This window comes from Schistocerca gregaria, chromosome 8 (genome assembly GCF_023897955.1).
Source record: "Schistocerca gregaria isolate iqSchGreg1 chromosome 8, iqSchGreg1.2, whole genome shotgun sequence".
Taxonomy (NCBI): Eukaryota; Metazoa; Arthropoda; class Insecta; order Orthoptera; family Acrididae; genus Schistocerca; species Schistocerca gregaria.
Window position 1 is genome coordinate 111,446,179 of NC_064927.1, and position 144,179 is coordinate 111,590,357.

Sequence of the window (144,179 nt, forward strand, 5' to 3'; positions counted from 1 at the left end):
CATGCATGCACACGTTATAACAACAAACAAACAAAACCACGTTGTCACAGTCATGAGTCACTTTGTTGCAAATGGAAGGGAAAGAGATATTGAACTACCGCAATTACCGATGAGTCCTGCGTCTGCGATGTTCTCGTTTCGCCCAGAACACGTTATTAAGCCACAATAGTTTCTTTCTTATAATGATTTTGTATACAGCTGTTCAGATTATAAAACTTTCCTGTGGGAATAAGATTTCATATTTTCAGTCGGTAAGACATTTTACTTAGTTATTATAAAAGTCGCCCGGCGACCCACAGTTTGGGAAGCACTAGCATAAATTATGACATTGTCAAAGTTTGAAAGTTTACTGCAATCGTAGTTCTTAAAGCAACTGCATGAGACATGTGAATTACAAATTTTCTGGAGAATGCTTTTAAAATTATGTGTTTCTCTAAACTGCAATTTCTTGGAAATTATGTTAACAAATTATTTTCATCATATTGAAACATGAACGCCTCCCCCCTCCCAGAATCGAACTGTGGATCCCGACTTTCAGTTGATATCTGATTAGCCTACAAATTTAACGGTGACCTACTGTCCTTCCAGAGCTTTATTGCGCACGTTGGTAGCTTTTCCCTGAAACCTGTGACTGCTTGCAGGACAAACTGACGCGTCACATGGCAGTATCGAGCGTCAACCGGAAGGCGGTGCAGCGCAAGTACCGGGACATCATCTACCGCACGCAGATGCCCATCCTCAAGCAGGACGTCGAGGTAAGTCGAGTGAGCAGCGGCTGGTTCCGAGGCTCCTCTGTGCGCAGCAGAGAAGCGCTTCCGAGATGCCCCTTATTTGCAGATAAGGGCAGATGTTACTTTATTTCCAGTTTTATTATGTCACATACGTGAAGTGAATGTCTCAGAGTGCGGAGTGAGGACCGAGCGATAGGTTCCCACGCTGACTCAAAGAGGCAGTTGACCATCTGCCTCTTTCAGAGCCAGTGGGGTGAGGTGCCGATGCAAGAATCGTGGCGGCAGCGAAGAGATACGTAGGGAAAGCATATTTATTCTGGTGCGGATCAAGTAATTGTTATTAACAAATATTTGCTAGCAAAAGTCGCCTTTTGCCACTCAGAAATTAGGGGGAGTGTGTGGGCCCTTGTCCACGACAAGAATATCCGCCGGCCGCCAGTCCGGTAAATTCTCCGGGTTCGTAGTGACACATTGTTTCTTATGAGGGATTGTCCACTGGACGACACGGCAAAACGACAGGCTCGGCTGCCCGATGTACCTCCGGTTGCCCACTGCAAAGCCGGCAGCCGGGTTCTCAGTTGGACATGTTGGAACATCTCTGCGTGTCCACGAGCCGGCAGCTCGCGGGGTGCCGTGAGAGTTGATTGCGTTGGTATAGGAATGACCAGTCCTGTGGAATAAGACAACCGAAAAATGTAAGGATAGACGACTGACTTCGGAAGCGTAGAAGGATGTGTGTAGACAACTTAAAGACGATTTTAAAACGCTTGGAGATAAGGAAGGAAATGATACAGGTATGTAGTTTAACTTCATCTCAAATTTATTTTGCTTCATTTTCACACCACATTCCTTCTCGCCATACTATTGTTTGTTTCACATAAAATATAAATACATTAGGCGAACAGAATTTTCCCATTTTCAGAAACAAGGTAATTAACGAACTGATTTCTGATAGTGTTCACTGACACGCCAGCTCGTACTGCTGGTGTACGTGGCAGTTCAGGTCAGAGTCCACATCTATAGTCGTACCCGCATGCAGAGTATTAAGACCTTCTTCTTCATGGATGAAATTTTGTAGAAGAGTACGAGTCTTCACCATGTCAGTCGCAAAATCAGTGGAGACATTTAAAGGTCGGTGAAAAATCCTCCATTTATTCGCCATTGTGCCAAAAGCACACTCTACAAATTGTCTTGCTGTGCTTAAGCGATACTTAAAAATACCCTTAATGATATCAAACCGCGCGGGATTAGCCGAGCGGTCTCAGGCGCTGCAGTCATGGACTGTGCGACTGGTTCCGGCGGAGATTCGAGTCCTCCCTCGGGCATGGCTGGGTGTGTTTGTCCTTAGGATAATTTAGGTTAAATAGTGTGTAATCTTAGGGACTGATGACCTTAGCAGTTAAGTCCCATAAGATTTCACACACATATGAACATTTGATATCAAGATCTCGGCCACCATAGGGACGAAGTAAATTATTATGCAATGCAAACGCTTCATATGCAACGAAAACATAAGGTGATTCACCTGGAATATTTTGGAATACCCTAGGAGGAGGTAGGTTCAGTGTGTTTGTCTGCAACTTTTTCCATAAAGACGTTTCTTTCAAAACACTTGAGTCACAATCTTTACATTGCTTCATCCGCATAAATAAAATTATAATTTGTATCCACTTCCACCATCAGAACTAACGTATAATATCCTTTATAATTGAAAAACATTGATCCACTTTATTGCGGTTTGATAACTCTGATATGTTTATCATCAATGGCTCCTACGCAGTTTGGAAATATTGCAGTATTTTTCAAACTGATGCGCTATATTCAGTCAGTCATTTTCCTCCAGAATGGTTGTATATGTGTTATGCAATAACAATCACATCTTAATAGAAACCACACGTACAATTCTAGTAACTGTTTTTATTCCCAGTCTGAAACTGTAATGGAGATCGGTGAAAGTATTTCCTGTTGCAAGGTACCTGAACTGAGGAAAACCTATGGGTTTGATTCTACTCCGGATTTCTTTTCTTTTCAGGAAAGGTGGTAGTAAAAAATTGGGCGAACATAAGAGACAACTGGATGAAATGCCACAGAAAATTAAACGAAGGAAATAAGAGCGGTTCTGGAGCAAGCAAGAAGAGGAAATACGTATTTTATGAGCAGCAACATTTTCTAAAAAAAATAAAAATAACTGACAGACGAGGAACTTCATCAAATATGCCGGATAATAGTGACGAAGTAAACCCCGCTGACAATCAGTCTGAAAAACATTGTCACCAAGTTAAAGAAACGCCGCAGAAAAACAAAACAGCTAGAAATGAGTTGGACAGAAAAATGATGAGTATCAATGACGCCTCTATTGAGCAGGGCCACAGTAGAAGTATGTCGTTATTTAGGGGGATTGCCCCAACTGTAGATAAATTTAAGGATGACGATATCGTGAACTTCCAGTACGAAGTCATGAACTTATAAAAAGAAGTAGGTCGAAACCACAGTACAGAAACACGCATCAGCAATCTGCCCAAGATTCCTGGAACTGTGCGTCACAGGAATACCAGACTTTTGGTGGTACATCATCGTACCACACACCAAGGCAAATCAAGATAGCAACTATTCGGCGTACACTTCTGCAGAGCACTATCAAGTATCACCTTGTACAAGGCCAGCTAATGAACACATGTCTTTGGAAACGTATGCGAGTCCTGCATCCACCGTATCCAACATTTCCGAGATATTTCATTTTTGAAACTAATTCTAAATCGAACATTGTTTCTTTCATGTTAATGGAAATAAGAAAACCCTATTCACTGTCATTCTACCTTGTTTATCAAGAGCGTTTTTAAATTGTGACGTAAATTTTTGATACAGCAAATTAATAGTTTCTAATAAGTCAATTTCAGTTGTATACTTACCTCAGTGTCACTGCAAGCATTTCAGTAGGAGATATGCAGTTTCGCATATTGGTGTCTTCATGTTCCAAATGAGTTTGTAAAATTGACAGTAATTTGTCAAACGTTGTTTTCGACATCCTGTAAAAATTAAAGTGCATCGTGTCGCTCTGTCGTAGTTTCTCATGTAGCGTACTGAAGGCACCAAATTTAAATCGACGTAAAATAATATAATGCAACGAGAGTGCAAAGGTCGCTGTTATCCATCCTACTGCTCCGTTGCGCAGTATTTCCGGCGCCGTCTCCGTGGACAAGGGCGTCCGGTTTTCTGCCGGCCGGCAGAAACGTCGATCCGGCGAATATTCTTGTCGTGGACAAGGGGTCTATGGGTCGTAAATAGTGTCTTTCAGTAGTTTTACAATGCCACAAGACGTTGATGCTAATTAATGAGCCGGCCGCGGTGGTCTCGCGGTTCTAGGCGCGCAGTCCGGAACCGTGCGACTGCTACGGTCGCAGGTTCGAATCCTGCCTCGGGCATGGATGTGTGTGATGTCCTTAGGTTAGTTAGGTTTAAGTAGTTCAAAGTTATAGGGGACTAATTACCACAGCAGTTGAGTCCCATAGTGCTCAGAGCCTAATAAATGAATGAATAACTTTGGTATAAACGATCATGTACGATCTTACTCGAACTATACCGATTGTACGCTCAAGCTACAGACGGTGCACCGTAGTCGGCAGTCGTCTATAGGTTGCCTTTCAATCGAGTCGTGCGGTAGACCAAGCTCTCTTACGGTTAATAGTTAGCTTATAATCAGAGTGGACAAGTTGATTTTACGGTGTTTCTTAAATAAACGCACCGTAATGGCATGTCGTGTAAAAATTATTTGCACAAAACGAGTTCTTCTCGCTTTATTACGTAAAATGCAGAAAGTAGTATTGCACTTTCAGAATCTGACGGCGATGCTACGGCTCTACAAGGCGACATAAAACTACCAGCGCATTTCCTCATAACAGGTAGGAAGAATTCATTCGCGGTGGCTCACTAAGTCAGTTCAAGGACGGACTGGCTTAATTATCGCAAAACTTGGGTGCGAAAGCGTGGCCAGTTGTATTGTACGTCTCTTATAGCCCCATCTACGGACTCGCCGGTTAAACTAAGACATTTCTAGAGACTTAGTACGAGTGGGCGGTTCTTGCGGGCTCGGCTTCCTCGTTTGCCGATCCACATAACCACGTAGGACAAAAAAATCTGCAATATTCAGGAGGAATCACTTAAATAGCGTCCAACACTGCCTTTGCACTCCATAATGTTTGTCGCGGAAGACAGCTTGGGGTGCGGTCGACTCGTCGCTGCTGAGGCCTGTCCCGTTGCTCGACGGTGGTCCTCCTGCAGACATCCAGCGTGTGAGGATGCTGCTCCAAAGCATGCTCAGTCTGGTGCGCGTCTACATCTACATACACACACCGCAAACCACCGTCACCGTATGGCGCCTGCTGGAGGTACCTCATTCCCTTTATCTTCCACTGTCTATTTGGTCTATTTGCCTCCGTTTTTTTTTTTTTTTTTTTTTTTTTCATCAGTCTGCTGACTGGTTTGATGCGGCCCGCCACGAATTCCTTTCCTATGCTAACTTCTTCATCTCAGAGTAGCACTTGCAACCTACGTCCTCAATTATTTGCTTGTCATATTCCAATCTCTGTCTTCCTCTACAGTTTTTGCCCTCTACAGCTCCCTCTAGTACCATGGAAGTCATTCCCTCGTGTCTTAGCAGATGTCCTATCATCCTGTCCCTTCTCCTTATCAGTGATTCCCACATATTCCTTTCGTCTCCGATTCTGCGTAGAACCTCCTCATTCCTTACCTTATCAGTCCACCTAATTTTCAACATTCGTCTACAGCACCACATCTCAAATGCTTCGATTATCTTCTGTTCCGGTTTTCCCACAGTCCATGTCTCACTACCATACAATGCTGTACTCCAGACGTACATCCTCAGAAATTTCTTCCTCAAATTAAGGCCGGTATTTGATATTAGTAGACTTCTCTTGGCCAGAAATGCCTTTTTTGCCGTAGCGAGTCTGCTTTTGATGTCCTCCTTGCTCCGTCCGTCATTGGTTATTTTACTGCCTAGGTAGCAGAATTCCTTAACTTCATTGACTTCGTGACCATCAATCCTGATGTTAAGTTTCTCGCTGTTCTCATTTCTACTACTTCTCATTATCTTCGTCTTTCCCCGATTTACTCTCAAACCATACTGTGTACTCATTAGACTGTTCATTCCGTTCAGCAGATCATTTAATTCTTCTTCACTTTCACTCAGGATAGAAATGTCATCAGCGAATCGTATCATTGATATCCTTTCATCTTGTATGTTAATTCCACTCCTGAACCTTTCTTTTATTTCCATAATTGCTTCCTCGATGTACAGATTGAAGAGTAGGGGCGAAAGGCCACAGCCTTGTCTTACACCCTTCTTAATACGAGCACTTCGTTCTTGATCGTCCACTCTTATTATTACCTCTTGGTTGTTGTACATATTGTACATGACCCGTCTCTCCCTGTAGCTTACCCCTACTTTTTTCAGAATCTTGAACAGCTTGCCTCCGTATGAGCCCTAATTTCTAGCATCTTACCTTCGTGGTCCTTACGCTACATAACGTTCGTGAAATTTAGTATCCTTCTGCGTTCAGGTGCAAATCCCTCTTCTCTAAATTTCCTCAACAGCATTTTGCGGAAAGAACGTCGTCCTCCTGGGATTCTCATTTGTGTTCACGAAGCGCCTCCGTTATACCCGCGTGTTGATCCAACTTGCCGGTAATAAATGTGGCACCACGGTTCCGAACAACTGCGATGTCTTCCTTTAATCCTACCAAACACTGAAGCAGTAGTCACGAAAAGATCGCACAACTGATTTACACAGTCTCCTTTATAGATGAGAACTCACCTGATAAACGAAACTCGACAGTTCGCCGTCTTTACTAGCGGCCTTACATTACGATTCTGTTTCACATCACTTTGCAACGCCTGGATTCTTAAGCAATGTAACTATGTCAACAAGTACACTACTAAGACTGTTATCGAACATTATGGGATTGTTTTCCCAACTCATCTACATAATCTTACATTTTCCTACTTTTAGGAAAAGCTGCTATTTATCGTGTTAAATAGGAATTGAGTCCAAGTCATCTTACGTCTTCCTCCACCCACTCACCGGTGACACCTTCTCGTACTGCACAGCATGATCAGTAAACAGTTGCAGATTGCTGCTCATCCTGTGCTAATTTACTTATATAGGTAACAAGAGCGGTCCTGTGAGATTCCCCTAAAGTGAGGTGGCGTGGTTGTGGTTGTAGTTGAGCATACCCTTGAGGTGCAAGACTATACACCGCGTAATCGGAAAATGGAGTGAAGCTACCTACGCAGTCATGCCAATTTACTTTTAAAACGTAATGAAACAAGTCGCGCAATGGATAGCCTCTCATTGAACCGAATTTAAGAGGGGTAGGTCCATATTTACTGAAAATTTATGAGAATGATGCAAATTTATTCGAGCATTTTATTTGTTTGGTTACTGTGCCCTCGTTCTTCACTAAAGATTTACCATAAAGATCACTCTTCACATTTATGTTACCTCCCATATTCTCTTTACGCTTTGCTAAACTTCCTCATTGTTTCTCGTTTTCCACTATACTTCTGTTTCTCTTGCAAATCTTCTTTCTAGTACCTCTAGTCCCGATAATTAGTAATTCATTGTTAAGCAGTCGCAAACATATACACATTTTGGCAGAATTGTTATAGTTCCATATGCCGGTATTTATGGACCTATATCTCTTTCGTAGTTGAGATGTTCGCTTTTCTCAGTCTGTTACTCAATTTTTCTATTGCATATCATTCTCAATAATTTACCTATATCACCAAGTTTCTATTTTATTTGAAATTAGCACATAGTTTTGTTATTTACGTTTGACAGGAGCTTTGTTTCTTCTCTGGAGATTCTAAGACGAAGTTCGTCCGCCAGCGTCTCTAAAAGACTTATACTCGTTATTTATTACGTTAGATTTTCTGCAAATATCAAAAATTTATCATTAATTTCTGTAGAACTTCCATGAATAATAATTGCATTAATGCTGCAATTTTTAAAATTCTTAATTCCATGCCTCTAGCTGAACAGTTTTCTGATTTGCAATGTACAGTACAGGTAACGGACAGTGTCCATGCTTCTAAGTCGAAATGCTGCTATAATCATTTTTTAAATTTCATTTCTTATTCTTATGTAAAATAATTTTTTTATGGTTGTGACTATTTTTTCTGCCTTAGAATGGTGAACTTTGTTGTTAGCCCCACACTGGGCGTCTATTAATTTTGTTAGTAGTCCATAATGGAAAGCTACTTCTGCAGTGAACAACTGCTAAATCGGCTTGGTGAAGCTCATTAAATGGTAACAGATTTCACAATGATTTCCAGCCTGAGAGGCTAATTTGCATCAACGACGTGTATTAACTATGAAAGTATTTGCAGTCAGTAAATAATAAAATATTAGGTATGTCAGCTGCAGGTAATTCAATTAAAATGTATTATGATTGCTGCCATTTCCACGAAATAATTGTATATTTTGCGCCGTGGCTAAATTGACTGCACCTAGTCTTTAAAACAATATTTACGAAACAGTTAACATTTCTCCATCACACAGAAAGATCAAAAAGAAAATATAAACGTGACCACAGTGTTAATAACATCAGCCCCCGGTAGCTGAGTACTCAACGTGACAGAATGTCAATCCTAAGGGCCCGGGCTCGATTCCCGGCTGGGTCGGAGATTTTCTCCGTTCAGGGCTGGGTGTTGTGTTGTCCTAACCATCATCACTTCATCCCCATCGACGCGCAAGTCACCGAAGTGGCGTCAAATGGAAAGACCTGCACTCGGCGAACGGTCGACCCCACGGGAGGCCCTACTCACACGACATCTATTTAGTGTTAATAATTGTATGGGGGTGTTTCCCTGGGTATTAGTTGTTGCTCTGTGACAAACATAACACTGCAACGTGAACTTTTACAGCGGCATGTCATTGAATTTCATTATCAGGCAATGAGTGGTTGTGTGTGTCGCCTAGCGAGTCGTAGAACAACATGTTCTAGGTAGCGGCGGCCTGATGGCGGCGCCAGAGTGTTGACTTATGTGTGACAACTCGTGGCAACGAGGCGGATGTCTACCAACAACGTAACAAACCGACGCTCATCATCTGAGTCCGCAACAAAAGTCATGAACAATCGCTCAGCGAAGTAGCAGCGAAGTGCCCCTCACTTGGAAGATCTCGCCCCCCTCCTTCCCCTTCTCCATAGCGTTCTGCAAAATTTGCGCTGGCTGTGTCTTTACATCTGACTGGCCAGCCTTCATTCTTTGTCTCGCTAGTTAAACTCTTTGTTAACCACTTTCGCTGATTTTGAGCAATCTACATCTACATCTACATCCATACTCCGCAAGCCACCTGGCGGTGTGTGGCGGAGGGTACCCTGAGTACCTCTATGGGTTCTCCCTTCTATTCCAGTCTCGTATTGTACGTGGAAAGAAGGATTGTCGGTATGCTTCTGTGTGGGCTCTAATCTCTCTGATTTTATCCTCATGGTCTCTTCGCGAGATATACGTAGAAGGGAGCAATATACTGCTTGACTCTTCGGTGAAGGTATGTTCTCGAAACTTTAACAAAAGCCCGTACCGAGCTACTGAGCGTCTCTCCTGCAGAGTCTTCCACTGGAGTTTATCTATCATCTCCGTAACGCCGTCGCAATTACTAAATGATCCTGTAACGAAGCGCGCTGCTCTCCGTTGGATCTTCTCTATCTCTTCTATCAACCCTGGGGCGGATCCCACACTGCTGAGCAGTATTCAAGCATTGGGCGAACAAGCGTACTGTAACCTACTTCCTTTGTTGTCGGATTGCATTTCCTTAGGATTCTTCCAATGAATCTCAGTCTGGCATCTGCTTTACCGACGATCAACTTTATATGATCATTCCATTTCAAATCACTCCTAATGAGTACTCCCAGATAATTTATGGAATTAACTGCTTCCAGTTGCTGACCTGCTATTTTGTAGCTAAATGATAAGGGACCTATCTTTCTATGTATTCGCATCACATTACGCTTGTCTACATTGAGATTCAATTGCCATTCCGTGCACCATGCGTCAATTCGCTGCAGATCCTCCTGCATTTCAGTACAATTTTCCATTCTTGCAACCTCTCGATACATCACAGCATCATCTGCAAAAAGCCTCAGTGAACTTCCGATGTCATCCACCAGGTCATTTATGTATATTGTGAATAGCAAAGGTCCTATGACACTCCCCTGCGGCACACCTGAAATCACTCTTACTTCGGAAGACTTCTCTCCATTGAGAATGACATGCTGCGTTCTGTTATCTAGGAGCTCCTCAATCCAATCACACAATTGATCTGATAGTCCGTATGCTCTTACTTTGTTCATTAAACAACTGTGGGGAACTGTGTCAAACGCCTTGCGGAAGTCAAGAAACACGGCATCTACCTGTGAACCCGTGTCTAAGGCCCTCTGAGTCTCGTGGACGAATAGCGCGAGCTGGGTTTCACTCGACCGTCTTTTTCGAAACCCATGCTGATTCCTACAGAGTAGATTTCTAGTCTCCAGAAAAGTCATTATACTCGAACATAATACGTGTTCCAAAATTCTACAACTGATCGACGTTAGAGATATAGGTCTATAGTTCTGCACATCTGTTCTACGTCCCTTCTTGAAAACGGGGATGACCTGTGCCCTTTTCCAATCCTTTGGAACGCTTCGCTCTTCTAGAGACCTACGGTACACCGCTGCAAGAAGGGGGGCAAGTTCCTTCGCGTACTCTGTGTAAAATCGAACTGGTATTCCATCAGGACCAGCGGCCTTTCCTCTTTTGAGCGATTTTAATTGTTTCTCTAACCCTCTGTCGTCTACTTCGATATCTACCATTTTGTCAACTGTGCGACAATCTAGAGAAGGAAGCACAGTGCAGTCTTCCTCTGTGAAACAGCTTTGGAAGAAGACATTTAGTATTTCGGCCTTTAATCTGTCATCCTCTGTTTCAGTACCATTTTGGTCACAGAGTGTCTGGACATTTTGTTTTGATCCACCTACCGCTTTGACATAGGACCAAAATTTCTTAGGATTTTCTGCCAAGTCAGTACTTAGAACTTTACTTTCGAATTCATTGAAAGCCTCTCGCATAGCCCTCCTCACACTGCATTTCGCTTCGCGTAATTTTTGTTTGTCTGCAAGGCTTTGGCTATGTTTATGTTTGCTGTGAAGTTCCCTTTGCTTCCGCAGCAGTTTTCTAACTCGGTTGTTGTACCACGGTGGCTCTTTCCCATCTCTTACGATCTTGCTTGGCACATACTCATCTAACGCATATTGTACCATGGTTTTGAACTTTGTCCACTGATCCTCAACACTGTCTGTACTTGAGACAAAACTTTTGTGTTGAGCCACCAAGTACTCTGAAATCTGCTTTTTGTCACTTTTGCTAAACAGAAAAATCTTCCTACCTTTTTTAATATTTCTATTTACGGCTGAAATCATCGATGCAGTAACCGCTTTATGATCGCTGATTCCCTGTTCTGCATTAACTGATTCAAATAGTTCGGGTCTGTTTGTCATCAGAAGGTCTAATATGTTATCGCCACGAGTCGGTTTTCTGTTTAACTGCTCAAGGTAGTTTTCAGAAAGCACTTAAAAATATTTCACTGGATTCTTTGTCCCTGCCACCCGTTATGAGCGTTTGAGTCTCCCAGTCTATATCCGGCAAATTAAAATCTCCACCCAGAACTATAACATGGTGGGGAAATCTACTCGAAATATTTTCCAAATTATTCTTCAGGTGCTGAGCCACAACAGCTGCTGAGCCCGGGGGCCTATAGAGACATCCAATTACCATGTCTGAGCCTGCTTTAACCGTGACCTTCACCCAAATCATTTCACAATTCGAATCTCCGTCAATTTCCTTCGATACTATTGCACTTCTTATCGCTATAAACACGCCTCCCCCTTCACTGTCCAGCCTATCTCTGCGGTATACATTCCAATCCGAGTTTAGGATTTCATTACTGTTTTGCGTCTGGTTTCAGCCAACTTTTGTTCCTAGTACTATATGGACGTTGTGACCGTTTATTAATGAGAGCAGTTCTGGGACCTTTCTATAGACGCTCCTGCAGTTTACTATAAGCACATTAATATTGTTATTCCTTGTTGCATTTTGCCTACTCCTGCCTTGCCGCGTCTCAGGAGGCGTCTTGTCGGGCCTAGGGAGGGAATTCTCTAACCTAAAAAAACCCCATGTGCACTCCACACGTACTCCGCTACCCTCGTAGTCGCTTCCGGCGTGTAGTGCACGCCTGACCTATTCAGGGGGACCCTACATTTCTCCACCCGATAGCGGAGGTCAAGAAATTTGCACCCCAGCTCTCCGCAGAATCGTCTGAGCCTCTGGTTTAAGCCTTCCACTCGGCTCCAAACCAGAGGACCGCGATCGGTTCTGGGAACGATACTACAAATAGTTAGCTCTGATTCCACCCCGCGAGCGAGGCTTTCCGCCTTCACCAACTCCGCCAACCGCCTGTACGAACTGAGGATGACCTCTGAACCCAGACGGCAGGAGTCATTGGTGCCGACATGAGCAACAATTTGCTGCTCAAAAAGGAAACACACAATAGTAACCTTTGAGAAGTGCCCACGAAAAGTTCATTTATAGATACGTCACAGTTCTTGCTGCATTTCACTGACCTACATTTTTATTACCTACAATTAGTATCAGCATCTAAAATACACACATGAAAAAAGTTTTGCGTCACCTCGGTTACGAGAGTTCCGGAAACTGTACAAAAAATTTGAATAGAGATCAACATAAACATTATTACCGCCCTTTTAATGCTCATGAAAACGACACATTGCATGTTGTACCACCATACAGCGAAACCTTCAGAGGTGGTGGTCCAGATTGCTGCACACACCGATAACTCTAATACCCAGTAGCACGTCCTCTTGCATTGATGCATGCCTGTATTCGTCGTGGCATACTATCCACAAGTTCATAAAGGCACTGTTGGTCCACATTGTCCCACTCCTCAACGACGATTCGGCGTAGATCCCTCAGAGTGGTTGGTGGGTCACCTCGTCTACAAACAGCCCTTTTCAGTCCATCCCAGGCATATTCGATAGGGTTCATGTCTGGAGAACTCTAGTGGAGCCATGTCGTTATCCTGAAGGAAGTCATTCACAAGAAGTGCACGATGGAGGCGCGAATTGTCGTCCATGAAGACGAATGCCGAGCCAATATGCTGCCGATATGGTTGCACTATCGTTCGGAAGATGGCATTCACGTATCGTACAGCCGTTACGGCGCTTTCCATGACCACCAGCGGCCTACGTCGACCCCACATAATGCCACCTCAAAAGGGAACCTCCCCCTTGCTGACTCGCTGGACAGAGTGTCTAAGGCGTTCGGCCTGACCGAGTTGCCTCCGACGGCATAAGCGACACTCATCGGTGAAGAGGACGTGATGCCAATCCTGAGTGCCCCATTCGGCATGCTATTGGGCCCATCTGTACCATGCTGCATGGTGTCGTGGTTGCAAAGATGGACCTCGCTATGTATGTCGGGAGTGAAGTTGCGCATCATGCAGCCTATTGTGCACAGTTTGAGCCGTAACAAAAGTCATGTGGCTGCACGAAAAGCATAATTCAACTTGGTGGCGTTGATGTCAGGGTTCCTCCGAGCCATAATCCACAAGTAGCGGACATGTACTGCAGTAGTAGCCCTTGGGCAGCCTGAGGGAACTGTCCTGTCTCTCTTTTATCTCCATGTCCAAACAGCATCGCTTTGGTTCACTTCCCTACTTGAGAGGCCTTCCTGGCACAAACTAACATTGCGGACGCATTGCAATTGCAGTATTGATCATCTAGGCATGGTTGAACTACAGACAACAAGAGCCGCATACCTCCTTCCTGGTAGAATGACTGGAACGGATCGGCTGTCGGACCCCCTCCGTCTAATAGGCGCTGCTCATGCATGGTTGTTTACATCTTTGGGCGGGCGTAGTGACATCTTTGAACAGTCAAAGAGACTGTGTCTACGATACGATATCCACAGTGAACGTCTATGTTCAGGAGTTTTGGGAACCAGGGTAATGAAAAACATTTTTTTATGTGTGTAGTAAATCATATTTTAGTTGCAGATTATAATTGGTTTTGCAGGAGTGTGCTAGCTCTAAAACATTGAAAAAATAAGAAACGCAGGTCATCGACTTTTGTTGTCAACACACGGTGTTTGTTATTAGTGCACAAACAAAAAAATGTAAAACTGGATAAAAAGTTCTAAGTAGTTGGGCGTGCATATTGATGAAAACCTAATTGCTAAAACCATGTGGTTGACATGGTAAAGCGTTTATGTTCAGCTGACTTTGCCGCGAGAAGAATTATCAGCTTTGGAGCCACGGAAATCACTACGTAAACGCCTTTTTGCATACGAACTTCCAGCATGCTGGAGTAACTTGGGTCAGCAACTTCTGTTAATCAATAGAACGAAAAACCAGTATTATATGCAAATATTTTATTTCTCATTCGATAACTAATTTCAGGCCGAGACCCGTTTTCAAATCAACATAACAAAGCCAAAAATGGCATTTGCAACTTGGACTGGTTTTCCGTTCTATTGACTTTTCTGCATGACATGGGTAACTCCTAAATGTATTCTTTGCACAAAGAAGTTAACTAAAATTATATGTAGACTTAATAGACGTAAATACTACAGATATCTTTTTAAGAGATTGGAAGTTTTAACCTCAGGCTCACAGTATAATTATCCGCTGCTGGCATTTGTTCTCAACAATCCATCGCTATTTTAGAGTAATAGAGATACTAACTAGTAAACTACAGTACTATAGGAAAAAATGATCCCCACTTCTCTGTAGTAAATCTAACTTTGGCAGAAAAGAAATTAAATACGCAGCTGCAAAATTCCTTCATAATCTTCTCGTGACAAGAAAATATCTGACTGATAAGAGAAGTATTTTCAAACAGCCTCTTTACCGTACACGCATTTTTGAATAAAAATAAGCAGTGAACCGCAAACTAGTGAATGATTAGAACGTAACAGTATACATATTTTTTAATGATGTATGCACTTTTTGTTCAATTGATACATTTCATGTCACTTTTGAATATGATCCGTGGTACATTTAACTTAAAAGCACCTCTGTTGTTGCTGCAACTGTCGCAGACAATGTGGCATCGGTTCGACTTCGGGCTGGAGCTAAAGAACTACGTGATAAGCAGTCTTCTGGACGAGATCGATTTTGAAGACTGGCAGGCGTTCTACAACCAGAGGGACCACACAGCCGCCGTCGACAGGCTGCTCGGTGAGTGGCATCTCTTCCAGAACCAGAAACTCGGCCGCAAGTGGAGCGCCTGCGACCGGCCTACTCTGATCCTCTCACACTGTTGTTTAACACTGGCTGAAATGTTCGCTTCCATTTCGTGCACTTTTACAGTACGCTGCTAGCGTCCACGATTTACACTGAGGTGACGAAAGTCACGGGATGCCTCCTAACATCGTGTCGAACCTACGTTTGTCTGGCGTACTGCAGCAACTCGACGTGGCTTCGACCCAGCAAGTCGCAGGAAGCCCCTGCAGAAATACTGAGCCATGCTGCCTCTAAAGTCGTCCATAGTTGCGAAAGTTCTGCCGATGCAGGATTTTATGCACGAACTGACCTCTCAATTATATCCCATAAATGTGCTCAAATGTGTGTGAAATCTTATGGAACTTAACTGCTAAGGTCAGCAGTCCCTAAGCCTACACACTACTTAACCTAAATTATCCTAAGGACAAACAGACACATCCATGCCCAAGGGAGGACTCGAACCTCCGCCGGGATCAGCCGCACAGTCCATGACTGCAGCGCCTAGACCGCTGAGATAATCCCGCGCGGCTCCCATAAATGGACGATGGGATTCATGTCGGTGATCAGGGTGGCTAAAGCATTCGCTCGAATTGTCCACAATGTTCTTCAAACAAGTGTCTCATCCATAAAAAATTCCATCCTTGTTTAGGAATATGAAGACCATGAATGGCTACAAATGGTCTCCAAGTAGCCGAACATAACCATTTACAGTCAATGATCGGTCCTGTTGGAACAGACGACCCAGTTCATTCCATCTAAACACAGCCCATATCATTATGAAGCCACTACCAGCTTAGGATCAAAGCGATATGGTCACGATCCCAGGAAGGGTGCTGCAGGCTATGCCCAGCTGTTATCCAAGGCATTCGCGTTGATCGTCTGCTGCCATAGCCCATTAACGCCGAATCTGACCGCACTGTCCCAGCGCATATGTTCAACGTGCGTCCCAAATTAATTTCTGCAGTTACTTCTCGGAGTGTTGTTTGTCTACTAGCACTGACAATTCTACCCAAGCGCCACTGCTTTTGTTCGTTAAGTGAATTCCGTCGCCCACTGCTTTGTTCGTGGTATCATGTATACCTATAATTTGGTATTCTCGACACACTCTTGACTATGAAGATTTCGGTATACTGAATTGCCTGACGATTTCTTAAATGGAATGTCCCTTGCGTCTAGCTCCAACTAACATTCCGCGTTCAAAGTCAGTTCATTCCCGTCGTACGGATATAATCACGTAGGAAACCTTCCATACGAATGATCTGAGTACAAGTGACAGCTCCTAAATGCATTGCGCTTTTGTACCTCGTGTACCCGATACTGGCGTCATCTGTATATGCGCGTGCCTCTGTCCCATGACTTTTGTCGCCTCAGTCTCTCTGCCAATAGTAGAGTAAACTGCTCAGAAGTTTTTGAATTTAAAAAAATAGAAAACATAAATAAAATATGTTTCAAAAGCTTGCAATATTTACTTTATAATACCATACGCAATTTTCATTATACTCTTAGAAAATATAATTAAAAGTTCTTATGAAAAAAAATTATTTTCAAAATCGTGCTCTTGGCGGGTTTGAAAAACAATTGCTAAAATCTAACGCACTCTAAAAATAATCAAAATAGCACTAAATAAAATCGGAAATGTATTAAATCATAGAAAAGATAATCTAGCTTCAAATTAGGTATGGTAAAGTATAAAATTTTCCGGGAGGTTATAGATTTTCCCAGTGTTTTCTTTGCTGAGCCCGTTGTAGGATGTTCTTGTAGGTGTTCTTTTTGACAGTTTAGTTCTTTCTTTCATCAGATGTCATTGTGGGTAAGATCAAAGCAAGAAAATATTAAGCTAGCTCTCCTTCAAGATCTTTATCCAAATTGTCGGTGTGCCTGTTTTTGTTTTTGCTGCCTCTTCAGATGTACAGTACTTCTTGTTGGCACGCTCGCAAATATTGTTTTAGGTTAAACTGTTTGCTGACCTTCTTCCTCCTATCATCAATAGCTTCGATGGTTTAGGAAGCACTCACTTTATTTGATTAACCTTTCCCTTTATCGTCTTCGAATCCGCAATTGAACTGCAAGAGAATAAGAGTGTGTGCTGTGCGATGTCATTCTCTGCGTCGATGATGATAATGGATATGTTTGCTTGTTTTCATCTGATATCCAGCTCGGTAGCCAGTCCATTATCGTTGGGTTTCCGTGTAACCTCTTGCTTGTAGCCCCCTGACTACACAGGGATCGCTCTGCTGACGCCTGTGCCATTATCTCCCCACGTATGCCAAGGAATAGATTCCTGTCTCCCTGGGGCATTGGGACTCCCAACAATTGTCATCCTGTCAGGTGGCCTTTGCTGAGGCTAGGTAGCGCCTGTGGGGAGGACTCCTGGTCGGAGTGTGTGGTATCATGGTGGATGACACACCATGAAGCGAACTACGTCATCATCTCTCTAAGCGTCTGAAGTATCACTTTAACGAAGTATGACCCCAAATCGCTCCCCCCCCCCCCCCCCCCACCTGGTCGCACTGTGGGGGATGAAACGCCAGGCTAAGGATGGTATCAAATCTTATTCGCCCCAGTACCTCGTATGTATGAGAGCTGACAGGGAATCCTTTGTGCCGATGAGCCTCATTTTTTGTGGAGCATTTAGAAGGCAAGTTTTGGGAGGTGGAGGGACCTTCAAAAATGCGATCAGGGTCAGTTCCGATACAAACAGCATCCTCTGCCCAGTAACCTGCACTACTAGCCTGAGACTAACTGGGGGTGGGGGAGTGGGGGGGTGGAGGATGTTTTTGATTCTGCCATGACCTATAAGAGGTTAAATATGATCCAGGGTAATCTATGCCACACAGTCTGATGATAAGCTGCGCGCCAACTGACAGTCATCAGGTGTCCATTTCGTCCAGTGCATCCATAGGGGTCTGAAGGATAATCAGGTTGCCAGTAGTGACTTCATCTTGACCTTTGAGGGTGACACAGTACCCGAGAAGGTCAAGGTGATGGTATACCGATGTGGCTTCAAGCCATATATCACTCCCCTGATGTAGTGCTTCAAGTGCTGGAAGTTTCGGCACATGTCTTCCTGCTGTACTTCCAGAGTCACATGTCGCGATTGTGGACGACCTTCACATCCCAATACTCCATGTGCCCTGCCTCTCATCTGTGTCATCTGCAGAGAGCACCATTCCGTTTGCTCGCTGGACTGCAAGATTCTCCAGAAAAAAAGTAAAATCACGGAGTACAAGACCCTGCTCCCACTGACCTACACTGAGGCTAAGAGGAAATTTGAACAGCTCCATCCTGTGTTTATGACAACATCTTATGCCACCGCTACAACAACGTTTCCAGCCCCATCAGTTTCGTAATTACAGTTGTCTCTCAAAGCCGTATGACTACTCCTGCCCCCTTGATGGTGAGGGGCACTTCTATCACTCTTCCTCCCACACCCCTACTTCGGGATCAATTCCACCCCAACCATTAGGGACATCAGTCTTCTTCGGCTCCTCTCGCTAGGAAAGGGTCCCTTGGGTCACTACCTTCCCCAGTCCCTACCAGTGGGAATGTGGACACCCACCAGTGGCAGAAGGGCCCACAGGCAGCTGCTCATGGGGCTTAACGATCCTTTTCAGTCCCAGGGGCTGAATCAGTGAAGCCCTCCCAGGCAAAGAAACCTAAGGGGGAGTGAGAGAAACCTAAAAAGAAAAAGACTCCCAAGAACCAAGACATTGTGGTGGCACCCACACCACCGGTCCCAATGAGGTCTGAGTCTGAGAATGAGGTGGAGATTCTGGCGTCCCCTGACGACCTATATCTCGCTCAGACACAATGGACATTGATCGCACAGGTACTCAATCGGTCACAGCAGGTGACCCTGAGACGTAAACTGCCTCCTTGAGCGCTCATGCCTTCCCTGCCTCACAATAACGTCATCCTCCTGAGGAATTGCTGCCATTTTCTCCACCGAGTGACAGAGCTACGACAACTGTTGAGCTTTACACCTGCTTTCTGAATTGCCCTCCAGGAAACCTAGTTTCCAGCAATGCAGATCCCTGCTCTTCGCAGCTATAGAGGATATTACAAAAATCGTAGGGAATATAATAGTGTCAGGGGCAGCTTGCGTCTATGTCCTGACCTCAGTATGTAGCGCACCATTCCCGGTTCCTTAGGGTGCTCCTGGCATATAACAATGCCTTGGTGGTCGCCGAAAATCGCTGAGACCATTAAAGAGCATAGGCGGTGTCTACAGCAACATAAGTGATACCCATCCCTGGAGCACCTCATAGCCTTTAAACGGCTTAGTGCCCGTGTTCGCCAGCTCATAAGAAGATAGAAACAGGAGTTTTGGGTGAGGCACGTGTCAACCATTATGTACCATACGTCGCCTTCACAAGTCTGAACGAAGATCAGATGTAATATCAATGGAGTGTTATCTACCGATGCATACGCAATTACCGATCACTTTGCTGAGAACTATGCTCGAGTCTGTGTGTCGGACAATTACCCCCAGCCTTTCTAACCCCAAAACGGTGGATGGAAGGGAAACTCCTCTCGTTCACTGCAGCCACAGTGAACCCTGTAACGCGCCATTTACTGACTGAGTGCTCCTCAGTGCCCTTGTGCATTTCCCCGATGTTGCTCCTAGGCCAGATCGCATTCACAATCAGATGATTAAACATCTCTCTTGGGACTACCAGCGGCATGTCTTCGTCATCTTCAACAGCATCTGGTGCACTCGAATATTCCCGTCACAATGGGGAGAGATCACCATCGTTCCAGTGCTTAAACCTGGTAAAAACCTGCTTGATGTGCATAGCTATCGGCCCATCAGCTTCACCAACGTTCTTTGTAAGCTGTTAGAATGTATGTTAATAGTTGTGGTGGCTCATGGAGTCACGGGACCTACTGGCTCCATGCGAGGATGATTTCTGCCAGGGTCGCTCTACCACTGATAACCTACTGTCCCTCGAGTCCACCATCCAAATTCCCTTCGCCAGACGCCATCTCCTGATCGCCATCTTTTTGATTTGAGAAAAGCTCACGACACAACCTGGGGACATTGTATCCTTGCCACATTATATGATTGGGGTCTCCGATTTTTATGCAATAATTCTTTTCACTCTGTGTTTTCCATGTCCAAGTTGGTGCCTCCCATAGTTCTCCCCATATTCAGGAGATTAGGATCTGTAGTGAGTGTCTCCCTATTTTTAGTGGCCATTAATGGTCTCACAGCAGCTGTGGGGCTGTTTCTCACACCTTCTCTGTATGCAGGTGACTTTTGCATTTCCTGCTGCTCCTCCAGTACAGGTGTTGCTGAGCAGCGCCTACAAGGAGCCATCCACAAGGCGCAGTCATTGGCTCTAGCCCACGACATACAGCTTTCAGCTGTAAAGTCGTGTGTCATGCACTTTTGTCAGTGTCGTACCATTCATTTGGTACCAGAACTTTACCTTGATGATAATCCACTCACTGTAGTGAAGACATATCGATTCTTAGGACTGGTTTTCCAAGGCTGATTGACTTGGCTTCCTCATCTTCTTCAGCTTAAGGAGAAGTGCTGGTAGCACATTAATGCTTTCTGCTACCTGAGCAACAAAACCTGGGGTGCAGATCGCTCTACACTGCTGTGAATCTTCAGATTTTGTTCAGTCCCTCCTTGACTATGGAAATCTGGTTTATGGTTTGGCGGCGCTCCCAGCGTTGCGATTACTAGACCCAGTGCACCACTGGGGAGTTCCACTAGTGACGGGAGTTTTTCGGACGAGTCAGGTGATCAGCATACTGATAGAGGCTGGATTCACTTCGTTGCAAATCAGGTGCACACAACTGCTTGCTAGTTATGTCGCACACATTCGTAGCTCTCCTGAGCGTCAAAATTACCACCTCCTTTTCCTAACCACAGCAGTTCATCTCGCACATCAGCGGCCCAGATCAGTGCTTACGATCACGGTTCGCGCCCAATTCCTCCTGTGTGAACTAGAGTGCTTTCCTTTACCACCTCCCCTTTGGGTCCATTCACATACATCTCCATGGTGTATACATACGCTGCAGCTCACCTGGACATTTTTCATGGCCCTAAGGACTCAGTTCCTCCCAAGGCTCTCTGCTGTCACTTCCTCTCGATTCTTGACATGTCCCAGGGCTCTGAAGTAGTTTACACCGACAGCTCGATGGCAGATAGTCATGTTGGCTTCGCCTATGCTCACAAAGGACATATTGAACATCACTCCTTGCCAGATGGCTGCAGTGTTTTCACTACACAGCTGGTGGCCACATCTCATGCTCTTGAGCATATCCATTCGTCCTGGCGAGTCGTTTCTTATCTATAGTGACTTCTTGAGCAGCCCACAAGCTAAAGACCGGTGTTGCCCTCGCCATCCTTTGGTAGCGACCATCTAACAGTCCATCTATGCCTTGGAACGGTCCTGTCATTCAGCTGTGTACGTCTCGACCCCAAGACACGCCAGAATCCCTGGCAACGAACTTGCTGATAAGCTGACCAAACAGACTACACGGAAACCGCTTCTTGAGATCGGCATCTCTGAAAGTGACCTGCATTCAGTATTACGCTGCAAGGTTTTTCGGCTTTGGTAGACAGAACGGCCTAACCTCAGTACGCACAACAAACTGCGTGCCGTTGAGGAGACTATGTATCTGTGGAAGTCCTCCATGTGTGCCTCTCGCAGGGCCTCTGTGGTTCTCTGGCGGCTCCACATCAGCCATGCTTAGGTGACCCATGGCTATCTCCTGCGCTGTGAAGACCCGCCTCGCTGTTGGTGCTGCGCCCGGTTGACATTCTGTTGCGCTGTGCTACTTTGGCTACCCTGCGACGTAATCTTCGATTACTGGACTCGTTACAGTTAATTTTAGCCGACAACGCCTCATCAGCTTATTTGGTTTTACGTTTTACATGTGTGTGTGTGTGGGGGGGGGGGGGGTTATCGTTCTAAGTTTTAGCGCATGTCGTTTGTGACTCTGTGTTCTCTCCCCTAGTGCTTTTAGGCTGGAGGTTTTCATGTGTTGCAGAGTGGCTGGCTTATTCCCTTTATTCTCGTGATCGGCAACCACGGCCATATGCTCTCTTATTTTTTATCCCTTCTACCTGTTTCTTGCGTCTTCCTGTGATTTTTCTTGTCCTATTTTGTCCATTATCGTGTTTGTTGCCCTTCCGACATTCTTGTGTTTTTTCCCCCTTTCTCGTGGTTTTGTGCTGTAAGTCTCGTTTGTTTTATTCTTTCCCTTGTGAACTTTTTTTAATACGATCAAGGGAGAGATGACCAAGCAGTTTTGTCCCTTCCCCCCTTTAAAGCAACCAACCAACCACCTCTGCTGCATGTATGCTCATGGGCCAAAACATTATGACCACCTGCTTAGTAGTGTGTTTGTCCATCTGTGGAACGGAATACATAACTGATTCTGTATATCAGGGGTCCCACAGTTTGCTGGTAGGTTTGTGGAGGTATGTGGCATTAGACGTCTAGCACAGGTCCTGCAATTCCCGAAAGTATCGGGCCGCTGACTTGCGCACGCGGTGATGGCGCTTGATAGCGACCCAGATGGACTCCATAGGATTTACATCAAGCAAATTTGGTCACCGAGACATCAACGTGAGTTCACTATAATACTCCTCAAACTAGTGCAGAATGGACAATTATACTGGTGAAAGATGATATCGCTGATGGAGAAGACATCAAGCATGAACGGATCTAGGTAGTCTGCAGCTGTCATCGTGACTTCGATTACTGCCACAGGTCCCATGCAAGCGCAGGAGAATGTTTCCAATAGCCTAACACCTCTCCCATCAGCCTGTGTCGATAGGGCACTGGACATTTAGAACCACCATTCACCTCGATGATGGCGTTTGTGGAGACGGCCAGCGACCTCGTGTAGCCAAAATGTGATTTACTCGAAGAGCCTACGCGGTTCCATTGATCGACTGTCGAATCTCGATGGCCCTGTTCCGCTGCAATCGTAGTGGACTATGTCGTTGGGTCAACATGTGAACTCGTAGGCATGGTCTTCTGTGGGGTTCCATGTGCAACAATGTAAGATGAACAGTATGCTCCAAAACACTTGCGCGCGCACCTCTCTCCGTAGATGCTCAAGACAGTAGCACATGAACATTCCACCATCGTCGCCGTTTTCGAGACAGTCGTTTACAGACTCTGTGTAATAATAATGTGCACTTTGTCAAAGTCATTTATTTCAATGGATTTCCCTATTTGCAGCCCATATCTTCGCTAGGGTGCTCCCCAATTTGTGTCTGCTCTGCTTACATGCTTTCCTTACTGCGTGACATGCTCGCAACGCTACCAGTCGGCATCCAATGCCGCAGCGGGCAGTGGTCATGTTTTGACTGATCAGTGTATACTGACGTCTGGTGCAAGCACAAAATTTCCTCTCCTTTTGTCCAGTAAGCAATTCTACATCTTCCTCTGCGTAGCCACATTTTGCTGTATATGGGCCCATATGGAGATTTAGTTGGCTAGGATACCGCAACTATAATCTACCTGTACAAAATGACATCTGATAGCTAGATGAAAGCAGTGTACTCTGTGGGCAGATGTGCTTAGCAGTACATGAAGTCCTGTAACTGTAAACTCTAATACAGGTGGGAGGGGGTAGGCGGGGGGGGGGGGGGGGGGGGGCTCTTCACTCCATATTTCGACGTAAAACACATGCCTGTTAGCTACTGAATGTATTGACTAAGAGAGCAATGTACTTTCTGGATCGAAAAGCATATGCTGCCAACAAGGAATAAATCCCCTGATGACCTTTGAGTTCTCTAAGTACAGGGTCATAGCTGCAGAAGTGGCAGGATGACACCATCCATGGCGGTGCGTACTTCACACCAATGTTACGTGGCAGATAGTGCTTCCTACCATTGTTGCTAGGCAGATGGTGCTTCATAACAATGTTGCATGGAGGAGAATGTTTCTTACCAGTGTGATTACTTCATACGAATGTTGGTGGTACAGGGTGCTTTGTTCCAATGTTGCATGATGGAGGGTGCTTGCTACCAATTTCGCATGGCAAAGAGAACTTCATACCAATGTTATGTGGTAAAGGGTGCACCCTACTAAAGTCGTGCGGGAGACAGTGAGCTTTCTTCCAATATTTCATGGCAGATGGTGCTTCATACTAATGCTGGGTGATGGAGGGTGCTTCTTACCAATTTTATGTGGGAGAGGATGCTTTGTAACATGCAATAAGATAGTCATGATGAGGGTGGTTACATCGGATCCGCTGGTGTCATTTCACATCAATCCTACCTCTCTGAACTGGTTCGTGGCTCATTCATATGTTTGTAAATGTTACAGCAACATGGTTTACACGTTTGCAGTATACACCGATATGGTCCTTGTGAATGGCGAAGCTCACGGTAACGGAAGAACTACTCGTCGCCTTTCTCGAGATCGTTATCCGCAACCTCCGACACCATCAGAGACCCTTTTCGCCAGAATTAAACAACGGCTTCAAGAAAGGGGTACCATGACTGTGGTGCTCCAAGGACACGCCGCACACCTGAATTGGAAGAGTGTTTATGATGTTTCTGAATACTCATTAAGCTTCCTTTTTGTTCTTTGACTATTATGGAGTGAAGTCATGATGCAGATCATGCACTGATTCACTGCCTATCAAGTACTTATAAAATTAGTCGCTTTACGAAAATGGGTTCCAGTTCGAAATATTGTCTACTCAGTCTCCTATACACCTCCTAGAAGTTTGTAAAGGGAATTTTAGAACACCCTGTATAAGTTAAGCAGAAGGAACGAGTGTTAGCTTTTCTGTCATGAGTAGAAATAAAGTTACTGACTGGAAATTACATGTATTAGCAACCTATAGGACTCTGTAGTAAAAGTTGAAACTGTTGTTGGTGAATGAGTAATGGTCAATTTAACGATGACTTCTCCAGAATGATAAATTATCAGTGTTCAAAAATGGTTCAAATGGCTCTGAGCACTATGCGACTTCACATCTGTGGTCATCAGTCCCCTAGAACTTAGAACTACTTAAACCTAACTAACCTAAGGACATCACACACATCCATGCCAGAGGCAGGATTCGAACCTGCGACCGTATCAGTCGCGTGGTTCCGGACTGAGCGCCTAGAACCGCTCCGCCACAGCGGTCGGCAATTATCAGTGTGGATTACAAAAATGTGATTGTGGGAAGTATACTTGGGAACAGTTATTATTGGGGACCAACAAAGTAAGTTTACGTACATTGTGTTGGCATTTATAACAGATCGTGACCGCGTGTAATTACAAAGTCGAAAGTCATTAATTACAGGGACGTCACAAACGATAGGTTGGTAGCTTAATTCTGCATTGAATGTGGTCAGTTATACGTCATCTTCCTTAAAAATCCTCTCTCCGAACAACTAAATAAACAGTAACAGACGTAAATCTGAAAGCAGAGAGCTTGCAAGAGGCAACGAGTGAGAACCAGACACTTAAAAGTTCCACACAGACAAATGTAATTTATTGGCTTCTATTAAACATCGCCAAGTCCATCTCGTTCACTAAAAATCCACAGCCCAGCTAGCTTCTTGGCTCCAGTACCTGCTGTAAGACGCCTCTTTCTATAGAGCATCTGCACAGTAACAAGAACCACCAGTCTGCAATGGATCTGTGGATAGACACCTGCGCCGGCCGATGTGACCGAGCGGTTCTAGGCGCTACAGTCTGCAACCGCATGACCGCTACGGTCGCAGATTCGAATCCTGCCTCGGGCATGGATGTGTGTGCTGTCGTTAGGTTAGTTATGTTTAAGCAGTTCGAAGTTCTGGGGGACTGAAGACCTCAGCAGTTAAGTCTCATAGTGCTCAGAGCCATTTGAACCATTTGAACTTCTGTTTTACTGGATGACTTTCCGTCTATTACTATGAACTGTGACCTCTCTGGCAGGAAATCATACATCCAGTTACATAACTCAGACGATGTTCCACAAGCACGCAATTTCACTAAGAGCCGCTTGTGTGGTACAGTGTCAAATGCCGTATGAGGATAAGAGATAGATCGACCCATTATCCGCATGCTGCCGGTACTCGCCCTTTGAGCGTCACTGGAAACAATAGCGAGCAGGACGGAGTTGCGGGTGAATGAGCCGTTACAGTACGTGTGCACAGCAGTTCCTCGGTCGGTAGTCGGGCCCTGCCACTTTGGCCTTGTGCAGAGGAGAACGAGCGCCGGCTGGTGGAGGTGCGCACGTGGTACGAGGCGGAGCGCGACCGCCTGCTGGCGGCGGGGGCGGGGTTCCGGCGCAGGGCGGAGGAGGCGCAGCGCCACGGCGAGGAGGACCTGGGCGCCACGCTGTGGCGCATGCGCGCCGAGCACACCGCCGCCACCGCCGCCTACCACGACGACGCCGAGACGCGCACCTGCGAGCTGCGCAACGAGGTACCGGCGCCGCCCGACCGTAGCCGGAGAGACTAGTGGACACGCAGGTGTACATTTTCCGTTGTCCATGCACGGCGCCGTCGTGTTTATAGCACCGCGTGGACCATGGACCATGTTAGCGGTAACAGTCTCGTACAATTCTTGATCGACATTACGATCCGGAATTTCTGCTGAGATAATTTTATCAATTTCTTCAGACTGTACTTTGTCGACCAACCAAATCAAAATATGCGCGTGTGGCAAACCTCGTTTTTGCCATTCAGCAGAATACAGCCAGCAACGTATTTTGCCAAATTGTATAACCAAGTTCATCAACGATTTTAACTTTTTTCTGAAGACACGTCCAGTGATATAGTGCCTATCGATTGCAGTCTGACCTGGCAATAACGCAATTTTAATTTCATCCCATTTTGGATTACACGTAAATGTAATGAACAAACCTGGTCGTCCGTACGCGCCCACAAAAGTCATGGCGTCTTGAATATATTCTTGCATATGACGTAGGCTACCAATATATGATGATGGGAGAATATATGAAGTACCGATGTCATTAATATTAATTATTACTTCTACGTTACCAACAATAGCATCACGCAAATTAATGTATTCCTCAGCTCGAAGTTTTGCTTGATTATACCTGATGTATCGCAATCGCTTGCTTTCAATTTGCGCATACATATCAACGATATATTGATGAAACAGCTGGCGGCATCGGAGAATATTATTGTCTTCTTTGACACGAATCATCAATCGATATGCGTAAAAGTTCACCGCGCTCACTTTCTTACTGGTTTCTGCACCTGCAAACTAAAAATATAATTAAGACAAAAAGAAACTAATCGTGCATAAAAATAAAATATTAGGTAATGACATGTGTAGATTGTACCTGTTGCTGGATTTCTTTGTTTGATACTCAAATGATATCATCCATCTTCTCCTTCCCAAAATATCAATGGATATTGCAAAGCGTCGTAAGAGCGATGATTGTCTTCAATCGTATGCACTGTGTTATGTCTGCATTGCATTCGTATATCTCGACGTTCAAATGCGTCGCCAACCATAACAACTGCAACTTCATTAATGGTCGGTGCATTATATCGGTCCGCGTGCTGTCCAGGTGGTACTTTGTCTGCTTCGATGGCGATCGTATAGTTGCCGTTTTGTAGTCTGTGTGAAACGGTATTGAACAACTGGACCAGCTGGTTGTGATTCTGTAAAAACGGTTCTAAGATACCCACAATTTCTCGCTCCTCCGTCTGCTCGATATTGTTGTACTGACAGCGTGCGTTTATTTACTGCTCCTCATCAGCCATGAAGTAGATTTGCACAAATTTTCAATCGGTATCAGGCATCGGCATTAAAGAACCAATTTGATGATACACTTGGCCCTGAATCTTGAACGTTGATTGGAAATCGCGACCATCCTCATTCGGAGCGATTTTTGTTGATCCAAATGATGTCATTTGAAAGCACGAATTGAATTTCCGAATTTTACGCAAAAACAATTTAGATTGAGATGTAGCTCCAGCCAATAGTGTTTACAACTGTTCTGACGGCGAATTCAATAGTGACAATACAACTTTTCCAGACGCGCAGCAGAAACCGGCCGATTCACCTTTGTATTTGAGTGCATGGCAGTGTTGGCATTGTTTGTTCATAGCACCGATTACAATTTGTGAATGTGACGAATAGTCGATGTCCGACTCATATTCAAACGCAAGGCGAAGAAGTGATGCACGTGTCAGTGGGCGATACACTTGCAAACGCTGTTGTTCACGTGTTCTGAATGTGTCGGTGACTCGTTGACGGGCCAGTCTTTGTCTCTATGCGCTGACTCGAAGACGTTCGTTGCGTTGCTCTTGACTTTGATTAGTACGTCTGATCGCAGCCTGGTTTCTTAAATTTTCATTGTCCGTCAATTGATCTTCTGCCGATATATTTAACCGACGTTTCTGGACTAATTGTGAATTCCGAGTCCGTCAACCAATATTTTCTCCGCGTCCACGAAGACGTGAAATTGTTTTATGTACGTAACTTATATGTGAATATAATACACTTAATATTCACTGAAATGCGACACCTGAAGTATCAAAAGACACCGTACAAAAAAATTAAAATGTCAAAATAACGAAACACACATAATATAATAAACTCAAATTGAAATGTCGAAAAATAAACGAAACCCTATGCACGTAACTTATAACTGAATATAATTCCTTCAATATTGCACACAAAAATGTAACGCCACCTACCGTGCTGAGTTAAGAATGTAAATTTTCCAGGCCACCACTTGAATGCATTCACAAAAATTCATTCAAATCGGTCCAGCCGCTTAGGAGTACTTCAGTGACATACACATGTACAGTAAAATTACATATATAAAGACTGACGAAAACTGGTCATTATATCGCAGTTATCATATTTACACACTGTTTAACGATTTTCTCTTTTTTGTACATGTTTTTCCTACTAGTGCCAGTCCGAATTTTGTATTCTCTCTTCCCATCATCAATTATTTAGCTGCCTAAATAGCAAAAAACTCATCCACCACATTTAACGTCACATTCCCTGGTCTGAATACATCACTGTCGCCTGATTTAATCCACCTACACTGAATTAAGCTTCTTTTATGTTTATTAATACTAATATGATAACGTCTTCTCCAAACACTATCCATTATTTTGAACTGATCTTCCGAGTAGACAACTTTGCCTTCTCTGACAGACCCTGTCTCGTAGGCCAATCTCTTCGTTTCGTTTTCAGCTTGATTAATGTACAGACATCAGGGATAAGTTACAACCTTCTCTTACTCTCTTCTGCATTACTGCTGGTCGCACGGAGAGGCCGCGTGGTTAGAGGCGCCATGTCACGGATTGTGCGGTCCCTCCTGTCAGAACGCCTCAGTACGAGCTCTTATTTCCCTTATATCTGAATGATGATCATTACGCGATTTGAAAGTTGGTGGTAATAATATATGCTCTACATCCTCGGCGAAGATTGGATTTCAGAATTTAGTGAGCAGCCCCTTCTGTTTAGCTCGTCGTCTATCTGCAAGTGTGCCCCACTTCAAACTTTCAATGAGATTTGTAACGCTCTCGCGATGGCTAAATGTACCAGTCACCAATCTTGCCGCTTGCTTTGGACCTTCTCAATCTCTTGAATAAGACCCAACTGGTAAGGGTCCCATACAGACGAACGATACGCTAAGACTGTATGAACTAACGTATTGTAAGCTATTTCCTTTGTTGAAGGACTGCATCGCTTCAGGATTCTACCAATAAACCGAAATCTAGAGTTCGCGTTACCCGTTACATGTGTAATCTGATAATTCCATTTGAGATCATTTCGAATAGTCACACCCAGATACTTGACTGATTTTACCGTTTCCAAAGACTGATCATTTATTTTGTACTCATACATTAATGAGAATTTTCGCCTTGTTATACGCAGTAGGTTATACTTACTAATATTGAGAGATAACTGCCAGTCATTACACGACGCATTTATTTTCTGCAAATCCTCATTGATTTGTTCACAACTTTCATGTGATACTAATTTCCTGTAGACTACAGAATCATCGGCAGTCTAAGGCCGCTGTCAATACCATCAACCAGATCGTTTATGTAAATCGTAAAATGCAGAGGACCTATTACGCTGCCCTGGGGCACACCTGAAGTTACTCTTGTTTCTGTTTAAATTAACCCAGTTCAGGACGACGTACTGCTCCCTGTATGTTAGAAAACTTTCTATCCAACCGCATATGTCATTGGACATACCGTACTTTTGTATCAAGCGACAGTGCGGAACTGATTCGAACGCCTTTCGAAAGTCGAGAAATATGGCATCAGCCTGGTAGCCGGTATCTAGAGCCTGTTGTATATCATGCACAAAGAGGGCCAGGTGTGTCTCGCATGACCGCTGTTTCCTAAAAACCGTACTGGTTTCTGCAGGTGAGCTTCTCAGAGTCTAGAAAGGTCATTATGTCTGAACACAAAACATGTTCCATGATTCTACAATAAATCTATGTCAGTGAAATTGGCCAGTAATTACGTGCATCCTATTTTCTACCCTTTTTATAGTTTGCTACGACCTGGGCCTTCCTCCAGCCCCGTGGAACTTTCGCCGTTCCAATTATCTCTGATAGATGACGGATAATAATGGTGCTATATTTGTAGCATAGTCAACATAAAATCTTACGCGGACACCGTCCGGGCCAGATGCCCTTCTGGCGTCTAAGAATCTTAACTGTTTTACAATCCCAGATACACTAAACACTATGTCAGACATCCTTTCGTTTGTTCGATAATTGATAGGGGGAATGGTGCTGCAGTCCTCCATCGTAAACGAGTTTTTGAAAGCTAGGTTTAGAATTTCGGCCTTCTGTTTATCATCATCAGTTACATTACCCGTACTGTCAGCAAGAGAAGGTATTGAATTACTTGAAGTGTAAAAAAAACTGAGTAAAGGAATTGTGGTGCACGTACTGTAAGACCTTCGGTACACACACCATCAGATTATTTACTTGTCACTCTAACGAAGTAAGCGAGTGTCAGCAATATGTCTCGTGGTCTTATTGTGGCGTGTTTATCTTGTGCCGTTAGGTCAGACGATAGAAATGCCACTTGCATGCTTAGAATAGCAGATTGACAGTGACCAACTCTAAACAGAACTTGATTAATTTGCACACACATTTATTAAAATAATAACAAGCATAAAATTATTTAACTTGGTTCTGGATGCTATTTACAATTGACAATCTGAAGTCCCTTGGTATTGGTACGTTAATCTTATTCTCACATATCTCTGACACTTGACAAAAGTGTCTATACATTTATCTTCATGGCTAAGTACGTTAGCAGCAATCTCATTGGCTGCGTTACATATGAATACGTGGATCGGCGGAAGCAGAATTTGCTCCATCTCTAAGGCAGCGCCATCTCGTAGTGCGGAGACGGACGAGCGCTGCGCCTGCGCTGTTGTGCTTAGTGGGGCGCGTTCTAGTGGGAAAGTTGTGTACGTACTGACTACGCGGGATTATGTACACCACAGGAATCAACTTTACAGAAGCTCCCCTGTAAGAGACGAGGCACTGCCGGAAGTAAAGGGATAGGGCATGAGTCATGGTTGGATAGCTGAGATGGTAGAGCACTTGCCAGCGAAAGGCAGAGGTCCCGAGTTAGAGTCCAGGCCCGGCACACAGTTTTAATCTGCCAGGAAGTTTCACATCATCGCACACTCCGCTGCAGAGTGAAAATCTCATTCTAAAAAAAAAAAAAAAAAAAAAAAAAATCGAGTCCTCCCTCGGGCATGTGTGTGTGTGTGCGGTGTTCTTAGGATAAGTTAGATTGAGTTGTGTGTAAGTCTAGGGACCGATGACCTCAGCAGTCTACTCTCATAGAAATTTACACATATTTGAACATTTTTTAACGTTACTGCTATACTCAAACTAAACAAAAGGATAGGCTAAATACAAGAAGGAAACAAATCTATAGAAAGGAAACTGCGAAGTAACATTTATTTGGTTTCATTTAACTGGATTCCGTGTCCAACCGGCAAAATACAGGGTGTTTGAAAAAGAACTCCATAGTTTTACGTATAAATTTAATGGAGAAATTAATGAAAAATTACATCAATGAGTACATATAATGAAAGAGAATGTCTTCTTTGTTTAATGTTAGTAGATGTCAACGTGGGATCCATTTGTTACCCTGCACACGTCGAGACGATATTCCACTTCTCGTCGCATATTCACCAACTTTTCAAGTGTAAGTGTCCCAACCGCCATGACGATTCTTTCCAGTAAATGATTGATGTCTCTGATTTCTTCACTGTACACAACATTTTTTATGTGGCCCCAAAAGAAAAAGTCCAGTGGGCCTTAGTCTAGGTTTTGCGGTGGCCAAGGTATTGGGCCAGCCCTGCCAATCCACCTTCCTGGAAAGCGAGTGTGAAGAGCTGCACGCACATGGTTACTGTAATGAGGTTAGAGGCCATCTTCTTGGAAAAACACAAGCCCCTTTTCCGCCACGATATCGTCCATGTGGGGAAAAACGTACTCTGTCAACTTGTCACAGTAAACAAAATGGTTCAAATGGCTCTGAGCACTATGGGACTCAACTGCTGTGGTCATTAGTCCCCTAGAACTTAGAACTACTTAAACCTAACTAACCTAAGGACATCACACACATCCATGCCCGAGGCAGGATTCGAACCTGCGACCGTAGCAGTCGCACGGTTCCGGACTGCGCGCCTAGAACCGCGAGACCACCGCGGCCGGCCACAGTAAACATCCCCGTTTATTGTTTTTCTACAAAAATGAAAGGACCAGTCACACGATCTTCCATCAAAGCACATCAGACATTAACTTTGGAAGAGTCACGTTGATGCTGAATAATTTCGTATGGATGCTCTGCGCCCGAAATTCTGCAGTTATGCCAATTAACTGTTCCACTGATACGAAATGTAGCCTCATCGGAAAAGAGAATCTTTTTTAAAAAATTGACATCATCATCAATTATGTATAGAAAGTCAACAGCAAACTCATAATTTTTCCATTTTATCAGTAGGTTTTATATAATATAACAGCTACAATTTGTAGGTGCGCAACTCAAGTCTTTTATGCATATCATACACAGTACTTTAGGCTCTCCTGATTGTAGACTACGTCTGGCCAACGACTTCTTCAGGCTCCGACCACACGAAACACGGATCTGTTCAACAACATCTTCGAAAGTTCTCGGTCTACCTGGTGATTTTGCTTGTAAAACACTACCGGTTTCCTTGAAAGACTTTAGCCAATGACGGATAGTTTTTGCTGTTCACCACCATATTGACATCTGCGCTCTTATAAATGACTCCCTTTTCACAAGCCAAATAACACACTGCGCTTTCTGTTGCGGAGTACACATTGTTGCTGAGTTGATCTGCACAGAACAGCACTCACACCTGTACTGAATTGAACGAACAGAGGAAAAAATAGCACTGGTGCCGTCTCAAGGTAAAGCAGACCTGCCAACTGCAGGAGAGCCAAACTTGGAGAGTTGATGAATCAAACACCACAAACTAGAATATTGTATGTCACTTTGTGCAGATTCTAGGACACTTTAAAACTGGGGAGTTCTTTTTAAAACACGCTGTATGATAGTTGTCTCCAGACTTAACAAACACGAATCCAGTCTTGGAAACGTATATAAGTGCTACCGTGTGCCACAACTATCTCCTGTCGAAAATCGAGCTGTTAAACTATTTATTAGTAGACCTATCGCTACAACTGATAGTTTTTCACGGAACTGGACTCATCCGAAAGAGATGTAATGACTCAGTGCCTTGCCTTTATGCCGGTCGGATGACAGCCTTCTGCTGCTGCCCATTTCTGCAGCACCTTCTCTCTCCTCCTCCCCCCCCCCCCTCTCCACCATCCCCCTCGCGGTCCCACGGAAACTGCCACGTCGTCTCTCGTCCAGATCGCTCCCTCCTCTCCCTGTATTTTTACCCTTTCCTTGAACAGTCACTCCCTATTTAAAAACCACCCGACTGGCTAATAACAATCTTCTGCGATTGATGTACATGCGGTCCTTTCCTGAAAAACATTGAAGACATTATTCCTGAATCACGGCCTGGCTCCTGCCTTGTTCAGGTTCTCGCGATCACGTAAGTTTCACGGCGGTGGGAAAATTCACTTGCCTGGATAAAAGAGTCATCCAGGCTACCTGTTATCTAGCTCGAGCTCACGGCACACGCTAAGTTTCTACCAACGACAGTCGTAAGGTTTTAATTATCAACTCGAAAAGACAGCGTTACGTAATTAATTATTTCATACCTTGCCGGTACATGACTGCAGTCCTAGTACACAGCTTAATTCTCGCATCATAATACCGCAGCAAACCGCTAGAGCGAGCGAAACAAAGTGGCGCGGACCACTACTAAGTGCAGTATCAGGAGGTATTTCGTTCCCAGTATGTAACGGGGAACAACGCTGCAACAGTCTGTGCTGAGTCATTCGAAGAGAAGGATGATGGCCCTTTTTGTGTTCCGATAGGAGCCCTCTCCCGCTGGTAGATTACACTCATGAGGATCAAGCTGTCACAGGGGAACAGTACCGAAATCTCCTGACGAAGCATCTCCGGAAGTACATCAAGGAGAAGAGGAAAGCAGATGGCATGTACTCAATAACGGATTACCTCAGGGCTCTGTGCTTGCTCCAGTGTTATTCAACCTCTACACAGCTGACCTGCCGAATTTGACCTGCCGAAAATTTCAATATGCAGATGACCTGGAAATTTCATATCAGATTAAAGACCTTTCTGAATGTGAAGAACATCTAACGAAAAGCCTTACTAAACTTTATGAGTAGTTTGAGACATGGCGACTGAGACCAAATGTTTCTAAAACCGTGGTAAGCCTGTTCCATCTCTCTAAACGCCTTTCATCAGCAAATATCAGTCCACAGTTCGGCCCTCTTGGCACAGTCAGATACAACGAAACCCCAAAATACCTGTGATTCACTCTGGACAGAACTTTAACATACAAAAAACACCTTTCCAACTTGCCCAAGAAGATCCAAACACGAGTGAACCTCGTGAGAAAGCTGGCAGGCAGTACACGGGGAGCAACCACATCAGTCCTCTGAGGAGCATCGCTCGCACTGGTATACTCTGCAGCAGAATACTGTGCACCAGTTTGGCTCCGAAGCGCCCACGTAATGAAAGTAGACGTCCAACTGAACTCCTTTACGAGAGTAATTAGTGGTAAAGTCCGGTCTACTCCTACTTGCTGGCTACCAGTGCTTTCAAACATCTCCCCACCAGACCTTCGTCGAAAGGCTGCTCTTTACAACCACTGTCAGCAAGTTTCTGAAAACAACTCGATCCCCCTTCATGACGATTTGCTATCACTGCCCAGGAAACGCCTCAAATCTAGAACACCAGCATATGAAATGGGAGTCCAAATGTTATCCACAGGATTCGACCAGGACGCAGAGTGGAAACGTGAGTGACAAGCTACAAGAACCCGAAACCACGAACTTCTAGACAATCCAACAGTTCCAGTTCCAGGCTTCCACCAAGCAAGGGAGGTGTGGGTTCAGTTAAACAGATATCGGACAGAAGAGGGTAGGTGCAAATACAACACGCACAAGTGGGGCTTTTCAAGTGACAGTGTGTGTGACTGTGGTGACACCCAAAGAATGAGGCACATTGTGAATGACTGTCCAATCAGACACTTCCCTTGTGGCATTGAGAAGCTCCATCAAGCATCCCACGAGGCACTCAGCTGGATCGAGTCCATCAACATCCGAGTGTAGTCTGAGCCGTTTTAAAACTTATGTACTATATATAATTTCGCATGTTCATATTTATATATATTTCTTTGTTTTGCTAAATGTGTATCACGGTAATTGATGCATACGATAATAATAATAATAATAATAATCTCCGGAAGCTGTCTAAGGGAAACAAGACGCTGTCCTCATCTAATGCTGCACAGTACACCGTCACACACGCTGCTTCTCTGGGCTGTCCTGTTTTGCCTCACCCCTGCTTCCTCCTTGTATGGCACCCAGCGACTTCCTCCTATTACCTTATATGAAGAAACCATTGCGTGACAGGAGTTGTCAGGTGATTTTCCAGATGGAACGTTTCCTGAACAGCCAAAATGAATAGTTTTATAATCGAGCCTCCGCCAAGACATCCGCCGTCGCATTTCGGAATCCCGAAAATCTGGTCATAAATAACATAAAACGTTCGGTGTTAGAAGTTTCGTTTAATAGATTAGCTACTGTAATGTTGCAACAATTGAATTCCGCTGTTAGAAGCGGCTGGTTACTTCTTCCGAAGATTGAATTTCAGCGAAATCAGCGCGGTTTTTTTTTTGTTTTTTTTTTTAATGAAGACTGTTATAGAAAGTATACACTCAGTTACGACTACTTATTTCATTACTTAATCATTCATTAAGAATCAGTTTTTGTTCATTAACTTCTTACCGGAATGCAACAAAAAAGAACAGTAAAACGCGGGTCAAAAAGAAGAAATTAGTTTTAGATTCCACGACACTCCGTCTTCTTCCTCATTCCGTCCATATGTATGTACTATTATCTTAGCGCATCAGCTGTAAAATCCAGCTACTAGCCGCAACTCCGGCTTTTAGCCATCTTCTATGCGACAGTTGGAAAATTTCTTCGTTTATACTGAGAAAACAGAATAGAAAATCCACGCTGGAAAGTTTCGAAGCTTCGCTATTGCAACAGTCAGGCAATATGTAATCGTACAATATGCCAACAGCACAGGCTGTTAATCCGTCGACCAAACATAACTGCTTCTGCAAGTTTACCAACTGGTCAGCTGCCGGTAGACGAGCTGGAGTCAACAAACAAATTAATAAGGCAATACAGCCTTTGCTTCGCCTGAAAGTCTTCTCACCTGAAAAATTTGGAGGATATATTCCGAAAACTTCTGGCAACAACCGATCCCTATATTTCTTATTTGCGGAAACCATCTCCAAGGAAAGTAAAACCTCTGTCGTCGGAAGCTGTTGCGCTCTTGATACCTGCAGCAGACGATTACGAGGAATCAGTTGCCGGGGATAAAAAAGATGAAGAAGGAAATGAATAACAAGAAGCAGAAGCTTAAGAATATTTACAAAACTCCTGTTTTCTATTAACAGTATATATTTTGTAATAAAGCTTACCGTAAAAATTACAAATGCTCGCAGAAAACATTTTTTGTCCACTTCATTACTTTTTCCTAGATTCTTTTCACTATACTCGATTCGCTATTTCGACTTTATCAACTCTGATATAGAAATCATTAACAGTTGGGTCAGGAACCCCATTATACCCATCTTCAGTCGTATTGGAGCAGATTTTGAAATTTTGTTTCGATTTCCTCGTTATGAGAGTAATGAAGGGTGACCTGTTTAAATTGTTAGAAACCATTGAAACTCCAAAATCGCACAAAATATTTTTTATTCAAGACAACCGGTTTCAACAGTATTTGCTGTCACCTACAGGTCTTAAACATCTTTTTGCAGTAAAACATGTTCATTTTGCGCTGAACCTCATCCACAAAATATCAAGTGGATAAAATTCAGCATATTATTAACAGTTGACGTCGCTAAAACATTTAAGAACACAAAGTACCTAGTCCAAACGGCCATGTCCCTGTACATATTACTCACAAATGGTTGTTACATGTTATAAATACGGCAGACAATACCGCATGTGAATTTTTGTTGTTGTTGTTCAAATGCGTGTGAAATCTTATGGGACTATACGTCTATAAGTAGCAATCCACGCTCCATGTTCTACTGTAACATGTAAATGTTTCTGTTGTTGTTGTCTTCAGTCCTGAGACAGGTTTGATGCAGCTCTCCATGCTACTCTATCCTGTGCAAGCTGCTCCATCTCCTTGTACGTACTGCAGCCTATATCCTTCTGAATCTGCTTAGTGTATTCATCTCTTGGTCTCCCTCTACGATTTTACCTCCACGCTGCCCTCCAATACTAAACTGGCGATCCCTTTATGCCTCAGAACATGTCCTACCAACCTATCTCTTGTTCTAGTCAAGTTGTGCCACAAATTTCTCTTCTCTCCAGTTCTGTTCAATACCTCCTTGTCAGTTATGTGATCTATCCATCTAATCTTCAGCATTCTTCTGTAGCATCACATTTAGAAAGCTTCTATTCTCTTCTTGTCTAAACTATTTATCGTCCACGTTTCACTTCCATATATGGCTACACACCATACAAATACTTTCAGAAACGACTTCCTGACACTTAAATCTTTCCTCGATGTTAACAAATTTCTCTTCATCACTAACGCTTTCCTTGCCATTGCCAGTCTACATTTTATATCCTCTCTACTTCGACCATCATCAGTTATTTTGCACCCAAAATAGCAAAACTCCTTTACTGCTTTAAGGGTGTCATTTCCTAACCTAATTCCCTCAGCATCACCCGATTTAATTCGACTACATTCCATTATCCTCGTTTTGCTTTTGTTGATGTTCATCTTATATCCTCCTTTCAAGACACTGTCCATTCCGTTCAGCTACTCTTCCAGGTCCTTTGCTGTCTCTGACAGAATTACAATGTCATCGGCGAACCTTCAAGTTTTTATTTCTTCTGCATGGATTTTAATACCTACTCCGAATTTTTCTTTTGTTTCCTTCACTGCTTGCTCAATATACAGATTGAATAACACCGGGGAGAGGCTACAACCCTGTCTCACTCCCCTCCCAACCACTGCTTCCCTTTCATGTCTCTCGACTCTTATAACTGTGTATAGATATGCTGAACACATGTCATGTAACAAACATCTGTGAGCGATGCGTATATGAACGTGGCCTTTTGGACAAGGTGCTTTGTGTTTTCCGATATTTTAGCGATGACAGACGTTTGTAATATGCTGCGTTTTATCCACTTGACATCTCGCGCATGAGGTTCAGCGCAAAATGAACGTGTTTTACAATAAAAAATGTTTAAAACGTGAAGATGACTGCAAAGACTGTTGAAACCGATTGTCTTGAATAAAAATATTTTGTGCGATCTTGGCTTTTGTCTCGTTTTTAACATTTGAAATTTTGGCCAGGTTTTCAGGATTCTGGCCAACTGTGCGTCGGGAAGAATGTTAGCATTGAAAGGGTGAATATGTGGAGGAGAAGAAGTACCACCTCCAAGTTTCGTGGTCAGAGAATTGCTTTTTTCTGATTTTCTGAGGTGGCACTTGACGATTAGCCCTAGGCGTGGTGCGGAGAGCCGGCTGGACATTGCGCGGTGTTGCAGTACAGCGACACGATGAACCTGATGCGGTCGGAGCGCGAGCGGCGCGTCAACCTGCTGTGGGCGCGCTGCCACGGCACCGTGGCCGACTACCGCCAGCGCACCGCGCAGCGCCGTAAGGAACACGACCGCCTGCAGCGCCTCGACAGCGACTCGGGCGACGACCGCCTCGCCGACCTCTACGTGAGTACACAGGGGGGCAGGGGAGAAACCGGGGAGTCTGGGACCTAAGAGCTCCGTCTGGCAGGGTGCACACGAAAACTCATTGTATCCCCGGCATATTCTGTGACCTGTCAAAGGCGCTTCACAGTGTGAATCGCAGCATTCTTTTAAGTAAATTAAAATATTATGGCATCACTGTTAGTGCTGCAAAGTGGTTTCAGTCATATCTTACTAATAGAAAACAAAGGGTGTCATTACGTAATACTTCAGCAGCAGGCAATCAGACATCATCTGACTGGGAAGAAATTACATGTGGTGTTCCCCAAGGTTCCATACTAGGTCCACTACTGTTTCTTGTGTATTTTAATGACCTGTCATCTGTTACATTAACAGATGACAAGTTTGTCTTATTTGCAGATGATACAAACATTTCAATAAATAGTAAATAAATATAAAGTTAGAAAAGGCAACTAATCAAATTTTTACTGACATTAATAAGAGGTTCATATCCCATTTACTGTCATTAAACTTTGAAAAGACCCACTATACGCAGTTCAGAACTTCCAAGAGATTTCCTTCTGGTGTGTGTATAAAATATGATGTCATGGAATAGAAGAAGTTGAGAGTGTAAAATTCTGGGATTACAACTTGTTAATAAATTCAGTTGGGAGCAACGTACTAACGACCTGCTAAAGCGCCTAAACAAGTCTGTGTTTGCAACGCGAATTATCTCAGACATAGGAGATATAAATGTAAAAAAACTGGCATATTTTGCTTATTTTCACTCCACTATGTCATATGGTATATTTTGGGGTATCTCCACGAACAGAGGAAAATATTTTTAGAGTACAGAAGCGATAATAAGAGTAATGAGTAATGTAAATACAAGAACATCATGTCGAAACCTATTCAAAGAATTGGGCATATTAACCACAGCTTCTCAGTATATTTATTCCCTAATGATGTTTATTGTAAATAATACATCTCTTTTTCCAACTAACTGCTTAGAACACAGTATCAATACTAGGAATAAGAACAATATACATAAGGACTTACAATTACATTCTCTTGCCCAGAAAGGAGCCCAGTAATCAGCAACGCATATTTTCAATAAGTTACCAGCAACCATTAAAAATTTAGTTTCAGACACAGCACAATTTAAACATAATTTAAAAGAATTTTTGGTGGCCAACTCCTCCTATTCCATCCATGAGTTTCACAACAAGTGCAGTAGACCATTTTAATGAAAATTTATTATACTTTAATTTTTGATTGTAACAGCCAAGTAACTACCTACTGTGTCAATGATGGATGTATGGAAAGCAGATGTAAGTCATAAGTCTGTAAATAGTGGAAGTTTAATTTTAAATCTTGTACATAAATTGACTGTTCTAAACGAAGGATCACTGAAATGAATAATTTACTTTAATTTATGACAATACTTGATGTAATAGCTAAGAAACTAGCAAATGTCTGAATGATGGAATTAATGAAAGCAAAAGTAAGTATTAAACCTGTACATATTAAAAGTTTAAATTTAATTCACGTACATAATTTTACAGTTTATTGACTGATGATCATTAAAATTAATGAAACTCAAGTTTTTCTAATTACATTTTTGTAATGTGTTTATCTGACATAATCCACACCCAGGAGGATATCCTCTTTTATGGGTGTATGGAACGAATATTTAATCTAATCTAATCTAGTCCCAAACGTTTCACAGTTGGTCGAACACTCCACGGGTGTACTGCAGATCCACAGTGTCCAACGGGCACAATATTTCAGCGATCATACATGTCACCATCGTAAGGAGTGCTGGCGAACTGAGCTCCTGAGGCTGCGATTACAGGGGCACTGACGACAGTCATCAAATACCGTCACCAGAGGTCGCAGGATAATATCGGCCGACAGCTTCGCCATAGTGTGTCGATCTCCTTCATCAGTTTTTGGCAGGGACAAAGACGTTAGGTTAGGTCAAGTGAGGTTAGAATCTATTTTATGCATGAAGTAGGTTAGATTTTGACCTCTTAGGGCGGGATGGATACCACAACACCTCTGTGCTTGAATGCGAGTGTTGTACAGCGGCTTCGGCTATTAAAGAGACGTTGAATACATGTGAATGAGCTTTCCTGTGTCGTAAAGAACGTGGTGAGTAGTACACCCTCTGTCCTCATCGGAGGTTCTGTTACATACTCGAGATACTTCGTGGTGACCTTGATGACTGCATGACACAAAGCTTTACACCTTACCTGGGCCCGTCAGCATCGATATTGGACTGTTGATGACTGGAAACATGTTGCCTGGTCGGACAAGTCTCGTTTTCCATACCTCTACGCCGGCCGCGGTGGTCTAGCGGTTCTAGGCGCTCAGTCAGGAACCACGCGACTGCTACGGTCGCAGGTTCAAATCCTGCCTCGGGAATGGATGTGTGTGATATCCTTAGGTTAATTAGGTTTAAGTAGTTCTAGGTTCTAGGGGACTTATGACCACAGCAGTTGAGTCCCATAGTGCTCAGAGCCATTTGAACCATACCTGTACGGGTATGTAATCAAACTCATGAATTCATGGACCCTGCATGTTAACAGGGTACTAACTGGTGAAGGCTCTGTAGTGGTGTGGGGCGTGTGCAGTCGGGGTGATATGGGACTCCTGACACGTCTAGGTACGACTGTGACAGGTGAAACGTACGTAAGCACCCTATCTGATCACTCGCATCCATTCTTGGCCATTATGCATTCCGACGGACTTGGGCAATTCCTGCCGGCCGGGGTGGCCGAGCGGTTCTAGGCGCTACAGTCTGGAACCGGGCAACCGCTATGGTCACAGATTCGAATCCTGCCTTGGGCATGGTTATGTGTGATGTCCTTAGGTTAGTTAGGTTTAAGTAGTTCTAAGTTCTAGGGGACTGATGACCTTGGAAGTTAAGTCCAATAGTGCTCAGAACCTTTTCTTTTTTGGGGGGGGGGGGGGGGCAATTCCAACAGGACAGCACGACAATCCACTCGTCCAGAATTGCGACAGAGTGGCACTAGGAACACTCTCCTGAATTTAAACACTTCCGCTGGCTGGTAAACTCCAAGGAGGCATGAACATTATTGACCATATCTGGGATGCTGTGCAACATGCTGTGCAATAGAGATCTCCATCCGCTCGTACTCTTACGGATTTATGGACAGCCCAGCAGAATTCAGTGTCAGTTCCCTCCAGCACTATTTCACACATCAGCCGAGTCCATGGCATATCATGTTGTGGCACTTCTGCATCCTCACAGGGGTCCTACATGATATTAGGCAGGTGTACCAGTTTCTTTGGCGCCTCAATATACACAAAGGGTGGGGAAAAATTGTGTCACGAAATTTTAAACCAGTGGGAACCAAAATTACTGTTATGTAGGTCGACAACAAACCATTTTTAAACAACAGAAACTTGACACCTCACACTCCGATTGGACTTGGGATTGCCCCAATGCCAGATACTCTTGGTGACACATGACTGCGAATGTTTTGCCTGCGAGAGATCGCAATGTATCCAAGGCAGCCTGCACGCTCAGTGGTAGCACTCCGGCCTTCCACTCTGGGGGCCTGGGGGTAAATCCGCCTGGGTCCCGACACATCCAGTTTAGAGAATGAGATTTTCACTCTGCAGCGGAGTGTGCGCTGATATGAAACTTCCTGGCAGATTAAAACTGTGTGCCCGACCGAGACTCGAACTCTGGACCTTTGCCTTTCGCGGGCAAGTGCTCTACCATCTGAGCCACCGAAGCACGACTCACGCCCGGTACTCACAGCTTTACTTCTGCCAGTATCCGTCTCCTACCTTCCAAACTTTACAGAAGCTCTCCTGGTAAAGTTTGGAAGGTAGGAGACGGATACTGGCGGAAGTAAAGCTGTGAGTACCGGGCGTGAGTCGTGCTTCGGTGGCTCAGATGGTAGAGCACTTGCCCGAGAAAGGCAAAGGTCCCGAGTTTGAGTCTCGGTCGGGCACACAGTTTTAATCTGCCAGGAAGTTTCACATCCAGTTTAGTTTCATGATATGACATACCGGGAACAAACTGTCAACAGCCTCAATTCACGTACAGAAAGTCTTTTACAAATTGTGTCGGCCCTGATAAGAGATTTTTTGGAGCTACTATATTGTTTACTTAAAGCATATTCTCGAACTGGCGACCCTCAGACACGACGCAAACTTGTTAATGTCAATCAGTGTTTTGCCAAACTCTTTCAAAGATTCCTGGCATTGCCTTGATGTGATTGGCGGCATGTTGAATGCAATTCTTTAATTCCTCTTCGTTTCTAAGTGGTTAACATCCAGGTGGGCGAACTAGAACCTCGAAGAATCCGCACATGAAAAAGACCAGTGGCGTGAGGTCTGGTCCTATGAGCACCTCTGCCAATTACCTGTCCATCAAAGAGTTCATTTAAATATCTGTACTCAGCACAACTCGTATGTGCAGGCACCCCATCATGCTGCAACCACATGCGTAGCCGTATGTCCAGTGGAATATCTTCCAGCAGGCCGGGTAGAGTTTCTAGCAAAAAGTCAAGATAATTGGCCCTGCTAAGTAAAGGAGGTAAACAGATCATCCCAATCCATTGGTCACCCACAATGCCTGTCCATATGTTGAACGAAAATCGTTTCTGGTGTCCGTGGACATACGTGACTTGAGGATTTCCCCTTGCCCAGTAATGAACGTTTTGAGTGTTGTAAAGGCAGTCCCAATGAAATGCGCACTCGTCGGTTATCAAGATAATGGCACGGAAATCGGGATCTCGTGCAACACATCACAGAAACAACCGGTAAAACCCTGACCTGTGTTCACAGTCCGCCATAGGATTTAGGTCTTGGACAGGGTGGAAACTAAATAGATGCTGGCCATCATCCCTCAAAACCTCCCAGACTAACTTATGAGTGACCCCCATGTTGTCTCTAACCGCTCGAGTACTTGTCGTAGGTGTTTCCTCGAAGCACTCGAGAACAGTCTCATCAAATGCAGCATCCCGTCATGTTCGAGGTCTACCAGTATCACCTTGCTATCCCGCTAATGAGCCTATTTCGCCAAGTCACCTGAGAATTGCTGTAAACGTTTGCAGGTGTGGATGGCATCTTGCTGAGTACTGTTCCTCATACAGTCGCCGAGCTTCATGCGGATTACCATCGGTTAGTCCACAAACAAAAACCATACCTAGTTGTTCTCCAAACGTATACTGTGCGCCATGCTTACTGTATGACTAAATAACAGTTGACGTGTGTGTGCTCCGAAGCGAACTTGCATGTGAATGCCTCTGACGTGAGGTGGAGACAAACAGCAAGACCTATTCGACACGTGTGCTTACCACATTGAGGCAGTGGTGGGGTGAGGGAGGTTTGTATGTCTGAACAGGAAACTAGCGCTGCTCGTCAACCGACGAACGGCAACAGGGCAATCCCACAACCAGCCAATAGGAGCGCGTGGCGCCAAGAATCCACCGACGTTGGGGCAGCTGTGACCGCAGCCGTAGGACGTGTAGCTGACTCAAATCCCTTCCCAGCACAAGCCGTTCCCTCACGCTCGGGGACGCGCGTCTGCCGTCGGGAAGATGCTTGTGTCGGTGTCTGTGGTAATGTCACTCAGGGGCTCCGTTCGTCAACGCACCTGACGATGGCGACATGTCTGACTGCCGGAATATTCTGCCTGTCGGACGCTGTGGACTCGCTGTACACCCGTGGACTGTTCTATCGACAATACGCCGGCATAAACTGAAGAATCACAACGTTTCACAGTTGTCCACTCAGTATCTAATCCAGTATAAGATTATTTTCATACAAAAAGGTGAACGTGTTTCATTAATATCTTGGAAGTACATTTTTAAATATTATTTAAACCCAACACGTAACGAAATGAAGCTATAAAGAATTGCACAATAGATTTTTATCCGTACATCAACTCACTAATGCGTTGATACTGAAAGAAATTCTGTTTCGATGTTAGGAAAAATAAGTAGTGAAAAATACCGGTGTTTGATACTCCTCGAACGAGGAGATGTCCCCAGCAGGGGGATTGACTCTTCGAATCCATGTAAACAGTAGTATACGCGAACGTTCGAGATGACACACTCTAGAAACCATTCGCCTCTGTGGGCCCTCGTTTGCGAATTATCGACGAAAATAGTTTCATAATTTTGAATGACGCTTTAAGAATTATGCCTTTTTTTTTTTTTTTTTTTTTTTTTTTTTTTTTTTTTTTTTTTTTTTTGTAGACTGGTTGCGTAGCATAAGCCTCATATGTAAAATGCTGTCGGTTCAACTCTCATCACACACTTTTAAATTTTTTTAAAAAATCATTATCCAAATCCCTTTGATCATTATTTTTGTTCGGTTAATGCTTTTACATGTAGTTTTTCATTTATATTCCTTTGTCACGCCATTTTAATCATCATACTAAGTTTTCAGATTGCTGTCGTTTTTACTTTAAATAACTCTTCTTCCACTTGGAATCTTTGTGCATGTGGTTTTGATTATTTCAAGCATTAACATCAATTTAATTTCTTCCATTTTATCATCTTGTATTTTCGTCCATGTTATTGTATACATTGTTCATAGTGTTCATATTGCTTGAATTTCGTTTTACTTATAATCCATTTTATCGTTTAAATCATCATCTGCATAATTTTCCCAATAGTGCAACATGAATTTATGTTTAAAATGTTTATATGACAACTGCCATCTGAGAAAATGTATATATTTTAACAAAAATTACATTTTTGACACCACTGCGCATATAAGTAGATTATTTCGTCTTTTCTTTTCTAACATATAGACAGGTGTTCCGACGCGTTTAAATCTCATGTAGATAAATACAAATATATACTTAAATTCACATTCACAAAATATCGAACTCGAAAAAGAATGATGGGAAGAAAAAAGAGAGCAACTGAAAACGTTAATAGCCTATGTATTAGATTTGTAGTATAACCATTCCGCGACGCAACTAGTTTGTGTAAGATATCTTTTTCCATTTTTTTTTTTTTTCGTCGACTACCTGCAAACGAGGGCCTACTAGGGAGGATGGCTGTGGTGTGCTATACCTGGGACCTTAACCCACTTCACCGTATAGATAGTTAGAAAAAGTCGATCCCACCGCTGGGGACCTCTCCTCGCAAGCCGAGAAAACAGTAAACAAATTTATGCAGGGTAGTCAAAAACAGTCTGAAACACTTATAATGGTGCTGCGCGGTAGGTTCTGCTGAGAAATAATTGTTAAGAAGAAATTCGATACGTTGCGCAGTTCCGAGTTAATTTGCACTGAAGTTAGCCAGTCAGGCTGTTGGGCGGATAAATTCAAGCGGCCCACCAGGTACAATAACTGTCAGTTGTTATAGCGTCAATGATAGCACTCGAGACTGCCCAGCCTGCCGCAATATCGTCCCCATGTCCAATTTTTGTTTCGACCTTTTTTTTCGGTTTTACGAAACCAAATTAAGAACACGTCTGGCAAAACCGCCTCTGGCGAGTCACTTGAAATTGCCCGTTCAACTTCAAAGCTAATTAACTCGGAAACGGTGCAACATATCGAGTTTTACAGTTATTTCACAGCACAACCTACCTCCCAACACCCTTACAAGCTTTGCGGACTGTTTCTGACCACTGTGTACAAATAATGCTCGTTCAACATTGTTGTCATCTTTTTGCAAACGAAACTTCACATCCGATCATGCTAATGATGTTATTTTGTGTTCTTTAATGTTGACGCTCATTATAAAAGCGCAACATGCGTTCAGAAAAAACCTTTTTTGGCATTGTGTGGGTAAAATGTGACTCACAGACAGTATTCAACAATACGAATGTGAGAAATCTTGCAAAACATCCCTCAATTCGACCAATGGGGCCAATACACTCCTTACCTCTTCAGTTTTGAATATTGTTGTGCAGTGATGTCGAATGGAATGTACATTTGGTAGAAGCGCACCCGTATGTTGCACTGTGTCAAACACGTTGGTCATTATAATTATTTCCTCAATGTTCTCCTAAGATGCACATTGGCCATCACTGAAAAACAGTAATGTATCGCAGGAGCGTTGAGGGGACACTATAATTTATGGTGACCATTTTGACAAAGCAACCCCGAGTTATATAGTGCTTGCTAAGGTCACAGTGTTTCCTGTTGCACTCAGCATTGGTAAATCTGGGGTTTAGTAGCATCACAGATAATAATTTAATTTCTAGGAAAGATTGAGAATCCTATAATGAACAAGGAATCTGTGATCCAGATTCCAGGAGGGGACAACTGTCCATCCATATTATGGACACTTATATGTCACTATCATAACTCCTCTGTCTCAAATATATAAATTTAAAAAATCACAAAATTTCTTGTTCCTTCTTTTGTTCATTCATCACATTTTGCAGATCCCATGGAGAAGGAGAAACATTCATAGCTGTGGAATGAGTCACAGATTAAATTGACATTATATAATGGGAAATGGGTCTGTTTTGGCATATGGAGGAGACACGATTTTTGTGTTGAGTTAGCCGATGTCTTGGTCACAGGATACTTTACTAAAATTAATAACAAATATAGTGTATTCAAATACTGAATATGCACCTACATGTTGCCACTCTAATTTTTAGATCTGCTGGTTGCTGAAAAGCCAGAATCAGATATTCACTTTGATAAAGTAGCCTGTGGCCATGACATTAACTTCTATTGTCTATATTGTAGAATCTTAATATGCATGTTATATTAAGAATAAATTATTACTGCTTAGTGCTATTCATTCTTGTGACAGTTAAATAAATTGAGTAAATTAAGTAGAAAGGTGCAACTCTGAAGGAAGTTGCTAACTACCAAAGTAATGTCATAGAATTGCTATTGGTAGCTTGTTATTACTTGGTCACAATGAAATTTGTCAAAGAAAATGAGCCTTATTTGTAGTACACCACTACTTTCAACACACGTAAACAATGAACAGTTCTGCTGTCCATGTAGCTGACGAAACTTTTCAGTTCCTGAATGTAGAAATTCAGAAAATTTCTGAGAGCAGCTAATGAGGTATGGTTGTAATTTTCTTTTGGTTGTGTAGGGGTTCCATATTTCTTGTTTTATGTTAGAAGAGAGTTTGTTGAATATCTTCACACATGAGTAAATAACTTCACACTGAATCCTAGATATGGAGGCCCAACCTACATCAAAATTATTTTTGTATTGTGACTGTGTACTCCATGGTTCACCTGAAACTGATTCTCACTATGTGCAAGGAAAGTAGATAATGAGTAAATGTATTGGGGAGTGGGCATAATAATTCCAAGATTCTTAAAAAGGCTTATGTGACATTTACAGTTATCTAGTTTATTAATCTACTATCTACACAACATTCTTACTGTAGGTTTCTGCTGAAGAAACACATTATTTACTTTAGGTGCCCTGCCTGGAACATAATACCATAAAACAACAAGTAAAATATGCAAAATTAATACAATGACAGGTACTTGGAAGAGCGTAACATGCTAAACTGAGGTCTTGGTAGGTTTATCTATGTGCTCATGCCATTATACAGGTAATTTTGTTTCATTTACTGTATGACCATTACTCACTACACCCTACTTCTGGTACTGACGGGTCATTACTACTTATTTGAAAAGGCATAATATGTGTCTGTAACTGTTAGCTGTAAACTGCTTATAGGGAGATATTTGCCAATTCATTTTTGCATTGTGTGGAGTAAGCTCATATGAACACTGCTCATCACTTTCTGACTTTGCATTTCACTTTTGGCTAAAAAAAAACATGGTGATATCCTAAGGTTTGCAAAATACATTAATTAAAGTCACCACATGTCACTTACCACTTCCTCTGTACCATTACCTTCAAAGTAGTGCCTTAGTCCCATACTCTTCTGGCAAATCTTTTATGAAAGGTACGACCATGATCAAACTTTTATAAAAGAGATGATAAAAGTATCCCAGTACTGTCAAAGATATTATAAAATGTCTTTTATAAAAGATATTTCTCAAAATTATGTATAGTATAATACAGACCTCAGAAATGAATACATTGATACCAAAATTTCTGCCACTTTTAAAATGCATCGTGGATGTTTGTCTACATCACCTTTCTGAAATAGTGAGATGCAAACTTGTGGGCAGTGGCCTGTTGGCACCTTCACCACAATAACACTCCCACTCATTGTTCTCAATTAATTCAGAGTGTTTTGGCCAAATACGACACAGCTGTGGTTTGTCAACTGCCCAATTCCCCCGACCTAACACCGAGTGACTTCTGGCTTTTCCCTAAACTGAAAAAGATTCTGAAGGGAACCAGATGACAGAAAATGAAGATATTATACGGAATTCATTGGAGAAGCTGTGCACCTTACCAAAAGCAGCTTTTGAGTGAGGCTTCCAACAGTGGCAGCAGTGCTGGGAGACATTTGTAGAAGGTAAAGGGGACTGCTTTGTAGGTGACTAGTGTCAAACAATTGTATCTCAGTAAAGATTGATTTTATAAATAAAAGTCAGATACTTTTTGAACAGCCCTCATACATAAAAAGAACAAAAGTGGGCTTAGTATTGATCCACATGATACATTTGTAATGGTTATTCATGTTCGTTCTTCAGCACCCACTGTGTAAAATGAAACACTACTAACTTTATAGAATGTATTATTTCACAACATTGAAACCAGAGGTTAGAAAATACCTACTCTCTGGAGAAGACTCATTAGTATAATATAATACAATTACCTACGAGTTGTACAAAATTATAAAATATTTGGAAGATAAGTAACACCTAATGACAAAATGCTTGGAGGAGTATGGCACTCTTAAGCTGCCTATTAACAGAGACAAGGTTTTTATTTTTCAGTCTTGTACATTACTGATGGTCTGAGGAGTATTCCTTTTCTTTGTTTGTTTTTTAAATAGGAAGAATTACACGATCTGCAATTGCAACTGCAAGAAGTCCGCCAGTACCAGTCAGATCGGCTTGGTGTGTTACGAAAGGAAAGGGACAACTATGGAACATTGTACACAACCCTTATGAATGACAAGGAGGCGGGCACCCTAACTGACAAAAAGCAAGCTATGCACCTCGCTGTATGTTGTGCAGCCACCACCAAGGTATGCAGTGTTATCGTCCATCTGTCACAGTGAACTAAATTTGATAAAAAGATTAGGATACTTGCACAATGTAAATAAAATAACAGAAAGAAAGGATGTAGCAGCCCAGATTCTAAATAACTACCTACCTCAGTATCAGTAGTAATTTTTGAAGAGATGTATGTTTAATTGAATGCTATACATCCATCAAACATAGTAATTCTGCTAGGATCATTGCAGTACAGATTGCTGTAGTTGCAATGAGCATGTTCTTTTTAAGTTATGTCCATTAATGTCACATACATCTCATTAACATGTAAAATAAATGAGTCCTTTTCAGCTGTTTAATGTGCCTTTAATATTTTGACAAGTGCAATTGATGGAATTTGAGAGGAGCACTAAACAGCTTAGATGGAGTCATTGTTACTTGTGGGACAAATTCTTGTTGGATATGTGACATTCAGTGAGCCACACATGCTTCCAGGAACAAACCAAATGATGTGCACCACTGGATACTCTTTCTTTACTACCTGAGAACAGGTTTGGCTAACTAGTGTTGCCATTCTGGGCACTGGTGAGAGCCAGTAAGCTGCTCAGTAGGCATAAGCTCTGTGTGTGCTTCAGCAAGTATTGTGCAATGTGATGTTGCAACACCATGTGTTGCAGGAAGTGAGGAACTTGGTTTGACTGCCTGGAGCATGAAGATGGTACAAATGTCTATAAAAAATATCAACATCGAAATGTGCTACATGCTGGAGCAATTTATGGCTGTTGATGCTAAACAACTGTTAGCAAGCAGCCACTGGGGAACCTACCACACCTCAAATATATAGGGCTTACCCAGCCATGTGAACTCTCTTTGTGTGGGTCACTGCTGTCCTATCAGCTAGCAAGACCAAAATGGTTCATGACTAACATAGCCACAAATCCTCCATGGTTTGGATGGAATACTCGTTGCGTCTACCACCTATCCACTGAGAGGAGCTCAACAAGTAAAAGGGAAAAAGGGACATTTGGAAAAATGTATTCTTTTTATATTCAGAAAGCACTGGAGTGTGTAGCTGCATCACTAAAAACGATAAAACATGTTAGAAGTGGGGCACTATTAATAGAAACAACCACAACTACACAAGTCAGCCATCTGATTAACTGTAAGAAGCTAGGAGAATTCTCTGTCACAGTGCTAAATCATAATTCCCTTAACTATAAGCCTTTGTTCTCCTCCCATTCTACTATGAGTTCTGATGCAAAGAAGTTGCTGAAGAAATGATCTGATGAAGAAGTGACAGAGGTCTTGAACATTATGAAGCGAATCAATCTACATCACAACCTACATACATACTCCGCAAGCCATAGTACTGTGCATGGCGAAGGGTACCTTGTACTGCAATGAGTGATTACCTTGCCTGTTCCACTCACAGATGGAGCAAGGGTAAAATGACTATCTATATACCTCCATATAAGCCTTACTTTCTCTTATCTTAAATTTGTGGTCCTAATGGAAATGTACATTGATGGCAGTAGAATTGTTCTGTAATCAGCCTCAAATTCCAGTTTTTTACATTTTCTCACTAGTTCCTCAGGAATACAGCATTGTCTTCTCTTCAGCGATGCCCACATGAGAGTACAAAACATCTCAGTAACATTCACATGCTGATCAAACCTGCTGGTAACAAATCCAGCAGCACACCTTTGAATTGCTTTAGTCTCTTCCTACAATTCAACCTCATGGGGGGATCCCACGCACTTGAGCAGTATCCAAGACAGGGTCACACTAGTGTTCTATACACAGTCTCCTTTATTGATACACTACACTTTCCTAAAATTCTCCTGATAAATCAAAATCGACCATACAGCTTCCCTTCTCCTGTCCTTATGTACCTGTCCCATTCACTTTGCAACATGGCATTAATTGATGTGACTGTGCCAATCAGCACACTATTAATGTTGTATTCAAAAATTACATAACTTTTGCATTAATTTACATTTTTTCCCCATTTAGAGCTAACTGCCATTCACCACACCAACTCCGAAGTCATCTTGTATCCTGCTACAGTCACTCATCAATGACACCTTCTGACACCATCTCATGCACCACAAGATCAGCAACAAACAGCCATAAATTGCTGCTCACCCTGTCTGTCAGATCATTTTTTGTGTATAATGAATAGGAATGGTGTTATCAAACTTTCCTGGATCACTCCAGACAATACCCTTATCTCTGGTGAACCTCACTGTCAGGTACTGAGATCTATTGCTTAAGAACTCTTTGAGCTATTCACGTATCTGGGAACTTAATCTATGGGCTTGGACCTTCATTAACACTCTGTAGTTGGGTAGTTGGGCACTGTGTCAAACATTTTCTGGAAATCTAGGAATATGTAATCTACTTATTGTCCTCCACCCATGATTTACAAGATATTATGTGATTATGGGGCAACCTGCATTTCAGATGAGAGATGCTTTCTATATCTGTGCTGATTTGTGAACAGAAATTTTACTGCCTCAGTGAAATTTATTTCAGAATATGTTCAAAAATTCTGAAGCAAACTGATGTTAAGGATATTGGTCTGTAATTATGAGGGACCATTTTTTAACCCTCTTATACATGGGACTGACCTGCAGTTTTTTTGTGTCTTGAGGATTTGCAGTGGGAGATTTGTGAAAAATGCAATCTAAGTAAGGAGTCAGTGCCACAGAGTACTCATGGTAAAGTTGAATTGGGGTTCCATACGGACTGGCAACTTATTAGTTTTCAACTCTTTCAGTTGCTTCTTTATGCCAGGGATGCCTATTACTATATTTTCCATGTGAGAGTCTGTGCAGTGGTCAAACGACAATATGTTTGTATGATCCTCCTGCATGAATGATTTCTTAAACATGTAATTTGACACTTCAGGTTTCCTTTTGCTGTCTTCTATATCCACACCAAAGTGGTTGACAGTTGATTGTATAGAAGTCTTTGATCCACTTATCTGTTTCACATAGAAACAGAATTTTCTCAGGTTTTGGCAAGACCTTTCACTGTGGTATGATGGTGGAAATTGTTAAATGCTTTACACATAAAACTTCTTACAGACACTTGAATTTCTACTAACTTTTGCCTGTCAAAATGTTGTGTTCTTTTTTAACTGAGTATACAAGAATCTCTGCTTTCTCAGCATGTTTTGAACTTTATTATTGAACCACAGTTGGTTTTCCTGTCCTTAATCCATTAACTCAGAACATACTCATTGATGGCATGATTTACAATCAATTAAAACTTTCCCCATTACTCCTCTATATCCATCATAATGCAACTAAATGATGTCCAGTTATTGTCTTAGTAGTATGGTAATCTACTTCTACACTACATCTATGTGATTGCTCTGCTATTCACCATAAAGTGCCTGGCAGAGGTTTCAATGGAAATGGAAATGCCATGTGGCTAGGGCCTCCCATCTGGTAGACCGTTTGCCTGGTGCAAGTCTTTCAAGTTGACGCCATTTCGGTGACTTGCATGTCGATGGGGATGAAATGATGATGAAAGACACACAACACCCAGTCATCACAAGGCAGGGAAAGTCCCTGGCCCTGCCGAGAATCAAACCCGGGACCCCATGCACGGGAAGTGAGAACGCTACCGCAAGACCATGAGCTGCGAACAGTGGTTTCAATGAACCACCTTCAAGCTGCCTCTCTACCGCTCCACTCTCGAATGGTGCTTGGGAGAAACGAGCACTTAAATTTTTCTGTGCAAACCCCTGATTTCTCTTATTTTATCATGATGATCATTTCTCCTTATGTAGGTAGATGCCAACAGAATGTTTTTGCAATTGGAGGAGAACACTGGTGATTGAAATTTCATGAGATGGTCCCATCACAACAAAAAATGCCTTTGTTTTAATGATTGCCACTCCAATTCACATACCATGTCTGTGGCACTATCTCCCCTATTTTGTGATAGTACACAATGAGCTTCCCTTCTTTGAACTTTTCTGATGTCATCCTGATGAGGATCCCACACCACACAGTAATACTCCAGAATAGGGTGGACAAGCATGGTGTAAGCAGTCTCTTTAGTAGACCTGTTGCACCTTCTAAGTGTTCTGCCATTATATCGCAGTCTTTGGTTTGCTCTACACACAACATTATCTATGTGATCATTCCAGTTTAGGTTGTTTGTAATTGTAATCCCTAATTATTTAGTTGAATTTACAGCCTCAAGATTTAAGTGACTTACCACATAATCAAAATTTAGCGGATTTATTTTAGTACTAATGTGAATAACTTCACACTTTTCTTTGTTCCGGGTCAATTGCCACTTTTTGCAGCATACAGATATCTTATCTAAATCATTTTGCAGTTCATTTTGGTCATCTGATGGCTTTATAAGACAGTAAATGACAGCATCACCTGCAAACAATCTAATAGCACTATTTAGATTGTCTCCTATGTCATTAATATAGACCAGGAACAATAGAGGGCCTATAAGAATTCCTTGGGGAATGCCAGATATTACTTCTGTTTTACTTGATGACTTTCCATCTATTACTATGAACTGTGGCCATTCTGGCAGGAAATCATGAATCCAGTCACATAAACACTCTCCAAGCCTTCTTGATGAATTTAATAGTTTTAGTCTCCATAATTGCTATGACACCATCATGGTCACTAATCCCTGTCTCTATACTGACACTCTCGACAAGATCTTGATAAGGTCTGGCATGTTTGTAGATATAAGGTCTAAAATACTTCCATTGCATGTGGGTTGCCAAACAAGGTGCTCAAAATGGTTTCGGAAAACATGTTCAAAAGTTCTTCAGAAGACTGTTCTGTCCGTACCACCGACACTGAATCAATAGACACCACCACCTATACTCAACAGGTTGACCACTATTGTATGACTGGGTCTGCACTACTGAACATAGACTTTCTTTGAATGATTCTACAACTGTTGTGGCACAATCGGGTGGCCACTAAAAACATCCAATAATTAACTTTCACCTAGGCCTGCTTCCCCTCCCCCCTGCCCCCCCCCCCCCCCCGCCCCATGAACCATGGACCTTACCATTGGTGGGGAGGCTTGTGTGCCTCAACGATACAGATAGCCGTACCGTGGGTGCAACCACAATGGAGGGGTATTGGTTGAGAGGCCAGACAAATATGTGGTTCCTGAAGAGGGGCATCAGTCTTTTCAGTAGTTACAGGGGCAACAGTCTGGTTTGAGGTAAAATAGTCCCCCATTTGGATCTCCAGGCGGGGACTACTTAAGAGGACGTTGTTATCAGGAGAAAGAAAACTCGCGTTCTACGGATCGGAGCATGGAATGTCAGATCCCTTAATCGGGCAGGTAGGTTAGAAAATTTAAAAAGGTAAATGGATAGGTTAAAGTTAGATATAGTGGGAATTAGTGAAGTCCAGTGGCAGGAGGAACAAGACTTTTGGTCAGGTGAATACAGGGTTATAAATACAAAAGCAAACAGGGGTAATGCAGGAGTAGGTTTAATAATGAATAAGAAAACAGGAGTACGGGTAAGCTACCACAAGCAGCATAGTGAATGCATTATTGTGGCCAGTAGTACAAGTTTATATGCCAACTAGCTCTGCAGATGACGGAGAAATTGAAGAAATGTATGATGAGATACAAGAGATTATTTAGGTATGAAGGGCAACGAAAATTTAATAGTCATGGGTGATGGAATTCGACAGTAGGAAAAGGGAGAGAAGGAAACATAGTAAGTGAATATGGATTGGGGATAAGAAATGAAAGAGGAAGGCGCCTGATAGAATTTTGCACAGAGCGTAACTTAATCATAGCTAACACTTGGTTCAAGAATAATGAAAGAAGGTTGTATACATGGAAGAACCCTGGAGATACTAAAAGGTATCAGATACATTATATAATGGTAAGACAGACGTTTAGGAACCAGGTTTTAAATTGTAAGACATTTCCAGAGGCAGATGTGGACTCTGACCACAATCTATTGGTTGTGAACTGTAGATTACAACTGAAGAAATTGCAAAAAGGTGGGAATTTAAGGAGATGGAACCTTGATAAACTGACTAAACCAGAGGTTGCACAGAGTTTCAGGGAGAGCATAAGGGAACAATTGACAGGAATGAGGGAACAACATACAGTAGAAAATGAATGGGTAGCTTTGAGAGATGAAATAGTGAAGGCAGCAGAGGATCAAATAGATAAAAAGATGAGGGCTAGTAGAAACCCTTGGGTAACAGAAGAAATATTGAATTTAATTGATTAAAGGAGAAAATATAAAAATGCAGTAAATGAAGCAGGCAGAAAGGAATACAAATATCTCAAAAATGTTATCGACAGGAAGTGCAAAATGGCTAAGCAGGGATGGCTAGATGACAAATGTAAGGATGTAGAGGCTTATCTCACTAGGGGTAAGATAGATACTACCTACAGGAAAATTAAAGAGACCTTTGGAGAAAGGAGAGCCACTTGCATGAATATCAAGAGCTTTGATGGAAACACAGTTCTAAGCAAAGAGGGGAGAGCAGAAAGGTGGAATGAGTATATAGAGGGTCTATACAAGGGCAATGTACATGAGGACAATATTATGGAAATGGAAGAGGATGTAGATGAAAATGAAATGGGAGATATGATACTGCGTAAAGAGTTTGACAGAGCACTGAAAGACCTGAGTCAAAACAAGGCACCTGGAGTAGAAAACATTCCATTTGAATTACTGACAGCCTTGGGAGAGCCAATCCTGATAAAACTCTACCATTTGGTGAGCAAAATGTATGAGACAGGCAAAATACCCTCAGACTTCAAGAAGAATATAATAATTCCAATCCCAAAGAAAGCAGATGTTGACACATGTGAAAATTACCAAACTATCAGTTTAATAAGTCACAGCTGCAAAAACCTAACACGAATTATTTACAGATGAATGGAAAAACTAATAGAAGCTGACTTCGGGGAAGATCAATTTGGATTCTGTAGAAATGTTGGAACCCATGAGGCAATACTGACCCTACGACTTATCTTAGAAGAAAGATTAAGGAAAGGCAAACCTATGTTTCTAGCATTTGTAGACATAGAGAAAGCTTTTGACAATGTTGATTGGAATACTCTCTTTCAAATTCTGAAGGTGGCAGGGGTAAAATACAGGGAAGCAAGAGGCTGTGGTTGGGAAGGGGGTGAGACAGGGTTGTAGCCTATCCCTGATGTTATTCAATCTGTATATTGAGCAAGCAATAAAGGAAACAAAAGAAAAGTTTGAGTAGGTACTAAAATCCATGGAGAAGAAATAAAAACTTTGAGGTTCACCGATGACATTGTAATTCTGTCAGAGACAGCAAAGGACTTGGAAGAGCAGTTGAATGAATGGACAGTGTCTTGAAAGGAGGGTATAAGATGAACATCAACAAAAGCAAAACGAGGATAATGGAATGTAGTCAAATTAAGTCTGGTGATGCTGAGGGAATTAGATTAGGAAATGAGACACTTGAAGTAGTAAAGGAGTTTTGATATTTGGGGAGCAAATTAACTGATAGTGGTCGAAATAGAGAGGATATAAAATGTAAACTGGCAATGGTAAGGAAAGCGTTTCTGAAGAAGAGAAATTTGTTAAAATCGAGTATAGATTTAAATGTCAGGAAGTGGTTTCTGAAAGTATTTGTATGGATTGTAGCCATGTATGGAAGTGAAACATGGATGATACACAGTTTGGACAAAAAGAGAATAGAAGCTTTCAAAATGTGGTGCTACAGAAGAATGCTGAAGATTAGATGGATAGATCACATAACTTATGAGGAGGTATTGAATAGAATTGGGGAAAAGAGGAGCTTGTGGCACAACTTGACTAGAAGAAGGGATTGGTTGGTAGGACACGTTTTGAGACATCGAGGGATCCTCAATTTAGTATTGGAGGGCAGTGTGGAGGGTAAAAATCATAGAGGGTGACCAAGAGATGAATACACTAAGCAGATTCAGAAGGATGTAGGCTGCAGTAGGTACTGGGAGATGAAGAAGCTTGCACAGTATACAGTAGCATGGAGAGCTGCATCAAACCAGTCTTAGGACTGAAGACCACAACAACAACATAGGCCTGCTACTCATATCCATATAATTGGATGCAGTTGCCCTATGTTGAGCATGCTGAAAAGTGATTTGCGAACAGAACTCATAGCAAAACAAGTCACACCTCAGGTCTCTTGCAACAAGCCATATTTCCTGCTGCTGCTATACGCTCAAGCAGCAGTCTGCAGATGGCTGACGATGGCCATAAGCATCTTCAGCTGCTTGCAGACTGTGGCCAGCACACACACACACACACACACACACACACACACAGAGAGAGAGAGACAGAGACACAGACACACCTGACCACTACTACTACCTACTAGTACTACTAATAACTTAAGAATTTATTATGAAAGCAAACAGGAAAATATCAGACTTGCTATTCTACTAGTGCATCATCAGTGGAGGCTAGTGGCTGACTGCTGTGATCAATGGTCTCTGGCCTTTTCATACAAGCAACAACTGCACTATAGTGTGCACAGGTACCCTCTACGCAAGCACTGATAAGAGTTAAAAGTGACAACATTATAGCCACACATTTCCATGCAGTGGACAGGTAACATGTGGGTAAGCAGCCCATGAAGCAGAAATTTCCTTTTTCACAGTATTCTGTGTCATTTGCTCTGCTGACAACACAGCAAAGTACTTCAGGAGAAAAAGATGGTACAAAGGTAAAAAAATCAAGCAAGTGTCCTACACTTGTAATGATCAGTTCCAACTATTCTCCCATGGCAAATCAGATTTCTAATATGATTAATGTTACTGTTATTCAGTTGATATTCCATTACTCTTTCCACTTAGAACCTGTGTAAATATAGGCCATGTGGAAATCTAAATAGTGAATGATATGAATACTGTCAATTCTGTAACTGATTTGGATTCAACAGTTTGTTGATATTAGTGTTTATGTATAAGCCCATATGGGATGTCTATACTTGCTATTTTCACTGTTCCAATGACACAAATATTTTTGCCATTCCTCATCCCATTTCTCAAGGCTTCCTACATCTCAGCTGGTCAGGGCAGATTTTTATGGTCCCTCCTTCATCCCCATCCCATATGACATGCCACTTTCTATAGAAGAGTGATGGCCTTGCATTCACAACATATATCCTACTCAAACACTCACAAAGTCAGTAGGAACAGACAATAACATAACTGATTAGCTTTCAAAACTAATTACCAACCATAAATGTGGGAACTCAACTCCAGTCTTTCCAAATTCGGTGGATAATTAACAGTGGCAGCAGTAGTAAGGCCAAAAGACAATCTCCAGATGTGAAAAAGTCTGGAACTGTGAACTAACTCATGGCAACAGTATGATGTCTGCAATACCATAAGTAACTTGGTAAGAACTATGCATGGTTGGCTTCAACACCTCCTTCAATAGGTTTATTGAAGTATCTCGAGAAACAAATCAAGGATAGGAACCCATGTCCAGGAATGTCATCCAATGACGCTATAGAGCATCAAAGTTATAGATACCAGAGCCTGCAAAGAGACTTGGCAGCGAACATTACTTCGTACACTAAAATATGGTAGGTGGAATGTCTTGCAATGTTGTTTGCTATTCACTTATCATGACTTACTGCCATAATCCCAAGAGACGAAGATGGAGCTAGCTGCTGTGTAGACAAGCCTTGTTTCCACCTTGGCAGATGATGGTTTTGGATGTACGTTTCCATCTGCAGTTTATATTTCCCCCAATATACCAAAAAATGTTGGAGATTTTAGAGGGTTTCCAGAGAAAAATAAACTGCAGATGGGAAACTATGTCCAAAATTGTCAATGAGCAATATGGTAGCATTGCATGTGCAAATGAATAGCATTCCTGAGAAAAAAAAATGATGTTAAAAGTAAAGTGTGTGTGAACTGTATGATCGAAATTGTGAAGTGAGCCATTAGGCAAACAAAGGTGCACTTTTTTCTGCTTAAAAATTCAAACAAGTGGACTAAAATACCATATAAAAACAAAAGTTTGAGCACAAAAAAACCTGCCATAAAGTGAAAACATTGAACAGCTACTGCTTAAAAACAAATTTCATGCTCTTTCCATTAATGAAGGGATTGAACCAAAACCAGTAAGTGGAAGTGAACATTCAAAACCACCATGTAGCAGCACCACTATTTAGGATGGGGCCAGTGACGCAAACCCAGGTGAACGTAGCATTGCAGCAGTAACAAATAAATCGTTTGAAAAGCTCGGCCAAGTTTTAATACGGCACCTCCTGACAGGCACCCACCCACTACAACTATGTCAACAGAATGATGAAACATCAAACTCATCTAAATTTATCACTAGGGAAAACACTGGCAGTGAGAAGCTGTGCATACCATTAATTACACATAATAAGAAATGAATGTGAAGGATACTGTTAACAAATGTACATCATGTAAATCATGCATATACCCATGTACCAAAGAAAAATAGCAAAACGCATTTTTTTGCAGACAGCCATGGTAAAGGAATTGACAAAATTTTACCTAACGATCACCAAAGACTTGTTGCAACTGGCACTGTCAAACCATGAGCGTCTTTATCCAAAATTCTAAAAAAATTGTAAAAGCACCTTACAGTCCAAAGCAAGTGTATTTTGAGAGAAGGCACAAACAACATCTACTGTAATGAAAGTAGGTAGGCAATAAAGGTTTTGAAAGACAAACTTCAAAATATCCCACAAATTACCTTTTCTGTTGTTGCTATTCCATGGAGGCATGATTTAATAGGAAAATCGTGTGTTAATATTGAAATCATGAACACTAATAGAAAACTATGGAAAATTTGTAAATCATTTCCCAATGTAACTTTCATACCAGTTGACAGCTCTATGGGAGAACACTTAACAAAATGTGGTCTGCACCAAAATAGCAGGGGTGAAGATGCCACGTGTGCTGAAATAATGAAAGCTGTTCTATCAACAAGTAAAATAAACAGTATCCCAAGCCCCCTGCCAGCAGTGACAAGTGTTGTAGATCCAACCATACATAAGCAAACAACAGCGTACTCAACAGGAACACTGCCACAACTTAAGGTGAGGCAACAGTGGAATTTCAAAATGTAGTCATCAAACCTGCAATTGCTCTCCCCCTGCATTCACCAATGGCAGTGGTAGAAATTTCATCTACTGGTGACCTTTCATCAGTGGCTCAAGACGCTCCCATCAGTCCTAGTCCCACCACAACCACAGGAGTGTGAGGCTGTGCTCCATCTTATGTGTCTCTGTCATCATCAGCAGTAACAGAGGCAAGTAGAAGCACAAGAACCAGGAAATGCACATTTCTACAGAATTTTTGGTGTCCAGCCCATTTCCAGGACTAACTTAAGTCCAAAATTTGCAGATACACAGCCTATAATCTCTAATTTCAATTGACACAGTGACATCAGAACAAAGAGTTTAGGAAATGACAAACTGTATTTTTCATCAGCATACAATGGGTCTAAGAAACAAACTGGACTAGTTGTCTGTTTGCATTGATGACAATGATGCAAAAAACAATGAGCATAAATGATGTTTTACTGAACATCATTTGATGGAAAGGACTGAAATGGTGTAACTCTATTGTCATGTAAAGGAAGGTGTAAGCAGATGAATGATAAACACTGACTTCACTTAATAAAGGTTTATTCAGTACTTGCACATACAAGAGTGCAGAGCGAACTGCCTCCAGCCAGAATACATATGGTATGTATACAGCTACAGAACATTCCAGTACCATGATTTTTGCCATTTGTGGATTTTTCTAGAATGTACTCAAACTGAAGATAGAAATTAAAGTGTTTCAGTTCAGGTGAGTTTTGAACTCATGACCCTCCATACAACAATTCAGTATCACAACCACTACACTATGGTGACTGTGCTACTCGGTTTCTTCTGCAACATTGCTCCCTCCTTAAGAATGGCATCTCATTGTTACATCCTCTAGTCCAGGAATGAGTCATCATTCCTGCATACTCTGACTCCCGATGACTGATGTTCACCCTGGCGGTTATCTTCTTAGAACTTCCCTTGCTGCTACATTCTTCGTTACCTTTCCATTTGTTGCTTGTCACTGGAGCTTAAAAATTACCCTGGGTTGGAGGATCCTTATAGGGCTTCATTCGAAGGATGTGGACCATATCTCTGACCTTTCATCATCTTGTGTTGGGGTCAAAATCTTCAATTTCATAAGTAACATCAGACAATTGTCTTGCAATCTTATAAGGTCCAAAGTAGTGCCTGAGGAGCTTCTCAGAGAGACCAACCTTCTGAACAGGAGTGAAGATCCAGACATCACCAGGCTGGTGGACAGCAGGGTGGTGGCTCACATCATACCTTCAGCGATTGTCTTCTTGAGCCTGCAGTGTGTGGAGTTGAGCTAACTGCCGAGCTTCCTCAGCTCCGGTTAACACCTGGCCAATGTAGTCGTCATCCATGTCATCAGGATGTAACAGAAACACAGTGTCCATCATTGTTGTTGCCTCACGCCCATGCATGAGGAAAAATGGCATAAATCCTGCACTGTCTTGTTTGGCAGTGTTGCAGGCAAACGCCATGAAAGGTAGCACTTCATCCCAGTTGCTCTGCCCAACATTGATGAACATTGATAGTATGTCAGCCAAGGTTTTATTAAGGCATTCATTAAGCCTGTTAGTTTCCAGATGGTAGGCAGTCATCATACGATGAGTAATGTTGCACTGATGGTTTATCTCTGTTACAAGTTTCGATTGAAAAATTTTCCTTAGATCCGTAATTAATGACCTTGAGGCACCGTGATTTAATACAATGTCTTCTACAATGAATTTGGCTACCTCTAATGCTTTGGCTCTTTTCACAGCTTTTATAATGGCATAGCACGTCAGATAATCAGTGCAAACTATAACCCGTCTATTGCCACTAGCAGACATTGGAAATCCCCCAAGGAGGTCAATCCGAACACGCTGGAAAGGCGTTTCGACTGGTGGAATTGGTATGAGTCAGCCAGGTGGTTTCTGAGGAACTGCCTTTCTCCTCTGACACTCTCGACAGTGCAACACATAATGATGGACACTCCTAAATAAACCTGACCAGAAAAATCTCTTGCAGATCCTATCATATGTCTTAATAAATCCTAAATGTCTGGCCTCAGGTGTGTCATGGAATTTCTGTATAACATCTAAGTGCATGCGTTTAGGAATCACTGGTAGCCACCTCTTTCCAAATGGATCAAAGTTTTTCTTGCAAAGTAGTCCATTAACTACCTTAAATTGTCCTTTCACATCCTCTGACAGATTTAAGGCAAGCATAATTTGAGATATCTTGGCGTTCTCCTTCTGCTCAGCAGAGAGATCCTGGAGTGCAGTGAGACAGTCACTATCTTCATCAAAGTCTTGATGGTCTTGCACAGGGTTTCTTGAGAGACAGTCAGCATCTTGGTGTTTTCTTCCACTTTTGTACACTATGGTAATGTCACACTCTTGAAGACATAGTGCCCATCTGGTGAGTCATCCTGTTGGATCCTAAAAACATGTCAACCAACAAAGTGAATGATGGTCTATAACAATTGTGAATAGCCTTCTATAGAGATACTGTCGAAATTTGCACATGGCCCAGATCACAGCAAGACATTCTCTTTCTGTAGTTCAGTAGTTTCTCTCAGTTTTTGTAAGTGTCCGAAATCTGCACCAGAACAGCACTGATCCCATACCCACTGGCATCTGTGTGTAGTTCTGTAGGTGCTCACCCATCACATAGACCAAGTACAGGGTCAGTCGTCAGAGCTTTTTACAGCACATCAAAAGAATCTTGTTGAGCATCATCCAAGATAAATATAACATCGGCTTTTAACATCTCTTGGAGTGGCCTGGCTTAGATACAAAAGTCTTTGATAAAATGACGGTAATAAGAACACAATCTGAGAAAGCTTCTCACACCCCTAATACTTTTAGGAATAGCAAATTCTGTTATAGTTGTCACCTTTTCTGAGTCTGGCTGCACACCTTCATTTGACACAAGGTGCTCAAGTATTTTGATTTCTTTTGCTCCAAAGAGACACTTTCTTGGATTAAGTTTCAGTCCAGCTTGTTGGGGACACTCAAGAATGGCCCTCAGTCTTTTTATGTGTTCATCAAATGTCTATGAGAACACTATAATGTCTTCTAAAAACAAAGACACATGGTCCACTTCAGGTGCCTTAGAAGATTATCTATCATTCATTCAAAAGTTGCTGGTGCATTACACAAACCAAACGGCATTACCTAAAACTCATATAGGCCCTCAGGGGTGATGAATGCAGTTTTGCAGTTTTCTCATGATCAGCCTCATCTACTTTGATTTGCCAATATCCCGAGTACAGGTCTATGGTTGAGAAAAACATAGCCCCCTTCAGACAATCTAGTGTATCATCAATTCATGGAATAGGGTAAAAGTCCTTTTTCATTATCTTATTAAGCTTCCTGTAATCAACACAAAAGTGCCAACTGCCATATTTGTTCCTGACAAGAACCACTGGTGATGACCATGGGCTCTCCAAAGGCTGAATAATATCATTCTTCATCATTTTCTCTACCTCAGCACAAATTATTCAACATGCTGTTGCTGACACACGGTATGCTCTCTGGCTTATTGGTAGATGGTTAGTGGCACTAATTTTGCCCACAGACTCAGTATGGGAGATTTCTATGATGCTCAGCTGTTCTGCAATTAACGGCTCAGCATTTGCTATGCACATGCATCTTGAAAGGATCTGCAGTTCTTGGCAACAATGAACTATACACAATTCACCAAATACGTTCTTAAACGAGATGACAGAGGCTGGAATGACCAAGTTCTTCTTCAGTGGTATGCTTCTCTTACATTCCACTACACGATCCAAGGGTTGATTCCTGGCATGACACATGACAGGTACCTTTCTAGCGCTGACTGCAGGAATGATTACTTCATCCAGCACACATAGTCTCCACACACTCGGATGCACATCTTCCTGTCCACAGCATCTCATCTCGTCTAGAATAATGTTCAAGCAACCACAATCTATAATTACCTAAGAAGCTTACAAAAAGGTCCCATCCATGAATGATGTCATGACTACGCTCTTGTAAGATGATGAATTGTAAGGGCTGGGTATGACCACTTATTCCCATGTGAATGACACGTCTTCCTATAGTTTTTATGTATTTCCCATTAGCCACCTTCAGCAGAGATGTTTTGTTGTCGACAAATATGGTTTTCTGCAACTGGCAATGGTACTTCAACCAAATGAGTGAATATGATGCTCCAGAGTCCACAAGAGCTTGGGCTGGTTGGCTATCCATGAGGTTATTGACGTAGTTTCCTATCATTTTTGTAATGATCAATGGCGCAGGATTTTTCTCTTCAGTGGCCTCACCTCCAAGGAAGGTCGCACCTTTCCTGGTTGTAGCAGCTAGTTGATCAGCTGGAGCTTCTAAACAGTGATGTAGACCTTGATTGGCGTGTTGGGGAGCATCCTCTTCAGCAGCTAGCTTGCGGCGATGGTGACCTACGTCATCCTGCACCCACATCTTCGTGTTCATCTTCATTGTCCCAGAGATGACATCAGCTAAGATCGGTCTGCTGTCTTCTGGTGTGGGCATCATCAAACATCCGCTGCCTTTATTGACAATAGCTTACCACATGTCCCAGTTGTCTGCAGTGGAAACATGCTGGTTGGTTATCCTGGGTCCTCCAGACATCAGTCTTCCTTGGTACCCAAACAGGTTCCTCATTCGGCATTGTAAGAACACAACTTCACCATTTTAAAGGGAAATGAAGGACAAGAGATTGCATTCAATGTCTGTTCCACTTCCTCCCTTATGACCTCTTGAAGCGTCTCAGTTTTTTGCTCATTGTGCAATCCAAGTGCCTTCTGAACTTCTTCTCTCACTATCTGACAAAGAACACTTGTGAAATCAGTTGCCTCCTCCATCACAGACATCAATACAATGTTTTGAAGCTGCTCAAACTTCTTGTGTGTAATTCTTTTTTGATGCATTGTCTCAATATACTGGCACCATTTTATGAAGTTGTCTGCTGTCGATACTTCCTTCAGGAGTAGGGCTTGATACATGTCCTCAGCAACACCCTTCATGAGATGTGCAACCTTATCTTCCTCCTTCATTCTAGGATTCACTATTTTAAACAGCTCCAAGACATCTTGAATGTAGGTTGCTGTCATTTCTCCTGGATGCTGTGCCCTGCACTTTAATTTATCTTCAGCCTTGCACTTCTGTCATTGTGTGTCACCGAAATACTTGCGTTGTTCTGTCTGGAATACTTTCCAGCTTGTGAAGTTCTCCTCCTTGTTCTCATACCATTGCTTAGCAGTGCCCTCCAAGTAGAAAAATACGTTAGCCAAACACACAGTGTCATCCCATTTGTTAAATTTGACTATACGCTCATATACCTTCAGCCACTTGTTTGGATCTTAGCGATTGTCACTAGAGAACATGGAAGGATGTCTCATGTGGTGGCACACAGTTGCTGTCATTGTGATGGCCTCTTCTTCTTCTGTCTCTGATAGATTGTGATCTGTTCAATATGACTCAAACTCAGATTTCTCGCCAAGTAAACGGTGGCTCTGCCGTGGCCTGATGGGAGCCACTGTGTTGTCGATAATGTGCAGTATCACAAATTCCAATACGCAGAGCTTCCACCAGAATAATGTCACATACACGAAGGTGTAAGTAGATGAATGATGAACTACAACTTCACTTAACGAAGGTTTTTTCAGCACGTGCACATACAGGAGCGCGGAGTGAACTGCCTCTGGCCATAACACATATGGTATATATATAGCTATAGAACATCCCAGTACCACAATTCTTGCCATTTGTGGATACTTTTAGAATGTACTTGAACAAAAGATAGAAATTAAAATGTTTCAGTCCCCCCCTCCCCCTCCTGTAATTGTCTAGAATCATAACCATTACACTACAGTGACTATGCTACTTGGTTTCTTCTGCAACAAATACAATCTAGTGGCTTATTACACTAGAAACACAATAGATAAAGGTGGAATAGTAATGTATGTTAAAAATAATGTAGTGTGCAAGTCTTTAGACAGATAAAATTGTGTTGGTCAATATTTTGAGGCTTGTTGCATTGAACTCCACATTAATACTCTGCCTGTTTATGTAATTACTGTTTACAGAGCACCCTCTGGAAAGCTTAGCATATCCCTCAAGCAAATAGAAGCACTTTTAACTCACCGGTTCTCAAAAGCTCAAAAAAAAGTAATCATGCTTGGAGATATTAATGTAAATTTACTTACAGATTTTGAAAATGTAATGAGCTCTTTTAATCTGAGGGCAGTTGTTGACTTTCTCACAAGGGTGACTAAGAACTGCACAAGTCTGATTGACAGTATTTTTGTAGACAGTAACAGAAATGATTACATACTTGTAACACAAATCTTAAATGGTCTTTCTGACTATGATGGGCAGTTGTTAAAAATGCATGGCTCACAAGGTCAGTTTTACCAATAGAGCTTTTAGACTAATTAATATTGAGAATCTGGAAACCTTCAGCACACATTTGTGGCAGTTGGAATAGGACACAGTATATTGGACCAAATATGTCAATGACAAATTTAACATATTCCTGAATGAATTTGTTACAATTTTTGAAGCAGTGTTTCCCAAGAGAATTTCAAAAAAAAACACCTATCTGAGTGATTACAGGAGGCAATGGCTTATGAAGTGAATTAAAACATCCTGTAAAACAAATGCTTTATGCTTCACTCAAAATTCTAACAAACCACAAGATAGGGAGCACTACAAATTATACCATCCTAAAGACCATCATTAAAAAGTCCAACAGCATGTTTATTAAATTTGAACTTAACAGTTCAAATAATACAATAAAAACTATTTGGAAGGTGATCAAAAGGGAGACAGAAAACATTACAGGAGATACAGACAGTATTGAAGTGTGTCATAATGAATGCATGGTAGATGAGGGTGATATAGTTGTCAATATCTTCAACAACAACTTTTTGATATTAGCAGATCAAATTGGTTGTAAAGGGTCTAGAGTTGAAGCCATCAGTCTTCTACAAACAGCAGTGCAGAACTAAATTAATCAGATACATATACCCTATATTACAAGTAAAGAGATTGAGAAGTTAATAAGGCAAATGAAAAATAAAAATCCCACTGGTGTGGATAATATACCTATCAAAGTACTGTAGCACTGCTACAGCTTTATTCTTGAAGTTCTCTGTCACATATTTAATGAGTCCTTAAATTAAGGTACTGTCTTGAATAGACTCAAATTTGCAACTGTGAAATCACTGTTCAAAAAAAGGTGATAAAGCTGATGTTTTCAACTATCGGGCAATTTCATGGTTAAAAAGTCCTAGAGAAACTAATATTCAAGAGAATCATTTATCATCTTAATAAAAATGTTGTTGTTGTGGTCTTCAGTCCTGAGACTGGTTTGATGAAGCTCTCCCTGCTACTCTATCCTGTGAAAGCTTCTTCATCTCCTAATACTTACTGCAACCTACATCCTTGTGAATCTGCTTAGTGTATTCATCTCTTGGTCTCCCTCTATGATTTTTACCCTCCAGGCTGTCTTCCAATGCTAAAATTTGTGATCCCTTGATGCCTCAGAAAATGTCCTACCAACTGGTCCCTTCTTCTCATCAAGTTGTGCCACGAACTCCTCTTCTCCCCAATTCTATTAGTTATGTGATCTACCCACCTAATCTTCAGCATTCTTCTGTAGCACCACATTTCGAAAGCTTCTATTCTCTTCTTGACCGAACTATTTATCATCCATGATTCACTTCCATACATGGATACACTCCATACAAATATTTTCAGAAACGATTTCCTGATACTTAAATGTATACTCGATGTTAGCAAATTTCTCTTCTTCAGAAATGCTTTCCTTGCCATTGCCAATCTACATTTCATATCCTCTCTACTTCGACCATCATCAGTTATTTTGCTACCCAAATAGTAAAACTCCTTTACTACTTTAAGTGTCTCATTTCCTAATCTAATTCCCTCAGCTTCACCCAACTTAATTCAACTACTAATTTTAGCACTAAAACTTGTTTTGTAACTGCACTTATTTCCTTAGAGAGGAGTTTTCTACTGCAAGGAGGAATATTGTGGACAGCTGTCATGAAAGTGTGTACACTCACTGCATCCTAGCATTGGTGCTGAGAGTGGATTATTTGGCTGGGAGTCTTTACAGCAACATACGGAGGCACAGCAGTGTTTACTTTGGTTGTCACAACATAGTACTTGACTAATTATGCAGTTGGAAATGGTGTACTGACCAGTGCATCTACTGTAATTAATGATGCCTGTGAACTGCTCAGCATCAGTCTGGAGCCTCCAAAAGTAGAATTACAGACGGGACTGCTTGAGTTAGGAGTGTGATATCCCTACTGGTGACACAGGTTGTGACAGAACACATTTTTAAGCAATTAGCCCCACATTCCTCAATTGGATGTTATTGGACATATTTTGTGTGAGTTAATGGCCACAACCTGCCACACTTTGTACTATTATGACTTAATACGGGGGAAAAGAGAAATACTGTTGGATTTGAGATAAGCCTAGAACCCCTAGGATTTGAAGTGGGGTGAAGGTGATCATGCGTAGAAACAATGGAAAAGGGCAAATATTATTCTCGAATCCATATTGCCTGGGTTTTTATAATTTCATCAACAACTTATATCCCAACTACTGTTAATGAAACTACACAAATTAAAAAATACATGAATTTGACAATAATATATATCATTTTCAGTTAGTTTTACCTCACCAACAGTCCTAGGGGTGCTAGGCTAATCTCAAATTCAACAACATTTTAAAAGTGTCCACCAAACTGATAAAGCAAGGACTCCCTCACCAATGACCCCTCTTTCCTTTAGAGTGACTGATGAGCTTTCTTCAGCACTGAATGGCAGAATAATTTAATGCCATAATAATCAGGCTGCCAAGAGTGAATGCTAGCTCTTTACTAATGAATTAGGGCAAATCTCTAAAAGCATTCAAAATCAAAATCACTATAAAAATAAAACTGAACAGAATGTAGTTGACATGTACATCAAATTTTTGAATTTTATTGTTTGATTACAAATCTGGAATCAGACTGTGCCAGGTAAGGCATTTAATAACTTATCATAGGATTTTTATTGGTGTTTTAATTAACTATTACTGATTAAAACATGGTCTTTTAGACGAAACATGTTGCCTTTATTGAGATATTTTGACCTTGTACTGTGACTGCAGTACTTCAGTGCTTCAAAATGCTTTATAGAGAAAGTGTTAAAAAGTAATTTCATCAATTGTCCTCTATTAGGTTTGGTGGGATTAGTTCATGGGAGCTATCCTCGATAAAACCTATTATGTGACAATGAATAAGAGAGATTGTGATTTCCAAGAAATGTTAGCAGTTTTGGGTACAATTTCTAAATGGGAAACCAAACTCAAAAACTTGAATCACATTATGAAAACTGATAAAGTGAATATGAAAAGAGAGAATAATTTCAAGTAGTTTTGTGCTATAGCTGAAAGTGTCTGCTACACTACAAATTTAATTCATGAAAATTAGATTATGATGAACAAAGGGCATTCTGTCTGAATCATTCAAGCAGAAATAGATGAACCACTTGTAGTCAGTGTTAGACTGATAAAAATATCAGAGAACTAAATAGAATTATAGCACAATACCTATTCAGAGCCATGCTTAGATTTTTGGCAAGCATTTCAGCAGCCACACTTTCCAAATCATAAAGACTAAAGAAGCACCTTTCAGTTTCTTTCTGCTCCTAACAGCAGTGTCTCAAAGGTGCAAGTTATGCCAAATTTGCTGTAACCATATATTGTTAGTAATGACTGTATATACACCTCTTCAACATAAATTTCTTCTGTCACTGAATTGAACAGGATAGGGGAAATACACTCATGGCCTCAATGACATTACATTCACTAAGTGGGAAAGAGTAGTTCTAAATGTAATAGTAATAACAGGATTGCAGGATTGCTAGTTTTGACATTACACAGAAGATATGCAGCTCAATATGTTATTGTTTTTTACAAGCGATGAGGTCAGCAGAAGCAACATAATGACTCTGCACAGAAAGAGCTAGTAACTCCTTTTTCATTCAGAAATAAGAACTGTGTTGACAGTTTACAAGTATATTGAAAGTTATTAACATCATTCAAACTGTGAAGATCTTCACAGCAGCTGACATGTGTGATATGTGTCAATCACCTACATTTTTCATATTTCGTCTTTGACAATCATTTATTCTTAACCTTTTCACTAGCATAGTGATATGTATGTCCCACAATAGGTTATCAGAGGACCAGTGGGAATTTGCTGCATATTATTGCTACATGATCAATGTCCCATTGGTGAAGGGAAACCTGCTAATGGTTTGCAGAATTGTTATGATATTTAAAGCTTACATCTGCAGTTCATTGTTAACTCTCTCCTCCACTTCATTCCATATTGTCCCAATGAGTTAGTCTGTGCCTGCAGATAGGTAACCAAATGAACAGATTTCCAAAGTGCATTGAAATTATTGTGCAGCTGTTTTCTCAAATCTCAGAGGTACTTATGAATAACCCCATATGTCCAACCTTTTGCCTGTTGGAAAACAAACAGCAGTAAATAATTTTGTCATATTGATCCTTCTGATTATGGCATTAATTAAAATAATTGAACATTAATGTCTTTCACGCTGTGAAAAAAAATAATAATAAAAATAAAATAAAAAAATAAAGAGAGAGAGAGAGAGAGAGAGAGAGAGAGAGAGAGAGAGAGAGAGAAAAGACTGGTCACACAGGTGACTACAGTGCATATTAAGAGATACCTGCAGCTGCTTGAATTAGCAAATTTGTCTTGTATTGTATGGATTTACTTCATAATGTGTCAGTTCCCTGGATACATTTGACATGTTATGCAGTCAATAATAAATAATGATGATGATGATGACAATAATAAAAATAATAATACCTTATTCAACAGTGAATGATATACTGCATGAATACAAAAACAGCAAAGATTACAATTCTTGTTACATAACACACTAATAAACCATCGATTAATAGTGGTAAGATTACTCATAACTGGTTTGCTCCTACTGTATTTACATACTCTTTTTTTTTAAAAAAAAACTTATTATTTGGTATGTAACAATGATCCTCTTCTATTATGTAGGAGAGGTTTTGTAGTAGGAATTTCTTAAACTGAAACTTTTATCTTCACTGTGGGAAGAGTCATGAGTATACTGGGCACTGGACTGTGCAGTGGGTTGGGGAGTGACCCTTGTGGTGGCAGGTGAATAGGCTGGTGGTAACTCATTATGGAGCAAGTGGTTCCCATCTCATACTCATCAGCTGGCATAGGCTTCATTGTATAGCATATTGTACACACCAGGTTACTGCTGAATACAGTAAAACCCCCTTTTTACATTTTCCAGGTGAGTGATCCAAAAGAGTGTAAAATGCAGGAAGGCTAAAAATGCAGGAAAGTATAGGAAACATCATTGTCCTCATTGGTAGTGTTGCGACACCATGAACCAAGCATCTCCATCATGGACAGTTATCAGTTTCTCTTAGAACCTCTTGAAAAGGTAGTCCAATATCTTCTTAATCTGATCAATTCACCTGTTTACTGCTCTTCCTCTCAGTCACTTTCCCTCAATGTTCTCCTCCATGATTATTTTCTCTAGGTTTTCTCAATCTCTTTCCACTATATGCCAAAGAATTGGAGAACTTTTTGGTTGACACAAGGAGAAAGGTATGTGTGGATACTGAGTTGCTCACTAATGGACACATTTGTTCTTCTTTCCATCCATTTTATGCATAGTATCCTTCACTAGCAGCAGAGCTCAAATTCATTGAAGCTCTGGCCTTAAGGGTCCATGTCTCGCAACCATACTATTAGATTTTTAGATTAAATTAGATTTACTTTCATTCCAATTGATCCGTAGTGAGGAGGTCCTCCGGGATGTGGAACATGACAGAAAAACAACAACATCAAAAAAAGAAAAGACAGAAAACATGAGTGTTTCAATAAGCCAGGCCTTTGTAATGTTTGTTATTGCTCTGTCCTGCCAGATCTTGATGAGATTCTTCAGAGCCACTCACCCTCGTGTGATCTGTGTTCTCATCTTCACAGCTTCCTGTGTCACAGATGATTGGCCTAAGATAGATGAAAGATTGCATGACCTCTTGTTCCTATAATCAAAGTGTGAGTTGAATCTGTAGTCCTCAGTCAATTATCATGAGTTTGGACTTGCTGAGATTGATGTCCAATCTGTATGGTAGACTAATGTACTTTGCTTTTGTTAAGAGCTCAGCAAGTTCATCTTAGCTGCTAGCTGAAACCATAGTATCATCAGCAAATCAGAGGCTGTTAATAGTTCTGCCACCGACTGAGATACCTTTAGTCCACTCATCAAGAGCATTTCTAATGACATGTTCTGCATAGATGTTGTACAGCTTGGGGTACAATACAACTCTGTCTGACACCTTTTGATACATTGAAGAAATCAGATGTGCCACCACTTGTCTTCAGAGCTGCAGGATTGTTATTGTATAGACTTCTGACCAGTGCTGTCAAATGTTATGAGACACCAAAGTCACAGCTTTTACCACACAACACAGTCAAAGGCTTTCTTACAGTCAAGGAAGCAGATGAAGACAGGAACACAACAAGTGAAAATGAACAAATTACTCTTACTGTCATTCTCTTTATAATGTTCAAAACATGAAATTAAAACCATTGAAATTTTGCGTATTTAAAAAATATGAAACAATTAATTGTTTTTGTTTCATTATAACAGCAGTTAGCTCTACTTGTCTCTCCACAGTATACAAACATCAGTCACATATGCAGTGGCCGAGTGTTGAAAAACACATTCTGATCATGTCTCATGGTGTGAATAAAACACAGAAGCAAAAGTATTTCATGAAACCACATTAAAAAGATATTTATGTTTCAATGTCAGACCTATTATTGATAATCATTAAAAAATTACAGTATACATGACTTGAAACACAATATTGATTAAAAAACCAAAGTTGGCGGCCTTCGTAAACAGAGAACAATAGGCACAAAATCTATAGCTTGTTGTCAACTAGGAGGTCATTTGGCTCACGGATGTCCTGGATTAGAAAGATGGCAGAAATTGTCTTCATGTTATGGAGCACCTTGAGGAGTAACATTTATCGTTTGATCAGGTCGAACCAACCTAAGATTCTGCACCTAGCACGGACTAGCATAGTAATGTCAAAGGCCTTCCAGGGGCTCTGCCTTATAGTAGGAACCTTCAGTGCTGGGTAGTTTGCGTGTTTCATTGAAGTCGAGAGCTGTGCCAGCAGTAGCATAGCTACTGGGAGGTAACCCAAGCAAGACTGGTCTCAACTGAGAAACCAGACAAAGTGTGCCCCACAACATAGGCCAGGGGGAGGGCTGTAGTGGTATAGTGAAGCCAGCTTCCCTAGAGGAGTAAACCTAATACAAATCCTGGTCTTGGAGGTTGGGTGTTGGGCTAATAACCCCACACAGTAAGAAAAAGAATATTCTGGAAATTAAGGAATCTATCAATAGTAAATGCACATGCACCAACAGAGGAAAAAGAGGCTATAATAAAAGAACAGATCTACAAAGACTTGTTAAATGTGTGCTGAGTAGAACCTAAATATGACCTGATGCTAGTAACAGGACATTTGATGCAAAAATAGGGAGGAATGTGTATCAATATGGAGTTCCTGGAAAATATTCACTGCATGAAGAAAACAGTGAGAATGGAGACTTATTATGCCAATTCAAAGAAAAGAATAATTATTAAAAGTACCTACTTCCCACACAAAAGGATCCATTTGTGTACTTGGAAGTCTGCAGTCAATGGGGTAGTCAATCAGATTGATCATATTGTAGTGACTGCATGAATTATAGATGTATGGAGCTGCAGAGGACCAAACTGTGACTCAGACCATTTTGTGATAAAATCAGTTTTGAGACATAACAATCATTAATAAATGGCAACAGAGCATGAAAGATGAACTGGAATACTCACAAACTGAAAATTCCCAATGAAATAAAAAAAATCATGTAGTGCTAAGCAGAAAGTTGAGCAATGAAGAGACTGCAGCAGGATTGAAAAAACCAATAAAGATGCTTCAGAAGAAATAATAGGGTTAAGAAGAAACAGAAGAACCCAGGATTGGTTTGATGAAGATTGCAGGTCAGCAATAGAGGAAAAGAACAGGGCAAGAATAAGTGTGCTACAGAGAGAAACCTTAAATAATGTGGAATAATATAGAGAATCAAGGACAACAGCTAACAGACTGTGCAAGAGAAAGAAAAGAGAGTGGACTATGAAGAAATTTCAAGAGCTAGAAGAGTTAAAGGAACAAAGTGAAATAAGAAAGTTCTTTCATACTGTAAGCAAATTAGGGAGCAGATTCCAGCCAAAAATAATGGCATGCTGCAGTAGAGACAGGAAAATAATAAGGGAGGAAGAACAGATAATGAGAGGATGGGCAGAGTATTGTAGGCAAATTAGGGAGCAGGTTCCAGCAAAAAATAATGATATGCTCCAGTAAAGATGGGAAAATGATAAGGGAGGAAGAACAGATAATACGAAGATGGGCAGAGTATTTCAAAGACACACTAAATACCAGCCAAAAAAGATTAAGAGACAGCTGCACATAAGAAAAGAGTGGAGCTGGAAGCAGACAGTGATGTCAATGTGGCAAAAAAGCAATCACTACAAGAGGTCTTCCAGGATGTGCAGAAGATGGAAAACAATTAAGGCCCTGAGGAAGACAGTATAATCCCTGAATTAATAAAACTGATGGAGAGGCTGTAATAAAGGAACTGCACTCATTAATATCAGATATATAGGAAATGGAAACTAACCCAGATAACTGGAAAACTGGAATAATAATCTGCATTTGTAAGAAAACAGCATATGAAAACTATGTAGATATAACACTCCTAAGCACAGCTTATAAGATCTACACAAGTATATTAAACAAAAGGATACAGAACTGCACAGGAGTCATACTAGTGGAATATCAATGTGGTTTTCAACCAGACACAGGAACAACAGATAAATATTTGTGATAAGACAAATGATGGAAAAGTTGTATGAATACGATATAGATCTGCATTTCCTATTCTATGACTTTGTGGCGTGCAGCGCCGTAAATATCGATATTTTTAAAGAGTGTAAGTGTGCTATCTTTGAGATGGAGAGTTTTGGAAGATGTTTTTCGCAAACGGGGGTTAGCCTCATGGACTTGTATCTGTGTAGACGTGAAGTGCTAATAAATTGTCATATGAGAGAATACTAGTTGTTTACCTACAACTATCACCCAATTCCCTCACTGGTGACCCCGTTTTGTGTAATACGCGTTCAAGTTACGGCACGAAGTGTTATTTACGCGCCTACCACGTCGGTTTTCTTTTCGCGATCACGAGGGCCGGTGTTTTAGCTTCAGACAATGGCCTTTCAGCACTCACTGCTGCCCGGATCTCAGCAACATCTCTCCAGCATCCCTGCCATCGTAGTGGATATGCCGCGAGATCCCTCAGAATCTTTCAGCCCGAACATGCAGTGGAATTCATCGAGTGCAGCCAGTTTCTGCCAACCGCCAACGGTCGCGGACTCTGGCTTTTTTAGCCTAGACTTTTCCACGTGTTCTCCACAGAGTGTTGTTCGGAACATTCCTACTCCTGTGTCGAATGCACAATTCAATACAGTTCGTGGTGTCGAGCGGAATCTTGCCACTTTGGAAAATCCAGCAGTAAATTCAATCCCGAGCCAGTTCCCGCCACGTGTGTATCCTTCCGTGCCGGTTAGTCAACATGTGCTCAATGCTCGCCAAACAGACAATATCACATCGAGTGTGCATCCTTGTGGACATGTGTGGGATCCTTGTGTTGCTCATAATCAAGTCAACAATTCTGTGCTGGACAGTAATTACCCGGACATTTACAACCACCCCCACCATTCACGGCCGAATGAATACAGAGTGAATAACGGACATTCACCGGCGTACGTAAGTACTAGCGGCTTCTCTCCGAGCTATCTAGTCAATGAGAATGCACATTGTGACTACGATTCTCACACTGTTCGTGCGTCTGTCGCTTCTCAGCCGCCCCCCCGGCGTCAAGTGAACTTTGCGATACGCGCATTACAGGACGCCAATAATTCGGACACTCTATCCTCTTCGTGCTCTACTCCCATCCGAAGAAATAGGTGCACCTCCACAGTGACTGCTGTGCCAAATCTGCCGAAACTACCAGACTTCAAACCCGCTCACCCGGAATTTTGGTTCAACCTGGTTGAGCAAACATTCAATGTCTGTGCTTTGGACGACGACGCGCGCTTCGTGAGCCTCATGAACCACCTTCACGACCGCGTCGATTTAATTTACGATCTGGTCAAAGCACCGCCCCTAGCAGAGAAGTATGCTATGGCGAAACAGACGATACTGGAGCGCGTCTCAAAAACCAGGAGAGAAAACGTGTGACAGCTAATTTACGAAGAGCGTCTCGGCGACAGGTCTCCGTCCCAGCTGTGGCGGTGCATCCGTCTTCTCGTCGACGAGCAAGTTATGCCTGATGACACACTCACAGAAATCTGGACAGAAAAGCTGCCTCTGCCTGTCCACACTGCAATCTCTGCCTATGAGGATAGGCCAGTAAATGAACGTTTATGTGCCGCCGATAGAGCTTACTCCGCCAGGCAGCGTGAGCTCCACGCACTGCATTCTGGACGTGACCGCACTAAGAAGCTGTCCAACACCACGCCCTTGTCTGGTGCTGCTAATAACAAGTTTGTCAAACTAGCCGCCCTACCTGCACCTCCACCTCCGCCCAACGACAGCGCACCGGCCTCGGTGGAAGATTCTGGGTCGCATACTCCGTCACCTAGTTACTACCCACAGGAGCACAGGCCCGCTCAATCTTACTGTTTCTTCCACGCGAGATTCGGGGAGCAAGCACGCAAATGCCAGTCGCCATGCTCTTACCCAAACTCCAACCGCAGGTAGGCAGTGGTGCCACCTCCTGCGACATAAACAACGTGCACCATCCAACGTTGCATTCCGTTTTGGACAACAACAGTTAGTGTGGTCGAGTCTATGTCCGAGATTTACAATCGGGTGTACGGTTTCTGGTAGACACTGGCGCAGATGTCTCTTTGCTACCGTCTCGCCTAGCGACCAATAAAGTGCAACCACACAAAACAGTACTTCGTGCAGTGAACTTGTCTACCTTACAGTGTTCGGGTTCTACACTGCATACAGTGAAACTTTCGCCCAAGTGCAAGCTGAAGTGGACATTTTTAGAGTCAACAGTTGAAGAACCTATTCTCGGAATTGATTTCCTCAGGCACTATCAGTTGTCACTAGATTTTGTGAAAAATACTGTGTTTTACCCCCCCACTGAACAAACATATTCCTTTCGCTCCGCCGAGTGACAGTTCAGCTAACACCAAACATGTGCGCTGGGCTAAGAAGTGCCCAAACCTATCTTGGACAAACGAGTGGCTAGCGGAGCGTGCCGAGTCTTCGAACTTGCGGATGGAACATAGGGAAATGCTGTTGCATCCCCGCGACATACATCACGAGTTGACCTCCACACAACAACGCCTCGCGTCACTACAAGCGGACGACTCGTCGCCTACAGACAAGGTTAGTCCGTGCCAATCTGGTGTTCCCGTGCCCGCACACATTAATGACAATGTTGTGAACTCTGCAAACTGTGTCAGCATTCCCCCTTGTAATGACAGTGTATGCCTGTGTGCTCATGTTCCATGCGTTTCGAATGAACAATTAACCTCCCAAGCCCGTGGCAATGAAATACAGCCGTCTGCTGTTAGGCCACACCCACTCGGGCCTACAGCCCGCTACCAAAAACCAGTGTACCAACCTCGCCCAGGTTAACATGCGTGCGTTCGCTACGCAGCCTTCGAGCGATTGGCACGCCTCAGCGCCACAGCTTTGCTTGCCTGCCACCGCCTGCTCCGCTTCACGGACATCTGACTGTTTTGCCGTGCCACGTATTGCAGTAGTCACTAATCGCACAGTTCACCGGTTACGTCTAACCGCTGGGCCGCCCATATCGCAACGCCCACGCCGCCTCAAGCCGGAATTTATGAAAATTGCAAAAGAAAAATTAGATGATTTATTACAAAAGGGAATAATTGAACCTTCTTCCGGTTGCTGGGCTAGTCCTATCTTGTTTGATCAAAAGAAAGACGGTACTTGGCGTATGGTCGGAGACTATAGGCGTTTAAATGCCCACACCACCATTGATAAATACCCGGTCCCACACATTGCGGACTTCAATCATGCGCTCGCAGGTGCAGAGTACTTCTCTGTTTTGGACTGCAAGCACGCATTTCATCAGATCCCCATGGCTCCGGAGGATATTGAAAAGACTGCCATAACCACTCCCTTCGGGTTGTTTCAATACAAATTTATGCCGTTTGGGTTGAAAAACGCCCCCCAAACGTGGCAGCGTTTCATCAATCAAACCTTATCCAATTTAGACTTTTGTTTCGTATACATGGACGACATATTGGTTTTTGCTCATACTTTGGAACAGAGTAAGGAGCGTGTTCAAGTCATGACAGACACGTTAGCAGCTGATGGTATAGAACTGAACAATAAAAAGACTCAATTGCGCCAGTCATCCGTCACATTCCTAAGTTATGTTGTGTCGTCGGACGGTCTGACACCACCGCAGGACAAGATCAAGCCTGTTCTTGAGATGCCACGCCCCCAGACCTATAGGGAGTTACGCAGGTTCATCGGAACAGTTAATTATTACAGTAAACATTTGCCAGCTGCTTCTGCAGTGCAGGCACCTCTCACAGATGCACTCGCAGGCTCACAAACTTCCGGCACCCGCCAGGTCCCATGGACACCAGACATGGACAAGGCATTTAACGAACTCAAACAGCTGTTGGCCGTCGCTGTCACTATTGCTCACCCACGTGCGGACGCGACAATGTTTATCACTACTGACGCTAGTGACAGTGCTGTCGGCGCAGTACTGAGTCAGACATACAATGATGTTACGACACCCCTGCAGTTTTTCTCAAAAAAGTTAAACACTGCACAGAAGAAATACTCAGCATTCGACAGAGAATTACTTGCAGTGTACGAGGCCATAAAACACTTCAGAACTGATGTTGAGGGACGAGATTTCTATGTGCTCACTGATCACAAGCCGTTGGTTCCTGCGATAATAAATCCTTCGTCTGATCCGCCTCCACGACGCTTTCGTCACATCGACTACATCTTGCAATTTACAAATGACATTCGCTACATCCAAGGAGCGGACAATGTGGTTGCTGATTTTCTCTCGCGTGTAGGTGCTGTCACAACCTTAATTGACTTAACAGACCTACCTCGGTTGCAATCGGCGGACCCTGATACCATGTAGTTGATTTCGGACCACAGCTCCTCTCTCAAACCGATACGCTCTACTTTCCCCGGCATACCTGAATTAGTGTGGTGTGATGAATCGACTGGTACGTTGCGGCCGTTCATTCCTAAGCCCCTTCAGAGCCAGGTCTTTGACAAATTACACACATTAGCACACCCCGGTGTCAAAGCTTCCACCCGTCTGGTATCTGAACGGTTTGTTTGGAGAGACATGCGCCGCAACTGTCAGTCTTGGGCCCGGACATACTTGTTGTGTCAACAGAACAAAGTTTCCAGGCACACTTCCCCATCCCTTGGCTGTTTTGCCCAACCGCCAGGCCGGTTTCATCATGTTCATGTGGACCTCGTAGGACCTTTGCCCCCCTCCGAGGTTTTCCGTTACTTGTTTACAGCCATTGACAGGATGACTCGGTGGGCTGAGGCCGTGCCTATTCCAAACATTACCTCGGAGACAATAAGCCGAGCATTCTTAGATTCGTGGATCTCTAGATTTGGCTCACCTGTTTACCTCACTACTGTCCAGGGACGGCAATTTGAGTCTTCAGTTTTCTCCGATTTATGTAAAATGTGTTGCATTGTCAGAATTCATACTTCTGCATACCACCCCCAAAGCAATGGGCTTGTCGAGCGATGGCATCGTACCTTAAAGTCTGCCTTGCGTTGTCATGACTCACTATGGACAGAAGCACTGCCCTTGGTGCTTCTTGGCCTTCATGCGACTTTCAAGGAAGATCTCAAGGGTTCCGTAGCCGAGTTTGTGTATGGCCAACCGGTGGTTTTGCCTGGAGAATTAGTCGCTCCCACCCCACTTCCTCGGCCCTCCGAACTCCCTTCACTTCTCGAGCGAGTGCGCTTGCACTGCAGCAAACTTCAGCCGCCACTTCCGGCTAGTCATACACCTCCGCGCGTGTACATACCGCGCACTCTAGACTCTTGTGGGTATGTGTTTCTCAGAGATGACTCAATCAAAGCCCCACTTCAGTCACCCTACACAGGTCCTTACAAGGTTGTCAAACGCTCCAGGAATAACATGGACCTCCTCATAAAAGACTCTGTAACCACGGTCTCACTCAACCGAGTGAAACCAGCTTTCATTGAGCCTCAGGTGGACCCCCCTGATTCGGCCCCTATCTCTTCCAGTCCTACTTCAAGTGGCCACTCATCTTCTCATACCATACATTTGGGTACTGATTCTCCACAGCGGGCTTCTTTGCCGAGCACTTCCTCTTCTCCGCTCTCATCTAATTCGAGTGGCCAAAGTTTTCGAGGCTTCACTCCTCCCAGCCCTCGCAGTCGAGCTGCCAACCACTTGGATTCTACCATTGTGTCACCATCTTCGTGTGACAGCTCTTGGTCACGCCGTTCAATCCAGGTGGGCTCCTCGTTGCCTTCGGCCACACTCCCTCGGCCGTCAGTTGATCACCCGAGGTTGTCGCCTGCGCAGTCCAGTGCACCTGCCACACCCCTCTCCGCAAACGCTTCTCCCTGCCATGGCTTCCCCACACCTCCCTGCCGCCCCCCCCCCTTCCTGGCTCGTACAGGTGCCACCCAAGAATTCACAACACATGTACATCCTGATGACATACATAAATTATCTGTTGTTGTTGATGGTGATAAGGCGTGTGTGTTACTCTCGTGTGACAAAATTGAGGGAGGAAGTGCAGAAACTCGTGTGGTGCGTCGCTTTAAATTAAGCACAAGTGCTGCGTGTGGCAATTTGCGTGCCTTTGTTAGGCCTTCTGGCAAGGTGATTCTCCGCCTGCCTGCAGACGAAGTGCTACACCTCCACTCCAGGACAGGACGTCGTCTTCGGCCGCCGGCTTCGCTTGCTGATTTTGCCATCGACGTACCGGGTTTCACCCCCCGGTCTCCTACCAGTCGACCGCTTCCGCCTGACGCTGAAGAACTGTATGTTACCTTCCTAACTTCTCACCCCCCCTCCCCCCATTCACAGGGACGTACTCCATACTGCGCGGGGGGGGGGGGGGCCTATGTGGCGTGAAGCGCCGTAAATATCGATATTTGTAAAGAGTGTAAGTGTGCTATCTTTGAGATGGAGAGTTTTGGAAGATGTTTTCGGCTAACGGGGGTTACCCTCATGGACTTGTATCTGTGTAGACGTGGTGCTAATAAATTGTCATATGAGAGAATACTAGTTGTTTACCTACAACTATCACCCAATTCCCTCAACTTCAAACAACCCTTTGACAGCACAAACTTTCAAGAACTGTACAGAGCACTGGAAGAATTTGGCATATGTGCTAAACTAATAAGACTAATCAGAGTGACAATGACAGAGACAAGAGCAAAAGTAAATGCCTTCCACTGTCCTATTCAATATAGCCTTGCATAGTATACTAAATAAAATCAACAAAAGAGGCACCATATTTATGAAAACTACCTGGATATGTGCATACACTGATGCCTTGCTATATAGTAGAAAGAAATATCAATACACTCCAAGAAACATACCAGGCAATGGAAAGAGAAGTGTTCAAAATTGGCCTCATAGTAAATGAAAACAAAACAACATATATGATAATGTCACAACCAAGGCCAGAAGAATCCCTAAAGGCTTAAACATCAATGGGAAATGCTTCAAAGGAGTATCCTCTTTTAACTACTTAGGAGCTCTAATAATAAATGATAACAATATTGGAAAGGCTATAAGGGAAAGAATACAAGCAGGAAACAGAGCTTGCTTTGCAAAGATGCATCTTTGTAGAAACAGCCTTGTTACAAGGAAAACAAAACTACTGATATATAACTCCCTAGTCTGCCCAGTTTTCACAAATGGGTCAGAGGTATGGATGTTAACAGAACATAAAAAAAAATGAATTAAGAACCTTTGAGTGGAAAATACTACTTGAAATCTACAATACAATAAGTGAGGAAGAAGTCTGGAGAATACACTACTATCCAAATTACAAGTATTAATACGATGTAGGGACATAGTAAAATTTGTGAAATCACAGCTAATACAAAGACTAGGATACATGAAGAGAATGGCATAGAAGAGAATTCCAAAGACAATGATGAAAGGTGTGATTCATTCAGCTGATGGTGTAATAGTTCAGGTGTGGAAAAGAGCAGCAAACAACTGAGAAATGTGGAGGAAAATTGTTGTATCACTACCAAAGAAGACTAAGAAGAAGAATAATGTCAAAAAAATTTAAAAAGCAGGAAATGCTAATCATTAACAATGGAAAACTATTGTATTGAGAGGACGGAACTTCTGTTGGGAATGACCAAAATGAACATAAAAAGTGGGACAACATAAAATACAGGAGCATAAAAATAGGTTTTTACTGTATGGCAAACATCTGATGAGGGTCTGCATTGGTTTTTTTTTATTTTGGGGAAGGGGGGGGGGGGGGGGGGGTTGGCAGTAGCAAGGTGAACTGGCTGGTTAGTATTTCTCCAATGGCGGCTCTTCCAGCCAAGAACCCACAGCAGGCTAAAGAGGCGTGGTTTTGCCTTGCCATTGGGCAGCAGTGTCTTTATTTGCTCTAGTTTCCATGTTTAGTCAACTTCTCAAGAAGCACTGCCTGCCAGAACTGTAAGGTTTCAAATCTTTGGCTTGCGGGGGTGCTGGCTAGTATCTCTCACCACTTGCGCAGCATTCTGAACAAGTGCTCTTGTATAAAAATTGCATTATGGTGCCTGGACTTTCCTCTCTGTGATACCATCTTGCTGATCAATGTGGGAACAGTTAATCACCACAGTGGAGCTGCAGCACGATCATCCCTCCTTCCTTTGACAAATCTGGTCCCCAGATTTTGGCCTATGAGTATTTACATTCTTGGACAAAAAAAATATAATTTTCTCCACTTTTCCTGAATCTAATTTAGTCTGTTAATCTAAATTCTAATTGAACCATCTCAGAAAAAGTTAGTAAAATAGCCTAATGAAATTCTCTATTCTTCACAAATACCTTAACAAATATTTAACAGCAAATGGTGGCACACAATTAATTTCCCATATTCTGCATTCCTCCTTGTTTATCAGATGGCTTCTTAATTCACTACTTTGGTGTGTCATCCAGAACTTTGTCTTTTCAACAATAGTTTGCTTTACATTTTCTCAGACACCACATCCTTAAAACTATCCTTGTACTAAATCCACATATGGCACTACCACACACAACATACTGATTGATAGTTCCACTTATTTCACTTAGTAAAAGCTTAATACAGACTGACTATTTTTTGCAATACTGCCAGTCGCGGTTCTAGGCCCGCAGTCCGGAACCGTGTGACTGCTACGGTCGCAGGTTCGAATCCTGCCTCGGGCATGGATGTGTGTGATGTCCTTAGGTTATTTTTTTTTTTTTTTTGCAATACTAAACTTCCTCATACCTTCATTCACCAAAACCAGCTTCCTTATTGTATGAAATTAATCTTGATGATTTTGCACACAGTTTACTTGTTCTGTTCCTCTTCACAGGAGAACCTTGCTGTAGTGTTTCACTGAAAGCAGTTTCTTTTGTCTGAAACAATATCTCCCTGAGTGAAATAGTGCACTGACAAGGAACAATTACATGAAATATTCTCTTACAAACAATAGCTACATTTCCAATTTCACCAACTTCATTCTGAACTTCATGCACTCAGTTCCAAAAGGATTCAGCCTTGTTGGTCCAATAATTAGTCTTACAAGTGTGTTTCTCCTTCCTTCTGTTCCTTCCTCCCACCTTCCCCCTCCTCTTCCCCCCATTCCCACTTCTGAAAAGGTTGTAAAGGATCTGCATCCTTCAGAAATAAATGTGTATGTACCAGTATGTTACCCACAACATTTGCAACTCAGTTAACAATATCAGTAACTTCTTGTGCACCCTTTGAAGTACTTACAACAAAATAAGACCGCAGTTTCACTTTACATGATGCAAAAATCATTGGTACATGCACTTCCCTGTACATCTGGCCCATACTCTATGGCCTCTACACAATACCTATTATCAGCCAGTGGGGTAGATACTTCTGCACCTAAATCAATATGAGCCATGTTGTTATTCACACCCTCATTTATTTCAGTACAGAACAGTTTCACTTCACATGGCACTACAGGTGATTTAGACTCAACATTTTTACAGGATACTTCACGTAAACATAGTATAAATTATTAGTAGATAACGATAGAGGTATCTGTTTTCAAACCACCAATACTCAACTTCACATTGCCTTTTTTCTGCACTCTCTGGAGTTACTCCAAAATGCAAAGTCAAATTATTTTCCTCCTAAACCTTCACTTACTGTTCTATATCTGCTTTGTCTGCTCATACAGCTTTTTAATTTTATTTAAAGATATAGTTGCACTGTCCGCTAGCAGTTGTGCTGTTTAGCCTGTTAAACTTTGTAATGTTTCCTCCAGGGAACCTGCTTGGATCTCGTTAGCTGTAAATAACTCTTCTCTGCCATTAAGAGGCCAGAAAAAAAACAAGTTCACTCACTATACTCATAGTGTGGAAACTGCAAACTGAAGCCAGTGATCGTGTCACAACTGGAGCGTCATTTGACAAACAGCAACTGTTGACATTACAAAACTTCTGACATCAAAATGTGGAGGTATCAGAACCCAATTCTTCCCTCAAAAACAGCAGTTTTTGCCATTACAGCAATCACTTCTGATGCCAAAATTTTCGAATCAGGACATGACCCCTATGGCAACAGGTGAACTGGCTGACGGTAAATCAGAATGGAGCACCATCACCATGCCTGAACATGTGCTGAGAGGGTGGTAGTGACTATAATCATAAAGCAATCTGTCAGTAAAACAACCCTATTTGTAACAGTTCTTGATCTAGGTCAATGGTAACAATGGTGCTGTAGATGGAGGGAAGGTCATTGGCCTCAGTTACGTAAGTGGTCATGGGTGCATGGTGTGTTGGTGTTAGTAGTTTGCTCACCCAGCAGGCAACGCATGTGGGAAGCCGCTAATGCTGACACCTTTGCAGCCATAAAAGCCTGTTGCAAGCACCATACCATTAGTGATGGATGACAATGGGAGCTCCTCATGGCTCAGCTGCTCCATGGTCACAGTGACAACACACTGGGATACATGGAGTTTAAGTGTTGGAACCTGGCACACTGAGGATGATGACATTTGTCTACCCCAGGTGATGGTCAGTGACAATGTAGGCCTACACAGGCCAGATTGCAGCAACAGTGCAGCTAGGCAGGATCAAACGCAAAGCCCACCAAGAAGGTGGCCGGTAACAGCAGGTAGTCATTTAGCAGCTGACCCATCAGAGCAAGGGTACCAAGTTGACTGCATGTTGTCCTTAGCTCAGGAAGGAACTTGCAGCTATTGGTGGCAAAGTCCACAGATGGAGGATGGTAACATCATCTTGTGCTCGCAAGTGGCTCCTTCTCGTAGTCATTGGCTGATGTAAGCTGCCTTGCACAGCATGTTGTTGATGCTGGCTGGTTAGTATGTCTCCAATGACAGCACTTCTACCCTGGAATTAACAGCAGGCTATAATGGCAGCAAAGCACCATTGTGTGGCAATGACTTCATTTGCCTCAGTTTTCTTGTTTAGTCAACTATTTCACAAGTCCTGCCAAAGCTGTAGAATTTCACAGTTTGGGATTTCAGGGCTGCTGGCTGGTACTTTACATTTTATCAGTATCCTAAATGAGTACACTAGTTCTTTAAGTATGCCTTGCATAATGGTGTCTGTTCTTCAGACTGGTGACCGCTACCCTCTCTATGATGCTGTCCTGCTGATCAATGCAGGAACAATTTATCACCCCTGAGGAGTCATGGCACAGTAGCTTGGTAATTTTAATCCTTAACAGTGTGGACCCTTTTTGCATAGAATACTGTTTTGTGGCTGATGACATAATTTTTTCTTTATTTCTATTATTTTACTCATGCAAAACAGAATATATGTTGAGTGCAGCCTTTTAACAAGCAATAAAGAATATGCATGCTTATTGTGATCAGCACATCAGTTGAAAACAAGCCCCAGCAGGATTCCTTGTATTTAGCTCTACAAATGATTCTAATAGTCCTTTTTTTTTTTTTTGAACAATCAGTAATTAATTGAGAATTATTTGGTTGTTGCTCCCCAAAGTGTGATTCCCATATTTCATGTGTGAGGAAAATAAAGTATTTAATGGAATCTTTAGAATAACAGTATCTCTGCAAAATTTCTAAGCACAGTGGTTGCCAAAATGTTCTTAGATAGCTTACATGCTTAAGAATCAATAAGTATGCCCTGTTTCACACTGCTTTGAATTGTTAAACCAAGTACTTTTACACTAAATTAATTTCTTTTACCATTTCATTGCCTACATACATCTTAATTTCCTTATTGAATCTCCTGGGACAAGAGAGGAATGTTTTCAAAGATCTCATATTTAATAAGAGGGAAATATACACAGCTATAAAAGAATTAGGACCAAGGAAGGCAGCACAATGGACAGAGTAGGTGAAGAAACACTAAAAATCGTGGGTTGGAGTATTGTCTTTCTTACATAAGATTCCTATTTGATATCTACATAAATAATAGTGCGCTCCCAGATGTAGGAAAAGAATAGTAATTCCTATATACAAGCGAAAATAGCAAGGGACAATAGCAAAAACTTCAACAAATGAGGCCTACCTGTACTGTAAGTAAAATACTTGAAAGCCCATCAGTAAACATATTTGAGAGTATATGCAGGACTAAGGTGGTGATGTAGGAGCCAGCATTAATTCAGAATAGGACTTTCACATGAGTCAAAGCTAGTTAAATTTCAGCAGGCTGTATCAAAAGTGAATGACAGGAGTGTGCAACTTGATTGTATAGCCACTGATCCCTCCAAACCTCTGGAGAAGATAAGGAAGAGAATATCCACAAGACAGAAACATCTAGTGGTGGGTGGAAAGCTTCATATCAAAGGTAGCAGTGATAGACAGAGAGATACCACAAAGCAGTAAATTAAGACCACTGCTGTTCCTAATTTATATCAGTAATATTGAAGATAGGGTAAACTTAAATTTAAGATTATTTTTGTTGATGACACTATCATTTACAGGACTGAGAGAAAAGGAAAAGAAAACTTGTGAGACTGAAATTCTGCAAAAAGATCTAGAATTCATTAGAAATTGCTTCCAGAGAAATGGGATGTTGGCACATGTACAGAAAAGTCAACTGGTCAGACATTAGGTATGCTTTGACATGTGACTTGAGCTTGTAAAATTACATTGTGGACTAAGAACAGGCAGGGCATACAACAATATTGGACCAAGGCCAGTTTGTAACATTCTGAGAAAATTAAATTTTAAACTTTGAGGACTGTTATCAGGATTCAATCATAAATAATTTGTAGATTTCCCCACTAAATTCGTGCCTACTTTAAATCTTATAGCATGGTGAAGTGACCACTTACAGTAGTGCAGACAACAAAGAAAAATTTATTGCACAACAATACACAAAACTTGCAAAGTAAAAATGATCCAAGTCCAGTCATAAATGAATTTAAAAGCTTAAAAACTATTCCTTTTTCTGAATATTACTATGAATGCATCACTTTTATACTTGATGCGCAGGACATAGTCAATAAAGCAATCTTTTATCTTGATATAATAGTAGACCTACTTGGAATGATGCAATATGATAGAGAAAACAATTAATATAACATAGACTGAACTAATTTTGCAAGGTAACAATTATTACGAACATCCTTACAATACTTGAAGTGAATTTAAAAGCAGAGAAACTATTGTTGGGCTTTGTATGTGACAGCAGAGTTGTTAGTTAAAATGCAAAACGGTAACATTTATTTATACTAGTATATAAACAGCTGGAAAAAATCCAAGCCCAGAGTTGTAATATTGTTGTTGTTGTTGTGGTCTTCAGTCCTGAGACTGGTTTGATGCAGCTCTCCATGCTACTCTATCCTGTGCAAGCTTCATCATCTCCCAGTACTTACTGCAACCTACATCCTTCTGAATCTGCTTAGTGTATTCATCTATTGGTCTCCCTCTACGATTTTAAACCTCCATGCTGACCTCCAATGCTAAATTTGTGATCCCTTGATGCCTCAAAACATGTCCTACCAACTGATCCCTTCTTCTAGTCAAGTTGTGTCACAAACTACTCTTCTCCCCTATTCTATTCAATACCTCCTCATTAGTTATGTGATCTACCCATATAATCTTCAGCATTCTTCTGTAGCACCACATTTCGAAATCTTCTATTCTCTTCTTGTCCAAACTATTTATCGTCAATATTTCACTTCCATACATGGCTACACTTTATACAAATACTTTCAGAAACGACTTCCTGACACCTAAATCTATACTTCATATTAACAAATTCCTCTTCTTCAGAAACATTGCCAGTCTACATTTTATATCCTCTCTACTTCAGCCATCATCAGTTATTTTGCTCCGCAAATAGCAAAACTCCTTTACTACTTTGAGTGTCTCATTTCCTAATCTAATTCCCTCAGTATCACCTGACATAATTTGACTACATTCCATTATCCTCGTTTTGCTTTTGTTGATGTTCATCTTATATCCTCCTTTCAAGACACAGTCCATTACGTTCAACTGCTCTTCCAAGCCCTTTGCTGTCTCTGACATAATTACAATGTCATCGGTGAACCTCAAAGTTTTTATTTCTTCTCCATGGATTTTAATACCTACTCCGAATTTTTCTTTTGTTTCCTTTACTGCTTGTTAATATACAGATTGAATAACATTGGGGAGAGGCTACAGCCCTGTCTCACTCCCTTCCCCACCACTGCTCCCCTTTCATGCCTCTCGACTGTTACAACTACACTCCTGGAAATTGAAATAAGAACATCGTGAATTCATTGTCCCAAGAAGGGGAAACTTTATTGACATATTCCTGGGGTCAGATACATCACATGATCACACTGACAGAACCACAGGCACATAGACACAGGCAACAGAGCATGCACAATGTCGGCACTAGTACAGTGTATATCCACCTTTTGCAGCAATGCAGGCTGCTATTCTCCCATGGAGACGATCGTAGAGATGCTGGATGTAGTCCTGTGGAACGGCTTGCCATGCCATTTCCACCTGGCGCCTCAGCTGGACCAGCGTTCGCGCTGGACGTGCAGACCGCGTGAGACGACGCTTCATCCAATCCCAAACATGCTCAATGGGGGACAGATCCGGAGATCTTGCTGGCCAGGGTAGTTGACTTACACCTTCTAGAGCACGTTGGGTGGCACGGGATACATGCGGACGTGCATTGTCCTGTTGGAACAGCAAGTTCCCTTGTCGGTCTAGGAATGGTAGAACGATGGGTTCGATGACGGTTTGGATGTACCGTGCACTATTCAGTGTCCCCTCGACGATCACCAGAGGTGTACAGCCAGTGTAGGAGATCGCTCCCCACACCATGATGCCGGGTGTTGGCCCTGTGTGCCTCGGTCATATGCAGGCCTGATTGTGGCGCTCACCTGCACGGCGCCAAACACGCATACGACCATCATTGGCACCAAGGCAGAAGCGACTCTCATCGCTGAAGACGACACGTCTCCATTCGTCCCTCCATTCACGCCTGTCGCGACACCACTGGAGGCGGGCTGCACGATGTTGGAGCGTGAGCAGAAGACGGCCAACGGTGTGCGGGACTGTAGCCCAGCTTCATGGAGACGGTTGCGAATGGTCCTCGCCGATATCCCAGGAGCAACAGTGTCCCTAATTTGCTGGGAAGTGGAGGTGTGGTCCCCTAAGGCACTGCGTAGAATCCTATGGACTTGGCGTGCATCCGTGCGTCGCTGCAGTCCAGTCCCAGGTCGACGGGCACGTGCACCTTCCGCCGACTACTGGCGACAACATCGATGTACTGTGGAGACCTCACGCCCCACGTGTTGAGCAATTCGGCGGTACGTCCACCCGGCCTCCCGCATGCCCACTATATGCCCTCGCTCAAAGTCCGTCAACTGCACATATGGTTCATGTCCACGCTGTCGCGGCGTGCTACCAGTGTTAAAGACAGCGATGGAGCTCCATATGTCGCGGCAAACTGGCTGACACTGACGGCGGTGGTGCATAAATGCTGCGCAGCTAGTGCCATTCGACGGCCAACACCGCGGTTCCTGGTGTGTCCGCTGTGCCGTGCGTGTGATCATTGCTTGTACAGCCCTCTCGCAGTGTCCGGAGCAAGTATGGTGGGTCTGACACACCGGTGTCAATGTGTTCTTTTTTCCATTTCCAGGAGTGTACAATCTGGTTTCTGTACAAATTGTAAATATCCTTTTGCTCCCTGTATTTTATCCTTGCTGTTGTGGTTGGCAGGAGAGCCAACACTGTGTTACTAGAGGAGGCCGAAAGGCACGCGTTTTAGCTCACGCAGGCTGGCATGAGGTCTGGAACAGGACAAGGAAATTAGACTTTAGAAACAATGGACGTAGCTGGTGGAATACTTAACTTTAATCCATTAATGACGAACGTCGCTCTTGACGGTACATGATTTACAATATCAATAGTATCTGATAATGGCGCCTTGCTAGGTCATAGCAAATAACATAGCTGAAGGCTATGCTAATTATTGTCTCGGCAAATGAGAGCGTATTTATTTAGTGAACCATTGCTAGCAAACTTGGCTGTACAACTGGGGCGAGTGCTAGGAAGTCTCTCTAGACCTGCCGTGTGGTGGCACTCGGTTTGCAATCACTGATAGTGGCAACACGTGGGTCCGATGTATACTACTGGACCGCGGCCGATTTAAAGGCTACCACCTAGCAAGTGTGGTGTCTGTCAGTGACACCACACCTGCCACCTTTAGAATTTGAAAGAGAGTATTCCAGTCAACATTGTCAAAAGCTTTCTCTAAGACTACAAATGCTAGAAATGTAGGTTTGCCTTTCCTTAATCTTTCTTCTAAGATAAGGCGTAAGGTCAGTATTGCCTCACGTGTTCCAACATTTCTACGGAATCCAAACTGATCTTCCCCGAGATCGGTTTCTAGCAGTTTTTCGATTCATCTGTAAATAATTCGCGTAAGTATTTTGCAGCTGTGACTTATTAAACTGATAGTTCGGTAATTTTCACATCTGTCAACACCTGCCTTTTTTGGAATAGGAATTATTATATTCTTCTTGAAGTCTGAGGGTATTTTGCCTGTCTCATACATCTTGCTCACCAAATGGTAGAGTTTTGTTATGACTGGCTCTCCCAAGACCGTCAGTAGTTCTAATGGAATGTTGTCTACTCCCGGGGCCTTGTTTTGACTCAGGACTTTCAGTGCTCTGTCAAACTCTCCACGCAGTATTGTTTTCCCATTTCATCTTCATCTACATCCTCTTCCATTTCCATAACATTGTCCTCAAGTACATTGCCCTTGTATAGACCCTCTACATACTCCTTCCACCTTTCTGCTTTCCCTTCTTTGCTTACAACTGGGTTTCCATCTGAGCTCTTGCTATTCATACAAGTGGTTCTCTTTTCTCCAAAGGACTCTTTAATTTTCCTGTAGGCAGTATCTATCTTACTCTTAATGAAATAAGCCTCTATGTCCTTACATTTGTCCTCTAGACATCCCTGCTTAGCCATTTTGCACTTCCTGTTGATCTCATTTTTGAGACATCTGTATTCCTTTTTGCCTGCTTCACTTACTGCATTTTTATATTTTCTCGTTTCATCAATTAAATTCAATATTTCTTCTGTTACCCAAGGATTTCTACTAGCCCTCGTCTTTTACCTACTTGATCCTCTATTGGCTTCACTAATTCATCCCTCAGAGCTACCCATTCCTCTTCTACTGTATTTCTTTCCCCCATTCCTATCAATTGTTCCCTTATGCTCTCCCTCAAACTCTCTACAACCTCTGGTTTGTCAGTTTATCAAGGTCCCATCTTCTTAAATTCCCACCTTTTTGCCATTTCTTCAGTTTTAATCTACAGTTCATAACCAATAGATTGTTGTCAGAGTCCATATCTGCCCCTGGAAATGTCTTACAATTTAAAAAAAAACCTGCTTCCTAAACCTCTGTCTTACAATTATATAATCTATCTGATACCTTTTAGTATCTCCAGGGTTCTTCCATGTATACAACCTTCTTTCATTATTCTTGAACCAAGTGTTAGCTATGATTAATTTATGTTCTGTGCAAAATTCTACCAGATGGCTTCCTCTTTCATTTCTTACCCCCAATCCATATTCACCTACTACGTTTCCTTCTCTCCCTTTTCCTACTCTCGAATTCCAGTCACTATTAAATTTTCAGCTCCCTTCACTACCTGAATAATTTATTTTATCTCATCATACATTTCATCAATTTCTTCATGATGATGTAATATTATGAAATATTATCTGACTCATCCTTATCATTGATTTTGCCAACTGATAATCAACTAAAATACTGTTGAGCTTCTGGGAGACAAAACTGCTTCAAAATTTGCAAATCACCATACTTTGATTTAGGGATGCCAAGAAGCTGTAGACAACTGTGCGGAGATAGGAGGTTCTCTAATTATTGGAGTTGAGGAGCATCAGTGATTTAGTAGGTTATATATTGACTAACATATTGCCATTGCAAGTGGGCCAGTTTATCATTCTGCATCATGAGGGACTGTGTGATAGATCTTTGAGTGAAAGGACATTTCTTCTTGTAACTTTTACTCAGAAACTGTCACCACTGAAGAAAAAGGTTATAGGTGGTGGGGAGAAGGCGTGGTAAGTATAACAATAAATAATCACTCTCACTCCCATCACTTACTACAAAAACAGATATTCTCACAGTGTGTGCACAATGCATGCAGCACAGAGCATGAACTACAGAAAACTGATTGGGCGAAGATACAGTTGTTCTTGCTGCAGTGGGGAAGTGATGTTATTGTGGGTTAGAGCCAGTGGTTCTACACCTGACAAGGTCTTGCCCATAGTCCACTATAACAAAGGGTTCTGGAAGTTGTCTTGCATTTTTAGTACTTGACACCAGTCATTTGGCATTTCGCATGTTGTCTTTGTTATCACTAGGTGATATTTTTGTCACATTCGAGGTATGAATGATCCTTCACTGATAAAGTTATATGGATGTAGTCAAACCTTCCTTTAGCAGGCACCAAGAAATGACATAAATGAAAAGAACTGTACTTTTTGTTCTGTATTGAGCAATAATCACAGAATACATGGAGTTCACATGTACTGCTGAATATGGCATTAGTACCATAATGCCATAGCATAGACTAAACTTCATTTGAACGTTTGTTTGAAACGGTTCGATTGTAGGTATAGAACGTGGGCTTTCCTATAGCAAGATAATGTCCATTAAATGAGTAAAATGACAGTTGCCATTGGTAGTAAACTTCACCTCTTGAGATATTGGGAAATGGGGGATCTTTCTGATAATTCATAGCTGCACCTCTGTTTTCAATTTTTCCTCACATCTGCCATTCGGTCTGCTTAATTTCATAAAACTTGTCAGCCTTTCTTTTATGTAGTTCATTTTGACCACAAAACCATTTTCTATTCTTAATCAGATCCTGCAGAATCCTTGGGTAGCCAAAATGTATGTTATATTTTGTCACAAAAATCAAATAATATCCATAGTATACTGGACAAACCAGGAATTTGTTTAAGTATATCTGATGTAACTTGTTGACATTAAGGTCTTCAGAATAGTTTCTCACTAACATGGAAGCTGTAATGGCAGTATGCCCTATGAACAATTGTGTATGTATGTGAACTCTGATTCCAGGAGTGCTAGTTCTGCAAGGTTTGCAGGAGAGCTTCTGTGAAGTTTGGAAAATAGGAGATGAGGTACTGCCAGAATTGGAGCTGTGGAAGAGGTCATGAGTCATGCTTAGATATCTCAGTGGGTAGAGCTCTTGCCCCCAAAAGGCAAAAGTCCCGAATTCAAGTCTCAGTCTGGCACACAATTTTAATCTGCCAGGAAGTTTCAACTCTGATTGCTGTTACACTCTTAATTTTGTGGGGTCCATTACCATGTTTATCCTTGGTCTCAGCATGTGCTTTCCCTGTAGTGACTTGGGAACATTTCACAGTGATTAGGCATCAGTATGCAATGCCAAGGATTGACAGAAATGTTGCATGAGAAAGTGGTCTGTCAATTGTCTTTCCACTCCTTACTATCCTTATACCTTTAGGAGAAGTCATGACATTATGCTTCATTAGAATTCCTTCTTGAGATCCTGCACCAGGAGACTCACAGTGATTAGACCAGAAAGATGTGCATTTTATCATAAGATACTATTTAATTATATTTTTAATTATAGCATCTCCCTGTGTGTGCGTTGTATTTACAAAACATTTCAAGCATGAACACTTAGTCATTGCTGATGTTTTAACTCATACCTTGAATGCATCCTGAAGCATTTGAAACTCACCCATGAACCTTCCTCTTCTTTGAACTGATTCCTGATTTTCTAGCAGAATTTCATCACAACCACTGCTTGACACTGTGTTAATTTTCAAACACTTTCAACATACAGCTACAGGACTACCAGTGATGCACTAACAATATTATTCCAAGCCTGTGTTTACAACAATGAAAAACAATAATGAATAGCTGATGCCTGAATATTTGGACCCTGATCGCCCTTCTAAAGGAGCGATATGACTTTGACCATTCTTCCAAAGTACACTACAACTTTGAGTCTGAATCACATGGACATTGATTATTCCTCCAAAGTTAAAGTTTCACAGCCTGGATGTTCTTCATTTCTACTACAAGATGGCAGTGAAAGCTAAAATTTGGTCTGAGATGGGCTTTGATCACTATCCCTGTGCCCCTTCTTTAGGTGAGGCACTAAATAAGCCATATAAGTCTGCACATATTAATGAGGGTGAAAGTGAAGGTACAAAGGAGAAAGCCTAATGTTTCTTGTTAGACCCTTATAGGAGTATGCTGCGGGGATATGGGATCTCCAGTGAAGAGAACTTCAAAGCAAATAGGAAGTGTAAAATGGAGGGCAGACACATAGACAATTGGAGACTGCAGAAGAACACTCAGTGTGGAAGAAACTATTAAGAAATAAAATGAGAAAGTTTTGCTCAAAGGACAGGTGATTTGCCAAGCATGTACAGGTGGGTGTGGATGGATGGAAAGGCATAGGATGTATCAAAAGAGGAATAGTAATACCTATATGCAAGGGAAAAACAGCAAAGAACAATACTAGAAATTATGGGCCAATTAGTCCTACTTATATTGCAAGTAAAATATTTTAAGGATCATTGGAGTATACAAGGAAAGGAAAGACCATTGACAGAACAACAGAAGAGTTGAGTTGTAACAGTCATGCAAATAAAATAAAAATAAAGATTACTACCTTTGTCAAAAAAGTTCAATAATTTAAACTTCCATAAAATAACAAATATAAACCAAATCTTGAAAAACTGATATACAACAAAATGAACAACTAAAATCTTCAAAGTTGATGAGCTTGAAGAAACAAATGCAAGAAAATATATTCTTGGAGGTTATAAGCCATGCACTATAGTTGGTTCCTTCTAAGCAGTAGAATCACAAAATACAAATATCTGTTTACATATCTCATACAGAGAATCACATGGGAAAAAGTGTTAAATCTAGGTTTTGATGTTGAGAGAGGGAGGGGGGGGGGGGGGATATGAGAGAGAGAGAGAGAGAGAGAGAGAGAGAGAGAGAGAGAGAGAGAGAGAGAGAGAGACATCTTGTGCTATATAACATGTCAATCATGTTCAGTGCCTTCAGACACTTTAAGAAATGTTTTAGTTTGCCACAAACACAAAAAGGAGCAGCAGGACACATGTTCCAGAATCATGTGTCATTCCTCCACCACATCCACCAAGAACTGGAAAAAATTTTCTCACAAACACTTTTATGAACATGTAGACAAACACATGCACAACCATTCCACAAAATATGGAAAAAATCTTTTCTTCCGGGAAATAAACATCACCACAACTTATCAAATTGTGTAGATCCACAATTGCAACTTTTTACAATAAAGTCTGTCAGTGATTATCTTGGCAAAGCCACAGAAGCAGAATGAAGAGGAAGGGATTATCAGACAATCAGTAACAATTAATTAATTGATGAACCAATAATCATTTGAGTTATATATCAATTGATGTTGAAAAAATTATCCTGACTGGGTAAGAGTTCAAACTCAGGTGCATAGAGAGAGGGGAACAGCAACACAGCCCTTGCTTTCCTACTCCATCCTCCCTCTTCATCTTTTTTTCCATCATCTGCAAAGCAGGTAGCTTTAATTTATGTCTGACAGTACTGGAAGTTTGGTCTCAAAGGTATGTACTGACCAGTCATTTTGCATATTTTTAATATATGCTGTAAACATCATTTCTTTTTAATTCTAGAGACTGCAACAGTTGCAAAAGAAGGCAGAACTTATCCTGGAGTTGACAACTCTTTGCCGCAAATATGAGCTGCAAGAGGAGAAAGTGGTACCATTTCAAAAATCTTCAGTAGAAGTTCCAGATGCTACAGGACAAGAGATGCAAAGGGCTATGATAATGGAGCAGTTACAGGGGGTGAGTGAACAAATATTAAAAGTCAGTAAGCAAATGTAGATGAGGATTTCATTTTTTATCACACTCTGATAAAAGATAATCAGAAATAGTATTTTAGAAATGACAATGTCAAACACTCATCACTCCACACACTGTTAATGGACTCCTCTAGAGAAGGGAACAATGTTTCTTCTGACAGCAACATAGAAATAAAGGCATGAATCAGAGATGTGACCCCCAGCACAGGAACATATTTCCTCTGATTGCTAGACATTAGCAAAGAAAGACATGACAAGTAGCTAATGGACAAAGATTTTGGTCAGGAGAGAAACAAGAGTCAATTCTTGTAACCACTGCAATTACACTGATTTCTCAGTTGTCTTCTTCCTTTATTAGGAACAGATTTGAAAGATTCAATATTTGATGATCACTTACATATATAAATATTAGGATGAATTAAAAAGTAATGCCTCCTGTTTATAAAAATTAATAATGAATAAGCATTTGTACACATCTGTGCTATTGTTGGGCCCAGGCATCCAAATCAGTTTGGAAGAGATTCAGATTTTGCTTTCTGATCAATGATTTTAAAGCTGTTTTAACTTATCCATGGAGAAAGAGTATGGGGACACTGTAATGGATGTCAGCAATGTTCGGTGTTGGGTGGAAGACAACATTCATAACAGATGCAAATTGAGGTCATTGTGATGAAATGACTTGAGAACACAGATGCGTTAGAGCTCATGATCAACAGCAAAACCTATACTACAACACATACGAAACTTAAAGAGCTGGTTTTGATGCATGGGTTCAATAAAAGCACATATGTTTGTAAATGCATTTGACTTTGTTGAATGGTAGTGTTGTTTAGGGCAGTTCAGGCTATGACCTGAACTAATTCTGCTATTGCACATTCGTTATTAAAATTTTTATGATATGGGACGCATTATTTTTTGATCCACCCTCATATGTATTTCCTTTTCCAGTATGTGCATTCTCTTCTTCACATTTACAAACAACTATAATCTCAATATATGTTTCTCAATAGAATGTGTTGTAATCACTGTAATGGTACAGACATGAAAATAGATATGAAACAATCTTTATTTAAGAAAATCTACCATGAAGTCACTCACACTCAGATGTATTTTTAACACTGTACACCTGTCATTTAGGTGTTTGTCTTGTATTATTTACACATCTATTAAAAATTTTTATCTGGACAGCAAGTGAATTTTCAATGGAAATTGATTTCTCTTAACACTTTTCCCTGTTCAGATTTTGAATTAATCATATTTATTGTTTATAGTATATATTAATGGTATAACACAGCCTCAAAACTCCAAACTAGTGAACTATGCTGATGATACATCTTTTATTAGCTGGAGCTGTACAGAGCGGGCAGCATTCCAAAGCAACAGAGAGAACTTTGAAATGATCACAGAATATCTAACAGTGAATAAGTTTACACTGAATAAGGACAAGACTGTAGTAATAAAGTTCTTGCTACATTTTAATAATACTCGTACTCAATCACTTACTACAGTTGAGACATCTGACAAACATAAGTTTTTAGGCATATTGATTGATGAACATCTCACTTGGAAAGAGCATATCAGCTCCACCTGTAAAAAGGTTTCTAGTAATATTTACTTACTAAAACATCTTGCAAATATAGTAGCTCCCCATGTCCTTAAACAAGTGTATTATGGGTTAATACACTCACATCTGAAATATGGGATTGAGGTCTGGGGTGGGGCACCCACTGTCTATATGGTTCGCATTTTCAGGCTTCAAAAGAGAGCAGTTAGGATAATTGCTAATATAAGCAAACACCAGTCCTGTAGGGACTATTTCAAAAATTATTAATTACTGACTGTTTACTCATTGTATGTATTTAAAACCATAATGTTTGTAAAAGAGAACGAGGAAAATAGTGTAAAGAACAGTGACACCCACAATTACAATACTCGAGCCACAATTGACTACAATAGGATACGGACTAATAAGAAAGATACAGACCACAGTCCATATTTAACTATAATAAGTTGCCGAAAAATATAAAGCAACTCCACAGCAGTCTTTTCAAGGGGAAGTTGAAAAATTTGTTAATAGAAAGATATTTATACTCATTAAAAGAATTCTGAGCTGCAGTACTGTTAGTTTATTCTTTTACATACTGTAGTATATTAGTGGTGGTATTATTATAATTGGCTAATTGATATATGTAATCATTATATGTATGGAGTGATATATAATGTGATAATGTGTTTGTAACGTTATTGAATGGAATGATATACAGTGTGCTACTTGATGTGCATATTCATTCTTGGAATGATATGATATTGATATAATTGTACAAAAAATGATGATGTCCAAGACTGTAAAGTTAACATGGAAAAATAAAAATTATTATTATACAAAATATAAATGATTATATTTACAAATACACTGTTTAAACTATTTTTCCAATGGTAAACTAATATTACATGAAAAATTTCACAGACAAGTGACACTCTTACTCTGATGGATCATTTCTGGCAAAAAGTTGCAAAGGTGCAAATGCGTCACACAGAGTTACAGCTGGTCCACAATCAACTCCAGGAAGAGAACAGAGAACTGAGACAAGCACTGTGCAATTATCTTCAAGAACTTGCTCCTCACAAGGAAGTACAGCTACCATTCTAACCTGCACTAACATTCGTACTCGTATATAAATGCACTGTCAATAGCAACAAGAGCATATTCTAAATTATTGGATCATGGTATGCAATCATTTTTATGTGTGTTTCTCTCTTTATTTTTTTCCGATCTGATATCTATTATGCAGAATAAAATGAACACTATGAATGAAAACTGTGTATTCTATTCTCACGCAATTTCCACTATTTCAACTATGATACAGTGCTATGGGTTTATTTGTGAGATTTATTTATTTTCTGCATTTAATCATATATAGTATGATATACTATATGTTATCAGACATTTTATTTAAAATCTAGTGTTTTGAATGAAAAATTATTCACGTTTAGTAGGAAAATGTCCAGTTATGGGGATAGCTGTATATACATCTGAGAAAATATAGAATTCAGTAGTATAACAAAATATAATAATCTGCCCAGTGAAAAAGATGTAGAACTCTCTACAATTGAATTGCTAAGGCAATAGCAAAATACAGTTAATGTTTGTGGATATAGGTTACCAGATGAAGACAGACCGTTTTGTAATCACATGAAGGATCTTTTGGAATAGATTCACTAAGCTCAATCAACATAATACCAGCTGTGACTTACCTATTGCAGCCCTTAGTCTTAGGCCAATAACTTCCATTTAAAACAAATAATTTTCTGTAACAACAGATTAAAATTTTCTGTAGGCCTTCAAAACAAAAACAAAAAATAGTTTTTCATAAAATTAATATAAGCAGGAGTGCCTTGTCAAAATGGATATACTTTTAACCACTACAGGTTTGTTTCGCCTGCATGTGGAAAGCATAATAATGAGAAACATACCAGGGGCACTCATACCCAGGAGCAGGGTGGCTGTGCCAACTGCCCCGTCCCATCCTTTCCCATCCCCTCCCTTCCCCTCCCCTCCACAGCCCTCAGTGAAAGATGATGTAGACTGTAGTAACCAAGTAAAACATAAAACTGATCCAAGTAATGCAAATATTGCTTTATTCACTAACCTCTGAACCATAACGAAAATTAGCCTCTCATGACTCCATACATAACAAGACAAAAGACACGTACAAAGGGTTTGTAATGGAAGCAATGCACAGAACAACTGATGTGAGTGGTACAACTAAAAGAACATACTGAGAGTGACCCAGCACAGCTTCATGTGTATATAGGTGAGAGTCTCTGGTAGACAGAATAATGGAGACTGTGCCATGTGCACACTTCCTACAAGTAGCCCCGAATGGCTAGCCCATGCTCATACAGTTGGCAGCTGATTCAAGCACACACACACACACACACACACACACACACACACACACACACACACACACACTGTGACACTACACTTAGTGCACTCACACTCACTCGCACTAGTAGCAGAGTACAGTAATCATCTTCCTCGTGTGAAGAGGGCACCCAGATGATGGAGGAGATTCCGTCAGCCCAACAAGACACACATCCATCAGATCTGTAGTGATGGCAGCTGATGCCAATGGTGGGGGCAGGACAGTATGCTGGGCAGGCACTGGAGCACAGAGCCAGAATTTGTGGAGACGAGGGCATGTCGGAGGGCAGTTGGTCCGTGCAGCACCAGATGGCAGCACCAGGGAGGAGGTTGCCATCACAATTTCTGTATTATCATCAGCAGGCAGGTCCCAGTGCAGAGGAGATGGGGCTAGACCCACTGGCGATGATGACTGAGACAATATGGTGAGGGGGCCAGTGGAAGCACCTCCACTGGAAAAGCAAACTGCATCAATGGACCCCAGGTCAAGTGTGGACAGGCACCTGGTGCCAGGAAATTGGAACTACAGGGTGCTGCACATGGAGGAGACAGCCAATGGGATGGAGGCACCTCCACAGTGGGCAGTGAAGAGCTCAAGATGGAGGGCGGTGGGGTGGACTGCAGCGACGAGGGCTGCACCCATGAACAAACAGCTTCCAGCAATGAGCAGGACCACAACTGATCCATGTGGTATGTCACGAGCCTGTAGGCTGTACGCACAGCACAAAGACGGAGACCCAGCTGCCAGACAATGGTGGTCCTTATCTACTTGTGCCAGTGATCAAACCCTTGTTCCCACTCCAGCAATCCTGGCATGAAGCGACTGAATGAACATAACTGCAGCTGGTGCTGTGCATGCTACAGAAGGTGGAGGAGTGTCTATGGTTGCCGGCTGTGAAGCATCTCAGCCAGGCTCTGCTCCCCCATAGGCATGAAGCAATATGTGCGCAGAAAATGGAAAATGGCATCATCTGGCAAAGAATCTACAACAAAATTTTAATTTGGGACTTGAATTTATTCATTAGTCATTCCACCTCACCATTTGATTAAGGGTGGAAAGGTGGAGCTGTAACATGACAAATGCTGTGACAGTAACAAAACAATTGAAACGTGTGAGAAATGAACTGGGGTGCATTATTGAAAACTAAGGGACGAGGTAACCCCTCAACAGAAAGAAACACTCAAAAGTGTATGAATTGTAACCTTCCCTGACATCAGTGCACACCAGATAATGTAAGGAAATGAGACAATGCCTCCACAACCAACACCAGTAGGAATTCAAACCTACATGAATGTGTTCCCATTGCTGTGGTGGAGTAGGCCAGAGGGACAGAACTGTACTGGGAGCTGCCTGTTGTCAGAAAATTTCACTATCAACCCATGGACAAAACGTGTCTCTTAGGTAACAGTTTGAGTGCAAAACTCTCCAATGGCCCTGGTGGCGAAAGCATAGAAGATCACGCAGTAGCACTGTGGGAATGACTACTCTGGGAGACAGGTCTTCCATGGAAAACAGCAAAACACCATCAAAAACAGAGATTCGATGCCATAAGGAAAAATAGTTGCACCGGAGGGTCCAAAACCCAACCCAACAGTTTATCTTCTCAGCCCTTTAGAACAAATCAAAGCACATGCCGAGCAACATGTTTGGTGGCAATGGCAGCTGCTATGCACAAGCTGAAAATTGGGGACTGTGGTTTGCATTCCACTATCCAGATGGAAGCAAAGCTATTCTCGATGATCAAAGTTAGGATCGGGGCCCACAGGAAGGAAAGACAAGGCATCCACATTGGCAAGTTTAGACATAAGTCAAAACTGGATTTCATAATTGTAGTGAGACAAGAACAGCGCTCAGCATTGTAGACAGTGTGCTGCCTTGTCAGACAAGGAAATGTGAAGGTTAAATAAGAAAACCAAGGTCTATGATCAGTAATAAGGTGAAACTAGGGGCAATACAAAAAAAACATGAAATTTCTGGAGAGGATAGACTATGCCAAAAGCCTCTTTTTCCATCTGAGAGTAACATTACTGGGCCAGAATGAGAGATTTAGAGGCAAAAGCAACTGGTTGTTCATAGCCATTACTATATTGGTGCACTAGGACCATACTGAGGATGTGCTCCTGCCAAAACTACATGCTAGTTGGGAGAGAACATAGCTAAACAAAGAACCAAGAGTAATTTGGTTTTCAATATTTGAAAAGTACATTCACAATCTGGGTTCCAGAAAAATGGCATGTTCTTGCATAACAATGGGTGGGTCAAATTGGCTGCCCCCCCCTACCGGTTGCCCCCCCCCCCTCCTTCCCCGGCAGGAATTTATGGTAGTAGGCCTCAAAGTTCCCTCATGGCCAAAGGTTGACATATAAACATACTTAATTACTTTCCATGACTGGAACTAGACTTCAGACTTCCAAAAATCAGCAGCCAATATGGCCTTGTCATTTGCCTCCCATAAGTCATTCATTGTGGAGGACTGGTCTAACTATGGACAGATAAGCAGATGTTGAGGATCCTGGACAGAACCAAACAGACAGAGAGTGTTCTCATTCTCTTTTAGAAAACCCCATTGCTGCAGGTTTGTCTTGCACTTTGGCACTTCTACCCTCAAACGGTTTCGGGTCCTCCAGACTGTGTATGGCAGGTCTCCACCTGGTGCCAGTTCTTGATTTACATCTTTATGAGGGTTTCTGAGGTCGATTTCCCACCTTTTCAAATGATTCTCTACAGCCGACCCTTCCAGGGCTCGGGTACGTGAAAGGAAACTCTTCTTCAAACAAAGCCATCAGTCAGCAGGCTGGAGTTCATATAAAGAGTGATGCATGCCCTTTTTTTGGTTGTTTTTTTTTTTTGGCTTTGGCAGCAATGTCATGTCATATGTTGAAAAGTGCGATCCCCATGATTAAGTACATCTTGTCCACTGGGGTTGGCCTCAAGCATCCAGTAACAATCCATGCCATTTCATTCACCGCGTCATCAACTTTCCTCGCGTGTGTTGATGCAGACAATACTGGAGCAGCGTATTTTGCAGCTGACACACTGAGCGCAAGGGCTGAATTTCTCAGGACTTTTGGGTTTGCACCCCAAGATCCGCTGGTTAGTTTCCTGATGATGTTGTTTCTAATTGAGACTTTTCCCCTTGTGGCATTACAATGATGTTTATAGGTCAGTGTGTGATCCAAAATGACACAAAGATACTTGGGCATTTTACAATGCTTGAGACGTTCACCTCTCCATATTACATTTAATTCACGATTTGCCTCCCTGTTCTTTAGATGGAATGCACAGGCCTGCGCCTTGGAAGGGTTCGGCCTTAGGTGGTTTGCCTCATAATATTGGGAGAGAGCTTCCAAGGTACTGGTTAATTTCTCCTCTACATCCATAAAGTTGGTGGTGGTGGTGGTTAGTGTTTAACATTCCGTCGACAACGAGGTCATTAGAGACGGAGTGCAAGCTCGGGTTAGGGAAGGATTGGGAAGGAAATCAGCCATGCTCTTTCAGAGGAACCATCCTGGCATTTGCCGGAAACAATTTAGGGAAATCACGGAAAACCTAAATCAGGATGGCTGGAGACGGGATTGAACCGTCATCCTCCCGAGTGCGAGTCCAGTGTGCTAACCACTGCGCCACCTTGCTCGGTCCATAAATTTGTTACCTTGTGCTGCAACTGCAGTATCGTCAGCATACATAAATTGGCACGTGATGTTTGGCACTGGTTGGTCATTTGTATATATATATTATACAGAGCTGGGCCAAGGATGCTTCCCTGAGATAGGCCATTCCTCTGATTTCTCCGCCTACTCTTCTTGCCCTGGAGACAGACAAAAAATCTCCTATTATGCTGGAAAGTACCTATCAGTGATGTTAAATGGTAATCTCTTGTCACATTATATACTTTTCTAAGGAGCCTCCGATGATTTACACTATCATATGCAGCTGAAAGGTCTATGAATGCCACTCCCATGATCTCTTTCCTCTCAGACCCATCCTCAATATGTTGGATCAGGTTCAGGACTTGACCACAGCATGATTTGCCTGGTCAAAAACCTGCCTGCTGTGGGATGATCTGTTGTTAGGGTCAGGCGTTCCAAGATCTTAAAACAATGACATAAAAGAGACACAGGTCAGAAGTTTTTTGGATCATCAGAGACCGTTCCTGGTTTCAGAAGTACAACCACTCAGGCTTTCCTCCGCATCTTTGGGATATGGAGCCTTTCCACACATCCATTTATCAAATCTAGCAGCCACTGTAGGGTATTACTGCCAAAGTTTTTAATTTGCTCGACTCTTAAGTTCATCAATACCAGGAGCTCCGTTAATCTTCAAGCTGGAAATGGCTGCAGTAAATTCTGACATTGTAAATGGTGCCTTGAGGTGATGATTTTCCTCTGCTGGATCACGTGCTAATGGTTCCTGGTACTTTCTGCCATGGGTTTTGCCGTTCATAAGGAGTGTAGTGGCTACTTGGTCTGCCGTGATGTTAGTAAATTTATCATTTGACTTTGTGGTGTCACCATTAAGGTTCTTTAACAGATTCTAAGCCTGCCTACTGTTCACTTTCATGTCCAGGTTCTCCATGAGGTAACACCATTTGGCTTTGTGGTTCTCAGCTATGACTGACATGAGTTCATTGCCTGTTAGAAGTGTCTCATCATCAAATGGGTTGTTATTGAAGAGCTTCTGGTATCTTTCCAGTAGTGACTTTGTGTCCTCAGACAGTCCCATAATATACTGTTTTCTGCATCCCCACAGTATTATTTTCCTAGACACCTTCTAAATGAGTTTGACAAAAGAGTCGTACATCTCAGGTTGGGGGTGGATTTTTGTTATTTCTACATCAATGAGCTCTCTAAATTTATTCCAATAGGCCTTTTTAAAATTGAACCTTATTTTGAAAGGGACTTGTTCAAGCTTAACAACTGCATTGACCGTGCAAATTATGGGCAGATGCTGTGTATGGGGAATTGGTAATTGAAATTGCCAGGCTCAGTTAAGACAAAATCTGATTCTGGAGGTTTGTACACAGAGGTAACATTATACTGCTGAGTTTGAATGGTTAATATCTCAATGGCTTGCCTGTCAGTCAGTGATGCAGAAGTGACTCTAATTCCTGGCCTGGCGAAGGTGGCACTACCGTACCATTCATGTGGTCTCTCCAAGGTCATCTTCATTCCATCTATTTTGGGTGTGAGTCTTGTACTGCCCCAATGAGTTTCTTGAATCAGGAGGAAGTTACATTGATATTCTTTACACAAGTCGGATAACAAAACTTCTTTGTCTCTCAATATTCCTTCAATGTTTATCAACATCGTCACAAGTGGCCTTAGAAAATACCATTTGGGTAAGGTCTTATTGATCTTCATTTCCTCAGAAGTCCATTATGGTTGTTGAAGTATTAGCCGCTGAAAGATCAACGTTGCCCGGGGTGCTCCCAATTGCAGTTCTCATTTCTATGTTGCTGTCGCAATCTTCAGGGAGGCTCCTTCATTGCATGTATAGACACAACAACAGAGATGTATTCTGGCAGATGGTGAAATGTATTATGTGCAGGGTGTATATGTGAACAAGGAAAAAAAAATTCCTGGATTTCCCGGTTAAAAATACACTTTCTCCCAGGTGGAGAGAGTTTTTCCCTGTTAATTGACAGTATATTTTCTCTCGCAACTGTATAACTTGTCAATCCTCTGAATAGTTATGGTTTTATATATGGGTGTAGAATTTCCCAGCACTTTAGAAGACAAAACACCTTTTGGAAAGATATTTGATGTGCAGTAACATGTACGCTGCATATTTCCGTATTATGAAAGTATAAATGCCAATTCCACCAAACACCGCGTGTTACTTTCCGAAGCATTGAAATCGAGTTGCGATGCGTGTTTGTAAGCCAGTCATAGCTCATGTCACCTGAGCTCACCAGCCGATGACAGCGGACATTCAGAGCTTCGGACACGTGGTGTAGTCAGCCAATAGCAACATCATTGTTAAGTAGCGCAAACACACGAACAGGAAAAGTTAATGGTTTAAATTTATATATATAATGTTGCTGCAAGAAAAACAAAGCTTTCACTTATGATATTGGACTCTAAGACCAATACACTGCAAGAGAAGCTAAGCTTTCACATATAATGTTGGTCTTTTATGCACATATTACATTTTAAGATATATCACACAAATGTGCCAGTAAATTTTTTAATAACAACATAAAAGTGTAATCTTCTGGGCTCATCATCAAAGAGCTGATTTTTAAATAAGTCCCAGATTCCCAGTGAAGTAGGCATCAACCTGATATTAAGTTTTTCTATGTGATTTCGGGATGTAAATTTCCTTGGGTACCAGTACTTTGTTATCTCATGTCTGGTTCTTTGTTATGGTATATTGCCCTATGTGCTAGAAGTTGAAAATGTACACTTGATATGCACCGAACAGTTGAAACTACCCAATAGTTTGAAATTAAACCCTTTGTTTCAAATATATTGACTGCCTCAGCGGAAAAGATTAATAAAAGAAAATTTCTTCAGCAAACCGATAAAAATAACTTCATTGCTCTGCATGGCAATTAATGCTTGACTGTCAGAAAGGTGGAAATAAAATAAAATTTGAAACTAATAACATATTTTAGCCTTCTGTAATTATGTGAATGAATTATAATTCACATGATAGCTTCCGGCCAAAGAAATCAATTTTGTTTTCATTTGACATGAGTGCAGTAGACAAAGAGGAAACAGCAAAATCACTAAATGTAAACACGAGCCACATGGAGACTACCCGCTTCCCTATTATAACTCAAGACTGCTCTGCGCATCAGACCTGTATCTACGATATTTCCAAACCGGGGCAATAGTAGACAGTGGTGTCCCTCAAGTGTTTGAGATAGGACGTCAAGAATTTAAAAACAATTGAATTTTCAAAAATACGTTCATTTTGTAGCGCACATCTTTCTGAAGACTCTGATACAGAAAACATATGTGTCCAAGGAATTGTAAGACATGTTATCTGATCTTAAGTGTGCCAAAGTGCAGTGCCACATCTCTTCACACAGCATTCTTCAATCGCACGTCACTGTATTTCGGTCTGTGGAATTAAAATGTGTATTTTTTGTACCAGATGCCATCAAACTATATTCAGGACAGCAGAAATTAAAATGTCCTATGGTGACTCTCCTGCTTCCAGTTGGTCGGTTTGACATCCTGCTCCTCTTTTTTTTCTTCCTAAAAAAATCTTCAGAAAATTTGCACTCTTTATTCCCTATTAGCTAACAACTTACTGCTTTGTGTGGCAAAATTAAGTATAGGATACATAAAGCCAGTAAAGAGAAGGGACAAGCAAGACAGTATACATTTCTTCAACCCTTAGATCCTAGAATTTTTTTCTCTCTAATCTTGCTACAGCTTTACATGACGTGCTCTCCTTTCTGCGAAAGAATCTGTTACCTCAACAAAGTTCATCACACCTTTTGCTCCTGAAAAATTGAAATGTCATTGTGTAATACTGAAAAAGCTGTAATTACAAATAGGTCCAAGACTGGTGTGGTTTCTCAACCTGATTACCTATATTTTGTCACTGTCTGCCAGATAAAAGTAAAGAGGCATTTCTAATACTGCAGCAATTGTAACACACACCAAATAAATGAGACTGTTTTGGCAGAAATGGTCATTTTTATAACACGACGGAATATAATTCACAAAGTACCAATATCAAATGCCTAATAGGCCTACCACAAGCAAAAAGCTTTATGTTAGGAAATAGTTTTACACTTCATTCATATGCTCCAGTTCCTCAAGCATGAGACCGAAAACTAGTAGTGCGAAATTTTTATATAAATTTGGAATAGTCTTATTCTTTCATAATTTGTGTTATGTCCCCGTTTCTTCTCCTCCCTTGTTCTAACAATGTTGTCATCACTAATTCTCTATATATTCCTGCCAATGTCAAAGCTTATTTTCCAGTTGACTTCACTAACTCTGCCAGAATCTCCAGTTTAGTTATCCCGCGATTATTCTCCGGTTAGGCATTGTTACGTGTTTGTATAACGCATTTTCCACCCTACTTCCAGAACAGACCTTAAAGAGAATGCTAGCCAGAGACTGTACAACTAGCCCTTGCTAGTATAGCGATCTGGCCAAAAATTTTCTGTCAAAATTTCATTTTCTTGGATACACTGAGAAGATAATGGATAATCTTCCTTACCTGTTATTCCTGTTAGTCATTTATTCACCCTCTGGTAGTCTGAATCTATGTATTTTGCTGGTAATCGTAACAAGACTCACCATTCGCAAACCAGATCAACCACATAATCAGACAGTGGTTGGCTTTCTTTCGTTCAGCTATAATCTGCTCAGTTCGTATAGCCCCTTTTGTCTACAGGAAAGTTTATTTCTAGATGTGACAAGGATTCCACTGACAGAGACACCATATACACTATGCAAGTATTCACAAATCAACTTATGATTCATTCAGGAATGTGTTCAACAATGTTCAAAAACTGACAGGGACACGTTTCAAAGTCATACAAATAATCGATAGACCGGGACACGTTTCAAAGCCATACAAATAATCGATAGACCAACATGTGCTGGATGCTAGATGCTTTGTGAAACAAGGTTTATATGAATTTGCCCCCCCCCCCCCCCCCACTCCTAGACCCAGGGCTGCTGCGCAATCTGGCAGCTGGCTGCATTTTTTTTTTTTTTTTTTTTTTTTTTTTTTTTTTTTTTTTTTTTTTTTTTAATTTTGCTGTGATTGCTTACACAGCCAACAGTCACGTTTCTGTAGCCAGAAGTGGAAAAAGATACTACTCAACTACACATGTGCATGATCCCACTCGTAACTGCTAAAACAAATTTAATGTTAACAGTTGTGACATCATGCTCATCGGAGGCAATTAGTTGTTACGAAGCATTGCATAGTCTTCCTAAAGCCTTTGATACATTTTGCTGTTGGCAGACACTTGTATGAGCACTGTGTTTTGTTGCAGTATATGGAGTATTTCCTTTGTAATTTAAGTTCTATTTTAGTTTTTTCTCTTGTTCATGTTTTATTGCTGCAGTATTATTTTGCAGTAGCAGAATATGGTAACATCCTTTGTTAAAGTATTGGTTTTTACCAGTCAATATAACAAATATTTGACTGAGAACAAAAACAATAAAAAAATCCTAGAATTCAAAAAAATTACCAGTTTTTTCCCGGTTTTCTCCCGCATGAAAAAATTCCTGCATTTTTCCCGGATCTCCCGTTTGTCCCAGGTCGTAGACACCCTGTATGTGAGACCTTGAACCCCAAATAAACAATATAAGGTTGAAAAAACTGACATTTTGTGAGTTTCCTAAGGACCGTAAGACAAAAAACAAAGAGCACAAATTTTTGAGGCAATCAGCTGTGGAGGAGCTCATGACAACAATATCATCCCAATAATTAATGCAACTCAGGACGGGCATGGTCAGGTGCTGTGAAAATCATGGGAAAATAGCAGATGCACTAGCCACATCAAAAGGAAGGCAAAAATATTGACAGAGACCAAATGGAGTATTCAAAACCAGAACTCACTGAGACTCTTCATCCACAAGAACATGAAGATATGCTTCAGACAAATCAATTTTCTAAAGGTACTGGACACAGTATTTTCACCAACAGTCCCTCCTCACATGGGAGAGGATCCATATCTAGGATCAACTACGCGTTCACAGTAATACTGAAATTGCTATAGAGGTGTAATGCCATACGCTAAATAAATAAATGCTATAGAGGTGAAGTTTCCACGACGGCTTCAGAACTACAATCAACAGAGGCTACCATTCACCAGCCATAACAGGTTGCACCACTACTAGAGATTGAAGTCTGTCCAATTCTGCTTTCACTTGATCTTTCAGAATGACATGACGAGGATGCACATGACAAAAATGAGGCCGAGCCACAGATTTCATAGAAATATGAACAGGAAAGTTCATAGCACACTCTATACCTTCTAAAAACAAGTCCAAAAACGCCCCACACAGTGTTTCCAATTGAGAATATGGTACCTGATTGGACAGAATGTGAACTGCGTCAGTGACAGAAAATTCAAGTGCCTGAAATGTGTTCATCCTGAACACGTTGTCAGCATTGGCATCAGCAATCACCAAAAATGTAATGGGACAATCCACCGACTTGTAAGAGGCAGATGCTGTAAATTGTCCCAAAAGTGCAATGTTCTATTTGTTACAAATGATCAGCTTCCGCATGATTGGTGTCAATGGTGGTGAACCTAAACTAAGATAGGTCTGAGAATTCAATTATGTCACTGGAGCACCTGTGTTGACCTGTAGCTGGAGCACTTGGCAGAAACTATTAACCTGATAAACAGCTTGGTAGAAGTCACAAGCATGGGAGTCACACAGTTTATGCCCATGTCCATATCCTGAGCAATCTTTTCCAATCAACACATGGAGGCAATGTGGTCTTTCTTCTGGCAAGTGTTACAAATAGCCCAGCACTAGGGAATGCCAAACATTTGTGCTGGACAAAGAGAAAGGACAAGATGGAAACAGAAAATGCTAAAGATGTTGCTGTGTTGGTCACGGCTGCTTGGTCCAGCCTTGGTCTCCTCGGTGCTGGGCCGCACATTTACCACTGCCATGGCCACAACCTGTTGTCCTAGTGGGTACATTTTGTGAAACAACTGCCACACTTCACTTTGGTCACCCCCTGCCTGAGAAACTTCAGAATATTATTCTATTTGCAAGAGGCTGCCAATGGGAGATTTGAACAGAGTAAAGCCTTCTGGTACACTTCCTTGTCCGGAGCTAAACAGATGATTGCATTGCACACCATACAGTCTGCAAAACAACCATTATATGCATCAGTAATGAATTGACACTTACAGCAAAGGGTGTGAAGTTTGGCTGCCCAGGCCCTATATGTCTGGTTTGGTTTCTTGTGGTATCAGTAGAATTCAACTCATGCCACTATGACATGCATTCATTTGTGATGATAGTTGGACAATAAACAGCACATGTGATCAAAATCAAGAGCCACTGGTTCTTGTAAATGAGTAAGCTGACACAATAATTGATATACCTTATGTAAAATCCATGACAGGAATAAGGCTTTGCACAAATTTGAGGCTGTCTCACCAAAAGCCAAAAAATGCTGTCTCAGATTGCTTTTTCATATAATGTATGTGTGTGAAGCATGAATTCCCCACCTCCTCCACCCTCTCCCCCCCCCCCCCCCCTCCCGCCCTGCCTCAGCCACAGACAGCCAATGTGACAGATCTAACACAAGCTTTTCAGTTTCAGAACCAAGAAACTGATACCCTACTGACAACAGCACAACAACAGCTGGCTACAAAAGCAGCATCATCTGCTGCACAACCACAACTGACCAACCAGCCCACTCAAAAAGTGCCACTGACCATTATACAATCATTAGGGCAATTTAAGGAAACAGAAGAGAAATGGATTGGATACTTGACTCAGTTCCAAGGACATTGTCATGTTCATCATGTTCAAGGTATTGTAAAGTTACAATATTTCCTTTCGATTGTGGGATCCCCAGTGTTCAGGTTAATACAAAACAACCATGTCTCCTGACGAAATTGTCTATGACCAAGTAAACACTGCATTAACTAATTACTATGACCAGCTATTCCAAGTAGCTGCACTTAGATATCAGTTCTTTTGCTTGCAGAAAAATCCGAAACAGAGGTACCGTGAGTCATACACGGAATTAACGGGCATGACTAGGAAGTGTACATTTAAGTTTAGTTGTGGAAACTTTTACAGTGATTTAATAATCCGTGATGCAATAACATTCAATGTCCCAGATACAGAATACAGGAACAGATCTTGCTCCATCACTTTGCCAAGTATTGCCGATCTTAGAGCAATATGATTTGGGTGCCATAGTGACTGATAAGTTTGACCAGGGCCCAATTTGTCAGCTCGAGTCGCCCCTTGTTTGTGGCTGCCCATGCAACCACAACAACGAGCATGTACACATTTGCGTGGACAGCCATGTAGACATCACATAACACGTGTTACAATTGTATGAAAAAAGGGCATGTCCAAGCAGTTCATTTGCAATGGCACAAAAATGCCAATTTTGCCCCAGAAAAAACAGGCTCACATGCATGCAGTGAATGCTGTGTTTTCAAAACCTATAACAGGTTCTGACAAAAGTAAGATTAAGGTTATGCCTTGTAATCTTACCCTCCCACATATCACCAGTATATTTTCACTCTTCTAATTAATTGATTCATTTCAAAAGCTTCAAGAGGAGTAATATTTACAAATAAACTTTTTTAATTATCTTCATTTTCTCTTTGTTGGCTGCAGTTCATCACATCTATGGGTAGATTCTTGAGGCTGAAATTTTTGGCTTTGTATATTCCAGATGACTTGATAGCAGTTAAGTAAGTCCGCTGCGTAATTTCTGTTTCTATGACATTTTTATTTTATACCATTTTTCTGTGTCACACATCTTTACAATCTGCACTCTAAAATAGAAATTTACATTTTTATTGGCAAACATAAAAACACATCCAATTCCATCAAAGGCATGCCCACTACCACTACTTTCTGTGGTACTAACAATATTCCAAAGAGTTTACAAACTTTCTTGACAAAAGAAGAATCTTCACCAAGTTATATCATTATTTTATAAATAAATTTACTAAATATTGTCAGATTGTGCAATTACTAATAGGAATTTTAAGTATGCCAGATATTTCATAACTCTAAATGTTTCTAAAAGAAGAGTAATTTTGACCATACATACAGTGTAAATACAAATTGATTGTAATAAAGTAATTTCTTTTTATACATTTTTAGCCTGAAATATAACACATTGTACACAAAATCATATGAAATTCAGGTAGTTAAATACTGAAATAATGTTCACCTATAAAAGATTTGAAAATATCAACTTCTTCTGTTAAGAAAGGTAATAGAGGAGTGTGTCCCATTACACCCTCCTTCTCACCCTAGTGATGTGCAATGGTGTCCTAAGAATTATTTGACTCATTACGAATTGCTGGCCATTGTGAGAACTTACAGTTAGACACAGGTGCCTCAGTAACTTTCCTTAATCATGCCACGTACAAACAGGTAGGATCACAACGCCTTTCTAAATCTGGCAAGCATCTCACTGCTTACAATAGACCATAAATTCCAGTGCTTGGATGGTATTGTTTGCCTACTACTTACAAATATCACGCTATGACAGTGAATTTTATTGTGTTGAAATAAAGAGACAGTGAGGACAAATTTGGTTTAGATACCTTTGATTTGTCTGGACTTAGCATCCACAACAAAGTACTTTCAGTGTCTGCTTTTGAACCAAAAGACAATGTAGCTATTTTCCTAAGGAATGGGAAAAGCTAATAACTTTGTAGCACATGCTACAATGAAAGGTAATGCACAGCCTAAGTTTTTCCAGGCTCGCACCATTCCAATTGCTTTAAGAGACGAAGTAGCCAGTGAATTGAAAGAACTTCAAGGTAATGGTGTAACTGCTCCAATTCAAGATGGTCAATAGGCAAGTCCTCTCGTTTTATTGCCTAAGCCTTCTGGTCACATTTGCATTTGTATTTACTTCAAGTCTACAGTCAGCCTACTGATGCTAGTTGACACTTATCCATTACTTTGTCCAGAGGAACTCATGGTGCAGGGCGTTACTTTTCTAAGACAGATTTGCATGGTACCTACTTGCAAATTCCACTGGAAGAAGAATCACAGAAAGTGTTTGTTGTAAACACTCACTTAGGACTGTTCAATGTATTTGCATTTGCCCATCAGCAATGTTCCCGCACCCTACATTTTTCAATGTTACTTGGAGCAGCTGACGGCAAAGTGCCATTTTGTTCAAACTACCTTGATGATATTGTTGTTTCACATTGTACACCAGAAGAACACATTGCCAATTTGCGTACTCTTCATCAAGTGTTTTCAGAAGGAGGACTCAAGTGTCATCTTGAAAAGTGTGACTTTTTTTTTTCAAGCCAAACTACAGTACTTCGGTTGTTTGGCTTATCTCTACATCCAGCATCCTGTCTCTCCCCAGTTGTCATTCGCATCCTCCCTACATGACAACGGTGTGGCATTTCAGGAGGGAGGAATGTGCTGGTGTAAGATGTCGCCAGCACACTGGTCAGTAAAGGTGAAGTGCAAAGACCAACAATAGGCCCTCTATCAAGCACGCCTATCACAAGAGAGGCCAGAGACAAACCAAGAAGTAACACACTGCCAATGTCCTCTCAATAGCATGTATTTAGGCCACTGCTGCTGACTAGAGGGCCACACTGATTCACTCTTCCAGTTTGGCGTCTGTCAGTATACTCACAGAGTGGTCTCAGTTCATCAGAGGCTATGACAGTACATAGCAACCAGATTAGTGACTACATGGGGACTTGTACTTTACCAACAGTGTGACTATCATTTGTAATAGCAAGATTACTGATATTGTCTGCAAGAGGACTGTTACTGATGAACTTGTACCACAAAACATGGACTCTATTCAAGTTAAGTAAATGTTCATGTGAATAAAGAACCATATTAACGTAAATAAAGAACAGTGATAATTCAAGTGTGCATTTGTGTTATAGAATGAGGATACCATCCACCCATAACAACGTTGTCTCCATTGCTTCCTTATGGTACTAGACTAGAGACGTATTTTCAAGCATACTAAATACTGCAAAGTTAATGCCAAATATGAAATCACTGATTATTCACCAGTTCCAGTTCCGTCAGAATTCAGAACAAATGTGGAGAAAATGTTTCATAGAAAATTAACAGCATTTCTAAGTAGAGAGATGCTGATAAATGACTTACAGCTTCATTTCAAGGCTCAAAAGCCCACATAGTTGGAAACACAGTGGATTAAATACCACATATATGTAGTACATTTCTTGGTTAATGAAGACTTCAGTGTTATTGATCATGTCATGTCATTTTCTTGCATAATATACATAACTGTGGAATTAAGATGCCAGTCAAAAGGGTGGATCCAGTCATACCTCAATAATTACCAGCAGAGTACAGAACTAAGTACAAAGAGAGAGGAATCTTCATAACCTCTCATTTTTACGGTAATATGCAAAAATAAAGGTATAGACTATCTCAAGCTTCAGTTCTAGGAATAATCCTGTTTTTGATCTGTGTAAATGAGATGCCAGAAAAAATAACTGGGTTGCTCAAGTAATATCCTTATTGATAATGCATATATATGACAAGCAGAAATTAAAGAGACACATGCTTGTCTGGTGGTAAATGGATTGTCAGATCATGATACACTGTTAATTACAGTAAGTAACTTAGCTCCATGGTCAGTTTAGAAACACTCAGGAAAAGTGGTGAGACTGATTAATGGCAAAACTACTAAAGATAAAAAATCTTAAAAATGTTGACTGGTATGAAGTTTACAAGACTGATGTTAGCTCTGAATCCAATATATTTTAATGAGTTTGCGTTCATGTTTGAAAGATATTTCCTTAGAAGGATAATTAAATGTAATAAGAAGAAACCATCAAAGAAACCTTTGCTTACGACAGGTATCAGTCTCTTCACAATGAAAAAATGAAACATACATAATAGCCACAGCAAGTCATAATTTACAGTACTGTGATATTATATTATACCGTACTGCAACATATTAAGAAAAGTTGTAAAAGTACAGGAGTATGCAGATCCTGTCTGAAGCTGATGAATCAGACAGCAAAATGAAATCAGAAAGGTATATTGTTAAGAAAAAGACAGGGGAAAGAGCCACAGGAGATGACCTTATTTCTGTTAAAAAGACAGTTGATGTGTAGCAAAAACTTTTAATAATTCTTTTTAAATAGCTCAGAAAATTGTTGCAAATGGTTTAGAAGATAAAGCAAAAGTAGAATCTCATATGGGATGTAAACATATCCACTAAGATACTATAACATTGTGACCTTACAATGTCTAATATTCTTAATCAATTACATAATCCATCATTAGGTCAGAATGTTTTCCAAAAGACATTGAAGTACACCATTGTTCAGCCTCTCTATAAGAAAGATGGCTCCAAGGTGTCATTAATTACCACCCAGTGTCACTTCTTACACCATTTTCTAAAATGTTTTAAAAGGTAATGAACTGCAGGTTTGTTACCCACCAGTTTAGTAATAAGACACTTTATCAATCACAGTCTAAAAGAACAGACACCAAATGTATAATGAAGATGAGGATGGGCAATGAATACTTCAGTATAGATGTACACCATGCTTAAACTCTTATTACAGGAATCAGTGAAATGCTGCGTAGTTTCGCACGAGAGCTTCTGTAAAGTTTGGAGAGCTTCTGTAAAGTTTGGAAGGTAGGAGACAAGATACTGGCAGAAGTAAAGCTGTGAGTACCGGGCATGATTCGTGCTTCGGTAGCTCAGATGGTAGAGCACTTGCGTGCGAAAGGCAAAGGTTCCGAGTTCGAGTCTCGGTCGGGCACACAGTTTTAATCTGACAGGAAGTTTCGTCTCATATCACACTCCACTGCAGAGTGAAAATCTCATTCTGGAATCACTGTTTGTTTATGTGGTGTGCCAGTGATAAACATTGTTACACTTATTAGCGAAACCCATAGATTCAAACTACCAGAGTGGAAATAAATGACTAACAGGAATAACAGTTGAGAAATGTTACATATCATCTTCTCAGGGTATGTAAGAAAATGGAATTTTGACAAAAAAATTTGCCACAATCCTATAATAATAAGGGCCAGTTGTACAGTCCCCAGTTAGCAGTCCCTTAAGTCCTATCTTGGAATGGCACAGAAAACATGTACCTACACATTATATCTACATCTATACTCTGCAAAGCACTGTGAGCTGCATGGCACGTCCCATTGCACCACTTTTTAGGGTTTCTTCCTGTTCCATTCACATATGGAGCACTTGAACAATATTATAGAGCTGGTTGCACGTGTGATTTATAAGCAATCCCCTTTTTAAACTTTCCCAATACCAATAAATCAAAGTCTACCATCTGCTTTACCCATGAATGAACCTATGTGATCATTCCATTTCATATCCCTACAAAGTGTAACACTCAGGTATTTGTGTGAACTGGCTGATTCCAACAGTGACTCATTGACATTGTCACATGATACTACATTTTTGTAATTTTATGAAGTGCAAAATTTTGCATTTCTGAACATTTAGAGCAAGTTGCCAATCTCTGTACCACGTTTAAATCTTATCAAGATCTTACTGAATGTTTACACAGCTTCTTTCAACAGTACCTGCATCATAGATACCTGCATCATCTGCGAAAATCCTGATATTACTATTTATATTGTCTGCAACGTCATTAATATACAATATGAACAACAAGGGTCCCAAAACACTTCACTGGGGCACACTCAAAGTTACTTCTACATGTGATGACAACTCTCCATTTGAAATAACATGATGTCTCTTCCCTATCAAAATGTCTTCAATTCAGTCACAACTTTCACTTGATACTGCATATGATAGTACTTTTGACAATAAGCACAGATGTGGAACTGTGTCGAATGCTTTTCATAAATCAATAAATACTGCATCTGACTGACTGCCTTGACATGAAGCTTTCAGTACATTGTGTGAGAACAGTGCAAGGTGGGATTCACATGATCGATGTTTTCGAAATCCGTGCTGATTGGCAATGAGGAGGTCATTCTGTTCAAGATACCTCACTATGTTTCAGCTCAGAAAATGTTCTAAGATTCAACAAAAAATCACTGAGTGAGGTGGCGCAGTGTTTAGCACACTGGACTCTCATTTCGGAGGACAGCGGTTCAAACCCACGTCTGGCCATTCTGATTTAGGTTTTCTGTGATTTCCCTAAATCACTTTAGGCAAATGCCAGGATGGTTCCTTTGATAGGGCACGGCTGACTTCCTTCCCCATCCTTCCCTAACCCAAAGAGGCCATTGGCCCCACTGTTTGGTCCCATCCCCTAAATCAATCAGCCAACCAATCTACAAAAAATCAGTCAAGGATACTGGATAGTAGTTTCATGGATCACTTCTACTACCCTTCTTGTAGATGGGCGTGACCTGTGCCTTTTTCCAAGAACTGGGCACAGTTTTTTGTTAGAGGGATCTATGATAGATTATAGTTACAAGAGGGCTAACCCAGTCGCAAATTCAGTATAGTATCTGACAGGGATCCCATCAGGGTCTGGAGATTTGTTCAATTTCAACAATATCAGCTGTTTCTCAACAGCACTGACACTTATGCTTATTTCATTCATCTTTTCAGTGGTATGAGGATTAAATTGTGGTCATTCTCCTGCATTTTCCTTTATAAAGGAACATTTGAAAATGAAGTTTTGCATTTCAGCTTCTGCTTTAACGCCCTCATTTTCAGTTCCTGTTTCGTTCGCTTGTGACTGTACACTAATTTTGGTGCCACTAACGGCCTTCATATATGACCAAAATTTCTTTGGGCTTTGTGAAAGACCACTTGACAATACTCTGCTGTGATAGTCATTGAAGCCATAATGCACTGCACTCTCGACAGCTGAACACAGTTCATTCAGCATCTCTCCATTAATAGCCCTATTCTTTGTTTTACACCTATTATGCAGTAACCCCTGCTTCTTTACAAGATTTTTTCCTGTGACTGTATAACATCGAGGGTCCCTCCCGTTATGAACTGTTCTACTGAGCACATATCTATCCAGTGCATGGTCAATTATTCTTTTAAACTTGAGCCAGAGTTCCTGTACATGCTCCTGCCCTGTGCTGAAAGTTTCAAGTTTGTCACTGAGATATGTCACTACTGATTTTTTATCTAGTTTGCTTGTGTTAGTTGTCCTTTGTACTTTGGTCATCACTGTTGCAACAACAGCATCATGACCACTGATACCAGTTTCAATGTGGACATCCTCGAAGAGATCAGGTCTATTTGTTGCTATTAGATCTAATACATTTTCACCATGAGTGGTGTTCCTAAGCATCTCTTCTAGGTAGTTTTCAGATAAGGCATTTATTTTTGTTTCACATGAAACTGATATTTTTCCCAATTAATTGTTGGATGATTAAACTCTCCACCAATGATTGCAATATAATTGGGGAACTTTCGTACAAGTGAACTGAGATTTTCTCTAAAGTTTTCAGTTACATCAGGAGATTAGTCTGGTGGGTATAGAAGCATCCAATAATTATTTTATGTCCATCCCTTGTACTGAGTCTTCTCCAAACAATCTCACATGCAATGGATTTGAGTTTCTTGTCTACTGCGACAAAAACACCATGTCCATTTCCCATTTGCCTATCCTTTCAATATACACTCAAATTTTCTCCAAAAATCTCATGGCTATCACTTTCAGGTTTCAACTACCTTTCTGTATCTAGTTTTATGTGAGCTTCACCACTAACTGGTGATCAAACGCAGTGATTCTGGCAGGATTAGTCAAGTAAACCTGAAAATAAATTTTGACAATGGCAGAAATAGTTACAGAATCAGTGATGACAAGATTGTTTGTTAGAAGGAGGAAGGAGAAGAAACTGGAACATCACACAAATTATATGGAAGAATATGATGATTCCAAATTTATACAAAATTTTTGTACTAGTACTACTAGTTCTTTTTGATCTCATACTTGAGAAACTGAAGCATATGAATGAAATGTGAAACTATTTCCTAACATAAAACCTTTTGCTTGTAGTAGGCTGAATAGGCATTTGCTATTAGTATTCGTGAATTATATTCTGTTGTGTTATTGATGTAAATAAGGTAGATAAAAATGAGCATTTGTTAAAAGAAAGGTCTCTTTCATTTTATCTAGCACACAGTGACAAAACAGACATAATTAGATCAATAAACTACACCAATCTTGGCTACTATTCGTATTAACAGCTTTTTCAGTATCAGACGACATTTTGATTTTTCATGTAACAAAAATTTGATGAACTTTGATGATGTAATAAATTCTTTCACAGAAAAGAAGGAACGCCATGTAAAGCTGTAGCAAGAGAAGAAAGAAAAAAATTCTGGACTCTAAGGATTGAAGAAATGTGTACTCTTGTCTTTAGTGCCTGTATGTTTCCTATATTTAATTTTATGTCACACAAAAGAGAAAGTTAATAGCTAATAGGCAATAAAGATTCAAATTTTCTGAAGATTTCCTATTCTTCCTCTCACAAATAATCCCACCCAGTACTAATTGCGAGTTTTTTTTTAAGGGGGGTGGGGGGTTGGATGTCAAACCAGCCGACTGAGAGTAGGAGAGATGCTACAGGACATTTTAATTTTCACTGTCTTCAATGTAGGTTTGATGGCTTCCATTGCAAAATATACATGTTTGAAGTGCACACATCGAAATATAGTGACATGCAATAAAAAAATACTGTTTGAAGGGTGTGGCACTATGATTTGGCACACTTTAGACCAAATCATATGTCTTAACACTTCCATGACCATATATGTTTAACATATCAAACTCTTCAGAAAGAACATATTTTTGGAAACTATATATTTTCAAATTTGACATCTATCTGAAAACCTCGAGGGGGGAGGGGTACTATCTGGTTTTTGCCCCAGTTTGGAACTATCGTAGATCCAGGGCTGATAATCTGTACTATCTCAATATTGTGTAGTTTAACTATTTATTACATTTAATATTGTCCATTATGTAAAGTGAAATATACAATGCTAAAAAGCACTTTTTCTCTGCAAGTGGATTGTACCTTTGCTTATAATGTTTGGTCACCTCAGAACATCCCTTGCGTACACTAGTCATTTGTTTCCTGAAGATGGATCAATAAGAAAAAAAACTAGTTAGAAAATAAACAAAAATCAGCAGAACAAAAACAGTTTACCTATTAACAATCATTCTCATGGACAAAAGCAATTATGTTGACCAAGTGAAACAACTCCTCACAACCAGTATTCCTACCATATCCTCACCAAAGAGCCCACCAAAAGCCTTATGTGAAGAAATTTCCTAAATTAAACAAGGAAGGCTAATCTTTATGACCCCTTATGCAAACCTAAATAACACCAAATTACAAAATTACAAAAGAATTACTCTTCTGTGTCAAAACCAAAACAAAATTTTAGTCTAAGTTTGGAATTATAAATTCAGTTATGCTCATCAGCAAAATTAAAGACTTCACTATTCCAGATGGTTCAAAATGAGTATGTTTTGATGTTAGCAACTTATTCACAAACATATCAGCCAAAGAATGCCTCAAAACTTAGACAAAACTACTGTACAGAGCAGGTGTAAACCCTGTAAAGGTAGAAGTTCTAAGAATTTCACAAAACAAAATTATTTTCAGTTCGAAAGTACTCTCCTTCAGTGATATTGGTAAAGATGTGCAGATTATGTACTGTGTCTGTGGACTGGTACCAAAAGATGATTGAACACATTCCTAAACTTGCAATACAAAAATATAAAGTTCACCATGGAGATTGGTGAAAAATCCATTAATTTCTTAGACTTCAACATAGATATCACTACAAATATTCATATTTTCCAAATTTATAGAAAACCCACAACAGACATGGTTATACCTTTATGTCCACAACAAACAATAACAACAAATATGCTGTTTTGCATTCCTTGATGCATCATCCATACCAATCTCAAAACATACTTTCCAAACAGGGACACCATTAAATTATACATTATACAGAGTGCCCCATCTGAAAATTACCTCGAGCAATTAAACAGAGAACTGACTCATGGAGATAACATCTTGGACCTACTAATAACAAACAGACCCGAACTTTTCAACTCTGTAAACGGGGAAGAGGAAATCAGTGATCTAAGGCCATTAAGCATCCCTGAATATGGAAGTAAATAGGAATATAAAAAAGGGAGGAAGGTTTATCTGTTTAGCAAGAGTAATAGGAGGCAGATTTCAGACTACCTACCAGATCAAAATGAAAATTTCTGTTCCGACACTGACAATGTTGAATGTTTATGGAAAAAGTTCAAGGCAATTGTAAAATGCGTTTTAGACAGGTGCGTGCCAAGTAAAACTGTGAGGGATGGGAAAAACCCACCGTGGTTCAACAAAAAAGTTAGGAAACTACTGCGAAAGCAAAGAGAGCTTCCCTGCAAATTTAAACACAGCCAAAACCTCTTAGACAAACAGAAGCTAAATGATGTCAAAGTTAGCGTAAGGACGGCTATACATGAAGTATTCACTGATTTGAAAGTAAAATTCTATGTACCGACTTGACAGAAAATCCTAGGAAGTTCTGGTCTTACATTAAATCAGTAAGTGGATCGAAACAGCATATCCAGACACTCTGAGATGTTAATGGCATTGACACAGAGGATGACACGCGTGTAGTTGAAATGCTAAACACCTTTTTCCAAAGCTGTTTTACAGAGGAAGACGGCACTGCAGTTCCTTCTCTAAATCCTCGCATGAACGAAAAAATGGCTGACATCAAAATAAGTGTCCAAGGAATAGAAAAGCAACTGCAATCACTCAATAGAGGAAAGTCCACTGGACCTGACGGGATACCAATTCGATTCTACACAGAGTATGTGAAAGAACTTGCCCCCCTTCTAATAGCGGTGTATTGCAAGTCTCTAGAGGAACAGAAGGTTCCAAATGATTGGAAAAGAGCACAGGTAGTTTCAGTTTTCAAGAAGGGTCATCGAGCAGATGCACAAAATTATAGGCCTATATCTCTGATGTCAATCTGTTGTAGAATTTTAGAACATGTTTTTTGCTCACGTATCATGTCATTTCTGGAAACCCAGAATCTACTCTGTAGGAATCAACATGGATTCTGGGAACAGCGATCGTGTGAGACCCAACCTGCTTTATTTGTTCATGAGACCCAGAAGATATTAGATACAGGCTCCCAGGTAGATGCCATTTTCCTTGACTTCCGGAAGGCATTCGATACAGTTCTGCACTGTCGCCTGATAAATAAAGTAAGAGCCTATGGAATATCAGACCAGCTGTGTGGCTGGATTGAAGAGTTTTTAGAAAACAGAACACAGCATGTTGTTCTCAATTGAGAGACGTCTACAGACATTGAAGTAACCTCTGGCATGCAACAGGGGAGGTTTATGGGACCATTGCTTTTCACAATATATATAAATGACCTAGTAGATAGTGTTGGAAGTTCAATCCTGCTTTTTGAGGATGATGCTGTAGTATACAGTGAAATTGCAGCATTAGAAAATTGCAGCAAAATGCAGGAAGATCTGCAGCAGATAGGCACTTGGTGCAAGGGGTGGCAACTGACCCTTAACATAGACAAATGTAATGTATTGCAAATACATAGAAAGAATGATCCTCTATTGTATGATTATATGATAGCGGAACAAACACTGGTAGCAGTTACTTCTGTAAAATATCTGGGTGCATGCATACGGAATGATTTCAAATGGAATGATCATATAAAATTAATGGTTGGAAAGGTGGGTGCCAGGTTTAGATTCATTGGGAGAGTCCTTAGAAAATGTGGTCCATCAACAAAGGAGGTTGCTTACAGAACACTTGTTTGATGTATACTTGATTATTGCTCATCAGTGTGGGATCCGTACCTTTGCCACAGGGTTATTTGGTAAGCGTGATAGCGTTACGGAGATGTTTAGCAAACTCAAGTGGGAGACTGCAAGAGAAGCGCTCTGCATCACAGTGTAGCTTGCTGTCCAGGTTTTGAAAGGGTGTGTTTCTGGATGAGATATCGAATATATTGCTTCCCCCTACTTATACCTCCTGAGGAGATCACAAATGTAAAATTAGAGAGATTCGAGTGCACATGGAGGCTTTCCGGCAGTTGTTCTTCCCGCAAACCGTACGCAACTAGAACAGGAAAGGGAGGTAATGACAGTGGAACGTAAAGTGCCCTCCTCCACACACTATTGGGTGGCTTGCAGAGTATAAATGTAGATGTAGATGTAAATGTATTGCAACCAACACTGGCTATATCCATGACCTAACTGACAATTTTCCACATAAGAAACAAAGAAGAAAAATGTTGCCTTATATATAAGTCACCTCTACCACAATAGTCATATCTAAAACCAACTAGTGTACTATTCCTCATCTAGGAAAGCTTTCTGATAAATTAGTCAAAACTCTAAAATTCTGCAACTATACCGCAAAACATCAATTTATGTAAGAGGCACTGTAGCTCATATCTTATTCAACAGCAAGGACAAAACAGATTTATTAAGTAACAGTGGTGTTTGTAAAATAACTTGCAATGGCTGCAACAAACTGTACAAGGTGATTAAAAAAGAAAGGACAGATTTTATTTGTTTATTACAGATCAATGATAACACATTGCACATTACTGGATAGAGGAAGGTTTAAAGTTTTGACACAGCTGCACTGTTGTTTCTTTGTAGCAACATGGTGGCTACACTGCAAGAGAAATCATTTTGGGTGTTGGAATTTGCATGAAGTCAATCAATTGTTCAGGTGCAACTTGTGCTCTGCTGCGGATTCAGCAAGGAGTCACCTCTGTACAAACAGATTTATGACAAGCATAGTGTTGTGGTTGGCAGGAGAGCCAACACCTCATAACTAAAGGAGGCCTAAATGCACGCATTTCAGCTCACGCAGGCTGGCGTGAGGTCTGGAACATGACAAGGGAATTAGAATTGAGAAAAACGGAAGTAGCTGGTGGAATACTTAACTTTAATCCATTAATGGAGAACATCGCTCTTTATGGTACATGATTCACAATATCAATAGTACGGATACTGGCGCCTTTCTAGGTCGTAGCAAATAACGTAGCTGAAGGCTATGCTAACTATCATCTCAGCAAATGAGAGCATAGAAGTTAGTGAACCATCGCTAGCAAAGTCGGCTGTACAACTGGGGTGACTGCTAGGAAGTCTCTCTAGACCTGCCATGTGGCGGCGCTCGGTCTGCAATCATTGATAGTGGCGACATGCGCGTCCAATGTATATTACCAGACCGCAGCTGATTTAAAGGCTACCACCTAGCAAGTGTGGTGTCTGACGGTGACACCACATTCCTCCCCCGCAAATCGGCGTACGGTTATGGTATAAGGCTTCCGCCCGCCGTGGGGAGGACCCTATGTTGACTTATGCGACAAGGTGGGGAGCCTAACAACAGGGGAGGCTGTGCCACCCGCACCCTGCCATTCGGACCATGGGGAGCTAGGAAACGCCTGAAAACCTGCTCCAGGGTGCACGTCAACATGAGGTGTATGCGCCTGTAGAGAGACAGGAGGGGCCGAAGGGTTGACCTCCATCGGGCTGGGGCACCCGATTGGCGAAGACGACATATGGTCCGGAGCGGACAAGAGTTCCATGTCGGAGGACAACTGGTCACGGGAAGCGATCGGTGGCGCGTGACCCAGGGAGGCGCCCAGTGGTTGCAGCGACTCGTCCACTGCGGGCGCCACTGGCGGGAGAACAGGCGGCGGCGGCAGCAGTGGCGGTGGCGGTGGCGGCGAAAGCAGACGGCGAGCGGCAGATCCCGTGCAACGACAGAGGCTCAGCTGATTGAGATGCCGACGCACCTCACCAGAGGCTCCCAAAACCAGATACATAGAGCATCCGAGGCAGCGAAGAATGCACCCTTCGAACCAACGCCATCAACCTTGGTAGTGGCGATAGTAAACAATGTCGCCTGGAGCAAAAGCAGGTGTCTGCCGCTGCACAGGAACCTGATGCGGCGGATGTAGCAAAGACATCAAGGTTCGATGAGGGCGACCGTGGAGCAACTTAGCCGGCAAGCGACCATCTCAGGGCTGAGAGCGATACGAGGACAAAAAGAGCAATAATGCATCCTCCCGAGAATGCGACTCTTTTAACTTCAACATTTGTGACTTGAAAGTCCTGGCCAATCGTTCAGCGGCACCGTTTGACTGTGGCGAAAACAGCGCGGACGTCAGATGTTGAATACCATTGGCCTTGCAGAATGACTGAAATTCTGCAGACATGAATTGTGGACCATTGTCAGAAACAATAGTCTGTGGAAGACCTTCAATGCAAAAGATAGCGGATAACGCTTGGATGGTGGCAGGTGACGTAGTGGAAGTCATCCGGACAAAAAAAAAAAAGGAAAATTACTGGATGAATCTACCACAACCAGCCATCGAGCATTCCAGAATGGACCAGCAAAATCGATGTGTTAGTGTTGCCAAGGGGAAGTGGCTTTTGGCCATGCAAAGAATTTCCGCGGTGGTGCTGATTGTTGTTCGGCACACACCATGCAAGAAGAGCACATATTCGTAATCGCGGCATTGATTCCGAACCAAGTACAGTGCTGACGAGCAAGTTGTTTCATTCTCACTATACCCCAATGCCCTTGGTGGAGAAGCCGTAAGTCAGAGGACTGTAACGAACGTGGTTCCACGACCCGGGACTGATCATTATCAGTACGCAACAGCAAAACACCACGTCGTACAAAAAGTCTCTCCTTGTGAGCAAAAAATCGGCGAACCAACAGGTCCCCGATCCGTGACTTTGACAAGGGCCATTGCGTAGCAACAAAACACAGAACGGTAGCAAGGACAGGGTCGGCAGCTGTAGCTGTAGCTGTAGCTGTAGCTACACGACGAAAATCAATCGGAAACGATTCGACCACGTCATCAGTTTCCGCATCAGTGAACATGCAAGCAAGTTTGGAGGAATCGAATGCTCTATCCTCAGCAACAGGCAAGTGGGACAATGCATCGGCATTTGCGTGCTTAGCAGTGGGCCGATACAAGATATCGTAGCTGTACTGCGAGAGCAAAATAGACCAGCGAATGAATTTCTGCACTGTATGTGGAGGTACAGGCTTGGTCGGATGAAAAAGCGATGTCAAAGGTTTGTGGTCTGTGATTATGGTAAAGTGACGACCATACAATAAATGATGAAACTTTGTAACACCAAATACGAGAGCCAATGCTTCTTTCTTGATCTGTGAATAATTTCTTTGTGCAGACGAGAGCAATTTGGACGCAAAGGCAATAGGGCGATCGTGCGATCCATCTTTGTGCGCAAGCACAGCACCGATCCCGAAATCCGATGCATCTACCATCAACAAAAGGGACTTCTGGGGATCGAATGGCATAAGGCAAGTATTGGAAAGCAACGCCAATTTCAACTGGCGAAAGGCGCGCTCGCATTCCGTCGTCCAGACGAACGGAACACCCTTACAGTGTAAGCGATGAAGCGGAGCTGAAATGGAAGAGGCATGCAGCACATATTTATTGTAATACGTAATTTTTCCCAGCACACTCTGTAGCTGCTTCAAATTCCATGGCGACGGCAAGTCTTGTGTGGTACAGAGGTGCGTGGGACAGGGATGTATGCCTTGGGCATTGAGTACATGTCCCAAGTATGGCAAGTCCCGAACAAAAAACACTTTGTCCTTCCGCAAGCGAAGACCATTTTGTTGCAAGACCTGAAATAATGTTCTGAGATTGGCCAAATGTTCTTCTTTCATCTTTCCAGAGATCACAATATCGTCCAGATAATTTGCTACAGTAGGGACCGACGCACAAACAGTTTGTAGATATTGCTGAAACAATGCAGGGTTGGATGCACACCCGAATGGCAGTCGTTTGAATTGATACAATCCAAGATGCATGTTAACCACCAAAGCGCACTGGGATTCTTCGTCTACCGGTATTTGCAAGTACGCATCTGCCAGGTCCAACTTCAAAAAATATTTACCCGGGCACAGTTTGTCTAAAAGATCTTCCGGGCGGGGTAAAGGAAAAGTTGCAATCACTAGCTGTGGATTCACTGTTGCCTTGAAGTCCACACAAAGTCTCAATTTGCTGGAAGGTTTTGGCAAAATTACTAAGGGTGATGCCCAGAGAGAAGCCTGCACACGTTCGATTACACCTTGTGATTCCAAATTGTGTAATGTTTTTTCGACCTCATCACGCAATGCGTGGGTAACATTGTGCGCTCTGAAAAATTTTGGTTGCACATTTACTTTCAGTTCCAAATGGGCTTTATAGTTCTTAGCGCAACCGAGGCCCGGTGCAAAAATGTCTGCAAATTCTTCACATAGACGAGAAACACTGTCTGAAGGCACCGCCTGGTTCACTGATAGCATCTGATTTACTATAGACAAGTTAAACAACTGAAATAAATCGAAACCAAACAAGTTCACTGCAGAAGAAGAACGAAGGACGTAAAATGACACAAGTTTTGTTTGTCCTTTGTATGTTGCAAGAAGACTGTACTGTCCTAACACAGGGATATAGTTACCGGAATAGCTAATATACTTAACATTAGTGGCACGCAACGGAGGTGTGCCCAGCAGTTTGTAAGTGTCTTGATTGATCAGTGAAACTGCAGCTCCGGTATCGAGCTGGAATGGTATCACTTTACCATTAATGTCCAAGTCTACAAAAAGTTTATTGGCCTGCTGAAGACAAGAGCGACTGTCTCGTGCAATGTGAACTGACACTGGTACATAATCACTTGCGACTTGACGGGAGTTCTGGCGATGTCGACGCACACTATTTTTGGGACAAACACAGTCACTGTTAGAGAGAGTGGCACTGGGTGGAGTGGAATGAACAACATGAATTTCCATGGGCGAAGTTTTGCGAGCCGGAGTATCCTTGGTTCGATTCCGATTCCGGCGCGAAGCAAAGGGCCTGGAACAGTTTTGAGCTTCCAATCTGAGCTTTTTCTGGCAAACACTCTTAATATGTCCTTTTTTATTACAATAAAAGCAAATAGCTTGGCGTGACGGGCAATTCTCACACGAATGTTTAGTAGCACACCGCGGGCATGATTTGATCACTGCATTTGCTTGCCAGCGCGACACACGTGGCTGAGAGCCTGGCGGCAGCGGCGCGGCCGGGAGTGGGATGTTTACTGCTCCGTGCAGCTCGCCCGGCAGGCCGGTTAACCTGACACACTGCTGGCGAAGCTTCAAATGATTACTGAGCAAAGTCAAGTGTGTCTTGCCGATCTAATATGTCCATCACTTGTTGAAGGGAGGGGTGTACTAGTTTCAAAATCTGTTCCCTTATACGAACTTCAGAAACGTTCTGTGCAATTGCATCACGTACCATAGTATCTGAATAAGGCAGTCCACATTGACACTCAAAAGCACAATCCCTAGTAAGGCCTTGCAAGGTTGCAACCCACTCGCAATTAGTCTGACCTTCCATACGTTTAGTACGAAAGAAGGTATACCTTTTAGCAACTACATTGACTGATTCTTTGAAATATGCATCTAATGCAGACAAAATTTCTTCATAGGACAGAGTTGCTACATCACGTCGGGGAAATAATTTGACTATCACACGGTACGTGGTCACCCCTACTGATGATAACAAAAAAGGCTGCCACTCGTTACCTTGAATTCTGTAGGCAGCGAGATGGAATCCAAATTGGTGTGACCACTCCGTCCAGCTTTCCAGTGCAGCACCAAAAGGTCGAAAAGTGGGTGCAACAGCGTGATCTGGCTGCGTTAGCGGTGAAGCGGCTGCTGCCGCATCATTTTGCATCGCATGTTGACCCTGGACGAGCTGTCCAAGGGCATCCAGTAAGGCCTGCGTCTGCTGATTCTGTAAGCGATAAAATTCGGACAGTACATCTGGAGATTGTGTCACTTCTTCTTCCGCGTGTTTTTGCTTTTAGGAAGCTTTAATAGTAGAGTGCTATTAAGTGTTCCATAGATCTCGTGTTTGTTTTGAATACAGTCAGAGAGAGTCCCTTTAGTCAGCCATAGTGCCAGTAGTGTCAGTGTCGCCCTAACCGCCGTCTGCTTCACGTCTGCTGTGCAGCGAGCTACCTTAATTTAAGTATTATCTGTATTTTTCTTACTTGTCACTTCTTCTTCTGCGTGTTTTTTGCTTTTAGGAAGCTTTAATAGTAGAGTGCTATTAAGTGTTCCATAGATCTCGTGTGTGTTTCGAATACAGTCAGAGAGTCCCTTTAGTCAGCCATAGTGCTCGTAGTGCTAGTGTTTGTTTTCAATACCGTCCAGAGACAGGTAGTGCTATTTTCCTTGTTTCTACAAGAAGTGGTTAGCAATCACAGTTTAGTCAATAATCAACCGCCTTTAGTGAATTAGCAGTCTAGTTAAAAGCTGATTAACACTCTATAGTAAATTGATTTCTTAGGATGGCTAGGATGTGTGGCTGCTGTGTACGGACGCAGGAGGAGCTGGCCACTCTTCGCGAACAGCTGAGCGTGTTGATGGCCGCGGTCAGCCGTCTTCAGGCTGCTGCCTCGGAGTGTAGCGGCAGTGGGGAGTCTGGTGCGTCGCATGGTGCACCCCAGGTGTTAGATGCTTCACCCACTGTCCCTGCTGTCGAGACATCTTCGCGGGTACCGGGCGCGGTTGGGCCACCCTCTCCCCAAGGGGAGTGGCGGGTTCAGCGGCGTTCGCGGCGCACGAGGCGGAGGGTCAATGTGGAGGCTGGCCGTGTGGCATCGCCCGCTCTGCCTGTGAGTGGACATGTGGCTGCTCCTTCAGCAAGGTCCGAGCAGGCACACGGGGGGAGGGGTTTATTAGTTATTGGGAGCTCCAACGTTAGGCGGGTGATGGAGCCCCTTAGGGAAATAGCGGAAAGGTCGGGGAAGAAGGCCAGTGTTCACTCTGTCTGCTTGCCGGGGGGTCTCATCCGAGATGTGGAGGAGGCCCTACCGGCGGCGATAGAGAGCACTGGGTGCACCCGACTGCAAATTGTTGCTCATGTCGGCACCAATGACTCTTGCCGTCTGGGTTCAGAGGTCATCCTCAGTTCGTACAGGCGGTTGGCGGAGTTGGTGAAGGTGGAAAGCCTCGCTCGCGGGGTGGAATCAGAGCTAACTATTTGTAGTATCGTTCCGAGAACCGATCGCGGTCCTCTGGTTTGGAGCCGAGTGGAAGGCTTAAACCAGAGGCTCAGACGATTCTGCGGAGAGCTGGGGTGCAAATTTCTCGACCTCCGCTATCGGGTGGAGAAATGTAGGGTCCCCCTGAATAGGTCAGGCGTGCACTACACGCCGGAAGCGGCTACGAGGGTAGCGGAGTACGTGTGGAGTGCACATGGGGTTTTTTTTAGGTTAGAGAATTCCCTCCCTAGGCCCGACAAGACGCCTCCTGAGACGCGGCAAGGCAGGAGTAGGCAAAATGCAACAAGGAATAACAATATTAATGTGCTAATAGTAAACTGCAGAAGCGTCTATAGAAAGGTCCCAGAACTGCTCTCATTAATAAACGGTCACAACGCCCATATAGTACTAGGAACAGAAAGTTGGCTGAAACCAGACGTAAACAGTAATGAAATCCTAAACTCTGATTGGAATGTATACCGCAGAGATAGGCTGGACAGTGAAGGGGGAGGCGTGTTTATAGCGATAAGAAGTGCAATAGTATCGAAGGAAATTGACGGAGATTCGAATTGTGAAATGATTTGGGTGAAGGTCACGGTTAAAGCAGGCTCAGACATGGTAATTGGATGTCTCTATAGGCCCCCGGGCTCAGCAGCTGTTGTGGCTCAGCACCTGAAGAATAATTTGGAAAATATTTCGAGTAGATTTCCCCACCATGTTATAGTTCTGGGTGGAGATTTTAATTTGCCGGATATAGACTGGGAGACTCAAACGTTCATAACGGGTGGCAGGGACAAAGAATCCAGTGAAATATTTTTAAGTGCTTTATCTGAAAACTACCTTGAGCAGTTAAACAGAAAACCGACTCGTGGCGATAATATATTAGACCTTCTGGTGACAAACAGACCCGAACTATTTGAATCAGTTAATGCAGAACAGGGAATCAGCGATCATAAAGCGGTTACTGCGTCGATGATTTCAGCCGTAAATAGAAATATTAAAAAAGGTAGGAAGATTTTTCTGTTTAGCAAAAGTGACAAAAAGCAGATTACAGAGTACCTGACGGCTCAACACAAAAGTTTTGTCTCAAGTGCAGATAGTGTTGAGGATCAGTGGACAAAGTTCAAAACCATGGTACAATATGCGTTAGATGAGTATGTGCCAAGCAAGATCGTAAGAGATGGAAAAGAGCCACCGTGGTACAACAACCGAGTTAGAAAACTGCTGCGGAAGCAAAGGGAACTTCACAGCAAACATAAACATAGCCAAAGCCTTGCAGACAAACAAAAATTACGCGAAGCGAAATGTAGTGTGAGGAGGGCTATGCGAGAGGCTTTCAATGAATTCGAAAGTAACGTTCTATGTACTGACTTGGCAGAAAATCCTAAGAAATTTTGGTCCTATGTCAAAGCGGTAGGTGGATCAAAACAAAATGTCCAGACACTCTGTGACCAAAATGGTACTGAAACAGAGGATGACAGACTAAAGGCCGAATTACTAAATGTCTTCTTCCAAAGCTGTTTCACAGAGGAAGACTGCACTGTGCTTCCTTCTCTAGATTGTCGCACAGTTGACAAAATGGTAGATATCGAAGTAGACGACAGAGGGATAGAGAAACAATTAAAATCGCTCAAAAGAGGAAAGGCCGCTGGTCCTGATGGGATACCAGTTCGATTTTACACAGAGTACGCGAAGGAACTTGCCCCCCTCCTTGCAGCGGTGTACCGTAGGTCTCTAGAAGAGCGAAGCGTTCCAAAGGATTGGAAAAGGGCATAGGTCATCCCCGTTCTCAAGAAGGGACGTCGAACAGATGTGCAGAACTATAGACCTATATCTCTAACGTCGATCAGTTGTAGAATTTTGGAACACGTATTATGTTCGAGTATAATGTCTTTTCTGGAGACTAGAAATCTACTCTGTAGGAATCAGCATGGGTTTCGAAAAAGACGATCGTGTGAAACCCAGCTCGCGCTATTCGTCCACGAGACTCAGAGGGCCTTAGACACGGGTTCACAGGTAGATGCCGTGTTTCTTGACTTCCGCAAGGCGTTTGACACAGTTCCCCATAGTCGTTTAATGAACAAAGTAAGAGCATACGGACTATCAGATCAATTGTGTGATTGGATTGAGGAGTTCCTAGATAACAGAACGCAGCACGTCATTCTCAATGGAGAGAAGTCTTCCGAAGTAAGAGTGATTTCAGGTGTGCCGCAGGGGAGTGTCATAGGACCGTTGCTATTCACAATATACATAAATGACCTGGTGGATGACATCGGAAGTTCACTGAGGCTTTTTGCAGATGATGCTGTGGTGTATCGAGAGGTTGCAACAATGGAAGATTGTACTGAAATGCAGGAGGATCTGCAGCGAATTGACGCATGGTGCACGGAATGGCAATTGAATCTCAATGTAGCGAAGTGTAATGTGATGCGAATACATAGAAAGATAGGTCCCTTATCATTTAGCTACAAAATAGCAGGTCAGCAACTGGAAGCAGTTAATTCCATAAATTATCTGGGAGTACGCATTAGGAGTGATTTAAAGTGGAATGATCATATAAAGTTGATCGTCGGTAAAGCAGATGCCAGACTGAGATTCATTGGAAGAATCCTAAGGAAATGCAATCCGACAACAAAGGAAGTAGGTTACAGTACGCTTGTTCGCCCAATGCTTGAATACTGCTCAGCAGTGTGGGATCCGCACCAGGTAGGGTTTATAGAAGAGATAGAGAAGATCCAACGGAGAGCAGCGCGCTTCGTTACAGGATCATTTAGTAATTGCGAAAGCGTTACGGAGATGATAGATAAACTCCAGTGGAAGACTCTGCAGGAGAGACGCTCAGTAGCTCGGTACGGGCTTTTGTTGAAGTTTCGAGAACATACCTTCACCGAAGAGTCAAGCAGTATATTGCTCCCTCCTACGTATATCTCGCGAAGAGACCATGAGGATAAAATCAGAGAGATTAGAGCCCACACAGAAGCATACCGACAATCCTTCTTTCCACGTACAATACGAGACTGGAATAGAAGGGAGAACCGATAGAGGTACTCAGGGTACCCTCCGCCACACACCGTCAGGTGGCTTGCGGAGTACGGATGTAGATGTAGATGTAGATGTAGAAGCCATTACAAAAGTAAATCAGGGTAATTTAGATAAGAAAACTTTTACTCTCGTCGCCAATGTTGTGGTTGGCAGGAGAGACAACACCTTGTAACTAAAGGAGGCCAAAATGCACGCGTTTCAGCTCATGCAGGCTGGCGTGAGGTCTGGAACATGACAAGGGAATTAGAATTGAGAAAAATGGACGTAGCTGGTGGAATACTTAACTTTAATCCATTAATGGAGAACATCGCTCTTTATGGTACATGATTCACAATATCAATAGTACGGATACTGGCGCCTTGCTAGGTTGTAGCAAATAACGTAGCTGAAGGCTATGCTAACTATCGTCTCGGCAAATGAGAGCGTAGAAGTCAGTGAACCATCGCTAGCAAAGTCAGCTGTACAACTGGGGCGACTGCTAAGAAGTCGCTCTAGACCTGCTGTGTGGCAGCGCTCGGTCTGCAATCATTGACAGTGGCGACACGCGGGTCCAACGTATGCTACCGTACTGCAGCCGATTTAAAGGCTACCATCTAGCAAGTGAGGTGTCTGGCAGTGACACCACACATAGAAAATTCTTGGAAGTTGATTGCACATGCAGAGGAATGCGCACTGGTGAGTCATGCATGTCTGATGAAAATATCGCACAGTGGAAAATCCAGGATGGAATAATGGCAGTATTGTGCAAAGGAAAGATTGGTACTCACCATATAGAGAAAACATTGAGTCACAGATGGCACACCAAAATATTACTAAACATGTGAATTATCAGTCAAAAGATTTTCTTCTAAAGTAGATAACACACATAAATTAATGCAAGTACAACAAACACACACACATGTCCACGGTCTCCGGCCACCACATGTTCAGTGTTTTTTGTGTACCTGTCTGTGACTCAACATCTCCTCTATATGGTGAGTAGGCATCTATCCTTTTCATACTACTGTGATGAAACTGTTAAGCGTATCTGAGGTGCATTCACATGGAGACATCAGAAGACCTCTAGATGGACAGACCAGGAACTTCAAACAATAGAGTGACATGTTCTAAAATGACATTGCATAGGAAGTCTTACAAGTTGCAGTTACTGTAGCAGTTGTGTCCTAATACCCATAACAGAAAGTATAAATTTTACATTTCAGTTTTCCAGGATATTGCAGAGGACATTATTTCCAAATGACTCATCTTTTTGGATGAATTGATGTTTATCTATGGGTAAAGTTAACCACTATAATGTAAGAATTTGTGGGTCACAAAATCCTGACACCATTATCTAACATGAAAGAGGCTCACTGAAACTGAATGTGTGTTGTGCCATTTCTGTTCATGAAGTTTGTGGACATTTCTTTTTTGAGAAGAAAACTGTGAGAGGAATGCCATATCTGGTCATGCTGAAAAATTGATTGTTTCTTCAACTTCACAAAGATTCAAATGATTTAATTTTCACTTATGATGGTGACCTGCCTCTCTTTCACCATAAGGAACACCGTTATCTTAAAAACACTGTCCCACATGGTATATTGGAAGAGATGGACAACCAGGTCTTGTTCATTGTCTTTGTTATCCCAGGTCACCAGACCTCATAGTTGTGACTTTTATCTGTGGGGTTACATAAAAGACAAAGTCTTTTTCCCACTTATGGCACCTACTCTTCAGGATCAGAGAAACTGAATTGTTGATGCTGAGCTACCAATTTAATAAACAGGGACCTGTTGATTTGTGTGTGGAATGAAGTGGACTAATATTTTGTTGTTTCTTGAACAATGCATGGTGCTCATGTTGAGAGGAGAGTGTAGTGTAGTGTAGTTTCTGAGCTAACATAAAACTTTGAATTTTCCTCTATCCAGTCACATGTGCAACATGTTTCTATCTTTCACAGTTTGTCTATAATAAGAAATTGAAACTTGTTCTTCCTTTTCTCAATCACCCTGGTTATTGGCCAAACAGGCAGGGCTGCAACATCTAGGCTGACTGAAGATGAATGCAGTTCAAGATTACATAAGTCAGACTGCACTATTCCAAACATGTACTGAAGGAGGGACACATATATCAACTCCACACAGAATTTGTACATACAGCCAACACACAAAGAAATCTAAGCCTGTTAGAAGCACTTGAGATAAACAAATATTTAGCTCAAAATTCCCAATTGGTTCTAAATGGTCAATTACAGCTGAGCACATCCCCATCTCTAAGCTTCACATGATGCAATCAATCAGTTACATACCCACAGACCATCATAATGTCACATATTGCATCACAAAACTAAAAAACAATAAAATTTCATGTTCCTTATCTTGCTTACCTCACAAATTTCAACATTATAACAATATAACTTGTAATATTGTGTTTTTATTCATGTGCCATGTATAATATTGTCAGTTGCGTAAACTATAATTTACAGTGTAAAATATTTTTGTGCTCCATTATACAGTTCTCAACCCATGTCATGACCTCACAAACTATAGCATCATAACCATATAACCTGTAATACCATAATATAGTGTATTTTAATTAATGTATTGTGTTTAATATTGTCCACTGCATAAAATGCAATTTACGATGTTTGGTGCACAATACAAATGAAAAATGCTGAGTCTCACAACCTCACAAACATTAGCATTACAGCCATTTAATCTGTAATGTTGTGTAGTTTAATTATTTATTGCATTTAATATTGTCCACTGTGTAAAGTGTAATTTACCATGTTAAAAAAAAAAAAAACAAGTTTGGTGCACTGCATTCCATGCAAGTGGTTACCTAAAAACTAGTCTCCCTTGTGGACACTAGCCAGCTGTTCCCTGAAGACAGGCAATAAGCCAAAACTAGTTAGAAAATAAGCAAAAATCAGTAGTACAAAAACAATTTATTTGTTATTCAACCTTAGATATGTAATCGTCCTAACATGAAGTGATTGAAGAGTCCATAAATAAAATAATATTCTTTTAAATGCCAGCAAAGTAATTTTTCAATGAGACATGGGAAGTGTAATTACCAGTACCACAAAATCAATACTTCTTTTTGTGGAATGTGGGAAGCATACTTACCACCAACTTAATTGTTTTACTCTCCTGTTGTGAATATGTCTGACATCTTTTTGTAGTACATGATACAAGGTGTACAAAACTTGCAACAGTCGCTTTCCGTTGTCACTTGTCAAGTCAGAACACATGGCTTTGTTTCTACACTATATGCTATGGTCACTTGTACCAGCTCACTACTTTATTGTGTGATAAAGGGAGTTTCTAGGATTGTTCTACACATTATGGTAAATAAACTGGAATATTAGTAAAAACATATTTTGAAAATTAATTTATTATTTGTCATTTATATCACAAATGTTTATTACCTTTTATGGGAAATACATCTAAGAAATGAGTTTATAAAGAGATATACACAGAAAAAGAAGCACTGAAGTTGCTGTTTTCATGAGCTAGTGATCCTGAGAATTCTGACACATAAACTGATGAAGATATAGATGATGAATTTGTTCCAGACATTGCACAAGACCCTGATCCATGTTTGGTTATACAACTTGATAACAATAGTACTCAAAACAGTGCCTGTGCTCTAGACATTGATGTTTCTAATGACGATACCGAAAGTGAAGAAGAGAGGATGATACAAGAGAAATGGTCACATGACTCTGCTGTTTTCAAATTGCTTCACATTGATACACAAGTAGCAGCTCATTGACAAAATACAACACAGAGGATGTCTATTTCCTTTCTTTATTTACCCGAGATGTCAGAGCATGTGGTTCAGCAGACAAATCTGTATGCACAGCAATTGAAATAGAATCTGCAATCTGGTCAGACTGTAAGTGAGGCAACAAAACAACTGGCAAATTTATCTGTAGAGAGTTACAGGGCTGCACTGCTCTGAATATTTGGACAGATATTGCGTTGCCACAGGTAGCGTATCACTCAAATTCAGTGCGTGCTCTATGTCAGTCTGATATATTGGAACATATAACATTCAAATGTTTCAAAAAGATACATTTAACTATTCACATAAATTACAACACGATGGGTCCTCCAAGATAACATCCAAATCATGATAAACTTCATAAGGTTGTAACCTTTCTGGAGAACACACCTCACAAACCATAGTCAGCTAGTATTATGTGATTACGTAGACTTTCCTGGTGTAATAAGTCTTGAAAGTCTCTTTGGGTTTACTGCCGGGTCCTAAAATCAACTTGACTCGATATTTCGGCGATCCAACTGTTCGCCATCTTCAGTAAATGCTACTTCTGCTGATGAGTCCCACTGAGAACTGGTGCAAGATTGCAATTCGACGTCCTATATAGGCCACTGTTCAATACACGGTGCATGCGCCGCCCATCACGGTTTCTGCCTTACAAAACGGGGAGGTGGCGCCGCCCTTAGTGAAACACTGCTGGCAACGATATATCGCAATCAAGGCCGCACCGAAGAACATTCAGTTTTGATGCGAGATAATACAGGATTCCACGTTTTGCTAAGAGGAAACCCATTATCTCTGTTGATTAAATTATTAGCCAACCTAATTTCAACTGCCTCTTTATAGACACTATTCCAAAAACCGGAAATGTTGGCAATCACAACAAAATTCGTCCAATCTTAAACGATAAGCCTCCAGCATAAGGAAGAAAGGCCAGACCTATGTTCCTCTTCGTACGCCTCCGGAGATGGTCCAAATTCCATAGCCCAACGAATCTGTTTCTCGGTGTATCCATTTTCCTTAAAAACAGAACATGCAAGCCAAGCACTTTTAAGAGAACACATTCGTTTTACCAGTAGACAGCTGGATATTGTTTCCAAAGATTTATTTTATTTACATTTGAACTTGTCCTCACAGTTTTCAAGGGATGTTTGGCAGTGGGTTGATGATTCCACATGGGTGCTATCAGATTGGACACATAGGAGCACCGTTACCAGACAATCCTCGAAATTTGGACTGCTTCTTTCTCGTTCTACAGCATCAGAAGTGGATAAACATCGGCGTACTGTGATTAATCTCTCTAACAAGACGTTGGATGGGCCCACAGTGTCGATATTGGAGAAAGGTTTAAATTTTTCGCCCACTCCCAAGAGAATTCCTATCACAGAGTTCATATGCTCTCTAGAACAAGCAGTACACAGCCTACCCAAGGATCAAGCAGAGGAAATAAGGTAAGAAATGTCGCACACATTACATCGGGCTCAACCACTGTGGGATAACATCTCTTCCGCAGAGAGAGCAGCCATTCGTTCCCTTATGAATGATGACGAAGTAGTAGTTTTACCAGCTGACAAGGGGAATGCCACGGTTGTAATAACGCGGGATGATTATCTCCTACAAATGGATTCACTTCTCAATGACCCGGCGTACAGAAGACTATCAAATGACGCCACAGAAAGGATCAAACGTAAGACACTTTCACTGTTCAAAAAGAGTTCGTTGTCTGATGATTTACAAAAGAAACTTCATCTTGGTGCGGCCGTTCCACCTAGGTTGTATGGTCTGCCTAAGTTGCATAAGGAAGGGGTTCCTCTACGCCCTATTGTTAGTAATTTGGGTGCACCCACTTATAACCTGGCAAAGTACTTATCATCTGCCCTCAGTCCATTTGTTGGCAAGTGTGAGCACCATGTATCCAGTTCGGTGGATTTTATTGGACGATTGGGATCTATAAAGTTGAGTCCTTCAGATCTGTTAGTGAGTTTCGATGTGGTATCCCTATTTACACCAGTTCCTCTGGAACAGTCCCTTAGCTTGATCAGTGAAAAACTGGATGAACAGCTGATGAAGCTTTGTCGTCATGTGCTGACCTCCATGTATTTTTTATTTAACAGTAACATTTTTTAACAGAATGACGGAGTGGCTATGGGTAGTCCTTTGTCACCCATAGTCGCCAATTTATTTATGGAGGACTTCGAGGCCATGGCACTGAGGACTTCAGCTTTGCAACCAACGTGCTTCTGGAGATACGTGGATGATACCTTCTTCGTCTGGCCCCATGGACGTGATGCTCTTAACAGATTTTTGGACCACTCCAACTGTCTTCATCCCAGTATCAAATTTACTATGGAGGTTGAAAATGATGGGATGCTTCCATTTTTAGACGTAATGGTTTACAAAAAATCAGATGGAACTTTGGGATACAGTGTTCACCGAAAGCCGACACAAAGAGAGTGGTATCTGCACCCTAAGAGTTTTCATCCACCACACCAACGTAGTGGCGTCCTTAGGACTTTGGTACGGAGAGCATATGCCATTTCCAATGCAGACAGCTTAACCCAAGACCTTGAGCATTTGATGACTGTTTTTAAGGAAAATGGATATACCAAGAAACAGATTCATCAGGCTCTGGAATTTGGACCATCTCCGGAGGCGTACGAAGAGGAACATAGGTCTGTGGCCTTTCTTCCTGATGCTGGAGGCTTATCATTTAAGATTGGATGAATTTTAAGGAATTTGAACATTAAGAGTGTGTTCTGTCCACCTCCTAAGATTAGGGCTCTTCTCGGCTCTGTGAAGGATGATTTGGGACTTAGGAAACCCGGGGTGTACAAAATCCCGTGTCAATGTGGGAAAGCTTACGTTGGCCGTTCTATTCGCACAGTGCATGACACGTGTGTGGAACATCGCTGTCACACGAGGCTACAACAGCAGGAAAAATCAGCCGTAGCAGAACACTGCCTAAATGAGGGACACGAAATGAAATTTGAGGAAACTGTTGTGATTGCCAACATTTCTGGTTTTTGGAATAGTGTCTATAAAGAGGCAATTGAAATTAGGTTGCCTGATAATTTAATCAACAGAGACAATGGGTTTCCTCTTAGCAAAATGTGAAATCCTGTATTATCTCGCATCAAAACTGAATGTTCTTCAGTGCGGCCTTGATTGCGATATATCGTTGCCAGCAGTGTTTCACTAAGGGCGGCGCCACCTCCCTGTTTTGGAAGGCAGAAACCGTGATGGGCGGCGCATGCGCCGTGTACTGATCGGTGGCCTATATAGGATGTCGAATTGCAATCTTGCATCAGTTCTCAGTGGGACTCATCAGCAGAAGTAGCATTTCCTGAAGATGGTGAACAGTTGGATCGCCGAAATATCGAGTCAAGTTGATTTTAGGATACAGCTGCAAATCCGAAGAGACAGTCAGTATTATATTTGCTGTGGATGGAAGCTTAGCTTTCAAGGAATGGGCATCACTCAAACAGTCCATGCTTTTGAAACTGGTCAAATGAGGGTAGAAGACGTGATGTTTAGTGGACTCAAAGACAGGCTGAATCACAAAGTTTGATATTTACACAGGGAAACCAAATGATAGCCTACAGAAAATTCCCTGGAAGAGTGAGCAGTCATCAGCCTTATCCAAGACCTGAAATATTCTGGGAGTCTGCTGGCACCTGATAACTTATTCACCACTGTGAATCTCATGCAAATTCTGTTGAACAATGGTATCTATTTTATAGCCAGTATGAGAGTTAATCAGAATGGGCTGCATTTAATGATGAAGGAGAAATTTACCTTGAAAAGAGAATTTTAATTCCAATGCAAAAGTGGTATCACTGCAATAAAATGGATAGACAACAAACCTGTCACTATTTTGACAATATCAGACAGGTACAGAGACATCACAATTGAATCAAGGAAGAAAGGGGATGGTAGATCAGCAGTATTAATTGTCTAATGTATGTAGCAACATAAGCAAACAAACATTCCAGTACGAGCTGCTGGAGATGGTGATCATGTGTGTGTGAGGTGTGCATGCTTGTATGAGTGAATGTGTATGTATTTCCTTTCCAGATGAAGGCTGTGGCCAAGAGTCATTGTGTAAGTGCCTTTTAGTTGTGCCTGTCTACAACTCAACATGTTATTTTTTACTGTAAGTAGCAATCTATCTATCCCTTGCATTGTTGTAGCAACATAAAATACAATGGAACCTTGTTGAACAAGCACGTCCCATAACATGCAGTTCACATAACAAGAAAAACAAACTGAAAAAAAAGACTCATTTAATGAGCAACATTTTGCATAACGAGTGA

The 144,179-nt window shown here is 41.7% G+C and overlaps 1 protein-coding gene across 1 annotated transcript; it reads left to right on the plus strand.

Moving 5' to 3' along the window:
• The first annotated feature begins 659 nt into the window (after positions 1 to 659).
• LOC126285064 (dynein regulatory complex subunit 2-like) lies at positions 660 to 101,062 on the plus strand. Its single transcript, XM_049984387.1, has 7 exons — positions 660 to 755; positions 14,898 to 15,036; positions 26,242 to 26,465; positions 39,244 to 39,423; positions 50,304 to 50,498; positions 98,222 to 98,395; positions 100,880 to 101,062. The coding sequence occupies exons 1-7, from the start codon at positions 660 to 662 to the stop codon at positions 101,060 to 101,062; spliced, it is 1,191 nt and encodes a 396-aa protein (XP_049840344.1).
• The last annotated feature ends 43,117 nt before the right edge of the window (positions 101,063 to 144,179 follow it).

Excerpts from the sequence above, each read along its gene's own strand:
- LOC126285064 (XM_049984387.1), top strand. The coding sequence starts at position 660 with ATGGCAGTATCGAGCGTCAACCGGAAGGCGGTGCAGCGCAAGTACCGG. Across the intron at positions 756-14,897 it reads TCCTCAAGCAGGACGTCGAG|ACAATGTGGCATCGGTTCGA; the intron begins GTAAGTCGAGTG and ends CAACTGTCGCAG. Across the intron at positions 39,424-50,303 it reads ACCGCCTCGCCGACCTCTAC|GAAGAATTACACGATCTGCA; the intron begins GTGAGTACACAG and ends TTTTTTAAATAG.